The sequence below is a fragment of the Salmo salar genome, chromosome ssa20, assembly GCF_905237065.1.
Source record: "Salmo salar chromosome ssa20, Ssal_v3.1, whole genome shotgun sequence".
In the NCBI taxonomy this organism is placed as follows: Eukaryota; Metazoa; Chordata; class Actinopteri; order Salmoniformes; family Salmonidae; genus Salmo; species Salmo salar.
In genome coordinates, this window is record NC_059461.1 from 12418689 (window position 1) to 12562867 (window position 144179).

Genomic DNA, 144179 nt, shown 5'->3' on the forward strand with positions numbered 1-144179 from the left:
AAAAAGATGAGCTGCCACCATGCAGCTCTGACTGGAGCCCAGGGACAAAAGCCTATGAGAAATTGATAGAGCTGTCCAACAGCATGCTAACTATTGTGACTGCCTGGCTGAGCAAGAATGTGTTAATGTCTCACTAATCACATTAACACACAACACTCCCCGATCACAGAGAAACAGCATGGTTTCTCCTCAGCAGCTCAGGAAGCGCCGCTCTCTCAAGACAGAAACATTCACATCAGCATTATAAACAAAGCTTTTCTGATGGGATCAGAGAAGCACTATTGAGAGGTACAGTAAGCTGCAAAGATTTGTCATCTCTTTGAGTCGGGCAATTGGAAAAGAACAGGGACAATACAAGTGGGGGGGAGAACGGCAGTCTTGGTCTAAGATGGTGCTTTAGCTGACTTCCAAAGCCTGACTTCTAGCCAGATAGGATCAATCATATGAATGGGAGAGGGTGGAGAGGAAGGCAGAGGACTGTTTGGTGGCAAGAGGATCTAGGCTGAAGTGGCAAAGGGAGGTGGAAACTAATGGACCCCAATTAGAGGGAGGCATGCTTGGACAGAAGAGGGAGTGAGCGGAGCATGATAGTCACCCTAAAGTATCCTGAACCCCTGCTTAGGTGTAGTACTAGTGTGGTTAGTAAGGGTATAGTGTAGGAAACTATAGCTTCTCTCATTGGGAGGGAATTTAGTCAGCCTCAGTAGGTTCTTTCATTTCCACCAATGGAAGAGAACCTGACATGAAGCAGTGGTGTGAAGGAAATAAGTATAAATACTATCTCCACTGTCTGTAAAAAGTACCACTTAAGTCATTTTTTGGGGTATCTGTATTTTACCATTAATATTTTTTACTTTTACTCCACTACATTCCTAAAGAAAATATATACTTTTTACTCCCATAAAATTTCTCTGACACCCAAGTCTGGCTACATTTAGAATGCTCAGGCAGGACAGCAATATGTTCAAATTCACGCATCTACTGTATCAATATAACACTTTGTCCTCCCTACTGCCTCTTATCTGGCAGACTCACTAAACACAAATACTGCATTTCTAAATTATGTTTGAGTGTTGGAGTGTGCCGCTGGCTGTTTGTAAATAAAAATAAAATTGTGCCGTCTGGTTTGCTTAATAAATGGAATTTGATGTATAGCATTTACATTTTACTTTTACTCAAGTATGACAACTGAGCACTTTTTTTCACAACTGTACTTAAGTACATTTAAAACCAGATTTTAGATCAAGTAGTATTTTTTTGCATGATTTTAACTTTTTGGGGAGTAATTTACTATTAATGTATCTTTACATTTACTCAAGCATGACAATTGAAGCCAAAGTGTGACCATACCTCACTGCACTCTAAACCACAAAGATCAAAGAAGCTTGTAGATTACCATTAAATATTGTTAAGTCTTCACAAATCATGAGACTATGCCAGTTCCACTCCAACAGTAACCTCTGAGAAAACGCCTTGCGTTAGGAAGAGAAAAAGGATCTAACTTTGTGACAGCTTTGAGCCAGAAAATCTCAGTACCGTTAATGTTCATCATTAAGCCTTGACACGGGCATTCCTGGTGTTTTAACTGGCTGTGCCCCTGTCGTTGTGTTGAATCAGAGTCAGACTCTGCCAGTTACTGCCATCTCACAGTCTGGCCCTGTCTCTGTAGCCGGCCTGCTTGCCTCCTAATATCATTTGGCAGATCAGAACCTGGCAGTTCATGCAAGCATTCCCGCCAAAGGAAGTTATTGAGCATATGAGCTCAAGCTTGAGTTGTGGTGGGGAAGGGTTGCTATTTGCTGTGATTCCATCCATGTCAGGTGGGGGAGTAAAAAATGTCTGTCATTTGTTCCCCTTTCTTGTTGTTCTTTCCTCTCTATCCATCCTGTCTACTGTTGTACTCTGTATTTCTTTCACCTCTGATGTCTTTAATTTGTTGCCTCTTTCCCCTTTTACTCCTCCTAATCTCTCTCTCTCTCTCTGCCCCCACTCTCTCTTTCTTTATCTCTGTCATACCCTTATCGTTGGTTGAATGAGAAGAGCCATAAGGCTGTTTCACCCACACACTAGCGCTGTGCTGAGTTGTGCTGTGCTGGGCTGGATCTCCTGCTCAGTGTCATCTGAGAGAGAAGCTGCGAGGCAGGGTGACTCAGGCTCTGAGGTGGGTGGTACATGGGCCCAGGTGGGTGGATAAATAGACTACTGTAGTATCTCCAACACACACTCACATTCACTCATGAGATACACTTGATAAGCAGCTAAAACATGGCAAATTGAAGACGCGATCCGCTTTCGTATGTAATTTACAGTTCAAAATAAATTGTTGTAGTTGTCATCTTGTCTACAGATGGAAACCAACCAAAAAAGCTGAGGCATCTTGATTTATTTTACTCGTATGAAGACTGATACTATAGAGACTAGTCATAGCTCACGGGTGTTTTGCAGTAAAGCCTGGAAGTTATATGGAATGAGTAAATGAGTATTAACATAATCATGCCAACCATACTGAGTATATTTGCATTTCAGTTCAAACTGTGTCCTGCGTTCCTGTAGCACTCACAAAACACTGCTTTTGGTGAGTACAGTAAGCATCAACTCAACATTGTATTTTAGCTAGTGTGTGTAAGGTCCATTGTCAGATAAAGATATGTATTGCAACCAGACCTGGGTTTAATTACTATTTGAAATCTTTCAAATACTTTGAGCGTTTGTTCTATCCTGCCTGGAGTTCCAGATGGCCAGGGTTTGCAATTTTTGGGGGTATTTTATTGATTGATTAAGCAAGGTAAGTTTACTCAAGAACATATAAGGTTTTTGGAATTCAAGTAGTATTTCAACCCAGGTCTGACAGTGACGGCTGGTAACATCATAGTAATACAGCCTTATTTTAATCTAATATACTAAGCTTAATTTCAAAAGGTTCAATAAGTCCTTGGCATAAAATACATATATTATGCATTGTTTTGTGAGGAATTGAGAGTTGAGCCATGTTCAGGAAACAAGGTAAAATAAACATCTAAAATGACATCAATCATTTAAGATAGGAACATGAAATTCCAGTGGTGACACTGCATTTGATGCCTTTTGTTGTTATGTAGGTCTATTTCCACAAGTCAAATGCTGGTAGATGGTCAGGACCTTTCTGTAAGTGAAGAGGCGTGAATGGGCAAGACAAGATTTAAGTGCCTTTAAATGGGGTATATCCTACATAGTTTGATTCAATAACAATTATCTGTGTAAAATAGTTGTTTTGTGACAAGCAATAGGATTTAGCACAGGTGTGTGGACATAAGGATATTACATTCTCATGATAATATTCACTTTAGATAATATGTATTACATCCTTCCATTTGAATGGTAGGGTGCTTACAGATATGTTCCCACAGCATTCATTCAAGCATTGAATAAAATGCAGTACCGTCTCACTACTTAGAATCGTAAGAGACAGTCATAGCCTGAAGCTGCAAGTAAAATATATTTCTCTTTGGGATTTGAGCGTTTTAAAAATAAATGTATACTCCTCAATTGGCGGGATGACGTTTTTAAACTGCCCTGTCGTTTCCTATGGTCAGAATACTTTTTGCGAACCTTTGAACTTTTCAAGCATTTACATGGGAAAATAGCATTCCTATGAGCAAATGCTGAAAACACTACCTCTGAGAATGAACTGTTGCCCTACACTGCTACACAAAAAAATGGAAAGAAAAGGAAAACATCTGAAGTTGTACAGAGAATGTCTGCTGTGTAGTGAGAATGTGTGTGAAAATAAATATAGGAATGTTTCTAACCGGCTATGTATGATGAGAGAGTTTGCTCTGTCCTATTAGGCCAAGGACACAAGACAAATGAGATGGGCATAGCTCTGGCTCAATCACTGCCCTTATAGCCTCCTGGGTAATGTCAACATTGAACTGCCCTGTCTATGACGTGAAGCAGTGAGAGATAGGATGGGAGTATTGTCTGTGAAAGAAAGGTGCCAAGTAAAACCATGGGGGAACCCTTTATGGTGCTGGGAGAATCCTATCTAGAACCCTCTATGTAGGGTTCTTCAAATAACCCCCTGTATATGGTTCTACCTAGAACCCTCTATGAAGGGTTCTGCCTGCAACCCTCTATGAGGTGTTCTACCAAGAACCATTGTATCATCTACAGGTTCTTCCTTAAACCGTCTATTAAGGTTTCTACAGAGAACCCTTTTATCTTTGGAAGGTTCTTCCTAGAACCCTCTATGAAAGGATCCACCAGCCATATTATCCTTTAAAATCAAACTATTTAGGAAAATGCATTACAAACACTACCCGTGAAAAAGTTTTAGAACACCTACTCATTCAGGGGTTTTTCTTTATTTTTACTATTTTCTACATAGTGGAATAATAGTGAATACATAAAAACGATAAAATAACACATATGGAAGTCTTTGCCTTGATGACAGCTTTGCACACGCTTGGCATTCTCTCAACCAGCTTCATAAGGTAGTCACCATGAATGCATTTCAATAAACAGGTGTGCCTTCTTAAAAGTTAATTTGTGGAATTTCTTTCCTTCTTAATGCGTTTGAGCCAATCAGTTGTATTGAGACAAAGTAAAGGGGGGGGGGGGGTAAACAGAAGATAGCCCTATTTGGTAAAAGGCCAAGTCCATATTATGGCAAGAACAGCTCAAATATTTTTTTTTATTACTTTAAGACATGAAGGTCAGTCAATACGGAACAATTCAAGAACTTTGAAAGTTTCTTCAAGTGCAGTCTAAGAAACCATCAAGCGCTATGATGAAACTGGCTCTCATGAGGACCACCACAGGAATGGAAGACCCAGAGTTACCTCTGCTGCAGAGGATAAGTTCATTAGAGTTATCAGCCTCAGGAATTGCAGCCCAAATAAATGCTTCACAGAGTTCTGATTTGGGCTTAGTGGGATTCCCATCTGATTTGGGTTTAGTGGGACTATCATTTGTTTTTCAACAGGACAATGACCCAACACACCTCCAGGCTGTGTAAGGGCTATATTACCAAGAAGGAGAGTGATGGAGTGCTGCATCAGACGACCTGGCTTCCACAATCCCCTGACCTCAACCCAATGGTTTGGGATGAGTCAGACCCCAGAGTGAAGGAAAAGCAGCAAACAAGTGCTCAGCATATGTGGGAACTCCTGTTAGAAAAGCATTCCAGATGAAGCTGGTTGAGAGAATCCCAAGAGTGTGCAAAGCTGTCATCAAGGCAAAGGGTAGCTATTTAAAGAATCTCAAATATAAAACTTTTTTGGTTACTGCATGATTCCATATGTGTTATTTCATAGTTTTGAGGTTGTCACTAATATTCTACAATGTAGAAAAGAGTAAAAATAATGAAAAACCCTTGAATGGGTAGGTGTTCTAAAACTTTTGACCGGTAGTGTTCATTACAAGGCCTTTCTTTGAGGGCATTCTTATACCCTAACACAGACGTGTTAGATAGGAATCTCCTGGTTTACTGGCCATATCAGGCCTGCAAGTAGTGATGTTCTGTTTGATACCGGAGCACCGAGGGATGCGTCGAAATCACTAAGCAGCTAACTTCAAAGCAGTGTGCCGATGCGTGTATAAAATTATCAGAAGTACATCATCAATTACGTCCGAAGCTTTGTTTGATCACGTGCCTTTTCAAATCCCACTGGTTTCGCTGTGGTGTCGGTGCTTTTATCGATTCCAAGTTGCTTTCAAACATCGCCCTCGACTGGACATCGTACTTACAAATATAGCTAGGATTTTGTACATTTGGATCCACCTGACTGGTGGTTAGGCAGGTAGAGTAGGGAACTACTGAACATTCAGGGACGTGAGGTTATGAGGTTGAATCCTGTTCAAGGAACACTATTTAGATTAAAAAAAATGTTGTTCAAGTAATAATTGTTATTTAGTATAGTATAAGCTTCTGTCTTAAGCATCCAAAATAATACCATAGATTCAGTTTTTCAAAAAGAGTCAACTTGAAGGCAAAAAAGGGAAGCATTATTCCAGGGGCCTCCCGAGGGTCTAAGGCACTGCATCGCAGTGCTTGAGGCATGCATCACTACAGACCCGGGTTCGATCCCAGGCTGTGTCACAGTCGGCCGTGGCGGGGAGACTCATAAAGCGGTTCACAATTGGACCAGCGTCGTCTGGGTTAGGGGAGGGTTTGGCCAGCTGAGATTTCCTTGTCCCACCGCACTCTAGCGACTCCTTGTGGTGGGCAGGGTGCCTGCAAGCTGACCATCGGTCGCCAGCTGGACGGTGTTTCCTCCGACACATTGGTGCAGCTGGCTTCCGGGTTGGGCGAGCAGTGTGTCAAGAAGCAGTCTGGCTTGGCAGAGTTGTGTTTGGCAGGGACGCATGACCCTCAACCTTCACCTCTCCTGAGTCCGTAGGGGAGTTGCAGCGATGGGACAAGACTGGAACTACCAATTGGGGAGTAAAAAAAAAAAAATGGTATTCCAACTGATTACAGGCTACTAAAGCCAACGACTTACCACTGCGCCACTGAGTATTGATGAAAACCGTGGAGAATTTAAAAATATATATATGATAATCACACTCTGCTATTAGTTGCTGACCAGCAGATGTTCCTAATGTGCATTTTGAATTAATAATGAAGCTCAGAGTAATTAACAGTTTTAAGGCACAATTTGGTGAACGCTCCGAAGCCTTCAGAATGCCTCGTTTTCACATCACTACCTGCAAGTCACATTGTTAGTTTGCAAAGTGATGTATAATTCCTTTTGGAATCCAGCCAGAGTTAGAATATCCAACAAGTGGTATTTTTAATCACACCCAACCTGCATTCAGAATGACTGCCAGGACAGGGGAGATTGGATGAATGAGGTAGTCTCAGTATTCAAACTGGAACATCTCAGTAACAGGTGCAATAAATCCAATTAATAACATTTAGTTTAGAAAACGGTATATTATTTATCTTTGTGTAGTATAAAACAAATCAACCAATCAATGTACATGCAAAAACATAGATATTACTGTAAAACAAACAATTCTGAAAATCTCCATGCAATAGAGCATGCTGGGAAACATTATTTATACTTCTATGTAGAACCCTTCTTTCCTTCCAAAGTATCCTTCTCGCCTTCCAACGAATCATGAAAGAACCCTTTCTTCCAAAAGCGGTTCTTAGAATGTTAAAGGTTCTAGGTAGAACCCTTTGCCTTACAAAGAACCCTTGTTTTCCAAAAAGAGTTATTCTGATCAAATCAATTCTTGGATGAACCTTATCCCTCCACAAAGAAGCCTTTTGGAACCTTTTTTCGAAGAGTGTAGCAGGACACTTTGAATAGGTCTTCAGACCTATATTCCTCGGATGAGTTGTGTTAATGTAACTGTAAGCATAACCGACAGACAGCAGACATTTTAGTGGTAAAAAATCTATAAGCCGCAAATTAGATTAATTTGCAGTACTTGGGTGAAATTGATTGCCAATAGGAAAATCATTTTCAATCCAGGGCAATGTCGGTTTTATCTCATCTTTTCCTTTCACACCAATGTGTGAATTGAAAAACAGGTCTTCGGATAATTCAGGAAATTTCATCAGTGTAGATTTATCTAAACTACTTTCAAATAGTTAAAAGTCATCCCTATGAAAAGCATGGCTTGCTTTTTACCTTTTTATAAAGGAGACATGAACCTGATCTGACACTGACTGGTAGCCATCTGTTCGGATTTGGTGGAGCCTTGATGGCTGTGCATTTGTCTGGTAATTGAGCCTGAAATGTGCTTAATAATGATTGTGCTGCCTAATATGCCGCATCAGGAGCTCAGAACAGCATGACATCCCAGAGCGGTGCGGGAGAGATGGGCAGAAACAACAAGCTTCTCGTCATTACCCTCAAACTAGCCAGGATTGGGCTGGAGATGCATCACTGGCAAATGGCTAATAGAAATGCACTGACTTGAAAGTCCCATGGTGGTGAAACATGTATCAATCTGCATGCGAGACATTCCAGAACCTCTTAAGGATCGGACCCTTTTTTTTAATTTCAATTTTCGCCTAAAATGACATACCCAAATCTAACTGCCTGTAGCTCAGGACCTGAAGCAAGGATATGCATATATTTGGTACCATTTAAAGGGAAACACTTTGAAGATTGTGGACATATGAAAGGAATGTAGGAGAATATAACACATTGGATCTGGTAAAAGATAATACAAAGAAAAAAAACAACCGTTTAATAAAATAATTGTACCATCATCTTTGAAATGCAAGAGAAAGGCCATAATGTATTATTCCAGCCCAGGTGAAGTTTAGATTTTTGGCCACTAGATAGAAGCAGCGTATGTGCAAAGTTTTAGACTGATACAATGAACCATTGCATTTCTGTTCAAAATGTTGTATCAAGACTGAACAAATGTGCCTAATTTGTTTATTGATAATTTTTCATGTTCAAAACCGTGCACTCTCCTCAAACAATAGCATGGTATTATTTCACTGTAATAGCTACTGTAAATTGGACAATGCAGTTAGATTAACAAGAATTTAAGCTTTCTGCCAATATCAGATTTGTCTATGTCCTGGAAAATATTCTTGTTACTTACAACCTCATGCTAATCGCATTATTATTTTATTTTACTAGGCAAGTCAGTTAAGAACAAATTCTTATTATCAATGACGGCCTAGGAACAGTGGGTTAACTGCCTTGTTCAGGGGGAGAACAACAGATGTGTACCTTGTCAGCTCGGGGATTCAATCTTGCAACCTTTTGGTTACTAGTCCAATGCTCTAACCACTAGTCTACATTAGCTCAACCGTCAGGGAACACACCAATCCTGAAGAAATTTTAATATGTTGGTTAAAGAAGCCAAATCACTACACAGTACAGTGACATTATGAAATTATTCAATTTCATATTTTCAAGTCTGTCTCAAGCTACTTTGGAAACCAAAGGTCCATCAAGAATATCCAATTTAAAGTTCCTGGGTGGAATAAATATTAACGGGCATGTAGAAGAATAAAATGGAGACAAGGAAGGATCCTCTAATTGGACATTTGCTGTACGACTTTTGAATTAACTTGCCAAGTTCGTATTCATGGCAGTCACTATAAAACTATAAACCTATCAACACGTCCCCAGGAAACAGGTTTCCCATGTTATTAGCAGGAGCAAATTGATATGTAGGTATTTATACTGTGTGATTGGGGCTCTGCTCATCGTGATGGGGCACCCAGGAAACCCAATGGCTTTAAGAGCTACTTGTCTAAGCCCAGTTCTAGACAAAAGCAGTCATCTCCGTGCCAGCAGGGGGCAGTGTGTATAAGCAGAGGCAGTGACATCCTGTCCCCCACCCCCGCTGGGTATCCACAGAGTCCTGTTAACCCACACCTGTCACGCTCCACAGGGAGCTGGTGAGACACGTCACGCTCTTAACACACAGGCAACGCCTCTCTCCTGAGGTGTGTGCGTACAGTAATCATCATGGCTGCCATTAAGATCTATAATCAATCCTTCAACCTGACAAAGGCACAGTGCTCTTTTGGGGTTGGTTGTGTTTGGTTGAAATCAGAAGAAGTGGAGCAGGGGCTCGGGTCCTGGAGAGGGTAATCGTTTCACTAAGTGAACTGAACCATGTACAACAAGCAGACAAGCAAAAAAACTCTTGTCTTACAAATTGGCTCTCAGATACACAGCATCCGTACCTTGCTGGGCGTTGTGGCAAATCATTAATTATTCTCTCTCAACTTCCAGCATTAATTTTCCAGTCTGTTCAACTTTCAGTGTGTGGGTGCCGCTAACTCTCTCTTAGCCGCATGTGCAACCTGCTCGGCAGTAAACGTTTCTCTGGGAATATAGCCTCGCAAGAGCAATTCCATGCATCACAGAGTGCATATTAAATTCCCAAATATTGGCCTTTAAGTTCTCCCTCGCAGGTGGTGGAGGAGCTGTATGTTGGCTGTGGTTAGTGCAGGCCGAGGGGATTTGAGCAGGCAGACAGACGGGACTACTAGAGAACAGGTATAGATAGGGTAGAAATAGAAGAACGGGCTTCCTCTGAGATCCCCTCTACATCTCCCCTGCTTTCATGGTGTGTTTAGTGTCCTACTGTACGTGAATCATGAGTAGGCCTAGGTGTGCTCAAGCTTAGGAAACATAGCAGGCAAAAAGTCCTTACAATATGTCCTTAAAGTGTGCAGAAACAGTGTTGTAACATTCAGTATGTCTAACCCTGGTGATCTTGACATTATTCAATATAGTGAATTGAGATTTGGACAAGGTTATGAGATTCTTTATCCTGTGTAATGACCAATACTGACTACTGTATATGGTTACTCAAGTGCAAGATGCAATATGATAATGTACAGTAACAACGAAATGCTAATTACATCTGAATATCAGCTAAACATGGTCCCTGACCTGCACTGGTAAGATATTCTCTCTCTCTGTGTGTGTGTGTGTGTGTGTGTGTGTGTGTGTGTGTGTGTGTGTGTGTGTGTGTGTGTGTGTGTGTGTGTGTGTGTGTGTGTGATACTGAGTAGGGAAAGGTAGGGCAGTAATCACTGCAATCAGTACTCTATTTCAGCATTTCCTTTAACCACAATGCTGACAAAACACATGTAGGAGATGCACAGACAAATCTGAATTCAAGATGGGCACTTTGACCTTCCCCTGGCACACCGCCCACAGAGAGCGATCATACTCAACATGATGGGTACATCTTGGATGAAACCATGGCAGGGATAATTGCGCTGTTTTTAATGGACCTTTTCTCTGTGCATCTATGCAAAGCTGACAGAACCAGACTATTCATGTCCTGTTCAACACCAGACTTACTTACTTTAGTTTCTGTCACACCCTGATCTGTTTCACCTGTCTTGTGCTTGTCTTCGGACTCTGCTCTGGATAACTGACCTCTGCCTGCCTTTGACTTGTCGTTTGCCTGCCCCCTGGTTTTGTCTGCATCTGGGTCTTATCCGGAGGTCTGATAGTTTCAAACGTAATAAGACATTGTTAACTCAATTTTAACATTTTCATTGGTGGAATCATATAAAATACTTTTCTCTGGTGGAATCATATTCTTTGGTGGAATCATATAAAGTACTTTTCTCTACCTTTCTCTATCTTCTCTTGTCATTGGTGAAGAAATGTACTAGCACATTGTAATAAGGACCACTCACACTTTGAATGTCACATTTGAAATATACTTTTTTACACTTTACAAGAAGTTGTACTGATATCATGTAGACACATGGAAATTAGATAAATTATGAAAACATTTGATGAACATGATGAATCATCATTGCAAGAACAATAGGTAGTGGAGCGCCTAATTCTGGTCCAAATGTAATAATTAAGGGCCCTCACAGAATTCAGGCATTAAAATGGAAATCAACAATATAACAAAAGGTATAGCCGCAGAAAGATGTTTTGAGTAGGGGTTGCTGAGTGTGGGGGGATTGAAAAAAAAACATTTATAATAAAGTATTTGCAGGCTAACAATAAAATACAATGCCTAATGTGATGAGTAGCCTAAGCATAGGACAATATTCAGTAACAGAAGTCACAGCCTAAAGTAAATTGCAATACATTTGCCAAAATGAATTACTCCTGTCTATACAGAAATAAATAAAATCATTCTAAATACTTCAGCAGAGAGCATGGCTTAGCCACAGATGATCATTAGCTTCTTTTAAATCTGTGGATTGTTTCAAATCACAAGCGTGTAGGCCTATACACCTAGTTGCGAAGCCTGCAATTTGGGCATCACGCATGGCCATAGGCCTAGTTGATTATTGAGATGCGGCTGTCAGTGATTAGCAATGCATTTAAAATACGTTTGTAGGTAATGTGTCTTGAGTATAATTTGATATATTGAGACAAGAAGAAGTGGAGGGGTGTTTGGCAAAGATATTGGCATGTCTCTGTCCAGAATGTGCTGAGCTGTCTCCGGTCAATCATTGCACATTCATTGTTTTATTGTGTTAATTTTTGTTGCCTTTTGATTGTTTATTTTTATAAATTCCCCATTACATATGTCACCAGTAGTAAATGTACCGTTAATCCCCATCATTTGGTTACATACATTTCAGGTAATGCATGGATTAATTACCCTATAGTTATTTACCCTGGAAATGTTGTTTGCAGGGTTTAAAACCTGCTACACTTGTGAGAAACACGTTTTGGTTTATTTCATACCATCATTTACAAGTTTGTTAAAAAAAAACGTCATTGTATTTTGTTTGGAGCGCTCCATGTGAGCAATGAGCATGTGTCTGGTGGTTTCACTATCTTCTTAATGTTGACAGCATGCACATACCTGAGCACCCTTAGAAGTAGGCTAACTGTCCTGCTGCGTGCAAATGTAGGAAAGTGCCCATTTGGAGATGTCTGACTTAACTCACCACCACTAATAAGCAGAGCTTCTTAGTCATTATTTTCTTCACCTCACACAGTAAGTCAATCAAGTCATACATTTCTTATTTTTAAACATTGTAAATGATTATAGTTCCTCACAGTAATTGAAAATCTTTCACCAGGCCTCGGTGTGAAAGAGCAAAATGTAATGCTCTGAGGATCCCATATATCCAGTGGAAACATTTCCCTTGGCGCAGCTGTCTGTCCCGAGCTCACTGGTGAGCGAAACTCTGAGGGCTCAGAATAGGCTAGTTGATACAATGTTGCAAGTTCACTATCAACAACAGCTTCAGGCCAGACCTTCATATATACGGCACCCAATTGATTGATACGATGCAATGTTGCACTTCACTAGTGATAGCTCAAGTCAAGACAGATAGAAAGGGAGACAGACAGGCGGAGTAGAGATATGAATCTGATTGAAAGAACCTGCATTTTCATCAGGATATTTTCTTCTTTTTTTTTTTGTCGGCTTTGTGTATTTTAGTTAGTTGACAATGGAAATTATAGGCCTACTGCTACATTGGCCTAGTCTCTCTCTAAGTACTGTACCATTCGCTCATTTCTTTATCCGCCAATGGCTCACATTGAATCAATGTGTCCATATGGCTCTTGCTTTAGTCGAATTTTAACTTATAGATTTGTATCATTTTAATTCCAATTTGTATTATTAACCACATGACAATGACTTTGTGAAACAAAAACGTTATTATTGAAATAAAACTGTTCAACGAAAATGTGGATATGAAAATCATAACTGGCACGCAGATTGGTAAGATAAATTGTAAACTTCCCCGAACTTGAAACTCACTTGCCGCCTAAGATTAGACCGCTGTGAACAGAGCGCACATTTCTTGGAACTTCATAATTACAACGTGTGTGTGTGTGTGTGTGTGTGTGTGTGTGTGTGTGTGTGTGTGTGTGTGTGTGTGTGTGTGTGTGTGTGTGTGTGTGTGTGTGAGAGAGACAGAGAGACAGCGATAACGAGAGGGGTGTTGTAATTAAGATTTTGCCTATTAAAAGTGAGCACAAATGGACAGCTATGCAATTCATCGCAGAGAAAAGTGTGGGTGGAAAGCACCAGCGGGCTTGTACACCTAGATGTTTGACATAGGCAAGAGCAGTTCTGCGAGCCAAGGGCGAGAGAATGCCATGTTCCTTATTTGATATTGTTCCTGTTCCCTTTTCCCCATGTTTAGAATTGTAAACCAATAGAAAATAGAACGTGAAAACTATTGTGAGCACTGCTCCAGATCACTTGATATCCAGGGGGAGAGAAGAGAGAGAGAAGGGAGAGGGACAGCGAGGGAGAGAAACAGACCCGATTCAACTCTGTCTATTGTACAGCAGGGCGCGTGGCTGACTCCGGTGCATACCATGAGCGCACCGCTTAAAAAACAGAGCTGAGAGCTCTTCATGCAGAATGTGGCCCATATATACATATCTCAATATCCTTTATATCAATAATGCAACAGAAAATAGTTAAATCATTTTGTATTGCAACAACACAAATTCTTGCAGTTTTACCATCAGCATCAGAGGGTGCTGCAACACCTCCTGCACCCGTACGTCCCGTGGCTATACAAAACTGTATTTACCTTAGTAGGGAATCAGCTAAATGTATAGAAAATGTATTAATTTGCCCAAGTTTATCATAAGATATGAACAGAATGCATCAGTGATTTCTATTTCCTGCAACTTTCAGAAGAGGCAACGAAAATGCCCCTGTCTGTTCTGTGTATGCGGTATCTGTGTGTGTAGTGTGTGTAGTGTGTGTATCTAACACTTTGTGTAGCCATTAGCAATGATGCTAATGAAAACAGTATGCTGGTAGATGGAAAGGTCTTTCCCAAAAACATTCTGAATTAAATGTTAACTACAAAGTGCCCTACACTTACATGGCAGAATGATATCATGATATGATATTATATTATTTCATCACTCCAGTGGGTATTTGTTTTGCAAACTCTACCATCACATATGCACTACAAAAACACAGCATAGCAACAGCCTCTTGCTAGGTGCACAATTTAATTAAAGGGTAACTACACCCAAAAATAAAAATGCCTCAGATTTTTCCCAGACCTCAAATGTCATCTCCTGATATGGTTAAAGCATTGTTGTGGACTTAGACCTAGACAATGTCCAAAACAACTAACAATGTACCAAATTCATACATTTTCAGTCATTTAAATTGTAAAGTCATGTCTTTCTCCACAATACCACAGAAAAAAAATCTAATTTGAGAGGTAAACTCTATAAAATACATTTCAGATAGAATCAAGACATTAGAATGTACCAGAGGCCACCAAAATAGAGCTCCTTCCACAAAAATGTTTAAGAAAATGCAGCGTTGGCTGCTTTTTCTATTTGACTGGCTACTCTATGTACTTGTGGAAAACACTGTAACTTGTTTTCTGTTGAGCAATATCTATTGGGTATGAAATAAGAACACATTAATGCAAAATGTTAGTTGATATAAGCCATAGTTGTGTCATCACATTCTTACAGTTGTGTGACAGCTGTGCATTACGCCCATTTAGAAAAATATGTATAATATCCACATGCACACAAAAGTGTGTGAGAGAGGCCATCTCTCCTTGAGGATCATAGGCCTACTGAAAATAGTAGCTATAAATATAGTTAATGAATGAAATACGGTAAATAAATACTGTGTGGCATTAAAATGTCCTGTAACATAGATGTGGTTAAGGACATCTATCACCTGAAAGTGCACTCTTTGTCTGTCTGAGAGAGATGAGAATGGGGCTAATCGAGGATAAATGGCTCCTCCTCTGATCTTTTTCTCCCTGTGTGTTCCACTAGGGTGCTTAGGAACAGCATAGGTTGCAGCTCAGGCGCTGTGACATTTACACAGCCTCCAGTTCACACACTCACACAGGTTCACACTGTTAATGTGTGTCACATCGCCCTCTGTAAAGCATTTGGGACCCTTCGAAAACAACCCACAAGTCAGAGTGGAGGACAGTGGCACCAGCACGTTGTGGTAAGCATTGAGGTCACAGTGAACTGTCACCGCCAGCTCAGGAACTAAATGAGAATTGTCCATAATGCTAGCTAGCTCCTGCCCTCTAGGAAAAAAATATGCTATCTAGAACCTAAAATGGTTATTCAGCTGTCCCCATAAGATAATCCTTTGGAGGACCCTTTTTGGTTCCAGGTAGAACACTTTTGGGTGCCACGTAGAATCCATTTGGGTTCCATGTACATCCCTTTTCACAGAAGGTTCTACATGGAACCTAAAAAGGTTCTACCTGGAACCAAAAAGGGTTCTCCTATGGGGACAGCCGAAGAACCCTTTTGGAACCCTGTGGTTATGGGAGGGTAGGGGAGAAGAGGAGAGGCCTGGGTGTCAGCTCAGAATGAATAGGCCTACCCAGGACACCCTGAGCGAGCCAGGGTCCTAGCTTTGCCCCTGTATGCACACTCCCACAGACACCATGACCGTTCTGACCACAACATCTCAATTTAGCACTAATGAGTGGTTAGTGCACTTACACACCATGGGTAATGAAAAGGCATCAATGATCTGCAAACGGGACATTAATATCTATAGGCCAATTCAAACGATTAGAACATTTTTTTATTTTTTTTTATCCATGTGAATACACAATGCAATGGTATGAGTCTCATGGTGCGTCCCTTTCAGATGGTAAAGCATTGCACCAGTTCTACCATTACTGTCCCGCAATTCAACCATGCAAAGTTTGCATTTCCTTCTCAATTAACTTCTCAATGTATTGCCATACAGGACTTTGTTCCTGTTGCTTGCCTTTCTCTGCCATTTTTCCAACTTTTAATGATGATGACGTAGTGGTGGAGAGTCGACTCCAGAAGTTGACTCCTCGACTCCTTGCATGTTGACTCCCGGTGTCAACTCCCATTTCTGAGTGTCAAGATTAGATTCCGCTTGTAACTGACTCCTAAGATTCTGTATTTTTGGAACGGACGAGACTGATTAGTTGCCGTACTTCCGAGAACAGAAACACTCGTATCTTTCCGGTTTCCTCTAGTTTTACCACAGTCACAAAGTAAAAATTGTGTGATAAAAAAATGTAAGGTTAAAGTCAGGCATAAGGTTAGGACTGTGATTATGGTTAGGGTTACTGTTATTGTGAGGTTTAAAATCACATTTTTAGAAGAGAAATTGTAGAAGTCGCCGGGGTTTGTGAATTTATGGCTGTGGTAACTAGTGACAACCCATCTTTCATAGTGAGCTAGATATGGATGGAGAGAAAGGGGAGGGAAACAGTATAGGCAGGTCAGCCATAAGGCCTATCTATCGCATTCAAAAGAGGTATCTTGCAATGGAAGTACCAGTGACTCGCTCAATACAGAAGTGGTCAGATGATGCAGATGCTATGCTACAGTACTGTTTTCCTAGCACAGACTGGAATATGTTCCGGGATTCATCTAATGGCATTGAGGAGTATACCACCTCAGTCACCGGCTTCATCAATGAGTGCATCGATGATGTCATCCCCACAGTGACCGTATGTAGATATCCCAACCAGAAGCCATGGATTACAGGCAACATCTGCACTGAGCTAAAGGCTAGAGCTGCCGCCTTCAAGGAATGGGACACTAATCCGGACACTTATAAGAAATCCCGCTATGCCCATCAAACAGGTAAAGCATAAATAGAGGACAAAGACTGAATCCTACTACACCAGCTCTGATGCTCGTTGGATGTGGCAGGGCTCGCAAACTATTAGGGACTACAAAAGGAAACCCAGCCACGAGCTGCCAAGTGACGCGAGTCTACCAGACAAGCTAAATTACTTTTATGCTCGCTTTGAGGCAAGCAAGACTGAAGCATGCATGAGAGCACCAGCTGTTCCGGACGACTGTGAGATCATGCTGTGTGAGCAATATCTTTAAACAGGTCAACATTCAGAAGGCCACAGGGCCAGGTGGATTAACAGGACGTGTACTCAGAGCATGCGCGGACCAACTGGCAAGTGTCCATGTAGTACCTACATGTTTCAAGCAGAACACCATTTTCCATGTGCCCAAGAAAGCGAAGGTAACCTGCCTAAATGACTACCGCCCCGTAGCGCTCAAGTCGGTAGCCATGAAGTGCTTTGAAAGGCTGGTCATGGCTCACATCAACACCATCATCCCGGAAACCCAAGATCCACCCAAATTCGCATACTGCACGAACTGATCCACAGATGACACAATCTCAATCGCACTCCACACTGCCCTTTCACAACTGGAAAAAAAGGAACACCTATGTGAGAATGCTGTTCATTGACTACAGCTCAGTGTTCAACACCATAGTGCCCACTAAGCTCATCACTAAGCTAAGGACCCTGGCACTAAACACCTCCCTCTGCAACTGGATCCTGGACTTCCTGACAGACTGCTCCCAGGTGGTAAGGGTAGGCAACAAACACATATGCCACTCTGATCCTCAACACGGGGGCCCCTCAGGGGTGTGTGCTTAGTCCCCTCCTGTACTCCCTGTTCACCCACGACTGTGTGGCCAAGCACGCCTCCAACGCCATCATTAAGTTTGCTGATGACACAATGTCTATAGGAAGGAAGTCAGAGAACTGGCAGTGTGGTGCCAAGACAACAACCTCTCCCTCAACGTGACCAAGATAAAGGAGATGATCGTGGACTACAGGAAAAGGAGGGCCGAACACGCCCCCATTCACATTGACGGGGCTGTAGTGAAACAGGTCGAGAGTTTCAAGTTCCTTGGTGTCCACATCACCAACAAACTATCATGGTCCAAACACACCAAGAAAGTCATGAAGAGGGCACGACAACGCAGCCCAGTACATCACTGGGGCCAAGCTTCCTGCTTGTAAGTAAGCATTTCACAGTAAGGTCTACACCTGTTACATTCGGTGCATGCGACAAATAAAATTTGATTTTGTATCTTGCAATTTCTTGGCTTGCAATGTCTCGCAACTTCAGTAAAACAGGGCCCATCATCAATGCATAGGCTAGGATATTCTACACCAACAAGCAAAAGATTGAACAGACTCGCATCAATAGAGAAGAGAAAGAGCAGGTGAGCCAGCGCGAGGCTGTATCACATTTGTAACGTGTGTGTTGGGAGTCGGGAAGCAAGTTCAGGGAGTGAATAATTTAATAAATAAATGAAAACATAATCCAAAACAAGAAACACGACATGAAACTGAAACAGAAACAATAACGCCTGGGGAAGGAACCAAAGGGAGTGACATATATAGAGAAGATAATCATGGAGGTGGAGTCCAGGTGAGTCTGATGACGCGCAGGTGCGCGTAACGATGGTGACAGGTGTGCGCCATAATGAGCAGCCTGGAGACCTAGAGGCCAGAGAGGGAGCACACATGACAACATTAGTGTAAACCAAAACTGTTCTCAGGGCAGGTCTGCCGGTTTTGACTAGCAGAAGTTACTTTTTGTAGCAGGTTAGGAGAATTAAAGTGGCAGGTTAGGAGAATTAACATGGCAGGTTACGAGAATTAGGTTAAGGTGTTACAAACCGGCTCAGAGTTCGCAACAAAAGGGAGACAACGTGGAGACAAGGAGTATCAAAAATATATATTTATTAGATACCACAACTAGCACAACCAAAAACAACAAGGTGTCTGCATGGAGAGAGTCTCCCCAATGAATGTGGAAGAGGTGCCTTTATCCTGGGACACACCCGGGCCCAGGTGTTTCCCATGTAGCTGACAACCCTCCCAACTCCGCCCACCGGCATCCTAATAAGGAACAAGAGCAAAGAGAGAAAATACGGCAGACAGAGTGGGAGGGTCGTCACAAAGGCTATGGTTAGCTAAAACGCTAAATTGTCTCTGGCATGCCCTGAAAACTGTTTTGATTTCCACTAATGCGATGCTGCCAGTGCAAGGGAGAGAGAGGAGAGGGCAGGTAGGAAGAACCATGGTAATCTGTATCTTGCATGCCTCGCAAATTCACCAAAGTGTCCTGAAAGTAACTGTACATGTGATTTTAATGTAGTTTTTTGTTAGGGATTTTTCTTAACATTAAGGATCCCAATTTTGTTTTTACCTTTTAGTTCACACCCCTATTTGCTAGTTTAAACCTTGATGTGCTACAACATACATAAACAGAAAAACATGTACTCTGAGAAATATTGTTCTTAGACAAAAAGAACCCAGAGAGGGCAGGTTGCTTTGTTCTCACATGGCGTCCACATGTGAATAGAATGAGGCTGCTGTTTGTTTGAAGCTGTCCATCAATCTTCTCCACACATGAGGCTGGATGTAATGCAGTACTTAGCCCCGGGAGCACAGAGAAACAGAGCATTGTTGTGCTACTGTGTTTAAAATTTGAGGAGTTTTACATCTGTATGGAATGCTGTCATGTACACAGCGCATCCTCCCACGCACCTCCAGTGAGTACACCCTACGGGAGCAAGAGCAGGCATCGGGTGCAACAGGATGTTGTTTTCCGTGCTAGGAGACAGAGTTTTTATTGTGACTGACAAGGGAGTGTTTTAAGTCAAGGTCTCCTTGGTAACTGCATGCTTTCTCCAAAGCCCAGTCTCAAATATTGGCTCACCTCAATCAGCCAAATTAGCATTACAATGAAAAGAATGCAAACATTTGTGCAAGTAGTTGAGCATTTTCTCTCCTTTGCATGGAAGATTACGTGTTGGTAAAAAAATGCTTGCAGAAAGAACAGAAAGCCACGTGTCTATGCCGCATCAAACAACTATGTGACTGCTTCACATTATTAACAGGCTTCAACAGTGGCAAGCCTGCTTGCTTTAGTTAACTTTTTTTGTGTTGGCAGTGCTTGTTGCTAGCCTACAGTACATAGAAATACAAAAGTTAAAAAGATAATTCTCCATTTAGGTTAGAGGTTTGTCTTCACCATATAGGTTATGTTTGTCTCAATATTTTAAATTTGTAACGTTCTTTTCATTCATCGACTTCAGCTCACTTTAACACCACAGAAAATGTGATCTCTTATCTCATTACAATGACTCCATCAAACCATACATTTGGACTGATGGCCCCTTCATAGATCAAGCTATGGCCAAAGAAATCCATCCCTTAAGTCCTCAGTCCCAAAGCTGAGCTCGGTAACATTAGGACCAATCATTTCTCTGCTGGCCTTACTCCTTGGCTAATCAGCCACAATAACACTAGCATAAAAAAGCCTCCACTTCACCTCAGACTGAGAGCAGGTAGCATGGGGCTATTGGTCTGTGTGGGGTGGGAGCCGTGTGTATAAATACCTGGCAAGTCATCTAATGTCCAACACTGAGAGATGGAGAGTGCAATCAGACATAATGGCCTTTGTTTCAACACCACAGAGGGTGGCACGAGGTTCCATCAGCTCTAATGTCCACCTTGAACAACCTAAGTGCGCTGTTTGATCAATGTGCTCTGATGGGAAGGGGAAATCAAGCCGATAGCCAGGCCCTTCGAAGCTAAAAGGAGAGCAAGGCCTCTGGGAGTGTGCCATTGAAATGTATGGAGAAGTGTATCGACAGCTATTTTCCCAGAAGCAGAGGTGTTTGACATCACAGCACTCTGTGTTGAGTCTCTTGTGTTGTTCATGCATGCTCTTGTCTCTGGCTGGTTGTTGGCTCGGGGCAGTGTGAACTGCACTCTGATTCTACTGGGTATGTTCCAGGGCTATTGTTCCCATTCGGCTCAAAGGACCATGAAAAATAGCGACACCCAGTGATGGAGGGACCCTGAGAGAGGTGGCGGCAAACCCCTTGGTAGAGCCTTTGCATTAAATATGAGACAAATATGTCACACCAATCTGTGTAGCCCCAACATGGCGATTCTGTTCGAGACAGTTTTGACCTTCTGCTTAGGGCCCCTCTCAGGGTCCTGTGTCTCTTTGATTACTGTTCTAGAGTTGAGAAGTTCAACTTTTCACACAATGTTTTTTCACATTGATGACATACTACTGATCTGACGAAGAGAGAATGAAGAACGAGAAGAGGTAAAAAGATGCATAGAGTCAAAGTGGAGATGCTAATTGTCTCTGCAAAGAGAAAGATATGTTCCCCAACATTGTTTTCCCTTTGAATGATACAGGAAGGAGAGCCAAGGTTGAAGGGTGTCAGTGCGAGTCAAGCCTGGAAGTGTGAAGATTCCAATTAGACACAGCCTTAGGTCCAATTCCAAAAGACAAGGATAACACAACCCCCTTCTGTGAAAATGTGTCAAACATCACACACACACACACACACACACACACACACACACACACACACACACACACACGTCTGCATGTCCCGGTTTACACCAAATGCATGTTGAAACAGCAGCTGTTTACACCCCATCTATCATTTTTAAGAGTGTGGATAGCAACAGGCAGAATTATTAACAAGTAAAATCTGTCAACGTTTATTAGCGCATAAAGTGACATGCTAACGGACGTAAACATTTTGTAAAATGTTTGTGATATTTACATTTTTTTTTACATTTAAGTCATTTAGCAGACGCTCTTATCCAGAGCGACTTACAAATTGGTGCATTCACCTTATGATATCCAGTGGAACAACCACTTTACAATAGTGCATCTAAATCTTTTAAGGGGGGGGGGTGTTAGAAGGATTACTTTATCCTATCCTAGGTATTCCTTAAAGAGGTGGGGTTTCAGGTGTCTCCGGAAGGTGGTGATTGACTCCGCTGTCCTGGCGTCGTGAGGGAGCTTGTTCCACCATTGGGGTGCCAGAGCAGCGAACAGTTTTGACTGGGCTGAGCGGGAACTGTGCTTCCTCAGAGGTAGGGGGCCAGCAGGCCAGAGGTGGATGAACGCAGTGCCCTTGTTTGGGTGTAGGGCCTGATCAGAGCCTGAAGGTATGGAGGTGCCATTCCCTTCACAGCTCCGTAGGCAATCACCATGGTCTTGTAGCGGATGCGAGCTTCAACTGGAAGCCAGTGGAGAGAGCGGAGGAGCGGGGTGACGTGAGAGAACTTGGGAAGGTTGAACACCAGACGGGCTGCGGCGTTCTGGATGAGTTGTAGGGGTTTAATGGCACAGGCAGGGAGCCCAGCCAACAGCGAGTTGCAGTAATCCAGACGGGAGATAACAAGTGCCTGGATTAGGACCTGCGCCGCTTCCTGTGTGAGGCAGGGTCGTACTCTGCGAATGTTGTAGAGCATGAACCTACAGGATCGGGTCACCGCCTTGATGTTAGTGGAGAACGACAGGGTGTTGTCCAGGATCACGCCAAGGTTCTTAGCACTCTGGGAGGAGGACACAAGGGAGTTGTCAACCGTGATGGCGAGATCATGGAACGGGCAGTCCTTCCCCGGGAGGAAGAGCAGCTCCGTCTTGCCGAGGTTCAGCTTGAGGTGGTGATCCGTCATCCACACTGATATGTCTGACAGACATGCAGAGATGCGATTCGCCGCCTGGTTATCAGAAGGGGGAAAGGAGAAGATTAATTGTGTGTCGTCTGCATAGCAATGATAGGAGAGACCATGTGAGGATATGACAGAGCCAAGTGACTTGGTGTATAGCGAGAATAGGAGAGGGCCTAGAACAGAGCCCTGGGGGACACCAGTGGTGAGAGCGCATGGTGCGGAGACAGATTCTCGCCACGCCACCTGGTAGGAGCGACCTGTCAGGTAGGACGCAATCCAAGCGTGGGCCGCGCCGGAGATGCCCAACTCGGAGAGGGTGGAGAGGAGGATCTGATAGTTCACAGTATCAAAGGCAGCAGATAGGTCTAGAAGGATGAGAGCAGAGGAGAGAGAGTTAGCTTTAGCAGTGCGGAGAGCCTCCGTGACACAGAGAAGAGCAGTCTCAGTTGAATGCCCAGTCTTGAAACCTGACTGATTAGGATCAAGAAGGTCATTCTGAGAGAGATAGCAGGAGAGCTGGCCAAGGATGGCACGTTCAAGAGTTTTGGAGAGAAAAGAAAGAAGGGATACTGGTCTGTAGTTGTTGACATCGGAGGGATCGAGTGTAGGTTTTTTCAGAAGGGGTGCAACTCTCGCTCTCTTGAAGACGGAAGGGACGTAGCCAGCGGTCAAGGATGAGTTGATGAGCGAGGTGAGGTAGGGGAGAAGGTCTCCGGAAATGGTCTGGAGAAGAGAGGAGGGGATAGGGTCAAGTGGGCAGGTTGTTGGGCGGCCGGCTGTCACAAGACGCGAGATTTCATCTGGAAAGAGAGGGGAGAAAGAGGTCAAAGCACAGGGTAGGGCAGTGTGAGCAGGACCAGCGGTGTCGTTTGACTTGGCAAACGAGGATCGGATATCGTCAACCTTCTTTTCAAAATGGTTGACGAAGTCATCCGCAGAGAGGGAGGAGGGGGGGGAGGGGGAGGAGGATTCAGGAGGGAGGAGAAGGTAGCAAAGAGCTTCCTAGGGTTAGAGGCAGATGCTTGGAATTTAGAGTGGTAGAAAGTGGCTTTAGCAGCAGAGACAGAAGAGGAGAATGTAGAGAGGAGGGAGTGAAAGGATGCCAGGTCCGCAGGGGAGGCGAGTTTTCCTCCATTTCCGCTCGGCTGCCCGGAGCCCTGTTCTGTGAGCTCGTAGTGAGTCGTCGAGCCACGGAGCAGGAGGGGAAGACCGAGCCGGCCTGGAGGATAGGGGACAGAGAAAATCAAAGGATGCAGAAAGGGAGGAGAGGAGGGTTGAGGAGGCAGAATCAGGAGATAGGTTGGAGAAGGTTTGAGCAGAGGGAAGAGATGATAGGATGGAAGAGGAGAGAGTAGCGGGAGAGAGAGAGCGAAGGTTGGGACGGCGCAATACCATCCGAGTAGGGGCAGAGTGAGAAGTGTTGGATGAGAGCAAGAGGGAAAAGGATACAAGGTAGTGGTCGGAGATTTGGAGGGGAGTTGCGGATTAGTGGAAGAACAGCATCTTGTAAAGATGAGGTCAAGCGTATTGCCTGCCTTGTGAGTAGGGGGGGAAGGTGAGAGGGTGAGGTCAAAAGAGGAGAGGAGTGGAAAGAAGGAGGCAGAGAGGAATGAGTCAAAGGTAGACGTGGGGAGGTTAAAGTCACCCAGAACTGTAAGAGGTGAGCCATCTTCAGGAAAGGAACTTATCAAGGCGTCAAGCTCATTGATGAACTCTCCAAGGGAACCTGGAGGGCGATAAATGATAAGGATGTTAAGCTTGAAAGGGCTGGTAACTGTGACAGCATGGAATTCAAATGAGGAGATAGACAGATGGGTCAGGGGAGAAAGAGAGAATGTCCACTTGGGAGAGATGAGGATTCCAGTGCCACCACCCCGCTGGCTCGATGCTCTAGGGGTATGTGAGAACAAGTGGGCAGACGAAAACAGAGCAGTAGGAGTAGCAGTGTTATCTGTGGTAATCCATGTTTCCGTCAGCGCCAGGAAGTCTAGGGACTGGAGGGTAGCATAGGCTGAGATGAACTCAGCCTTGTTGGCTGCAGACCGGCATATTTAATTAATATGTGTTTGACAAACGACCAAATGTATATAATTTTCACATCTGATTATTTGCACTTTATCAAACTTGTTAGTAGCTAAAATCTCACAGCATTGATTAACTTAAATGATTGGCAATACACATTTCAGATGTCAAGTCATTTACATGTTTTGTGAATCTTTGTCCGATCTATCAATGACATTTTTACAGTTTTACATTCTAGTGAAAATAGCAAGTACAGATCTTGAGTGAAATGTGAAAATTTGAGGACATAAATGGTGTGACTGTGACACAAGGAGAGGGAGATGAGAGAAAGAGTCAGAACTAGCACTCAAGAGAGAGGGGGACAGAGAGAGAGAGAGATGTTGAGATCAGACTAGTCAGTAAGAAACATAACGGTTACATAAAGAGACACTTTCCACACTCTTCTGACAATGGCAGATGCCCAGTGTGCTTCGTTGGGCTTAATGAGGCATGAATAATATGCAGAGCGATGTGAGATGACTGCCATGCCATCTCAACCTGCATAGATCCACACTGTCCCACCCTGGTCCCATCTGGTACCTGCCCCCTCCCAGCTGCACCTGTGCTTGAGGGCTGAGGAAGGGCATGGAAACCACATGACCATGACCTTACCTCTATCCATACACAGACACAAGCAAGCAGACACACTTACGCACACGTACGCATGCACACTATGTGCATACTTACACACACACACACACACACACACACACACACACACACACGATCACCAATAGTGTGTTCCTGACCTAGCTTTATACTGGAGGGTTGAAGAAGAGGAGAGGGGAGGGTGGAGCTCCTGGGTCCACTGCCCACTGGCTCTCAGCTGTGTCTGGGGCACAGATGACCCAAAACCCAGCCCACACCTCCCGGGACAACCAATTGCACAACCCTGACCTAATTTATACTGATAGATCCCCTACCAAGGCCTACAAATCTGCACCTCGTCTGCTATGTTGGTAATGTTAGATAACATAGAATATCAGCTGGACCTTTCTTTTTTAAGTACTTGTGTTTAGTTTACTCTGACTTGGTCTTTTTTAATATTTTTGATTGGCAAAAGAGGATGTTGTAGCCATGTTGCCCATATTTCAGTGCCTGTTTACAAGTGTCCTATCGTTTTTCATTTCAGAAAAACAGAAACATTTCAGAGGAAAAACAGGGGAGTACAGACTAAACGGTCACAATCCACCTGTGAGGTATAATGTAGCAAGGTTAATGTGCTGATATTGTAACAACGCTTTTTGCCAGGCAGCATAACATCTAGTGTCTGTGTTAAATGAGGTTGTCAGGTGTTGCTAACCATGCTCATTCATTTTTAGAACGGGGGGGGGGTGTTGTAAAATATGTCAATGTAGCCACAGGATGCAGAAAGACTGTATAAAACAGTACAAAATATTTCATTCTGAATAAATTCTATTTCAAAATGTCTAAGTTTTGTTGAGGTCACGACACACACACAGGCACGCTTGTTTCCGATCATGCTGTACTTTATGGTGTACTATGTTTCCACATACTCTCCCATGAGTAATGGAATGTCTATTAACACTATGACATCACTTCCTTCCCCACATGGATCACACAGGTGGTTGAATAGTCTGCAGGTGGCCCTGAGGTTCAGTGACTCAGTCCTCTGGCCCGGAGCCAGGCACATCCCATGCTGTGATAGTGATATGGCAGGAAGTCTCCTGACCAACACCACTCCATGGGATCATTTACATCCCCAGGTCCCCCTGTCCCACTTACTATAGTCTTCATAAATGTGTGTGGCAGCATCTTCTGCTGCCTTATCAATGGAATATCACATGGAGGAGGGATGAGAGTTGAGCATGCTATTTCCTACATACTGTAGATCTAGTGCAGCAGAAACTGTCCAAATTAGAGACAATAATGTAACCTATATGCAATCTTTCACACCCCAGGGTCACCAGCCCTCCTCACGTTGACCATATACAGAAATCCAGCAATGGTAACCAATGTTCCCTGTAATTATTTTCTGCACTTGAGCAAATTTCAGTTCTGCTGACCGCAAACTTGAACATTGTGAAATTTCTGTCCAACTTCCAGCACGCTTTTACTGTGAACACTGAGGCTATACCGGCTTTAAGTTACAGTTTTAACAGTGGCCAAGTAGCCTACTGTGGCTATTTGATCATAATGTAGGCCTACCAGGGGCCTACCATCAAAAACAATGGAGAGAATGCATCCAATAACATTTTAACATGGAAATAGCTGTTCTATCATTCAGCCTACAGTTGCAGCCAATGTGTAGTGTTCAATGTAGGCCTACATTCCATGAGACTTTCGAAAACAACATGCAGGGCTTGACATTAACCTGTTTATCCACTTGTCCTTCAGACAAGGTGACTGGAAAAATGTTGTTGTGTTGTTTGATGCAAGAAACCACTTTACAAAATAAAATGCATTATTATTCCTGTACCATTATTACAGAGAATCAGACACATTATACTATCCTCTGCCTACTGGCTACTTAGCTCATTCAATCCTGTCTCAAAATACAACACTGCCCCGTTACGACAAAAAACTCTCTTTTCAAAGATGCATAGAAATGTACATGTTTCATGCTGTTGTAGGAAGCAGTCACTCCCCTATTGCTGACTATAAATGATCTATAACTGGGCTAATAACTCACTAACTAGCAAAGGATATGAACAAAACGTGCACAAGTGGCTACATGCAGCTCTCACTTTGATCTCATAACAAGCGTATCTACTCAAGATCGCTCATGCTGTAAACACAGTCCAGTTCAAAGTAAATGGCACAGATCCATATATGGCAATGGTCTATTTGCATATAGGCTGTCACATTTGTCATAGGAAGGAGACCAAAGCGCAGCATGGGTATCGTTCCACATAGTTTATTTTAATGTGAAACTATGCAAGACATACAATAAACCATAAACAAAACAACAAACCATGATGAAGAGGTGCTACATGCACTAACTCAAAATAATCTCCCACAAACAAAGGTGGGAAAAACAACTACTTAAATATGATCCCCAATTAGAGACAACGATGACCAGCTGCCTCTAATTGGGGATCATCCAAAAAACCCAACATAGAAAAACAGAAACTAGAACCAAAAAACATAAAACAATTAAACTAGAATAAACTCCCCCAGTCACACGCTGACCTACTCTACCATAGAAAATAAGAGCTCTCTATGGTCAGGACATGACAGTACCCCCCCCCCCCCCAAAGGTGCGGACTCCGGCTGCAAAATATGAAACAAAAAGGGAGGGTTAGGGGGGTGACTAGTGTTGGTGGTGGTTCTGGTGCAGGACGAAGAACCTTCTCATCCCGCGGATCCTCCCGCATCGGAGGCGGTTCTGGTGCGGGACGAAGAACCCTCTCATCTGCGGATCCGCCAGCATAGGAGGCGGCTCTGGTGCAGGACGAAGAACCCTCTCATCCTGCGAACCCGCCAGCATCGGTGGAGACTCTGGACTGCCAACCATCGCTGGAAGCTCTGAACCGCAAATCGGCGCTGGAGACTCCGGACCGCAAATCGGCGCTGGAGACTCTGGACCGAAGACCGTCGCTGGACTCTCCGGACCGCGGACTGTCACTGGAGACTCCGGACTGCGGACCGTCGTTGGAGACTCCGGCCCGCGGATCGTCTCAGGAGGCTCCGGACCGTCTGGATCGTCTCAGGAGGCTCCGGACTGTGGGCCGTCTCAGGAGGCTCCGGACTGTGGGCCGTCTCAGGAGGCTCCGGACTGTGGGCCGTCTCAGGAGGCTCCGGACTGTGGGCCGTCTCAGGAGGCTCCGGACTGTGGGCCATCTCAGGAGGCTCCGGACTGTGGGCCGTCTCAGGAGGTTCCGGACTGTGGGCCGTCTCAGGAGGTTCCGGACTGTGGGCCGTCTCAGGAGGTTCCGGACTGTGAAATGTCGCCGGAAGCTCTGGACTGGGAACTGTCGCCGGAAGCTCTGGACTGGGAACTGTCGCCGGAAGCTCTGGATTGGGAGGGCGCACTGGAGGCCTGGTGCATGGAGCTGGAACAGGTAGTGCCAGACTGGTGACACGCACGTCAGGGCGAGTGCGAGGAACAGGCACAGGACGTACTGGACTGAGGACACGCACTTCAGGGAGAGTGCGAGGAGGAGGCACAGGATGTACTGGGCTGTGGAGGCGCACTGGAGACCTGGTGCGTAGAACCGGTGCAGGATATACTGGACCATGGAGGCGCACTGGAGGTCTGGAGCGTAGAGCTGGCACAACCCGTCCTGGCTGAATTCTCACTTTAGCCCGGCAAGTGCGGGGCGCTGGCACAGGACGAACTGGGCTGTGAATGCGCACTAGCGACACAGTGCGTAGAGCTGGCACAGGAAATCCTGGACCGAGGAGGCGTACTGGAGACCAGGAGCGCTGAGCCGGCACAACCCTTCCTGGCTGAATGCTCACTTTAGCCCGGCAAATGCGGGGAGCCGGCAACGAGCGCACCAGGCTGTGAATGCGCACTGGGGATACCGTACGCATCACCGCATAACACGGTGCCTGACTGGTCACACGCTCCCCACGGTAAGCACGGGGAGTTGGCTCAGGTCTAAACCCTGACTCTGCCAATCTCCCCGTGTAACTCCCTCCCTGTCCAGCCATTTTGTTTTTGGAGCTGCCTCTCGGGCTTCCGTCGTTGCCGTGCTAATTCATCGTATCATCGCCTTTCCTCTCGCGCTGTCTCCGCCTGCTTCCATGGCAGGGTCTTGTCCCCTGCCATTACCTCCTCCCAGGTCCAGGATGTCCTCCACTCCCTTCTCTCCCGGGCCCAGGATCCCTGCTCCTCCTGGGCACGCTGCTTGGTCCTTCGTGGTGGGAGATTCTGTCACAGGAAGGAGACCAAAGCGCAGCGTGGGTATCGTTCCACATAATTTATTTTAATGTGAAACTATGCAAGACATACAATAAACCATAAACCAAACAGCAAACCGTGACGAAGAGGTGATACATGCACTAACTTAAAATAATCTCCCACAAACAAAGGTGGGAAAAACAACTACTTAAATATGATCCCCAATTAGAGACAACAATGACCAGCTGCCTCTAATTGGGGATCATCCAAAAAACCCAACATAGAAACTAGAACCAAAAAACATTGAAAACTTAAACTAGAATAAACCCCCCCCAGTCACGCCCTGACCTACTCTACCATAGAAAATAAGAGCTCTTTATGGTCAGGACGTGACATAGGCCTACTGCACCTCTGATTGTTTATGCCGCACCGGTCTGTGTTCTGTACGCGCTGAGTAGTGTCAATGCATGCGGTCTGCCGACAACAAAATATCATGCATAGCTTGTTTCAGTTTGTTGCGTTGAAAATGTCTAATATTGCGTTGATTCGAATTGTCACAGTAAAGCGAAACGTTTGTAGTGTTAACAGGGAAAACTCGAGTCAAGATCACTTTCTTAGTCAAAATGCTAGCTGAGATCTACCGCTCAGATTTTTTAGAATATGACTTAAAAAACGTAAACCTATGTAACATTAACCAATTTAAAACAGTACTGTAATAATGTGGTAAGCTGTAGGCCCATTACATAGTCACCACATACTGGCTTTGCTTGAATTGCCCTGCCAATGCATTGTTGTTTAAAATTTGAGGTAGGCTATATAATCACACCAGTAATAGATCCATTGTTGTTTTACTTTTGAGGCACAGCTGAGTGAGCATACATTTAAATAATTAGCTTTTATATTTTACTGGGCTGATGGTCGAATCTAAAACATTAGCTGGCGCACACCCAGATAAAATTATTTTATGTAGAGGAGCTGACTAATGGCGAATAAACTATAAGTTATAAAAATAAAGAGAGTGGCACATTCCATACAAACTCTCAGTAATTTATTGGGTAAATCACCAACGTTTCGGCATCACTGTGCCTTCTTCTGTAATGCTAAAACGTTGGTGATTTACCCAATAAATTACTGGGAGTTTATATATGGACTGGGCTGATGGTGCCTGCATCTAATGGTCAGTCTCAGCGGAGGGAGAGAGCAGCAGACTGAGGTCCGCCTGTCAACCTCCCTCTGCTCTACCTTTCCTCCACTGACACTGACCAAAAAGGGACAACGTCTTCCAGCTGATGGGGAAACTCTAGTCGCACTGCATTATTTCTGCCTCATGCACAAATTCATGTTGTTGCTCCTATGAACAGAGAAAGTTAAATATTCCTCGATATTAAAAAAGACCCAAGCCGCAAATAATAACAAAAACGCAAGCCTATAGATACATTCTACTCATTCATTACTGCTGCACTGCTTGTTGTAGCTCTGAGTGGTAATAGGAAGAACACACATTTTATGGCTTATAAAAGTGTTGAATACAAAGTATTGACCGTGCTGAGTAAGAACTTAAACATAAACTCACTCATAGATACAGCATCACTTTTCTGTATTCGTTGACAGTCTCTCTCTAGTCATGGTTTTAAATGTTTTGAAATCTCACAGTATTAACTTAGCTGTAGCTTTATTTTCTGCCTGCTACATTACTGCAGATATTGTAATCTGAGCCATCCGATTGGCCAGCGGTAGACATATGGTGCACTTGATTTGCTATCTGGGCCCCCTCGGAAGGCAGGATTTGTACCTTCAAATGGTTCAAAATGGCAACAGTTCACTTACCCGGCACGTAGGGCATCTGAATTGGGTGTAATTACTGCCAACAACCCGAGATTAAGGCTATATCATTGTTTTTTTTACAGAAATGTTTGACGATCGACTAGGTTGGTAACCACTGCTCTAGAAAGTTGAGTGAAGTTCAATCTCATGCTTCTCTCTGTGGGCTGATATTTCGACAAGGCAGTCCCGGGAGCTGCGGGGACACTCGGGCTACTGTGCACACATCCAAGCTCATAGTTTAGAGGGAACATTGACGGTAACTCCCTCCCTGTCCATCCATTCAAGAATGGATGGCGAGAAGAAGAAGAGGAAGACTAAGAAGAAGAAGGCCTGGCCCAACTAGGGGCGAAGTAAAGTGGCCCAGCTCCAGCATGTTGAATAATGAATTAGGGGCTGATATCTTGTGACTGGGAGAGAGCACTTCCTCTCTAGGCAGGAGTGTGGCTTGAAACCCCTGCATAATTCATGCGAAAGTGGGCCTGTTTAAAGTGACTCCATACTGGGAGTCAAGTGCAAGATTATCTTTCAATGGTTATGCAAATATTGCAGCCTTTGTAACACAATATCAGAGGTGATAAAATGGCAATGTGGGAAGAGATACAAGCGTCTCTTTTCATTGATAGGCCTAATATTTTTGCTTGGTGAATTTTCACAGAAAGAATTGGAAGTTGGCCTCCTTCTATTTGACCTACTTATTGAGAGAAGTGCTCCTCAAAACAAGTTATTCTCAATCACATTGTGCAAATATTTTTAATTGAGGCCCTCAAAATGTAGGTAAATATTTGTATATCAGAATTTGGGAAAAAGCTTATATAAGAAGACTGACAACATATACTATTACCACTGTAATGTGTAACTCACTAAATAGGAGAGATGAACATAAAATAAGCATATCATAAAATATGAGGTCCTTCTAGTACTTTTTTCATCCTGGGATTCCGATTTCATGAATGTGGAAAACGAATTTCCTCTGCATCCGTCTTTTCAAGCAAAATAAATTCTTCCGGACAGGGTTATGATATATTTACTTATCTTTATACAGTTGTCAATTTACACATGCAGAGATGGATTTTCGGCCTCCCACAAGACTAACTGGGGCCCCGGTCTTGTTGGGCCAAGTCAGCCCCAAGAAAAGTAGAAACCACAGCCTGGCTGTGGCCCGACTCCGAAACTGATCTCTAATCCATGTGTTTAATACATTAGACGCTTTGCCTGGCTTTGTTCTGCAGGGGATGTGCTGCCCCTTCTCCTGCCAAGTTTCTTCCCCCTTCTCTCTCGCTGCCATCTAGAGGATTATATTGGAGTCCAGGGGATTTATCTAATTGTGTTTAATTAGGCTTGTGTCAAGCCATAGCTGTATGGATTGGCCTGTGGATCTGATGGAGCAGATAGCAGAACCTCCAGATGTGGAGGGCCAGGCAGGCAGGCTTCAGTGTGCTGCTCTGAGGAGCTGATAGGAGAGAGAGCTCGGGTGCACTGGGAGGGTGACAGGAAAAATCGATTGCTACGCGCCACCCCAGACATCTGCCTCTGCGCTCTTATATCCATGACAGAGTCATAGCAGGGGGAGCCGTAACTCACTGCGCCCTTGGTTAAGTTTAAGCGGATTGTGGGTCAGGAAGTCTTTCCTTTGGTGAGATGTATCCCCACTGAAAAAAAATATCCACTGAAGAGCATTAGCAGCATGCTTCCTCTCGGTCTTGTCTGCTGTGGACTACAGAAGGCTTAGGGAAGACAAGGGCACAGAGGGTGGGATGTGGATAGGAAACTATCAGTTCCGTTAGTTTTCATGATAGCTAATCGTATATTCACATTCAAAATTGTTAACCATGGTGGGTCAGTCAAATTTATTGAAAGGTTGAATGAGTCTTGGAAATGAAGTCTGCTGAAATACATCAGGCAGTAGGAAAGAGGTTCCATGAACAGGTTCCTTACAGAAAAGAGGTGTATTGGTTTACCGCTTGCCACATGGAATTGATATTAGGGAGAGAATTACAACCATTGGAACTCCTACTACAGTACCATCCAGTAGGTACAGTAAAACTCTATAGAGGATGTTATGTGCAAGAAAATTCTAAACATAGCAAAGCAAATGTTAAATAAAAAAATTAAAAAGTGCTCCCCTGTTACAGACAAAATGTCTCTGGTTTTCTCATAATGAGACCATTATTATGGCATTGTGTTTATGGTGGGCGAAAGAAGTTGCTATTCCTGTGGGGAGGACTGAGAAATGTGTATCTGTAATTTGTGTACCATGGCATTGTCATCAGGAGTTACTGTACAAATGGGCTGCCCCTGAAATGTGATCCACTGACAAATGGAAAGCATACAATACCAAATCCCCACAATGAGGGAGCTTTGGGCCCATAAAGGAGTGTTGATGGAGAAACAGCTGTAAAGGAAAGTAATGAAATGCTGCTGCCTGCTGCTGTCTTGACTCACTTAATCATGCTGTGACATGCTCCTCCATCGACATATTTGTATGGAAAGTAATAGATAAGTAAATATTGTGTGTGTGTGTGTGTGTGTGTGTGTGTGTGTGTGTGTGTGTGTGTGTGTGTGTGTGTGTGTGTGTAATCCCAGAACATACTGACGTCCAACACAAAGGCACAACATTGACTCAGAGACAGGAGACCTGTGACAACAAGCTCTATCAGCTCCACTTGATTCTACACTGTGAAATTACTGCATATTACTTCACCACAATGGCTCGCCAGTCCAGGTACACTACCACCATACTCTGTGGGATTCAGAGCAGATTCACCACACAATTATTCAAATCCAAAATTAACTGGGCCATCGAAATGGAGTAATTATAGGCCAGTTGCTGAAAATGCCACAAACTGGGGGATTAAGTAATGGCCTTGTATCCAGTGTAACCTAGCGTCAGGGAGATAATGTGTATAATATCCCATAGCACAATGCCAGAGACAGGAAGACATTACAGAAGTTGAACCCCCATCAAACACCCTGGACCTCTCAGGTGAAGATAGAGAGAGCGAGAGATGAATAACTTGGCTTGGATCATTACTTTAAGGTAGTGATCCCCCTACTAATTAGTGTATTACTCACTGGTTACCTGTCAGTACTGTGTAGCGTAGTGCAATACATCCAAGGCTTTGTGCAGGTCCATGTACATGGGAAATCATGGTGAGTGTTTAGTAGAGTACTTGCTATTTTTCTAGTTGGCATTCTTTCTGTTTGGAGATATATTACACAGAAAGCTGATTGAGGACCTCAGAACTGATGAATGTGTTAGTTTTTTATACTTGCATTTTGTATTTATATTTTTTTGTGTGTATTTCTGTAATTTCTGTAATTCAGAACTCTTCTGCAAAAGAGACCTTCGATCTCAGTAGGATTCCCTGATTAAATGGAGGGTAAATAAAATGTGTTTAAATGGATATAATCCTTGAAACAAACTTTTTCAAACGTGTTCATACCGTGTGAGTGTCCTAAAGTCGAGCTGAATCCATGTCCCACTGCATTTATTCCATAAATCAATGAAAACTTCTTGATTCCTAGAAGGAATGGAAGACAGTAGCACCAACTACTAGCACAAAAAAAAAAAATTTAAAATGTGCAAATACAATTATAATTTGGTTAGCAGATTATAGGTAGAAAGGTGAGCCCCTAACATACACTGAATAAAAAAAAATACCCGAACATGTAAAGTGTTGTTCACATGTTTCATGAAAAGATCCCAGAAATGTTCTATACACACAAAAAGCTTATTTCTCTCAAATGTTGTGCACAAATTTCTCCTTTGCCAAGATAATCCATGCGCCTGACAGGTGTGGCATATTAAGAAGCTGGTTAAACATCTTGATCATTACACAGGTGATCATTACACATGATCATAACACATAATTAGCAATAAAAGGTCACTTAAAAATGTGCAATTTTGTCACACAACACAATGCCACATGTCTCAAGTTTTGAGGGAGTTTTCAATTGGCATGCTGACTGCAGGCATGTGCACCAGAGCGGTTGCCAGATAATTTAATGTTCATTTCTCTAACATAAGCCGCTTCCAACATCATATTAGAGAATTTGGCAGTATATCCAAACGGGCTCACAAACGCAGACCACGCTAGCCTAGGTCCTCCACATTCGGCTTCCTCACCTGCGGGATCATCTGAGACCAACCATCTGGAGAGCTGATGAAACTGTGGATTTGCACAACCGAAGAATTTCTGCCCAAACTGTTAGAAACCATCTCAGGGAAGCTCATCTGCATGCTCACAGTCCTCACCAAGGTCTTGACCTGATTGTAGTTCAGCGCTGCATCTGACTTCAGTGGGAAAATGCTCACCTTCGATGTCCACTGGCCTGCTGGAGAAGTGTGGTCTTCATGGATGAATCTGTTTCAACTGTACCGGGCAGATGGCAGACAGAGTGTATGGCGACGTGTGGGCGAGCAGTTTGCTGATGTCAGCGTTGTGAACAGAGTGCCCCATGGAGGCAGTGGGGTTATGGTATGGGTAGGCATAAGCTATGGACAACGAACACAATTGCATTTTATCGATGGCAATTTGAATGCACAGCGATACCGTGATGATATCCTGAGGCCCATTGTCATACCATTCATCTGCCGCTGTTACCTCATGTTTTAGCATGATAATGCACCGCCCCAGTACACAATTCCTGGAAGCCAAAAATGTTCCAGTTCTTCCATGGCCTGCATTCTCACCAGACATGTCACCCACTGAGCATGTTTGGGATGCTCTGGATCGACGTGTACGACACCATGTTCCAGTTCCCGACAATATCCAGCGACTTAGCACAGCCATTGAAGAGGAGTGGGACAACTTTCCACAGGCCACAATCAACAGCCTGATCAACTCTATGTGAAGGAGATGTAAGGCACTGCATGAGGCAAATGGTGGTTACACCAGATTCTCACTGGTTTTCTAATTCATGCCCCTACCTTATTTGTAAGGTATATGTGACCAACAGGTGCATATATGTATTTATTCCCAGTCACATTAAATCCATAGATTAGGACCTAATGAATTCATTTCAATTGACTAATTTCCTTATATGAACTGTAACTCAGTAAAATCGTTTAAATTGTGGCATTTTGCGTTCATATTTTTGTTCAGTGTAGTTGTCATGTCCTCATCTTAAACTGCAAACCACAGATTCAAAATTGCTTCCTGTTTTTTTGGGGTATAGGATGAAATCCAGTATTCCCTAGCCGGTGATCGCAGATCAGTTCCCCCAAGACTGTTTTTAACAGATGCTGTCATAGTGTAGAACCCGGAGGTGCTAAATGTATCTTAGATAAGCAGTATTCAGAAATTGGTACCATACCAGTTTATATTTTTATATTGAACAGAAACGGACACAATATAATAGAAGAGTTGGCAATTATGCACACTATGACTAGTTTAGCTTTTCCAAGTTATCTTTTTTAGGATAGGGGGCAGCATTCAGAATTTTGGATGAAAAGTGTTCCCAAAGTAAACTGCCTGCTACTCAGGCCCAGAAGCTAGGATATGCATATAATTGGTAGATTTGGATAGAAAACACGCTAAAGTTTCGAAAACTGTTAAGATAATGTCTGTGAGTATAACAGAACTGAAATTTATTTTTTAATTCAGCATACCACTGATTTCAATGCCTGGCACTTTTAAAATAGGGTGAAATCGTCCCCGATTGCAGTTCCTAGGGCTTCCACTAGATGTCAACAGTCTTTAGAAAGACTTTCAGGCTGGTTTTTGGAAAAATTGGAGAGAAGTTGTAGTTTTTCTAAGTGGCTCCCATTTTGGCTGTAGTGTTTCCAAGCGCATGGCCGAGAGAGCGCGTTCTTTTTGTTTATCTCTGGTAAAGACAATAACGATTCTCCGTCTTACATTTTATTGTTTATTTGCGTATTAGGGTACCTAAGGTTTGATTATAAACGTTGATTGACTTGTTTGGATAAGTTTATTGGTAAAGTTTGGGATTCATTTTGTATGCATTTTGAAGGTGGGACACCGAGTGGATTATTGACTGAAGCGTGCCAGCTAAACTGAGTTTTATGGATAAAAAGGAATTTATCGAACAAAAGGACCATTTATAATGTAACTGGGACATTTTGGAGTGCCAACAGAAGAAGATCTTCAAAGGTAAGGCATATATTATATCGCTATTTCTGACTTTCGTGTCGCAACTCCCTGGTTGAAAATGATTTGTTATTAATTTGTGTGCTGGATGCTGTCCTCAGATAATCGCATGGTTTGCTTTCGCCGTAAAGCCTTTTTGAAACCTGACATCTTGGCTGGATTAACAAGAAGTTAAGCTTTATTTTGATGTATTGCACTTGTGATTTCATGAAAGTTTAATATTTATAGTAATTTAATTTGAATTTGGCGCTCTGCAATTTCACCGGAAATTGTCGAAATGGGACGGTAGCATCCCACTAATCCGCAAGAAGTTAAACATTGTTACTTCACACAGTCTACACTTGGGTCTTACCTTGATTCCTGATAGTACGAACTGGCCATGACTGACCCAGCAGACTTGGACCAGCTCCGCAACGCCATCTCCTCCCAAGGAGCTACCATTTGGTAGGCACGAGGAGTTGCTTCGCATTCTGATGGAAGGGTTCCATGCCGTGTCCGAACGTCACGACCTAGCCTTGGACGCGTTGTGGGAGCAATTCCGTGGGTTGCCTACGGAAGCAGCGCCATCATCCCGGTTTCCCGGGAAACCTGCTTACCTCTCCTGGAGCGCTACGATGGAGATTCCAGAACCTGCCGGGCCTTTCTCTTCCAGTGCTCCCTCGTTTTCAAGCTGCAGCCTTTTTCGTTCCCCTCTGACCACTCGAAGATAGCGTACATTAATACGCTGATGTCCAGGAGGGCACTCGCATGGGCCACGGTGGGGTAGGAGCAACAATCCAACGTATGCTTCAGGATGGAGGTATTCGTGGCGGAGGTGAGAAAAGTTTGAAGCTCCGGTGTCTGGGAGAGAGGCTGCCCGGAAGTTATTCCAGCTTCAGCAGGACACCCTCAGTGTGGCAGACTATGCGATGGAGTTCCACACGCTAGCAGCGGAGGGTACCTGGAACCCGGAAGAGCTGTTTGACACATGCCTACACGGATTATCGGAGGAGGTAAAGGATGAGCTGGCAGTCCAAGAACTACAGACGGATCTCGACTCACTCATCGCTTTAACCATCCGGATCGATGGTCGGCTACGGAAACGTAGGAGGGAGAAGAGATCCGATTGCGGTCCCAATCGCTCACTCATGGATCCCACCTGGCATCTGATGAACTCCAGAATCCCCGGTGTCTACCTCCCCACGAGGATCTGAGCTTACCCGAGTCCCTCCAAGAGACTCCGGAGACTGCCGATTCACCTCTTCCCGAGCCGATGCAGCTCATCAGGGCTAGGCTGTCTCCAGCCGAACGAGTACGCAGACTTGAGACCCAGAGTTGTCTGTATTGCGGTACTGCCTGTCATTTTGTGTCTACCTGTCCCTTCAAGAGACCTAGTTCATTCATTGGAGTGAGTACACTGGTGGGTCTTAAAGATAATTGTTCTTCTCCCCTTACGCGCCCCCCTCTCCATGCCACCCTGCTATGAGGCAACCAGGCCAACTACAAGAAACGTCTGACCTTTGTGATTGCCAACAAGGGTTTTGCCACCAAGTACTAAGTCATGTTTTGCAGAGTGGTCAAATACTTACTTCCCTCGTTAAAATGCAAATCAATTTATAACATTTTTGACATGTGTTTTTCTGGATTTTTTGGTTGTTATTCTGTCTCTCATTGTTCAAATAAACCTACCATTAAAATTATAGACTGATCATTTCTTTGTCAGTGTGCAAACGTACAGCAAGAGATCAAATAATTTTTTCCCTCACTGTAGCTCCAGTCTTTCAATGGTCAGAAACAGCAGGTTTTAGGTTTTCTTCAGCACCTCATTGAGGAGCTTTAGTTTTTGAGATGATCGATCTCTGTCGAGGTACGAGCTTATTTTAACATATTGGGCATGTTTATTTCTTCTGAACACATTTCCATTTTTTGCAATGTCAATTCTTTTTTTGAATTGCTTACTTATTTGTTCTCTAGCTGGACAAGCAAACGCCACTAAACTGTAGAACAATCAAAACTTGTGTATTATCCATGGTACTAGCTCTGCTGATCTCATCTGCCAATCACGTTATCCGTAGTTAAGGTAGTAGACAGCTGGTGACATCTTGAGAGAGATCTCTGTCTGACAAACTACAATCAGGTAAAGTATTTTTTCATTGTGAGGGAACATTTTGTTGTCTAAAGAGAGAACAATGAATTATAGTTCCCAGTCCCTGCCGATGAAAAACATCCCCACAGCATGACGCTGCCACCACCATGCTTCACTTTGGGGATGGCATTGTCGGGGTGATGAGAGGTGTTGGGTTTGCACCAGACATAGCATTTTCCTTGATGGCCAAAAAGCTCAATTTTAGTCTCATCTGACCAGATTACCTTCTTCCATATGTTTGGGGAGTCTCCCACATGCCTTTTGTCGAACACCAAACGGGTTTGATTATTTTTTTCTTGAAGCAATGGCTTTTTTTCTGCCCACTCTTCTGTAAAGCCCAGCTCTGTGGAGTGTACGGCTTAAAGTGGTCTTATGGACAGATACTCCAATCTTCCCTGTGGAGCTTTGCAGCTTCTTAAGGGTTATCTTTGGTCTCTTTGTTGCCTCTCTGATTAATGCCCTCCTTGCCTGATACGTGAGTTTTGGTGGGCGGCCCTGTCTTGGCAGGTTTGTTGTGGTGCCATATTCTTTCCATTTAATTTTTTATTTATTTAATGGTGCTCCGTGGGATTTTCAAAGTTTCAGATATTTTTCTATAACCCAACCCTGATCTGCACTTCTCCACAACTTTGTCCCTGCCCTGTTTGGAGAGCTCATATTGAGATCATATTGCACAAAGGTGAACTTTATTTAACTAATTATGTGACTTCTGAAGGTTATTGGTTGCACCAGATCTAATTTAGGGGCTTCATAGCAAAGGGGGTGAATACATATGCACGCACCACTTTAAACAAAATATGTTTTGATTGTTTCAAACAAGTTTTCTTTTTTAATTTCACTTCACCGATTTGGACTATTTTGTATATGTCCATTACATGAAATCCAAATAAAAATACATTTAAATTGATAGGAAAAACGGCAAGGGGGATGAATACTTTTGCAAGGCACAGTAGCTAGTTACAACAAGTAGATCTGGAGCAGATATTTGTATCACTATCTAGCATGTCTTTCCAGGACAAGGAATATTTTAGCTATTAGTCTATTCCAAGTAACAATTAAAAAAAATGTATAAGACAAGAAGTGTAAATCTAAATCTAATACAGTAATCAAGGACCCACTATTTTCATTCATGTTGACATAAGAAATGCCACATTATCCCTGTCAATAGTTTGAGTAGGTTGATTACAGAGCACCCTGCCTTAGATTGCTAGGGTGTTCATTTTCTAGCTCACAAAATACATTCCTTTGCTGTGATGATTTATTTGATTAATTCTTGTCTCTCACTTTTGTCTCACATGATCTATTCAGCACACCTGTGTCCTGCTCCTAGAGATCAACCAAGTGTGAGATCAACCTTGCTTGTTTGAGCATATTTATTCATTACTGTCTCACATGTTTGTCTCCCATGATCTAGTCACCAAGTCCTGCAGTTTGAACTAGTCCTGCTGTCACTATTTAGACATTGAGACCATATATGCATTTGCATGTTGTTCTTTCTTTGTGTGTTTTTCTCTTACAGTCTAGTGAATTTTAGAGTTGAACACCAACTGCCCCCCAAAAAAGCATTTCGATTTTTAAAATAATTACGTTCAAATGCTTCCCCTGTGAAGTAGTGACGTGTGACATACACCTAGCTTCCTGAAACGGATCCCATTTAGTATTTGAAACTCAAGCATTCATTTCCCAACTGCCTTTTCTGTAATCCTACAGGTTCTTTATCATTCTCCATACATTATTTTCCAATGTATCCAACATTATGCATGCCCACCATGGTATTGGGAAGCTGCTATTTGAGAACTCATCTGGTTATCCTATTGCAGAGCACATTCTACAACTGTTTTTAAAGAATATTGTATGCAAGGTACAGTAGGCTATGTTATATGTATTGGCTAATATGCATATTTAGCTGTCGTTTTAAAACATCCTTTCTAGCATACAGTACATGACACACACACACACACATCTTTCTATCTACATAATTTTATTTGGGGTTCTATGCAAAGTATATGATTGAATGTTTATTTAAGCCTGCAACTAGTTACTTGACATTAGATATATAATCATGCCAAAACATGATACGAAAATGTAACACTGACAGGGATAGCTTATGAAACATAAATTGACATTTGGAATAGCTGGCTAGACTAGTGCAACTGTAACATTGGCATGCTTTCAATAAATTGGCTAAATTGTCAACAAAGTTACCTCTTCATACGATCAAGACAATTCGTATTGCATGCTGCATATTTCAAGTACACTCGAAAACAGATACTTATCTTATTTCAGTCTTTGGGAGCTAGCTAGATCTGTTCCTCTTCATCAGACAGCAGCTCGTGTTTTCACAAGAGGCTGTGTTTACATCGTAGATAGAAGCAGGCCATTGGTTGCCTTTATCTCAAGGGGTATGTACAGGAGTTCTGATTGGTTCCAAGGTTAGCAGTTTCACAAATTTTCCTGAACGGACAGAGTGTTGAAATATACTTTTTATGAGAAAATGTGCAAGAATTGAAGGTGGTAACAAATGTTATAATCATCATAAGACTGTTATACTGTCATATACCTTTTCCCATCTCAAAGGTTAATAAAAATAATGACTATAGTGTTAGGGTTGAACTGGCTATTTGTATGCATAACCTTTATAATATTCCGGGGAAGCTATGCTACAATATTAAGTACATAAACTACGGGTGAATCAACTGTTGAAGACAAGAAGAACTACAACCGGCAACAGGAAGTGCGTCACGACGCTGGGATCAGCCTGCACGCCGACGACAGGAGGAGCAAGTTTAAACCACGCTCCTCCTCCCTCGGACAGGCCAGCATTGAGCGGGAACTATCTCTGTTAGAGTATAAAAGAGAGAACAATAGAATGTGACGCCCTCTTCTCTGTTTTGCCCTGCGAGGTAAAACAGCGAGACCGTATATATACGAACCACACATATACCACACACGTGTTTGCATTAATTAAAGTACAGCTAAATCAGAAGTTACTATGTGCTGACTATTTTGTTCTGTTACCAGAAACGAACTGTCGCAACATTAACAATAGTAAGTAACTATTAAGTGACAAATAAGATAACAGGGTTGACCGTAACAGGGTTGACAATTTCATCTTAAATCAGCTTAAATCCCCTTGTGACAGGGGGAATGGAAGCTTGTTGTGTGCAACTGGGAGGCACAATTGTTGACTGCAACCTTCACAAAAAAAAAAAGTAATTGTTAAAGCATTTCTAGCATGAATATCTATGGCTAACAGGGTTGACTTGTTATGCTCGAGCCACTCAGTTTTCCACCACAAGACACCAGAAAATGGACAAAAAGAGTAGAACCAGTTCACCTGCTTTGACACGATGATTTAACTATTAGATGTATGATTATACAATTATATGTTCAATGTTTCTCTTTATTTTTTAGTTTTGTTATAATTTCACCATATAAAAATGAGAGTTCAGTTCACTTAACAGGGTTGACCTTGACACATTTCATTTAATAAAGGGCTTTCATTTAATGAGGGTCAGATGTAAATGAATCACTAATCACACGAAATGAATAACAAACTTACTTTGTCAAAGCAACAAAATAACTAAGACTTTACAATAATATTGAAAACTTGGAGATATTTTGAGGTTAAGTAGATTATAGGCAGAAACTACCGCACACCCAAAGCTGGTTTGTGAAGGTGCTGGAGGCAAAAGGCAAAACTGGAGAAACAGGAAAAAGTATCTGCACACTTAAAATCTTCCTGGAAGTCACAGAGGGAAATGTCAAATTGCAGAATTTTGACACTTTAGCAAGTCTTTATTCATAAAAAAAAAATCATATTTATTGAATTATCCACGTGGTCCATGTTAAAGGGCATTTCATTTAATATAACAGGCTTTTAAAATTCAATATTGGTGCACAATTACTACTTAAAATATCAAATGGACAGAAAAAGCACTCATTTTGTGGAAATACACATAGACTAGTGTGATATAGGCTAGACCCATGTTTGGCCCAAACTCCACCCCAAAGTGAAAAGTACTGTGGGAAAGGTCAGCCTAAGATTTCAACATACTAAGTGAGAGATGGAGGAACTGAATTAAATGTTATTATTCATCACAATGTTGGCAGCTTTTGGGTACAGAACACAATATATCCATTTGCATCCCTCTAACAACTGCCTTCTCTGTCAGCTCTCACATTAAGTATGGAACTGCTCTCTGCCCAGGGCTCCAAATCTAATCTGAGCATCCCAGGACAAAGCAGGACAGGACAGTCCCATATGAACATTTTATACTGACTGGGATTGCCAGGCATTATCTGTCAGAGGTTTATTGTGGGAATCACAACATTGTATCATTATAGACAGAACGCTTATGCTCGATACCTGGAATTTTAATATGTTGTTCATCTTTATTAATTTGCTGGATTTATGGAAGATACAAAGTGATGCTCTTGATTTTATTTATTTAGTGAAAGTGCGTAGTCATGCTGAGGCCTTGTTTCAGTCTTGTTTTATTTCTGATGAGGACGCTCTATTTCAAGGGTGGAAATGTCTTTACTGCAACCTGTAATGCTAGCACCTTGAACTTTCAGATGAAAAACTAATTTTCATGGTCAATGGTGCCTGCTGAAGAGGGGCACATACGGCCCTGATGAGAGTGTGAGGATGGGGGCAGAGGGGTGAGGAAAGGGAGTTAGGTGAGATGGGAGTTGGGGTAAGGAGTGGAGCAGCATTGAGACATGGTTTCAGGGACAAGTACTGTAAATAGGGTGGGACAGGGTGCTGCTATCATGGATGGTATTGCAAAGTTTCAACAGAAATGTACAATGAATAAAAGCAGTGAGAGAACCACTGGATTGGATGATCATCAAATGTAATTAGCATGAACCATTTATAGTAGAACTGCATTACATGTTCAAGTTGTCTGGAATCTAGTGCAAAGTGAAGAGCAGCAAAAGGTCACATACTTCAGACAAATGAGGACGAGACGTGGGTTGGAGTAAAGCTACAGAGAGAAAAAGTCTAGAAATAGTAAGACTATCTACATGCTTTTATTTGGGTTTCTATGCCTTTTCTTTACAGAGAAAGAGCATAGAGTGAAACTCTGTCCCGTCATAGGCAATGGTTAACACTAGTAGACTGATGGTGAGTCATGGCTAGATTGTTCAGCTGAGGTAAAAACTGAAGCGTCACCAGAACTAAATTAGAGAGGAGCACAAGTTTATATGTGCACAACATTGAGACTGGTTGCCTGGTCACATCAGAAGACGGATTTATCCTGGTCCCAGAGAGGGGTGGAGATGCTTGCCTATTTAGCACAGTCCCTCAGTACAGGCTGAGATAGGCCCTACACTATCCACTCTAATAAACTCTAACCTAATCATCCACCCTAACCTATCCACTCTAATCGTGATTATTATCATACGGTACATGCAACCAACCCCATTCCCCCATCCCATTTCATTCCTCATTTCACCTCACTCCATACCTTATCTCAACCCCTCTTACAGATCAGATCACAGCCCTCCCCTGACTGTGGGGGATAAGGGGGAAACACAGAAGGGATTTCTGAGGACAGGAACATGTAATTCATTTTTTTAGCCAGAGTAAATTGTGATCTGACAACTGCAGGGGCAGTGTGTATCTGGCAAAAGGTGGCTGTTTGTTCTCTGAGCACTTTCCTGCCCCCTCACACACACACACGCATGCACGCACACACACACACACACGACATGGCTCTCTGGCCTGTGGATGTAGATATCTCCTCCCATAGAGCCCTAGATGTGGAGGGAAGTGTATGCAGATTTGAATACATTATTTTTAGAGGTACAGTTGAAGTCGGAAGTTTACATACACCTTAGCCAAATACATTTAAACTCAGTTTTTCACAATTCCTGACATTTAATCCGAGCAAAAATTCAGCTGCCTCTGATTGGAAACCATACTCAGCCAAAACAAAGAAATACACAAACTAGATTGCCCACCCCACATCACACACTGACCTAACCAAACTAGAGGAAATACAACGTCTCTCTAAGGTCAGGGCGTGACACTGGCTTTTTTATGGCTGTTTTGGAGCAGTGGCTTCTTCCTTGCTGAGCTGCCTTTCAGGTTATGTCGATATAAGACTTGTTTTACTGTGGATATAGATACTTTTGTACCTGTTTCCTCCAGCATCTTCACAAGGTCATTTGCTATTGTTCTGGGAATGATTTTCACTTTTCGCAGACATAACGCATCTCCATCCTGAGCGTTATGACGGCTGTGTGGTCCCATGGTATTTATACTTGCGTACTATTGTTTGTACAGATGAACCTGGTACCTTCAGGCATTTGGAAAATGCTCCAAAGGATGAACAAGGCAATCTTTTTTCTGAGGTCTTTTCTGATTTATTTTGATTTTCCCATGATGTCAAGCAAAGAGGCACTGAGTTTGAAGGTAGGCCTTGAAATATATCCACAGGTACACCTCCAATTGACTCAAATGATGACAATTAGCCTATCAGAAGCTTCTAAAGCCATGACATAATTTTCTGGAATTTTACAAGCTGTTTAAAGGCACAGTCAACTTAGTGTATGTTAACTTCTGACCCACTGGAATTGTGAAACAGTGATTTATAACCAAAATAATCTGTCTGTAAACAATTGTTGGAAAAATTACTTGTGTCATGCACAAAGTAGATGTCCTAACTGACTCGCCAAAACTATAGTTTGTTGACAAGAAATTTGTGGAGTGGTTGAAAAACGAGCTTTAATGACTCCAACCTAAGTGTATGTAAACTTCCAACTTCAACTGTATATAGACCATGAGGTTGGAATAATACTGTGAAATTGTGAAAATTATGATATGGCCCTTTTAGTATAAGAGGTTTTTGAAAAGACCGGCAGAAATATCAGCTTGTTTGGCTGGGTGGGGTTTTTGGACCACCTGGTGACATAAAAGTGAATAGATCAAATGTAACAAAGAGAGTTTTCCCTTCTCTCTGCCAATAACAGCTAGTTTCCGTTTACTCGTCCCTCTCATTAGGCTCCTCCAATTAGGCCCCTCTCTCACTCAGACCTATCCCAGATAGTCTTAGCAAAATTGTTGATTGAGAAATTCCATTTAGCTAAGAAGTTATTTTTGTTTCTTTTTGACCATTTTAATTGTAAACAATACAGTAAGGTTCTTAATTGTTACTCAGAAATTTGATATTGAGATAAAAATGGCTGCATCGGACCTTTAAATCCATTTAAAGTATGGTATGCTAACTAGACAAACTGATTTATTCTTTTGGTAGGCTATTCTATAATTGTAAACAGGTCTTCACAATGCAAATGTTTCTCTTTGAAGTACAACATCGTTTGCAATGTTTCAAGATTTCCATTAGAATCCAGTGAACAAGACCATTTTTAACGCGAGAGCTCTTTTGGAGGCAAAGAAATGATGCCATCTGTGCGGTAACTGTCAGTTTTCATGGCTCTGAGGGTCCTCCTCCTTCCTGTGCATTAATAATGTAGTGTGTTTTTGAGTGATGAGTAAACAGTAAACAAGATGCTGATCCATCCAGATGAGATGACCTACAGGATGACATCATGACCAGATGAAGGGCATTGATTGATGCAAACTGTGAAACTGTGAGTGATTATTATGAATCTCCTATTAAATTTTCCTGAAGAGTAGCTGAGAGATCTCAATTACCTCCACTATGGTGTTAATTCACTCGACTCCATAGTTTTTCTATCCCCTACCATTAATCCAAATTTTTTTTCATAGGGGAGTAAGAAATATCAGACATATCAAAATGAAGACAAAAGGCAAAAACATTATTGTAGGTTGACGTTTATTGTCATGAGTCTTGTCCTGGATGCAGAACTGATCGATTTCCCTTTAGATAGGCCAGCTGCAAAGTCCAAATTGTCTATATTGTAAAAATTCATGAAAACAAAAATGTGCTTTTTGGTCTTAATTTAAGGTTAGGGTTAGGCATTAGGGTTAGCAGTGTGATTGAGATTAGGGTTAGGTTTAAAATTAGATTTTATGACTTTGTGGCTGTGCCAGCTTGTGACCACTATGCAGAGCTGCTTTCAGAACAAGATTCATGATGAAAAACACTATAGGAACTATGACCTATAAGTCAGCGAATAGATCGTTGCAGTTTGGACTTGCAGGCAAACTAGGGCCAGTGACTGAAAGGTCGCTGGTTCTAATCCCCGAGCTGACTAGGTGAAAAATCTGGAGCAAGACACTCAACCCTATTTGGTCCTGTAACTCTTGATAAGAGTGCCTGCTAAATATGTAAATGCAATTTTGTGAGCAAAATAAATTACCAACTGTACTTTCCCATACCAACTTAGGCCAATTAATCGTCTGGTAAGCTGGACAGTATAAAGGAAACAGCATGCGATTCATTAAGCTAACACCCAGCAACCTGTGCAGTGTCCTCCATGGATTTAAATTGTTATAACAGCGGCTTCATTTTGTTGTCAAATACAGAAAGGCTGCGGAAAAACGTCATGGACTTCTATCAGGAGAGAGGACACTTGGTATTATTAATAGTAGCAGAGCCATGACAGTGAACAGAGCGGGGCCTGTATAGGGGCCTTTTATTCCATCCCCCTCCACCCCAACTCCCACCAGCTTATGAAATATGCACAACGCAAACAGAGGTGGGGTTGATGCAGGGACCTGCTTCCACCACAACTAACCGCTACATGTCCAGGGCTATTACTTATTTATAAGACATGCCGGATAAGTGCCAGAGTGGCCTCGCGTTTTTTCCTCATTGCCAAAGGGCACTTTCATAACACTCTGTTTACATTTCAAGTGCTGGGAGAGGAAAACGATAACAAAAAAAAGCCCCAATTAGTTACAGTGTCCAGAGCATGGGCCGAACCCTGCGCGAGATGACTCCGATAAATTTTTGGATGTGTCATAGGACTCTACCCATAGGCCTCTGCTGGTCACTATCCAGGCTTATTAGAAGGAATACATTAACTACCTTTCCATAGGTCCAGTCTCCCTTTGAAGCCATTTGGGTCTTAAAAAAAATAAATCAATACTTAGTTGTATCATCATCGCTAAATGTACACTAGAATTAAAATGAAGCAGTGATTACTTAAAGTGTTATATTTTCAGAGAAAGGCCCTTCATGCCCTTTAAAATTATGCTAGGCTGCATTTACACAGGCAGCCCAGTTCTGATCTTTCTTTCACTAATTGGTCTTTTGACCAATCAGCTCTGAAAACATCTGATGTGATTGGTCAAAAGACCAATTAGTGGAAAAAAGTTCAGAATTGGTCTGCTTGTGTAAACACGGTCTTACATGCTGACCAGACCGCTCGCTCGCGCATGTGCGTCTTCGCACGCATGTTGATTTTGCCCACCCACACCAGATGCGATCAGGACACGCAGGTTGAAATATCAAAATGAACTCTGAATCAACTATATTCATTTGGGGACAGGTTGAAAAGCATGAAACATTTATGGCAATTTAGCTAGCTAGCTTTCTGCTGCTAGCTAATTTGTCCTGGGATATAAACAATCCACAGATAAAAGGGTAAAAGTTTGTTTAGAGTAATCTGTCCTCCTTCAGGCATCTTCTTCTTCTTTGGACTTTATATGGTGGTTGGCAAGCAACTTTAAGGTGCATTACCACTACCAACTGGACTGGAGCGTGGACCTCAGTTCATCTTTCATTCACCCACATGGGTATATGCTCCTAAAAACCAATGAGGAGATGGCACGTGGGTACTGTATATGCTCCTAAAAACCAATGAGGAGATAGCAGAGGCGGGACTTGCAGCACGTCAATCATCACAAATAGAACCCTGTTCTGCTTTTAGTGCCTAGCTACGCAGACGCTCATTGACGCACGCGAGCAGTGTGGGTAAAATGATTGAATAACATGTATGTGTACATTTATTTTGCAACGCTCGCGCACGCCACGCGAGCAGTGTTGTCACCATGTTAGTGCTCTCTTTCAATTATGTCCTTGACTATAATTATTTCAAATACATTACTATTTCAAGAATTAATGACTGAGTCATTCATTCTACAAATTGTAATGTTTCAGGGGTGTCTAAATTGTCCAATTCCACATGTAATTTCGTCCATCAATTCCATGTAATTGTAAATTAATACTATTATTACTTCAACAAAGACATCACAGGCAACAGGGATTTCATAATACCCATCCAGAAGATAACTGTGGAGAGTACTGGGGCTTCAGAAATGTGGCACTTTGTAAAACAACAGTCCTTCCCACTCACATACAAGGCGAAGTGGGAGGATTCATTGTTATCAAGTACTGTAACAACCCTGTTGATTCCTCCATCCCTTTTGAAAAGTAATACAGAAACAATTCAAATATGTATTGAGAGTGCAAAGCCAATCGCTAATTACAAACTACCTGTGTATCTAAACTAAAGATCAAATATGAGAATTTCAAACGTAACCTGCCTTTGCATGAGACCACATCTGGTGTAGTTGTCAGTCTGCTGAACAGTGTTTGGCTCAGAACCAGGTTGTTGAATCTTCAAGGGAGGTATATGGAAAATTAGGTCATTCTGTAAAATATCTTTGGTGGTATTATGCCTGTTTACCAAATAAACAGTAAAATACACAACAACATATCCAAACGCTCTTGACAGGATAAACAGGTGTTGATTTAAAAATATTAATACACTCTTGATTCATATCAAATTCATTTGTAGATCAGTACAATATTTCAGTGTATGTAGTTGACATTGTGACAGGCAGCTTCCAACATGGTGATGTAGGTCAACTTCTCTTTCAGCTTTGCCTCTCAGTCTTTCAGCAGACTCAGCCATGCCCAGTCTGTCTCAGGACACCACCAAGCTCAGGGCTGCCAGTGTCACAAGGGAGACACACACTCTGACAGAAGCTGTGCCAGTCAGACCTCAGACATGTCACCATACTGCACAGCCAGCCGTCTGTCCTCCCCAGTCCTCCTCTCCTCCACACCCCAAACCACCACCACCTATAGATCCAACCCTAACCATGCCCGGTCCGGGCAACCAAACCACATACAATTTGTCCTCCATCCATCCTTCCTCTACTTTCCTCTCTCTCCATCCGCCTCTAGACAGACAGGGGTGGGGTGCGATGGAGGCGTGCCATCGGCGTCCTTGCCTCGGCCATCTGCTTGGCGAGCCTTCGGAAGACTCGGCATACGTCTGCCAGCATTGCCAGGGGTGACGGTGTCCAAAAACGCGGAGGCCTGCAGTAGAACCTTAACTCAGTATCACCGGGCCGTCAGGCATGATTGATCTGGTCCATTTAGCCGGAGCAGCCAGCTCCAGGGGAGGCCTGGTGCTGCTAAAGCCCCATCCAGCCCTGCTTCCCCTACATAACATAAACACCAGGCAGGCCACTACACAACCTGGCTAGCTGGCCCAGACCCTCTCTCTCTGCCCACTGATCAGTCAACATGCCATCGCATGGCTGGCCCTCTGTCACTGCTTACCCCTCACTTGTCTCAGTGTCAAGTCATTGCTTGACTATAACAGATTTTTCAGTTAATGATGTTGGGTTCTAATTCAAATACACTTTATGATATATTAAGCAACACCAATGCTAATACCGGTACCATGACTTGAATGGGATCTGAGCAACAAATGCTAAAATGTGGAATTTCTGCCACAAATGCTAAAATTAACTAAAACCAAATCATGGATTGCTATCATACCTTGTCCATATACTGCTTCCAGGGTAAAGAATCCAATGTGGCATTTTGTAATTTGGTGGAACTATTGATGATATTTCAGAATCCAAGTTGAGTTTTGGATGTGATTATATGCGTTTTATCATTTTATACATGTTTTGCCCATCAAGTCCCATTCACCATTGTAAATTGAAATTACATATTTTTGTAGGCACTAAATTCATGTTTTTTTTGTAGGGTTCTTACATTATTTTCGGCGGTTATAAAATGATCTATGTGTTAAACACAGGCTTAAGCGATCTGATTTGTTTCGTTCTATGAGATGCTCTTCATCAGGTAACATCACTTTTTGTGAATTTTAAAGCATTTATGTAATCAGAAAAAGCACACAAAGCATATAAAGGCTTCATAATTCATAAAGGTCATGCTAACTGACTGATATTATCTTATTTAACAAAATGTAGAAGATCTCCTAAAACTGTTGACCTCAGACATTATTTTCAACATTTATCCCAAATGTCACAACTTCTGCCGAAGTCGATGCCTCTCCTTGTTTGGGCGGTGTTCGGCGGTCGACGTCGCCGGTCTTCTAGCCATCGCCGACCCATTTTTCATTTTCCATTTGTTTTGTCTTGTTTTCCCACACACCTGGTTTTCATTTCCCTCATTACGTGTTGTGTATTTGACCCTCTGTTCCCCCCCATGTCTTTGTATGGTAATGTTTATTTGTAAGTGCTTGTGCACATTTGTTTGACTGGTGCGCGTCGGGTTATTGTGCCCATATTTTGTATTTCGTATGTCGTAGGTTTTACTATCTGACTTCCCTGCCACCAGTTACGCACCCCTTACACCAAAACCCCATTCTTTCCCTTGATTTCCTTCATGTACAGTACATAACTTGCATTCATCTACATATCTACCTCAAATACCTTGTACCCCTACACAGTGATCTGCTGCTGTTACTCCTTGTATATAGCTCCATTCTTGTGTATTTTATTCCATGTGTTACTATTTTTCCTTTTGTTATTATTATTATTATATATTTTTTTACTCTGCCTCTTTGGAAAGGTCTCGTAAGCAAGCATTTCACGTTAAAGTCTACACCCGTTGTATGTGACAAATAGTATAAATGTTTATTTTACTTCCCCAATAGGAATGTCCGAACAACCCAGAGGTAACTCGTTTCCGTTTTTTAGGACTACAAGCTGGTGAGCTCAATGGGGAGTCATCATACCATAGTTTGATTGGTCTAAAGCAGGGTCATATCATGCTGCTCATACATATTGTAATGTACTACCAATTAATACTGGTCAGAGGAGTGGTGGCTTTTTATCTGACCTATAAAACTGGGATAATTCACAAAGCAGAAATATAGAATGGAATTCATCCATAATTAGTCCTCCAGTCTCTTTTTAAATATTTGTATTAGTCATAGTTGAAACCAAACTGCAGAAATACACAATTGGCATCATCCCTGCAGGTTCTTACAGTTTGAATTTATATCCCAATATTGTTGTCTATTTCCCATCTTATGCATTTTCAATTCCCTTTATTGCTTGGTCTGTATTCTGGTTTGACTGATCCCAGGACATTGGTGACTCGTTACAACGGGATGAGTTACATAGACAGAGAGGTCATGGCCACAGCCCTTCATCCAGTTGCTTTTGCGCTCTGTGTGCATTACGTCACTTTGAAATAAAGCTAGGCTAAAGCTCTGACTTCTCAATGCTCCCTTTTAACAACACCCATGTTAGTCTGTGGGATTTTCTCACCACAAGGCTTTAAGGTTTTCCTTTACTGCTCGGGAATTCAACCACATCACACAGGCTTTTTTTTCATCGTAGACGTCTGACTGCCGAAGATAGCTGCTCCATTTCACTACATAAATATAAAATAATTGTAGATTTACCGTTAAAAGTAATGTGAGGTTTACTTGATTTGCCGATATCGATGTGGCATTTAGCTGAAAGAGATGCAAGGTTTTAATTGAGAGAGTAATGATACAGAGTGTTTGGTTTCAGAGCTGGGTTCAAGAGAGAAATGGACTTGGGCCATCGTCCATGCAGACTAAGTGAAGTCTAAAGAACTCTGGGAAATTGTTAAGATCAGGGAAACTTGCATGTCCTTTCAGTTAAATATTTTAAAAGAGGAGAGTTTAAAGCTTTTTCTCTCAATATGTATGTATCTCTCTCTCTCTCGCTATCTCTTTCTCGATCTCAAATGGTCTCTCTCAAGCTTTTACAAAGTGCCTTTCCTGAAAGAGGCGTTATTGCACAATCAAAGATACTAGAATGGAAAGATTAGGTGAACACGTGTGTGTGTGTGTGTGTGTGTGTGTGTGTGTGTGTGTGTGTGTGTGTGTGTTATTTTCACATTATGAAATGTCTATTCCATACTTTAAAAAAGTGTCTCTCTTGTGGATGTGTGTGTATATCTATAGATTAAATGAGGACACATAGCAAAGTGACAGCATAAGAAACCCTTCATAATTAGGTTGAATAAGGTTAAACCCGTAATAGACACAATGGACATGAAGGAAATAAGTAATTTATCATTAATCAATTCATTAATCAAGCATCTTCACTTCCTCTGTCCAAGGCAGCAGTCGGAGGGCCGAGGGCTACTTGGGGGGGCCAGCCAAAGACTACCATGGCAACAGTTGGCCAAGGCGAACTGGTCTGGCAAGGAAGTGTGGGAGAATTGTGCCAGCAATGAGCTTTTCTCATGTGAAAAAGACCTATGCAGCCCCAGTGAGAAATCCATCAGTACAGACAGAAAGCATCCGGGACCTGGCGACAACAACAGAACACTTGCTTTGTTGACGTAATAAGGTACCATTTCCTTCTTTGGCCACTCTGTTTTATAGTTTTTTTTATCTGATCATACTGGAACAATATACTAAGGTCAATGAGGGTATAGAAGTTTATGGGTTTATTTATTTTCTTGTTGTTTTTTAATGATGAAAGGATTTATCTTTATTTAGATACAGTATGTAGAGGCGGGTGGCATTTTGGCGAATCCTCTACTTGTTTTTCATGTGTTTAGTGCTGCAAAGCGTGTCAGCAAATAGTTTTAAGCATGTCTCCATTTGTGACATCCCATCACAGTGTAGTATGAAATGGTCCTGAAGTTGAATGAGTCGCTAACAAAAGCTTGCGGGAATTAGCACATGGAGGCACATCTCCAGAAAGTGTTTATGTTCCTGTTAAAGCCTTTCTCTGGCAGAAACGATTACATGAACGTCTCCCAGTTATTTGTTTTCATCTGAACATTTGGCTGTGGGGTTTATCCATCTTGACAAGCACATAATATGACTTTCGGTGCTCTGAGGATGAATATGAGAGAGAGTGAAAGAAGGAGAAGAGAGAAAAAAAAAGTTAAGACAGCCTCTGTGTTTTACTCTTATTTTTCACTCTCCAAAGATGTGTTGAAAGATCACAATAATCCCCTCAAAATGACATTAGTCTTCACTCCTCTTTGAGTAGGAGGTATGCATCTCAGCCAAATTACTGAAAACACTCTAGGGTGTTGGGAACGATGTGACAAACAAAGTTTCCGAAGTAATTTGATTATGTCTGAAAAAGTATAAATGTGGAATCTTCCTAGCGTTCCACACAAAGCCAATTAGATAGAAGCCCTAAATGAATTTGTCTGTGCGACACCTTGACCTCCTAATCAATCAAAAAGTAACAGGTTCAGGGCCTGTGAAAGCTGAGGCCCTATTGCAGCATGAGCAGGACCATGCCCAGTGTCTTCTAATAAAGACTGGATTCTACTGCTGCATAACTGTACCTATGAGCTAAGTAGGAGGATTGTTTGACCTCCAAAATACCACCAACATGTAAGCGCAGAAAGAGGTCATGGCTTGTACTGAAGAAAATGAGCTTTGCACTTTATTCCATTATTTGTCTATTTGACAAATTGATGTATATATTGTCCTATGTTAGGATGTGTGGCTTCTCTATCACCCAAATCACATGGAACAGAGTGAAATTTACAACCAACTAATTTTGAACATTTCCCCCAAAGACATGAGGGTACATGTCATATAGCCTTGGCACACAATAAGAGGGTACATCAAATCAAATGTTTGTTACATCCGCCGAATACAACAGGTGTACCTTACAGTGAAATGCTTACTTACAAGCCCTTAACTAACAATGCCGTTAAGAAAAATAAGTGTTAAGAAAGTCTTTACTAAAATACAATGAAGAAAAAGAAAATAGAAAAATAACAAATAATTAAAGAGCAACAATAAAATAACAGTAGCAAGGCTATATAAAGGGGGTACTGGTACTGAGTCAATGTGCGGGGGCACCGGCTAGTTGAGGTAATGAGGTAATATGTACATGCAGGTAGAGGTAAAGTAACTAAGCATAGACAATAAACAGAGTAGCAGCAGCATAAAAATGGGGGGGGGGGCAACGACAATGCAGATAGTCCGGATAGCCATTTGATTAGCTGTTCAGGAGTCTTATGGCTTGGGGGTAGAAGCTGTTAAGAAGACTTTTGGACCTAGACTTGGGGTTCCGGTATCGCTTGCCGTGCAGTAGCAGAGAGAACAGTGACTTGGGTGGCTGGAGTCTTTGGAAAATTGTTAGGGCCTTCCTCTGACACCGCCTGGTATAGATGTCCTGGATTATTATTTGACCCTGCTGGTCATCTATGAACATTTGAACATCTTGGCCATGTTCTGTTATAATCTCCAACTGGCACAGCCAGAAGAGGACTAGCCACCCCTCATAGCCTGGTTCCTCTCTAGGTTCTGGCCTTTCTAGGGAGTTTTTCCTAGCCACCATGCTTCTCCACCTGCATTGCTTGCTGTTTGGGGTTTTAGGCTGGGTTTCTGTTACAGCACTTTGTGACATCAGCTGATGTAAGAAGGACTTTATAAATACATTTGATTGATTGATCGATTGGATGGCAGCAAGCTTGGTCCCAGTGATGTACTGGGCCGTACGCACTACCCTCTGTAGTGCCTTGTGGTCGGAGGCCGAGCAGTTGCCTTACCAGGCGGTGATGCAACCAGTCAGGATGTTTTCGATGGTGCAGCTGTAGAACATGTGCCAAGGCTATACATGTTGTATAGCCTTGGCACAGATATACAGATCAGCAGCAGGAGGACACATTATTTTATTATTTTCAACTATTAGCATAATAATAGACATGGGATTCTTCCATAATGGTCTCCTTTACAGCCAACTCAGATTGGGTTGGTTTTAGGTGGTTAGGGGTGTTTATCAATGTCAAAAGACAAGCATAGGAGCGTGTGGGGAGACACTTTCAATTGTAGGTAGGCAGCTTCCCTATAGGCCTGTGTTCACAAATATGTTGTATGTTATTATGGAATAATCTGATGTATAATGAGTAAGAAATGATCTATCATATATAATAACCAACACCAGCTGAAAGCTTTATGTACTGGAAATGAAAGAACATGAACACAATTTAACACACTGTATATTTGATATTATCGGCCTACATATAAACATGCTATAACATTTGAGAAAACTTTAGTAATGGGTCATTCATGGTTATGAGTGTATAAGCAGTTTTCTGCTTGCCAATCAACAATTATTATTTCTGTACCTTGGCATTTTATTGTGTTCAATCATGAAAAAAAAAAAAAGTTCATTCACAGCCTTCCTTGTAATCACATTTTTCATTTCGATAGAAAGGTCAACAAGCATAAAAATACAATATGGGAGATCTTTCACTTTACCCTGTAAAACTAGGCAGAGAGAAAGTAAATGCTGTTGCTCGCTGGATTGTCTAATAATACACTGTCTCAGCCAGTTCAAGCTGGAATAGGCAACACAAAGCAATACGTGGGCTACTTTCTCCCCAGCAATGCGTTCGGAAATTACAGACAGAGAGCTGCAAAGTGCTTATGTCTAGTCCACCAAATGGAGAGACTGGGAGGCTCAATTTGAGTGCTCCGCTCAGACCCTCAAATCACTGCCAAGATATACCACCGACTTCTCAAGCTGCTTTTACTTTCACCAGCCCACTGTTGCAGAGCAGAGAGGGGTGAATGGGTTGAGTTGTTTTTTTGTGTGTGTATTGCTATGTAAGATACAAATCCTTTGTTTCAGACCCTGCCGTTCATTTCCCCCCACGATTTTAACACACTGTTTTTTTAAATGGGCCTATATTACATTCATTCATACATTTGAGGAAAGTCATGACCGCCATAGCAGAGATGTGCAATTGTAATTGCACCTACACTACAGCATGTCTACGCTCACCATCTAAAGAAGATGTAAAAAAATGATGTATTAAACAGAAGCATAACACCGACTTCTCCAATCTTCCTGGCCAGGTCAAACCTTGAGTGCCAGTTACAGTGATTTCTTCAGATTATATTCATTTGGAGATTTTGGATTGAATATATGACAAATAATTTCCCATTTACTAATGCAAGTTGACTTGTTGGTTTGTACATTTAAAGAAACGGTGATAATGGAATTACTATGGCTCTATGGGAGGAAATACCAAATCATTTTATGGAAGAGACTTCACTTTTTAATGAGAAGTGTGGCACTCTGTATTTTGATTGTGAAGAGTGTTGTCTCCTATAACTATGCAGTCAGTTGCCTGCCTGTCTGGCTGCCTGCCTGTGTGTGCGTGCATGTGTGTTCCACAATTCACTTCCCCAGTCTGTGAAGCAGTGGATAATTAGCTGTCTTATCAGCCTGGGACACGGGCAGACCCCTCTCCAGTGACAGGTCATGGAGCCCGGACCAGCAGGAGGTAGGAGGGGGGGATGAGAAGACGACAGGGAGAAAGAGATGTGGAGCCAAAGGAGGAGAGAAAGAGAGGGGTTGCCAAAGGAGTAGATAAAGATAGAGGAGACGCGAGAGAGGGGAAGAGAGATGGCAGAGGGAGAGAGGAGGATAGTTAGGGCCGGTAAGGACAAACCAGCTGCTCTGGCCTATCAGCTCCTCGACGAGACCTTGCTCCTCATTAGCATACATTCGAATGACAAATGTGACCAGTTTTGGCAGAGACTAATTAATTCACGAAGAGGGGAAAAAAAAATCACTGGAGTAAGACTCCAAATCCTTCACTGCCTCATGGATGAACAAGTGTTAAGGGGGAGGTGTAGAGCTAGCTATACCCCTGATGGCGTGCTTTCATTACACTTTCTCAGCACTTGCTTTTCGGTCTATTTGATTGCTCTGTGTGCGTTATTCTGTGTTGGTGACCTTTTAGGCCAAGTCTGCCTGTGTTCGAGAAAGAGAATATGGTACTGCTGTTGGTGTTTGTATGTCTCATGAACAGTGTGAGTGTGAGTGGAAAGGCATAGCTTTTGCTTGTGTGCAACAACTGCGTGTCTGCATCTGGGCACGTGTTTTCGTTGTTGTGAAATTCGTTCGATTGGTGGATTGTGCTCAATGTGTCTCCACACACTGTACTTTAGGATCTGATGGAACAATAGAGAGTCAGACTGCTCCGCTCCTCTGCTGTGGACTCGGTCTGTCTGTCTGTCTGTCTGTCTCTCTCCGAGCCCACAAACACTGTGGGAAAGAATAAGTGCGCCACCTTGTGTTCACCGGATCAGCAATAATAAGTAGCAGAGAAAATGCTTTGACTCCTCTCATATTTTGGACCGTTGATATCACAAAGGTTGAAATTATTTAACGTAATACACCAGAAATGGAATTGTTTAAAAAGAAAACGTAAGTCAGTCAAGTCACTCATATAGAGCGAGAGATTAAATGCATTCTATCCACTATGATATTTAATTTAGAGCCACCAGGTGTTTACCCAACCAAGGGTGCTGGTTTTATTGAAAGTCAGAATGACATTTTGAACACCAACATACAACCTTGCCTCTGGGGGCTCATGCATCAGAGCTCAGAATCTCTGCAAGGCAGGAGAGGGAGAATCCGTCACATTCATATTTCTGCCCTTCAAGCGCTGCCGGATCAGAACAGAAGTGTCTCCCTGTGCCTCCTTGGTTTGGAATAGAACTAGCCAATGTATGTATCAGCACTGTTAAGGATACTGCGACAGTATGTCAAGCAGGGAGATTAATGTGTTTTTTTACGTTCGGACAGATGTAATCTGTAGTCCCCTCTCACTACAGGTGAGAGGGGACTTGTCTTCCCTGTGCCAAGAAAAAAGCACTCATCCTTTAATACATTGAAAAAAGGATGGCTTAATGTCTAATGTTCTTAATTTATAAGCAGTGCTGTGGATAGTGCTCATTAAACTGGCTTCACTCTTAGACAGTTCACATGCTTAGCCTCTTGCCCATGACAGCCCCAAAGAAAGTAGCCTGTATTGCTCATGTCAGAGTAAATCCAGCCTTTTGGCAAGTGCCACTGGTATGGGGGAGCCTAAATGATCCATTTGAATAAAATTACCGATACTGCCTGGTTTGTGCCCCAGCTTGTGTTTCCCATCAGCCTCCTTGTTTTTCCATTTAGAACAGGCTTAACTGGCCTGAACATCTGGCCCTCATCAAGTCCAGGTGTTCCCTCACTATACAACACACACTACCATGCTGTCTGCTCTGCGTCCTCTCTCTCTCTGGTGCAAGTGTTCTTACCAAATCCCTCGTAAAAGTATATGCAGCGCTTGTTCAAGTGCTCTCTCAACCAAGCTGTTCCTGCACAGCAATTACGCCAAAACAGTTCATGTTGTCCAATGTGGTGTATTTATATCGAACACTCTAGCCAGTTTTCTGTATTTCAGTTCCAAGGAACATCCTACTCAGAGCACCAAGCCATGAGTGAGAGCAGTGTTCTCCAGGTGGCAGACACAGAATGCTACCCACCGACCATTACCTAATACCCCAAGACTACACCTGTAAAACACATTAACTTGACCCAACACTGAAACTAGGTGGTATTCTTTTTTGTCTTTGTTATTTCTGACAGTGGCGGGACAGCTAAAGCCATTTGAAAACGCTATAACCAGTGAGTTAAAAAGGGATCAGTCAAGCAAAGCCACGACTATTATGGACCTAGTATTCATATCTTCACATGAAGTCGTCAGAATTTCCATACTGTATATGATTCCTCTCCATTTGAAAAGCTACAGAATGAGGCTTTGTTGGGGAGATCTCATATTCTCGCAATGTTCCAGTCTAATGGGCAATTATACTAGGCTCAGTCATTTATATATTTATTTAATATCATTGCTACCATGATAGCAATGATATTTAATCATGCAAGCACTCTGTCGTTTACCATTTCGATCTCTGTCCCTAACCTGCAGCATCACAAAAGAAAATGAATGGGTCTTCAACCAAACCATGCATTGGTGTGGAAATAAACGACACCATCGAGGAGGCAATTTTATGTGCATTAAGCTTAGCTGTCAATCTGGAAACATCCAGTGCATAGCATTGGTTCCTCCTATTCAATTCCAATGTGCTGCGGTATGTAGATGATAATGGTAAAATAGTAGCCCTGTTGGGGCCATTGGCTGAGCTGATTAATCTAACAGACAGTGTAGTGGGTTAGGAGCCAGGCTTGGGGTAGAACAACAGAAGAGAGACCAGCACAAACAGGCCATGCCAGAGGGGACCTGCTCAGTGTCTGAGAGAGAGAAGCCATCTTAGCAGCACTGTACATTGTCACTCTGTGACTCACCATCATACTGAACTATGGCGGCTGGCTTCGCCTTGTGACAAGGAAAACTTCACCAAGCTCTTTATGACTCCAGGAGCTTTTATTCCATAAAATGTAGGTTTGACGTGAACGTAGACAGACTGAGGATAAGACTGCATTGATTGATGGTGAATAATAAGATACCCAAGTGAGTGCCAAAGACTTCAATGGATATAGATTCTAAAGCTTTCTGTACTTGAATCCCTGGCCTTTGGCAAAGAGAGGACAAAGCGTTTCCACAGAGGTGAATATTTATAGCAAAATACCGTCTAAGTGTCTACATTTCCATACGGCATATTAATGTGTTTCGTATTGAGTATCTTGTTCCGCTATGAGTCGCTATTGATCCATTCCACTTTGACAAAAATAAAGAAGCATCTTAATATCCATAAGACAGAACTTAGTGTAGCTGTAGTCTCCTCTTTGATATAGAGGAGAAACACTCAACACAGTGCTGCCATGCCCACACACATCGTATCCTTTTGTTGCCCGCATGACCACCATTGCTGATAGGCTAACCACACACAGGACATCCATATCTCAGATAAAGCTGTAACTTCAAAGAGAGAGAGGGAGAGAAAGAGGTAGGCAGAGGGAGAGAAAGAGAGGGGTATGGTGGGAGGAAATGGTTTCATGGCTGGACTGACTGTTTGAATAAACGTATCTGAAATGGGCATCGTCTGCTAACGCTCTGACATGGTGTTGCTCTGGCCCCCAACGTACCCCCTGCGATCGCTCCCCCCACCCCTCCCCCTGTACCATGGCACCCATGATACTCAGGCTATGTACTGTCACACTGATTGAAGGCGGTGAGACTGACACCTGACAATGTGACAGAACCAAGTATGTCATTCTCACATCAAACAAAGAAGCTAAAGAAAGTGATCTACTGTAGGGAGGGAGGTAGATTAAATATTTTTACTGGCCAAAGTAGGTATGAGTCATTTTCTTAACAGAGGCTCATGCGAAGGGCTTGAAAAGTAGAATGCGTGATCAAAATATAAATGCCACAGAGGGTAGTTACAATTGTTTGACCCCATAAGTCATAAGTGTGTCTGTAGCATCTTGTGTTTTGACTGTAGTTGTGGAATGAGCACTATCCTGCTGAGCCTCTGTTTCTGTCAAGCTGTCATCGGGCAGTGGCTCAGCTCTCAGTCTAACCCTGGCCCAGCCTGTCCAGGCCTCTGGACCACACATCAGCCCCTTTACTGTTCCTTCCACTGGGGTAATGGAAACTGCAACGCAGTGTGGAGGGGGAGGAAGTGGCCATGGGCCCTGGGCCCCGGGCCCCATCGTGGTTGGCATCCCCCCTCCACCGCTACACTGAGAGGGCTGGGCAGGCAAGCCGCACTGAAAGAATTACAGTGAAAACACTGCAGTGCCCCTGCATCCCTTCAAATGGAAGGAAATCCTGGACATGTAGAGCACATTAGAAAAATACTTGAGGTTTTAGAAAAATTGGGATCACCTCGGCCCGGGGTAATGCGATGCTGTTCATTAAAAAATGAAGCGTGGTCCATATGGAAACCATTGCAGACCTCATGCATAAACCAATCAAAGGAGCTGCTCTCCCTGCTAATGAGGGTGACCATGACATTTTTATAATGTTATCCTACTGTGCGGCTTGGTGCTGACTGAATGGCAGGGATATTTTATCCGTGAAAGCACAAGGGGGGGGTCCTGCTGGTATTGTTCAATTTTTAGCCTTTGAATTAATCGGCCCAAGTCGTGGCAGGTACTTTTTATTAGTTGGTTAGCAAACTTGTTCAAAACTCCACTGCAAGCTTGTTTTATGAAGACAAGAATCAGTCATTTTGACTATTTGGGAACCACACTATATTTTAACCGAAAACCTAAGACAAGGTTAAATTCAGGCAAACATTTATTTATTTAGAAATACAGTATGTTAGGTGCATTTCGAATAGCTGGAAATTTTAATTTGCGCATGAGCACTGACTGACGTTACATATCCATTGTATATTGTGTGTTTTGAACTGTGTGCTGTGGCCCCAGATTCCACATCCTTGGCTCAATCGCCTTTCGCCAGCTCTACCACGCTCATAAAATGAGCTATCTCCTATAGCAGGAGATTCCATGCCAGCGTAGGCCGGAAATATTTTGGGCAAATCTCACATAAAAACTTAGGTGTGATTATCAGTGCTACAGAGCTTTTTTATGAGCGTGGTAGAGCTGGTGAATGGCGATTGAGCCAAGGATGTGATATCTGGGGCCACAGCACACAGTTCAAAACACACAATATACAATGGATATGTAACGTCAGTCAGTGCTCATGCGCAAATTTAAATTTCCAGCTATTCGGAATGCACCTAACATACTGTATTTCTAAATAAATAAATGTTTGCCTGAATTTAACCGTGTCTTAGGTTGTCGGTTAAAATATAGTGTGGTTCCCAAATAGTCAAAATGACTGATCCTATAGCAGGAGATTCCATGCCAGTGTAGGCCGGAAATATTTTTGGCAAATCTCACATAAAAACTTAATTGGGAGGAAGGATGTTTGACATGCTTTTTACATTTGTATCAAACCATTTTTGAGAAAATCATGATCTAAAAAATAAATAAATAAATAAATAAAAAAATGCATGAAATGAAATGAATGCATTCACTAGTGTAAGTCGCTCTGGATAAGAGCGTCTGCTAAATGACTAAAATATAAATGTAAATGTATCCATGCCTCCCATAAGACCTTATAATCCATGAACCGTACATGATACAGACAGCATCTTGATGTCTTTATACTCCATATAGTGTGCCCTAACATACGGAGCATGTCTAGACTCTGAAATACAAATTGACAAATTAATTTATTCAACATAACAAATATTCATATTTCGAAATGATTGATTTTGTTCATTTTAAGACAATGTTTGGAACAATGTACTCTACTCAATTTTATGAGCACCAACAACACAGTGAATGGGAAATGGATTCAAAGTGAACTCCCTCTGCTGGTGATTTGTTGAATGTGCAATCCTAAAGAAGGGCTGTGATTGGTTAATGACCTATAACGTTGATGTGTCTGTATAAAATGTGTCATATCATTAAAATGACTAGAGAACCCACTCTGGAAATGTGATGTGTTTGAAGAGAATATTGTTCCAAACAATGTGTCTAAAAATAAGCTAAATCCAAAAGGGCACTTTTGAGCTATTCATATTTATGTTTAATAAATTAATTAACATTTTATTTCAGAATCTAGACATATTTGAGAGCACACTATAAGGAGTGTAATGACACTGAGATGTCTCTATCATGTATGGTTCATGGATCATAGGGTCTTACAGGAGGAAAGTATAGGTCTAAAAAGGGCCTAAAACTGACACTTTCTCATGATTTTCTCAAAAATGTTGTATGATACAAATGTAAAAAGCCTGTCAAACAAATGCGTTTCTATGTGAGAATTTCCAAAACAATGAGATAAAAATATTTTCGGCCAACACTGGTATGGAATTGCCCTAGCGCTACTCTGTGAGCTCTGTAAACAAACCGAAAATATAACTAAATGTGGCTGACTTGCCACAGGAGATTCTAATCCTTGCAGTGTATGCCTTGTTAAAACTGAACATTGCTATAAATGACTTTTATTTATCTGCGCCGATACTCCACCTTGACTTCCTCAAAGCAAATTCCGAGGGGCGACGGGGACGGACGGGGGGACAGGTTGTTTTGCTATTATCTGTGTGGGTGTGGGTGCTATCGGTCTTGGTCCGTGTGAAGGTTGGCTCCCTGTGTTTCTGCTGCTTCCCTGTGTAATCAGGGTATTATGTTTGCGCTCTATCATCCCCTCCCACCAAGCCCAATGCTGCTGTCAAAGTCCTGGCTGGCCTGTCTGTGTGTCTAAACTACAATACATCACCTCACCATGGCTACTATCATTGAACAGTGGTACAGACAAAAACAGGAAATCCATTCAAAACCTCAGGTGCAACCTATAGAACAGAATTTAAAAAAGAAAGAATTATAAAGTAAATGTCATGGGGACACATTTTGGCCCTAATAATGTGATCAACAACATCTAACAAATATGTGAAATAGTGAGATGTCTTATTTTGCCCCTGTATTATCATGACATATAAAAAAAAAACATTTGTCACCGAAGGCCCAGCCTAAGACTGTGTGAGAACACATTGCACATTATCATGACTGGTGTCCCATGGTCCGCAATGGCACCAGGCACTGGGTTCTGATGTTTATCCCTCTCAGAGACACCGCCATGGGTATCCCCCCGTCAAAGCCTCTTGTGAAATGTGTCTGGCAGTGATATTGCTGCCAAAGGACTCAAGGGTCATCACCCCAGCCACCCTGAGGGTCTGCGATATCAACTCTGACACACCCCAGGACCTCAGAACAGTTTGCTTGCTAACAATGACCTCAGAGACTGTGGCACTGGCCTTCATGCTTTGCTATGGATAACTTAGGGTTCTATGATAAAATGAATGAGATGTATCACATTGGGATTCACTTAGCAGATCACCGACGCCTAGAAGAACCAATCACACAACGTCTGTTGAGACAGACAGGTCGAGTGAGGTTAGCTCCTTTCCTCGTTATAAGTTGCCACTCTCCCACCCATTAGTCATTCTCAATCATGCCTCTTCCTTGCACTCTTGCGAGCAGCGAAATGCGGTGAGACATCTCACTCATATTTTCATATGACCGTGGTTACGACAGTAACCCTAAGTTCTACTTGAAAACTTGTTTTCGATGTCTCAGAAGGAGATATGGCCAACTCCCCTATTGCAGACATGCTCTCCGAAGACATGATAGTCGTAACAGCATCACCCCTCAGAGGCCTGATACTGAGGACCGTATGCACCATTGAAGGTGCAGTGACATCCAGTCTGTAAAACCTCTTATGTATAAGGGGTGGCCCAACATGCCCCCTCGCAAATAGCTTGTAAAGAAAGAGCTGCATTTGAACAGTGCCCAAGAGGTAGCCATACCTCTGGTGGAATGAGCCCTCGGGTTCTCATTCTCAGCCTGAACCCGACGGGACCCGACAGTCAGGCCCGGTCTTTTACCGGGCCAGGCCTCAAATTATGTGAATTTATTCGTGCAGGGCGGGTTTCGGCGTGCTGTGCTATGTTAATAAAAAAATAACTGCATGTCTTCCCAGCTTTTACTACGTCTCTCTCAGCAGCAGCAGCTGCAGCCACTAGCGGCGTCAGGATTCTAATATTGGCTGTGCCAGGGAAATTTATGGCCATGAAACCGTATTTTTCTGATGATTTAAATGTCTCAAAATGTGATACGAATAGGCTGATGTGCACACGAGTGAGGATCCACAAAACCACAACAGGCAGCGCTTCTCAGAATCAGGAGAAGCCCATAACCCAATGGAATCTGTTAATGCTGATACGTCCAAACAAAATACACCCTATATGACTGCCCTGCTAATGTGCTTGGCAATCTATCAAAAGTAGACCAATAACTGATCCAAATGTCATTTCGGAATATAACAGGCACTCAAAACATAGGGCTTTTGAGCGATTATTCAAATGGAGAAAAATCTAACTGAGAAAATATAGTTATTTATTTAGGCTTTTTTTATTGTTCAAGGCTACCTTTGTTATTTAATTTTCAAAATAAAACGTTTGATTGTATTTAAAGGTGTCACGTCCTGGCCAGTATATAAGGTTAATTGTTTTGTAGTTTGGTCAGGGCGTGGCAGGGGGTATTTGTTTTATGTGGTTCGGGGTGGTGTGTTTGTTAAAAGGGTGTTTGGTTTAGTATTTCCGGGTTTTGGTTTATGTCTAGGTAGTTCTATGTGGAGTCTAGTGAGTGTATGTCTATGTTTGGTTAATTGGGGTTGGGACTCTCAGTTGAAGGCAGGTGTTGTCTATCTGCCTTTGATTGAGAGTCCCATATATTAGGGTGTGTTTGTGTTTGTGATTTGTGGGTGATTGTTCTGTGTTGAGCCTATGCTAGCCAGACTGTTTGTAGTTGTTCGTTCGTTCGTTCGTTCGTTCGTTCGTTCGTTCGTTCGTTCGTTCTTTTGTTTTGTGATTTTTGTACGTTCATTTTTTGAAGTAAATAAATTCTCAAAATGAGCATACACGTACCTGCTGCGTATTGGTCCTCCTTCACCGACGACAACCGTGACAAAAGGAATGAATGACTCAGATGCAAGGCTGGGATTATGGGCGGTCCCTAAGGGGCCTGGCCCGCCCTACCGTACCTCCTTGCCTGTCCAAATAAAATATTGAAATATTGATAATCTATTTGATCGATACGCGTACTGACAAAGACTCAATCTCAGATAAAGCATCCGAGAGAGCGTGCCCCTCTGTCTCTCCGTATGTGTAGATTATGTATCTGATTCTGTCTGGACAAAAGGAGTATGTCATACTTTTTCTGGCCAAACAGCATCAGATACATGGGCTTCTGATAGTTAGACAGAGCTGCGCTGTTTCGCTCATTAGTTTCAGCAGAGAGGAAGGAGCGAAGCGAGAGTGCTCACCTATGGGCCTTTGGGACAACATAAGATTAATCCCCGTCATTTGGTTACATACATTTCTGTTAATGTGTTACAGCCATTTACCTTTCTCATTCTCAGAGTGGAGATGTTGTTTGCGGAGTTCACAACCTGCTACACAAAGCAAGTTTTGGTTTATTTCATAACCATCAATTTTTCCATGGTCATTTGTTTGGGGGTGCTCCATGGGAGCAATGAGTGTGTGTGGTTTCTCTTTCCTGATAATATTGAGGGAACGTTGAGGGAGTTCGATTAGCTAATTTCTTTACCCACCAATGGATCACGGTGAAGGCTATCAATGTGTCCATATGGAAAAGGCTGCTGCTCTAGCATTACTTGAATTTTAACTTTTTTATCATTTTAATTATTTTTTTTTTCATGATTAACCACATGAAAATAATTTTGAGAAACGAAAACCTTATTTTTAAAATGAAATTGTTCTACGGTTCCACAAAAAGGCGTATTTAAAAACAGTCATTACTGGCACGAAGATAGGTAGAATTGGTAGGATAAATTGTCAGCTTCCCCAAACTCGAAACTCATGAGCTTCCTATAATCTTTATTAGCCTATAACACCAGGAGGTCCCATGAAGAAAAAAAAAACAGGCCCGCCTATAGAAATCAAATGCCCGTCCAACTGATTCATTCTCATGCCGGCCCTGCTCATATGATGTGTAATGACATGAATGAATGACTGGTTGATTGATTATTTTTGAAGTAAGTTACGAAGAGACTGTAACGCCCTGGCCATAGAGAGGGGTTTTTGTTCTTTATTTTGTTTAGGCCAGGGTGTTACATTGGGTGGGCGTTCTATGTTCATTTTTCTATGTTTTTGTATTTCTTTGTTTTGGGCCATGTGTGGCTCCCAATCAGGCACAGCTGTAGTTCGTTGTTGCTGATTGGGAGTCACACATAAGGAGCCTGTTTTTCCTTTGGGTTTTGTGGGGGTTGGTTTCTGTTTCGTGTTTGCACCTGACAGTACTGTGTGGCTCGCGGTTTTCTTGTTTTTGTATAGTGTTCACATTGTTTAATAAATTCCTGAAGATTAACACTAACTCTGCTGCGCCTTGGTCTACTCTCTCTTCCGACGGCCATTACAGAGACAGAAAACAGGACACGCTCTCACAGCTCAGTGGTGGAAAGATTATATCAGGGTACTATAGCCGATATGTGAGTCAGGAGCAAAATAATACACCTGATGTAGGATACATTGCATGCTAAATGTTTCTGATCAGTGAAAGATGAACAAATGAATACATTTGCTAACACCTACACTTAATTACCCAGCCAGAGATCAATTAACTACAGACGGAGATTCAGTTAAACAAAATCACATTGATTGATTATCAGACAAGTCACAGGCTTTTGGTCGGGAGTAGGACAGGCTACTCTGCAATTGAATAGCAAAATCCAATTGTTAAGCTACATAACATACTTCGGAAAGTATTCAGCCCCTTTGACTTTTTCCACATTTTGTTACACTACATCCTTATTAGAAAATGGATTAAATAAAAACAATCCTCAGCAATCTACACACAATACCCCATAATGTCAGAGAACTTTTTTGCAAATGTATTAAAAAAAAAAACAGAAATACCTTATTGAGATAGTTATTCAGACCCTTTGCTATGAGACTCGAAATTTAGCTCAGGTGCATCCTGTTTCCATTGATCATGATTGGAGTCCACCTGTGATAAATTAAATTATTGAAAATGATTTGGAAAGGCATACCTGTCTATATTAGGTCCCACAGTTGACAGTGCATGTCAGAGCAAAAACCATGCCATGAGGTCAAAGGAATTGTCCGTTGAGCTCTGAGACTGTAGGTGTCGAGGCACAGATCTGGGGAAGGGTACCAAAACATTTATGCTGCATTGAAGGTCCCCAAGAACACAGTGGCCTCCATCATCCTTAAATGGAAGAAGTTTGGAACCACCAAGACTCTTCCTAGAGTTGGCCGCCCGGCGAAACTGAGCAACTGGGGGAGAAGGGCCTTGATCAGGGAGGTCACCAAGAACCTGATGGTCACTGACAGAGCGCTAAAGTTCCTCTGTGGAGATGGGATAAACTTCCAGAAGGTCAACCATCTCTGCAGCAATTAGGCCACCAATTAGGCCTTTATGGTACAGTGGCCAGATGGAAGCCACTCCTCAGTATAAGGCACATGGCAGACCACTTGGAGTTTGCCTAAAGCTTCCTAAATACTCTCAGACCATGAGAAACACGATTCTCTGGTCTGATGAAACAAGACTCTTTAGCCAGAATAGCAAGCATCACGTCTGGAGGAAACCTGGCACCATCCCTACAGTGATGCATGGTGGTGGCAGCATCGTGCTGTTGGGGTGTTTTTCAGCGGCAAGGACTGGGAGACTAGTCAGGATCGAGGCAAAGATGAACGGTTCACCTTACAAAATTTCAACAACCCTAAGCAGACAGCCAAGACAATACAGGAGTGGCTTCGGGACAAGTCTAAGAATTTCTTGAGTAGCCCAGCCAGAACCCGGATTTGAACCCGATCAAATATCTCTGGAGAGACCTGAAAATAGCTGTGCAACAACGCTCCCCATCCAACCTGACAGAGCTTGAGAGGACCTACAGATAAGAATGGGAGAAACTCCACAAATACAGGTCTGCGAAGCTTGTAGTGTCTTACCCAATAAGACTTGAGGCTGTAATTGCTGCCAAAGGTGCTTGAACAAAGTACTGAGTAAAGGGTCTGAATACTTATGTAAATGTGATATTTCCATTTTTTTTAAATTAGCAAACATTTCTAAACCTGTTTTTGCTTCATCATTGTATATTGTGTGTAGAGAGAAAAAACATTTTTTTAATCAATTTTAGATTTAAGGCTGTAAGCTAACCGATTGTGGAAAAGGTCAATGGTCTGAATACTTTCCGAAGGCACTGTATGAACAAAATAGAATACAGATAATCATGAGCACTCACCCCAATTTATCTAACATTTTCCAGTCTTTTACCAAATTTCCAAATGGAGATTCAGTGAAAACAAAAATGTTATTCTCGGGTAGACATTGTCAGGTTGTGATAGTTAGGCTGCTGTTGTGATGGCAATTCCCAAAAAGAGAACTTCAAGTTAGTTAGACCCTGGAGATGAATTGAATCGTTCTGGACAGCAGTCAGACCCTGGAGATGAATTGAATCGTTCTGGACAGCAGGTGCTGAATGGTTGGCAGTATAGTTGAGGTAGAACAGGTGTATGGACAAGATGCCCACGAAGTGGCCCATCCTTAGACCCGAGGAGAGCAAGTAGAAGTGACGATGACAAGGAAAAAACTCCTTTGAAGGAAGAAAACCTTGAGAGGAACCTGGCTCAGCTGGTGAGAAATTCCTCTTTGGGGTATTTGGTTAGGATTATGTTTGTGAGGTAGATGGTGTCCGTGAAATGAGACTGTGCTTGAATTAATGCAGGTTCTGAGAGATTAGCATGTTGTGGGCCGTTGATGTCAGAGCGGATGTAGGAATGATAGGCTTGAGAGGACCAGTGTCCAAGCAGTTGTACAGTGTCTGGGATACCGTGTCGAGATGCCATTGATGCAGCTCCTATACAGAAGGAGTGTCTGGAGAATTGGTCAGCAGCATAGGGATAGTTTTTGTCTCAGATGGGAATGGAACCATTAGCAACGCGATGGAACCTGATTCAGTGATGAATAGTGGATCGGATGAAGAGGCATGTTGAGATAGTCTGGGCTGTAGGTGAGTGGTTCGTAAGGGCTGAGGGTCAGTGGAGGCTGGTGAGGGGAGCTATAGGAGGATGGGCTCATTGTATAGCTCCTCCCAGCAGCCTCCCCTGTTGACGGTAGATTGTAGCCGGAAAACAGGTAGACTGGTGTAGCTCTGCCAAACTGATCAGTTTACTGTGTTTGATGGTGAAGGTATCTTTGTTGAGGACGGTGATGTCTGACATGCTGAGATGATAAGTGATGTAGGTAGAAGATGAGTATGTAAACACTGATCGCAGGAAGCGAATAAAACACACACAAAGAACGAAAATAAGCATTGGAAATTGTTCTTATTTAGCATATCAAAAAGTATATCAAAATCCTGATATGGACCTCAGTCAAGAGCATATCCTATGTAGCCCTACTGTCAGTATTTGTCATCATATAGAGAAAATAAGATGTCCACATAGGCCTATCTCAGCATATCTAATGAGTCAATATCCATCCATACCATGTATGATATCTGGAGGGAATTCAAAAAAGATTTGGTCATTAAAGGTAAAAATATGGATTTCATGTCAAATCGAGCATATGCTGAAATCTCAGAAATGCATCAGAAATTGTCCTTTTTTTAGCATATCAAGACCCAGAGATGGACCTCAGCCAAGTGAAGCATATTTGGAATCAATATAGTTTAATATCTTGAATGTGCTGAGAAAACACAGATATGCGATGTATACAGTCAGTATTTGTATGTCACATACTCTATCTCAGGATATTGAATGAGCTCATATCTGGCCATAGGAAATGTCCATCCGTGATATTTGGGGGAGCTGGGAGGCTGTGGAGATAGCACAGGAAAGTTAGCAGGGAGGTCAGCGAGACCTGAGGGAAAGAGAGAGGTTGACACTGGCAGATAGAGAAGGTGAGCCGCTGCCAGAGCAGCAGTTACAGGGCCAGCGAGACCTGAGGGGGAGATGAACCGGAGGCTGTGAATATAGAGCAGACAAGTAGCCGAGAGGCCAGAGCAGTGTTGTGACTTTAACATTAATCTGAGGACTGTTATTTATCTAATCAACTAACTATGTTTAATTGTTACCCGATGACATGAATCATGTAACAATTAACTCATTAGGATCTGGGGCACTACGTGAGCGGTTCTTTAACCTGTTAGGGCTAGGGGGCAGTATTTACACGGCCGGATAAAAAACGTACCCGATTTAATCTGGTTATTACTACTGCCCAGAAACCTCTTACATCTAACACCTGCTCCAATATCCAATGACAGGCGTGGCGCGAATTACAAATTCCTCAAAAAACCCCAAAACTTCCATTTTTCAAACATATGACTATTTTACACCATTTTAAAGACAAGACTCTCCTTTATCTAACCACACTGTCCGATTTCAAAAAGGCTTTACAACGAAAGCAAAACATTAGATTATGTCAGCAGAGTACCAAGCCAGAAATAATCAGACACCCATTTTTCAAGCTAGCAAATAATGTCACATAAACCCAGAAGACAGCTAAATGCAGTACTAACCTTTGATGATCTTCATCAGATGACAACCCTAGGACATTATGTTATACAATACATGCATGTTTTGTTCAATCAAGTTCATATTTATATCAAAAACCAGCTTTTTACATTAGCATGTGACGTTCAGAACTAGCATACCCCCCGCAAACTTCCGGAGGAATTCGCTAACATTTTACTAAATTACTCACGATAAACGTTCACAAAAAGCATAACAATTATTTTAAGAATTATAGATACAGACCTCCTCTGTGCACTCGATATGTCCGATTTTAAAATAGCTTTTTGGTGAAAGCACATTTTGCAATATTCTAAGTACATAGCCCAGGCATCACGGGCTAGCTATTTAGACACCCGGCAAGTTTAGCACTCACCATAATCATATTTACTATTATAAAAGTTTGATTACCTTTTGTTGTCTTCGTCAGAATGCACTCCCAGGACTGCTACTTCAATAACAAATGTTGGTTTGGTCCAAAATAATCCATCGTTATATCCGAATAGCGGCGTTTTGTTCGTGCGTCCCAGACACTATCTGAAATGGTAAATCAGGGTCGTGCGCATGGCGCAATTCGTGACAAAAAAAATCGAAATATTCCATTACCGTACTTCGAGGCATGTCAACCGCTGTTTAAAATCCATTTTTATGCCATTTTTCTCGTAAAAAAGCGATAATATTCCGACCGGGAATGTCCATTTAGCTAAACTGAGGAAAGTAAACAAAGCTTTCGGTCGACGCGGGCACGCGCCTGGAGTCTCACAGTACTGTAACCAGCCACTACCCAAACGCGTTACTTTGTTTCAGCCAGAGCCTGCAAAGCCACGATTCAGCTTTTTGCCGCCTTCTGAGACCCTATGGCAGCCGTAGGAAGTGTCACGGGACAGCTAAGATCCTCACTCTTCAATAAACAGAGACAAGAAGAACGACACCTTGTCAGACAGGCCACTTCCTGCCTGAAACCTTGTCAGGTTTTTGCCTGCCAAATGAGTTCTGTTATACTCACAGACACCATTCAAACAGTTTTAGAAACTTTAGGGTGTTTTCTATCCATATGTAATAAGTATATGCATATTCTAGTTACTGGGTAGGAGTGGTAACCAGATTAAATCGGGTACGTTTTTTATCCAGCCGTGTCAATACTGCCCCCTATCCTAAACAGGTTAATGTATTAAGTGTGAATGTTTATCCTGTGTTACCATTTAGTTAGCTAGTAAATACATAATAAGTAAGGCTCATGTTTTTGCTGATGCAAGGAGGTTACGACTGTTCAGAATGATGATGTGATACGAGGTTATGATTAATAAGTTGACATTTTATAGATGTGATAGGTAAAGACCTTTTAGAGTTTAATTCGGGAGATGGTAACTCTTTAACCTCTCTAGGGAAGGTGGGACGAAATCGTCCCACCTACGTAACAGCCAGTGGAATCCTGTGGCGCGTTATTCAAATACCTTAGAAATGCTATTACTTCAATTTCTCAAACATATTACTATTTTACACCATTTTAAAGACAAGACTCTCGTTAATCTAACCACACTGTCCGATTTCAAAAAGGCTTTACAATGAAAGCAAAACATTAGATTATGTCAGCAGAGTACCCAGCCAGAAATAATCAGACACCCATTTTTCAAGCTAGCATATAATGTCACATAAACCCAAACCACAGCTAAATGCAGCCCTAACCTTTGATGATCTTCATCAGATGACAATCTTAGGACATTATGTTATACAATACATGCATGTTTTGTTCAATCAAGTTCATATTTATATCAAAAACCAGCTTTTTACATTAGCATGTGACGTTCAGAACTAGCATACCCCCGCAAACTTCTGGTGAATTTACTAAATTACTCACGATAAACGTTCACAAAAAACATAACAATTATTTTAAGAATTATAGATACAGAACTCCTCTATGCACTCGCTATGTCCGATTTTAAAATAGCTTTTCGGTGAAAGCACATTTTGCAATATTCTGAGTAGATAGCCCGGCATCACAGGGCTAGCTATTTAGACACCCAGCAAGTTTAGCCCTGACCAAAGTCAGATTTACTATAAGAAAATTGTTATTACCTTTGCTGTTCTTCGTCAGAATGCACTCCCAGGACTTCTACTTCAATAACAAATGTTGGTTTGGTTCAAAATAATCCATAGTTATGTTCAAATATCCTCCGTTTTGTTCGTGCGTTCAAGACACTATCCGAATGGTAAAGAAGGGTGACGCGCACGACGCATTTCGTGACAAAAAAATTCTAAATATTCCATTACCGTACTTCGAAGCATGTCAACCGCTGTTTAAAATCAATTTTTATGCAATTTTTCTCGTAAAAAAGCGATAATATTCTGACCGGGAAAGTGTGTTTACATTCAAAGACGAAAGAAAATAAAACATGGGGTCGACTCGTGCACGCGCCTGAGTCTCATAGTACTCTGACCGGCCACTATCCAAACGCGCTAATGTTTTTCAGCCAGAGGCTGGAATTACATCATTCAGCTTTTTCCCGGGTTCTGAGAGCCTATGGGAGCCGTAGGAAGTGTCACGTTACAGCAAAGATCCTCAGTTTTCAATAAACAGAGCCAAGAAGAACAAGAACTTGTCAGACAGGCCACTTCCTGTAAGGAATCTTCTCAGGTTTTTGCCTGCCATATGAGTTCTGTTATACTCACAGACACCATTCAAACAGTTTTAGAAACTTTAGGGTGTTTTCTATCCAAAGCCAATAATTATATGCATATTCTAGTTACTGGGCAGGAGTAGTAACCAGATTAAATCGTGTACGTTTTTTATCCGGCCGTGCAAATACTGCCCCCTATCCCCAACAGGTTAACCCCCACCAGTTCCCTCCTACCCCCTTTGTGGGTGAGAGGGGGTCTGGTTTAAGTTATTCATTGCAAACTGACCTATTTGGATCCTCACAGGAAAGTTATGACAGCAGGCAACCAGTTGCACTGCTGGCAGAGACGAAGCGTGAGAGGAGGGGGTAGAGGAAGCGGTATGCTGAGAGAGAAGCAGAGAGGGTAGGTGAGACACTGCCGGAGCAGCGATCGTGGGGTCAGAGAGAATAATAGTAGCAAGAGGCAAGGGAACTGGGGGCCCAGAGCAGCCGTTGGATGCATGGAGTGCACTGCAGGCGTGGAGGAGACAGGAGTAGTAAGAGAGTGGGGGAGAGGGGCACGTAATGGTGTCAGGTATTAGAGAGACCTGGGGAGCTCTGAGGTACTGGAATGCATGAGAAAAAAATTGGTCAGGTTTATAATAAAGCATTGCATGCATGTCATCACATTTGCATAGTGGCATAGAGCAGGTAGAGGCGCTTACAGAAGTTTCACACATAAAAAAAGAATGTGTAGCCTAGGGTCAGAGAAGGTGCCTCCTATAAACACATTTCATGCAATTCTGCATCATTTTACATGACTGAAACTTTGGCGGAATTTTCAATACCGCAGAAATTATCGAAATGACAGCCTACTTTGACACTGACAAACAGAATCTGAGATCAACAAAATCGACCTAGTCTTGAATCCATCAATAGCCTAGGACTAAGTGTGTGGAGTCATATTGTAGGCCACAATGGGGAAATGTTTGTCCTAAAAATGCTTTTCAGTTTCACTGGCTCACCCAATGATGCGCAGCTCAGTCGCCGGTGATGGGCAATGCGATCATGCCAAAAGACTGTCTTGTTTTACAAAGTACTTTTACTTTGTAAAACAATATTTGGAAGTTCATTAAATATGTTGGTAGCCCTACAGCAGACAGATTAGACTATTCTCTTTCCAGCAGGAGCCATTTGCTTTCCTGTATTTTTGCTCGATTGTATTTGAAATATTTGTCTGTTTTTTTGGCCTGTTTTTTCTGCATGCTGTTCACTGACAGATTTGCCACACATTCCCAGCTGTAGGCTATGCCTTGTTATTGGGCTACACACAATCCACAGCAAGGCAATTGTTTTAAAGAAGCGATTGCTCCTCTGTGGCTAAATTATAGGCCGTCTCATGGTGTAGTAGGCAATTCTGAATGATTTCATTTATTTTTGAACCGACAGCAGTAATTCTATAACTTTGGCAAATTTATTTCAATTCATCAGGGGTGCTGCAGCTCTTCCAGACCTGTTGCACAGCTATGATTCTATAAGGAAATAAATGATGAAGTGCAACACTGGAGAGATGAGTTGCAGGCTCATGTCTATGACAGCAGAGAAGGAGACCAATCAAAAAAGTGAATCTCATTTTAGAGGGTTACAGGAGCCCTTCTCACACAGCCATGGCCACACATTGGTCTCAGAAACAGTAGGTTGCAATGTTGCACCAACCCAAATCAATGCCAGCAACCTTCGGAAACACGTTCTGAGTGTGACTGAGTGCCCCCGGTTGAACAAGGAGAGGCACTGTCAGAACAAAGTGATGCAGTTGTCTGATAGAGTAGCCCGATAAGAGAGAGAATCAAGCTTGATGCCTAGGTATTCTATTATCTGTGTGGGCACCAAACAATTTTTTTCTGGTTGATCTTCAACCCTAACTCCTGTGTAAGGGCGCAAAGCCGGTAATTGTCTATGTAGGCGTATACTCTTAGCCCTCTGGTTCTCAGGTGTGCTACAGTTGCCTTCACACGCTTGCTGAACATCCAGGGCTACCCTGAAGGGAATAGCAAGGTATCCATAGGCTGTGCATTAAAAGGCAAACCTGGGAAACATCCTGTGTGCTGGTAGAATACTTACAGTATGTGAAAATAAGAATCCTGCAGGTCGACTGAAGTGAACAAGTGGCCTCGACAAACAGAGCGAGACAGCATGTTGAGTGTTAGCATATGGAATAACTTTCTCCGAAAGCTGTTGAGGACACGTTGGTGTGTTTGTCCCTCCTCAGGAAGTACCGGGAGTAGAAACCTCAATGGCTCTGTCGCTGGTAGTACTGTGATTGCCCCTTTGCTTAATAGTGAGGAGATTTCCTACTCTAGTAAGTAAGCTGAGTTGCCAGTCACTAATCAAACCAGAACTCCGTTGAAAATGGGTGGCTTCATAACGAACTGCAGTCTGTTCCCCTTTGTGACTGTGGACAAGACCCAGGGCTGTACTGTGCACCAGTTCCCTAGTATTTTGCGAGTCGCCCACAAGCCGAATGACTCTCACTCACCAATGTTGATGTAGCACCCTCTGGTGGTGTTGGAGCGAGTTGCTGCTTTGACGTATTTTTGCTCTATGGGCTTGGAAAGATGCCTGGATGTGACATTTACTTATTACAAAGAGCAGTGTTATAACACTTGTATTTTGGGACAGTGATTTGTGGAAACTGTTGATTTGTCTTCCTGCCTTGGTTGCTTGTGAAAGCGCTGAGACAAGCGCTGTAGCATGGGGGGGGACACTTGTGCAAACCAGGACATGGAGTGGACTGTTGGCAGCCCCTCTCTGCCGTTGGAGACTTAACCTTAGGTCGGACACTACTTTTTTCCCCCATGGGAATCAGGTGGGCAGGACCCTGAAGCGATAGCAGCGAAGGACCGCTTCCCCAATGTCTGTTTCTGTTAGGAGAGAAGCCTGCTGCATCACTGCTAGTTTTGCTTTACGGAAAACCCTGGTGCCAGCAAGTTGCCCTCTCCCTGCTGCAAAGCCTTGGCTCATGGATGGGTAGACCGGGTTGCCACAGTACCAAGGTCTGCAGGGCAAGCAGAAGTTAAAGGCCCCGCCTTCATTCTTGTGAAGTTCACACTTGTGCCGTATGGCAGCGACCAAAGGCCAAAACAGTTCCTTCGGCGTGATAGGTCCTGGTTGGCTCTGCCTTTGATTAAGAGATTTCCCAGTAGGAATGTTATTTTCAACACCCGTACTGAACTTGCAGCAGACACGTAGACTTTTTGGAATGTGAAGACAGTGAAACACTTCGTCTTCCCAGGGAGAGCAGTGCCGTTCATAGACAAGGCACTGGGGTTGAAGTGACTAGCCAATGATGGCTCGACCACCAGCAGCTTGCCAAGGCCTATCTCCTCCATGCCCTGAATGTCCATGCCAACAAAGTAACTGGTTAGGACCTTGCTGGACAAAGGCTTGTCCAAGTTGCATTTGGCTTCTGCCATGCAAGCTGGGACCGCCGGAAGGAATTGCTTTCCCGGGATTGAGCGAGAGGGAAGTCTCCTCCGGTCAAACCAGACCCTCTCGGAGCTGCCACCCCCACAGGTGCAGGCCAGTCGATACCGAGTCTGGCCGCTGCCCATTTACAGACATTGACTATCCCGAATTTTTAATCGAGTGATATTTCTCCGCTGAGAGAGGAAGAGTGCATTGAGCTGTCAGCTTGGGATTCATCATCCTCTTCTCCCTCGTTGATTTAGAGAATTTCTTCCTCATCGATTCGATATTGAGGTCCCCTTCCTCACCTCCTTGTTTATGGGTTGCTATGCGCACTCGCCGATGAAGGGAGTTTGCAGGCAGTGTCCTACAAAGCATGCGTGACTTGGGTTAATGTGTTTGAAATCCAAGCAGGCATGCACATGGGATGTGTATCTTTGCCTGCTATCAAAGCCCCTCATGGACACAGGTGTGCTGGGGCTGGGGAAGTTCTCCCTGCATAGAGGTAGCAGGCTCCATGGCTCTGAGAAATAGTATACCTCAAGCAAAGTGTGATCCCAGCTAGTTAGTACACTGCTAGCCAGAGAAAGTGTGTGCTTTCTTTGTCTGTCGACAAAGTGTCTATCGAACGTCCAGCTGTGATGCTAAGGCATTAATTCTAGTCAACACTTCACGGGTGAGCGTAGGTTGAGCTAAACACAAGAGAAGAGCTAGCAATTCTAAACTTACAGGTAGAAAAGCAAGTTTGGTGTGGCTAAACACATTCCAAAAGCAAGTCTTGCAGGCTCTAGTTTAGTCTTATCTTGATTATTTTCCAGTCGTGTGGTCGAGTGCTGCAAGGAAAGATCTAGTTAAGCTGCTGCTGGACCAGAACATAGCATCACGTCTAAAAAGCTCAATCTGTTTGCATAGTCAACTTAGACACAGCTCTGACACACACACTTACCACACCAAATCAAATCAAACTTTATTTGTCACATGCGCCGAAAACAACAACTGTAGACCTTACCATAAAATGCTTACTTACAAGCCCTTAACTGTGAAAAGACATGCCACCAGGGGTCTTTTCACAGTCCCCAAATTCAAGAAAGCGTACAGTATTATAGAGAGCCATTATTGCATGGAACTCCGTTTCATCTCATATTACTCAAATGAACAGCAAACCTGGTTTAAAAAAATATAAAGCAACATCTCACGGCACAACGCCTCTGACCTAGATAGTTTGTGTATGTATTAGTATATATATGTAGGCTCCGTGTGCCTTTTTTTAATTCATATTTTTCTTAATTGTTGTAGTTCTATCCTTGAGCCGCTCTTGTCTATTAATGTTCTGTATTATGTCATGTTTCATGTTTTGTGTGGACCCCAGGAAGAGTAGTTGCTGCTTTTGCAGCAGCTAATGACGATCCTAATAAAATACCACAAATAAAGCCTTGCGGCGTGGGCTAACCAACTCTTGATAGCTAGCCGTGTAACGCTAGCTACCAGTGGAGACAGGAGTAGAAAATGAATTATACTTAAAGCAAAACTCAGTCAGTACTCAACATTATTGACAGAGCTGGGGTCCTACATTTGGCAGCGTTAGCCTCACAATTCGACTGGGAACAGTTCAGTAGGAAGACAGGGATCTAGACACACTGAGGAGAGCATCAGTGAGCGTGGTCTCTTCCACAAGGAAGAGAGGCGAGAATAAACCAGTCGGCGGCAGAGTGGCGCCTTATAAGGAGGCGCCTGTCTGTCTGTATCCAAAAGATGTTGTGTGACTGGTTCTTCGAACCGTCAGTGATTCGCTGAGCGAATCTCATTGTGAGACTTTGAAACGAGCATTTGACATAGAACATATACTGAATTAAAATATAAATGCAACATGTAAAGTGTTGGTCACATGTTTCATGAGTTGAAATAATCCCAGAAATCGCACAAAAAGCTTTGTTTCTCTAAAATGTTGTTCACTAATTTGTTTACATCCCTGTTAGTGAGCATTTGTCCTTTGCCAAGATAATTCATCCACCTGATAGGTGTGGCATATAAAGAAGCTGATTAAATAGCATGATCATTACACAGGTGCACCTTGTGTTGGGGGCAATAAAAGGCCACTAAAAAAAGAATCACACTACACAATGCCACATACAGTATGTCTAAAGTTTTGAGTGAGTGTGCAATTGACAAGCTGACTGCTGGAATCTTTCTCCAGAGCTGTTGCAGTTTATGTTAGAATTTTATGTTAATTTCTCTACATTGCGTCGTTTTAGATAATTTGGCAGTATGTCCAACCGGCCTCACAACTACAGACCATATGTAACCATGCCAGCCCAGGACCTCCAAATCTGGCTTATTTACCTGCGGATTCGTCTGAGACCAGCCACCCAGACAGCTGATGAAACTGAGGACTATTTCTGTCTGTAATAAATCCCTTTTGTCAGGGAAAAACTCATTCTGATTGGCTGGGCTTGGCTCCCCCGTGGGTGGTCCTGACTGATGTCCTTATATGAACTGTAACTCAGTAAATTCATTGAAATTATTGCATTTTGTGTTTATAGTTTTGTTCAGTATAAAATTTTATTGTTTGTCTCATATTTTGGTTTGAATACTTTCCGAATGCACAGTACATGAAGACCAGCTAAAAATCTAAAGTTGAGCTAAACAAATTACATTTGATGTAAATTTACTGACTGGAAATATAATGGATTGGTGTATAAATATAAATCCACTAAAACAAACCATAGAGAATTATTTATCCTGGAACCACATAAGAGTAAGCCTCGCAAGCCATCTTATCTCGCGAGCTTACATGAATGTCCGTTGCACGGATAAATGGTAATCCATCTGGTAATCCGTCTGGTAATTTTCCAAAAAAGATACACAATTAGTATTTAGTGGGAACAGTTTTCCAAGGAAACATTTTGGATACGAGGTTAGACATTTGGACGTGCCTGTTGCTAGATTCAAAACAGAAATGTTTACGTTTTTCATTTTGGAAATCAAATCAGAAACTAAGACCGGCAATGCAGTCAACTGCTGTAATTATCAACTATCAACACTTTGCCAGAGAACGTTTCAAAAGTTAACCTCTACGGGATTGGTGTCCCGTCCCCCTCCATGGGAGAGTTGAGCTAATACACGCTAATGTGATTAGCATGAGGTTGTAAGCAACAAAAAATACTCCCAGGACATATCTGATGTGAGCAGAAAGCTTAAATTCTTGTTAATCTAACTGCACTGTCCAATATACCGTAGCTATTACAGTGAAAGAATACCATGCTATTGTTTGCAGAGAGTTCACAATTATGAACTAGAAAATGTATTAATAAACCAATTAGGCACACTTGGGAAGTCTTGATACCACATTTCGAACAGAAATGCAATGGTTCATTGGATCAGTCTAAAACTTTGCACAATGCGCCCTGGCTGGAATAATACACTATGGCCTTTCTCTTGCATTTCAAAGATGGTAAAAAAAACAAAAAGAAAATTAATGTTTTTTCTTTGTATTATCTTTTACCAGATCTAATGTGTTATATTCTTCTACATTCAGTTCACATTTCCACAAACTTCAAAGTGTTTCCTTTCAAATGGTATCAAGAATATGCATATCCTTGCTTCAGGTCCTGAGCTACAGGCAGTTAGATTTGGGTATGTCATTTTAGGCAAATATTGAAAAAAAAGGTCCGATCCTAAGAAACCTATCTGACTTTGGTCAACTAAACATGACTGAAAATGTTTACCTGGAATAGATGTCAAAGTCAAGAATGTTGTTTGAGAGGACGACTAAAAACATTTGCTCTTATTATAGTATGCTCTGTAGTTCCATAACCCTAAACATAACCTTACAGAGGTTATACCTACATTTAACCCTCAAGGTTCTTGCGTCCTAGAAGTAATAGTTTTGTCAAGTTAATTTCATAATTTTGACGAGTGAATGACGGCACTGACATTGCAGCAGTTTGCAAAGATTTTAATGCATTTCGATATATAAAAATTGCTGAAAGGTCATGTTGACAGGACATATTTGGCCATTTTCAAATTAGTTTGCGTTTTGTCTCGTCCCTCATCCACAGTCAATATTCCGGTCTCTTCAGACAGGGTTGGGCTGCGATGTCTCTTCGATGTATGAGGAACAATAGGGAGCCCCTGACTAATGTGCCAGTCTTTGTCTAGTTTCCTCAGTCCTCCCAGCTGTTTTCCCCCCTCAGAGCCTCCTCACGAATGGAAAAATACTAGCCCAGGGTACGGAGATGAATCCCCGGCTCTCTGTGACATCCAGCCCTCCTAGCATTATCTACTAATTGACAGGCCCTATCAGTCGGCTGCTGGCCACAGCTGACAAGTGTGTGAAAGCTGGTGGTGGGGAAATGACACGCATTGCAGGATTATAAGCACAAAGGCCAACGACATAGCAGTAATCTGATCTGGCTGCAGCTAGTTTGTGGGCCTTGTCTCGGTTTCTGGTGCAGCAGATCACATGCACGCGCGCACACACACACTCCATACATATGCACGTTGTTTCTTCTTTCACTTTCTCCCTTTTCCTTTGTCAGATAATTTCATACTCCACAATGACTTTTAATGATTAATTAGGTGTGCCAGATAGGTGTGAGAATGGCTGAAGACAGATATCGCCCCTTATTGCTCCCCTCCCCCATTTATCAGTAACCCAAGGTACTCCACCACTCTACAAACACAAACGTGTGCACGCACGCATGCACACATGCACACACACACTTCTGTTCCCATGGGTGCTGACTGTCCAGCCAGTGTGCATGAGGGCTGCCTGCCTGCCTGCCTGCTTGCTTGTCTTGTCTGAATCGTCTTCAGCACTGTAAAGTTTACCCTCAGTGTCCGTGTGCTCTATTTCATGAACATGCTGACAATGCTCCTTTTAAAATAGACAATCAGTCGCCTTTTTACAGTAAGGAGAGTGGTGTTTAAATGAGCGTGTGCTCTGAGGACATGGGGCACTTGTTTGATCTGTATCATTGCTAATAGGTCATATCAGGTTACATTAGGAAATGATTATATTGACCAACAGTTTTTATTTTATTTTACTCAAAATAAGTAGTTTATTGAAGCACTGATTGTACACTCTTGGTCATGTGGATAATGAAAAATAGGCCTTGATGCTGGGATCTTTAAAGCTTTTACACCTCTCTGATGAAGATGATGAATCATTCCAAACCATTATTTTCTGCTGGCATATATCAGCTTCTCCTTTTACCTTTAAACTGACATTTCAAGGGTGATTTTTGTATTATGCTAATTCGATTTTTACGGGGCAAGGACATCGACTTTAGGGGTTAAGAAGTTATGTTCAAAACCACAAAAAAACATAACGCCTGAGAGTCAGCAGCCTGGCGTTTCAGACAAGATTTTAATGTCAATGTAGAAACAAGGCCATTAACAACATTGTTCTGCAGAGATGCTTTTCCACTGTCTGTAACCCAATCAGCATTTCTTAACAGCCTGATCACCCTTTGAAAAATATTTGGGGGTGGGGGTGCTGCAAATGTTATGTCCAAGAGTGGAGAAAAAAAATATTCCTCCGCTGCAGACAGCTGTATCAGTCCCCTAATACAGGAGTAGTAAAGGCCCAGTGCAATTCTTTTGTGATTTTCTTTTTTACCGCGCTGCAGAGAGCTATATCCGTCCACTAATACAGGCTGGCCCACTCATTAAGCAGGATTAGGCGGCCGCATATTGCGGCAGATTGAAGAGGGTGGCATTTTCTGAGCTGAACTAAGCAAGACACACCTCCAACAACACACAAAACCTCACATAATTCTGCTCAAAAACAATGACAATTTATCTCAACCAGCGGCATATGGGCTTTTTAGGTGAGCACTGATGCCGTCCTATGATAAGAGTGCCAACTTTGTCAAAGGCAGGGGAGCAAACTATTTCCCTTGTCCATCCCCAGTGCGCCTCTCCAGTTTGCTGATGGTTGCCACGCTCCACCAACGTTCTGTCAAAAAAATCATCTAACATAAATGAGATAGGAGATAGCCTTACAGTATATTGTAGAAAGTGTATGTGTTCTTTTCTGTAGCCTACAGGCTGAAGATAAAATGTTCAACAATGAAATGAGACATACTCTTTTACTGGTTTCTCCGATTATCTAGCCTTACCTAAATGGTGCCCAATCAAATAAAAAATGTGCCGACATGTTAACAAACAACATATCCTATAAACAGGAGAGGTCAATGTAAAATGGATAATATGGAAAGGTTAATTAGGCTACTCGCAACTGCTGTCCAGGAGTTCCACCCCATGGGCTAAATTGTCATCATCAGTGGTTTCAAGTTTATATCCGTACAAATAAATGTATTTTCACCTTTTATTCAGAAACTAAATTGAACCTAACTTCAACATCTTCAAAATACGTAGTTTAGATGTCTTTTCAACTTCATTTTGCTTACTGTGACTATTCTAGTTTTGCAAGGGCAGCAATGTTTTTGTCTCAGAATGGCCAGGACCAGCCCTGAATACAGGAGTAGTAAAAGCCCAGTGCACTATTTATGTCAGAGAAAATTCATGGCAGGTGGGGCAGAGCCCAGTTTAGCTAAAAAAAAAAAATATATATATATATATATATATATATATATATATATATATATATATATATACAGTACTAGTCAAAAGTTTGTACACACCTACTCATTCCAGGGTTTTACTTTATTTTTACCATTTTTTTACATTATAGAGTAATTGTGAAGGCATCAAAATTATGATGTAGTAACCAAGAAAGTGTTAAAGAAATCAAAATATATATTATATTTGAGATTCTTCAAAGTAGACTTGGTCTTTTACCAAATAGGGCTATCTTCTGTATACCAACCCTACCTTGTCACAACACAACTGATTGACTCAAACTAATTAACTTTTAACCTGTTGGGGATCTTATCCCGGTATAGGGATTCATTGTCAAGAGACCATGGCGGGAAATTCAAAACTGCAAGAATCTAATAATTTCAATTTCTCAAACAATCAACTATTTCTCACAATTTGAAAGATAAACATCTCCTAAATCCAACCACATTGTCCTATTTCAAAGAGGCTTTACGGCGAAAGCATAAAGTTAGGTTATGTTAGGAGAGTACATTGAAAATAGCTGTGTGTAATGTTTTGTCAATTCAAAGACAGGCGTCACCAAAAGCGGATAACCAGCTAGAATTATGCACTAACCTTTGACAATCTTCCTCAGATGACACTCCTAAGACATTATGTTATACAATACATGCATTTTTTGTTCCATCAAGTTCATATTTATATCCAAAAACAGCATTTTACAGTAGCGGTGAAATTCAGATTTTTTTTTCTCTCAAATGCTTCCGGTGAACAACGTTACAAATTACAAAATTACTATTCGAAAACATTGGTAAATTATAATATTGTCATTCAAATATTCATAGTTTAACATTTCGTAAATGCTACTGCATTGCCAGATTTCAAAATAACTTTACTGGGAAATCACAATTTGCAATAAACCGGGTGCTGTGCTAAGAACAATAGGCTAGGCTATACAGGTTAGCACCATCTTGTAACCATGTAATATCAAAATTACTATTGTCAATAATCCCTTACCTTTGATTATCTTCATCCATTGGCACTTCCAGGAATCCCATGTCCACAACAAATGTGGTTTCTTTCAACAAAGTTCATAATTGATGTCCAAATAACTCCAAGTTGTCAGCGCTTCGGTAGGCTAAAAAGTAGCGCGGGGGAGTCACGGCGAAAAGTAAAAAAAATAATCTATTTCAAACATGTCAAACATTGTTTAGCATCAATCTTTAGAGCCATTTTTAACGTGAAACATCAGTAACGTTTCAACCCGACCTCTCCTGTGTCTTGAAAAACGTATTTGAAAAATGTATCGCATCACATGATTGCGCAGGTGCAGCCAATAATGAAGTGACGACATCCCAGGGAGGTCAACTTCTCTTCCTTGTCATCCGGTCTCTGTTCATCATAGACGCTTCAAACAACTTTATAAAGATCGTTGACATCTAGTGGGAGCCGTAGGAAGTGCGAAATGAATCCTTTCTCACTGTGGTATCTATTAACAATGACTCAAAAAAAATAGTACAGCCACAAAATTATTATTTTTTCTCAGGTTTTTGCCTGCCATATGAGTTTTGTTATACTTACAGACACCATTCAAACAGTTTTAGAAAATTCAGAGTGTTTTCTATCCAAATCTGGTAATAATATGCATATCCTAGCTTCTGAGTTGGTGTAGGAGGTAGTTAAAAATGGGCACATATTTTTTTCAAAATTCTCAATACTGCCCCCTAGCCCCAACAGGTTTTAACAAGGCACACCTGTTAATTGAAATGCATTCCAGACTACGACCTCCACACTTTTTTAGTTAATACATTTTCCATATGTGTTATTTCATAGTTTTGATTTCTTAACTATTATTCTACAATGTATAAAATATAAAAATTAACAAAAACCCTTGAATGGGTAAGTGTGTACAAATGTTAGACTGGTACTGTATATATATAAATGTTGCCTATTCTGCATATTATTTTGGCATTAATACGTGTCACAAATAATGTAGAAAAAAAGAGTAAATAAAGCTGCATAAAAATGAGAACTCGAAAATCAAGCCCCTTGGGTGATGCCATAGAGTTACATTAGAAGTACCCATCCAAGAAGGCTCAAGATCATTGGCCACAGATAAAATTATGTCAAATCACGTTATATCTACTGTAGCTTTCAAAATCATAGCTAGCAAGCTAGACAAGCAGTCAACATCAAGATTCACGTCGACAATCTACAGGTAAATCCTTTTCAATCCTTGTCATATGAAGATAAATTATAGATAAAACATATCAGTGCTCATTGGCCAATGGACACAAACATTACATAACCAGTTGGAAATCGCAAATTCAACAATGAGTGGTTTGGAAGAATTCAGTGGCTAACTGCAAGCATTGTAAAGCAATCACTAGCCTGCTATTCAGTGGACTGAGTGTGTGGCAGTGGCGACCCGTGTTTTGAGCCCCACATTTTTAGCAAAAAAAAATATATATGTATATATAAACTACCATTCAAAAGTTTGGGGCCACTTAGAAATGTCCTTGTTTTTGAAAGAAAAGCATTTTTTGTCTATTAAAATAACATCATATTGATCAGAAATACAGTGTAGACATTGTGAAACGGCTGATTTTTAAAGGAATATCTACATAGGCGTACAGAGACCCATTATCAGCAACCATCACTGCTGTGTTCCAAAGGCACGTTGTGTTAGCTAATCCAAGTTTATCATTTTAAAAGGCTAATTGATCATTAGAAAACCCTTTTGCAATTATGTTAGCACAGTTCAAAACTGTTGTTCTGTTTAAAGAAGCAATAAATCTGGCCTTCTTTAGACTAGTTGAGTATCTGCAGCATCAGCATTTGTGGGTTTGATTACAGGCTCAAAATGGCCAGAAACAAATAACTTTCTTCTGAAACTCGTCAGTCTATTCTTGTACGGAGAAATTAAGGCTATTCCATGCAAGAAATTGCCAAGAAACTGAAGATCTTGTACAATGCTGTGTACTACTCCCTTCACATAACAGCGCAAACTGTCTCTAACCAGAATAGAAAGAGGAGTGGGCGGTCCCGGTGCACAATTGAGCAAGAGGACAAGTACATTAGAGTGTCTAGTTTGAGAAACAGACGCCTCACAAGTCCTCAATTGGCAGCTTCATTAAATAGTACCCGCAAACCACCAGTCTCAACGTAAACAGTGAAGAGGTGACTCTGGGATGCTGGCCTTCTAGGCAGAGTTCTAGGCAGAGTTGCAAAACTGGCCAATAAAAAGAAAGATTAAGATGGTCAAAAGAACACAGACGCTGGATAGAGGAACTCTGCCTAGAAGGCCAGCATCTCGGAGTTGCCTCTTCACTGTTGACTGATGAAATTACGGATTGCCTCTTATCCGCTTGTCATCCCCTTATGCCATAGTTTGTACATCTCAAATGTCAGTAGAAATCACATTTGTTTAAGCATGTAAGGATTCACTGCATGGTGCTGAAAAGAAAGCTCTGCTGTTAGGGCCTAACAGAATGTGGGCACCTTTTGTCACCATTATAGTGCAATTCATGTATTGTTTAGTGGTGTGCTGTGTAGTGGCTTTGCCCCACCAAGATTTACATGCTAAAATCGCCACTGCTCCAGGAACACCTCAAGCACTGCAACAGCTTCAACCTTCAAATTCTAAATAAAATTATCTATTGGACATTTCACTACCGCGTCATCCCAATCTCTCTTAGCCTTTTATTTTATTTAAGCATTGTGCATTGTTTCCCTTCCTCTTTGTGTAAATCTATTATTTGTTTATCTCTCTTAAAAATCGGATTGTTTTTTTCTTTTATGGTTTTGCTTAAACATGAAAGGGGGAAGTAATTTCAAGCCCCTCGAGGTTTCTTACCTCTGCTGCACATGTAATTTTTGTTGACCTTTTAAACCTTAATAAAATTGTTTTGTATTTTCTTGTGTGCAAATAACTAAATAAAAAATAACATTAATTACCTTTTCATTGGGCAACAGAGAAAAATAATCCCCTGGATATAATTGATCATTTCAACCCTTGACCATGTCAGACCTTACCTCTATATTTAAACCAGACTACCAGAACTGCCAAACCTGCTTATTCAACTACCCAAACCAGTGTTACTTAGACCCAAAAACTGTTGAAAGACTTTTGTAGAAAAATTCATGTCAAATTCAATCAGTTAGTATTAGCATTGGGGAAAATCTGATTTGAGGAATAACATTATTAGTCCTTTTAGCTTTTGGAAATGCAGGATATTCCTTAATAAAAATGTGCTGCCAAAATACATTTGTCATGTGTTATCCCCCCAATTCTCTATGCTCCTCCTGTTCTAGTTTTGTCAATGCCACTTTACAAAAGCAATGTCTCCCTCTAGAGGTATGCATGTAAAATAGCAGTCTATGTATTCCCCTCAGCATAAGCATCAGATACAAATAGCACATGGGTATTGATTAACGGATATTTCAATGGGAGATTCTCAATTGGGCAAAAGTCCTCTGTCCTCTCTGCTCCATAACCCAGAAACAAATAAATGGTTGAGTAGTCAAATTGTTGAACGAAGGAGTCTGCTCCCCTCCTTGATTACCTACTTTGACAGAAGATGCACAAGAGTTTGCTCGCAGAAGGCAGCTTGGAAGTGTTTTCAAATCTGACACACCCCCTTTGAATCAGATGTTGTTTTCTCGAAGGAGAAAAGCATGCACACATTTAAAAACTATACGCTACTCACCCTTTTATCCTTAAAATGCATTGCCCAACTACAGTTGAAGTCGGAAAATGTACATACACTTAGGTTGGAGTCATTAAAAATAGTTTTTCAACCACTCCACAAATTTCTTGTTAACAAACTATAGTTTTGGCAAGTAGGTTGAAACATCTACTTTGTGCATGACACAAGTAATTTTTCCAACAATTGTTTACGGACAGATTATATCACTTATAATTCACAGTATCACAATTCCAGTGGGTCAGAAGTTTACATACACCAAGTTGACTGTGCCTTTAAACAGCTTGAAAAATTCCAGAAAATGATGTCATGGCTTTAGAAGCTTCTGATAGGCTAATTGACATCATTTTAGTCAATTGTAGGTGTACCTGTGGATGTATTTCAATGCCTACCTTCAATCTCACTGCCTCTTTGCTTGACATCATGGGAAAATCTAAATAAATCAGCCAAGACCTCAGGAAGGAGACGCGTTCTGTCTCCTAGAGATGAACGTACAATGATGCGAAAAGCATAAATCAATCCCAGAACAACAGCAAAAGACCTTGTGAAGATGCTGGAGGAAACAGGTACAAAGTATCTATATCCACAGTAAAACGAGTCCTATATCGACATAACCTGAAAGGCCGCCATAAAAATGCCAGACTACGGTTTGCAACTGCACATGGGGACAAAGATTGTACTTTTTGGAGAAATTTCCTCTGGTCTGATGAAACAAAAATAGAACTCTTTGGCCATAATGACTATCGCTATGTTTGGAGGAAAAAGGGGGAGGCTTGCAAGCCGAAGAACACCATCCCAACCGTGAAGCTCAGGGTTGGCAGCATCATGTTGTGGGGGTGCTTTGCTGCAGGAGGGACTGGTGCACTTCACAAAATAGATGGCATTATGAGGAGTGGAAAATTCTTTGGATATGTTGAAGCAACATCTCAAGACATCAAGACATCAGACAGGAAGTTAAAGCTTGGTCGCAAATGGGTCTTCCAAATGGACAATGACCCAAAGCATACTTCCAAAGTTGTGGCAAAATGGCTTAAGGACAACAATAGTGATGAAAACCTTGTTTAACCTCCCTGGGCAAGGTGGGACGCAGCCCTCTCATGTACTCAAAAACCAGCTTTTTACATTAGCATGTGATGTTCAGAACTAGCATACCCACCGCAAACTTCCAGTGAATTTACTTAATTACTCACGATTAACGTTCACAAAATACATAACAATTATTTTAAGAATTATAGATACAGAACTCCTTTATGCAATCGCGGTGTCAGATTTTAAAATAGCTTTTCGGCGAAAGCACATTTTGCAATATTCTGAGTAGATAGCCCGGCCATCACGGCTAGCTAATTTGACACCTACCAAGTTTGGCCCTCACCAAACTCAGATTTACTATAAGAAAAATTGGATTACCTTTGCTGTTCTTCGTTAGAATGCACTCCCAGGACTTCTACTTCAACAACAAATGTTGTTTTGGTTCGAAATAATCCATAGTTATATCCAAATACCTCCGTTTTGTTCGTGCGTTCAGGTAACTATCCGAAGGGTGACGCGCGAGCGCATTTCGTGACAAAAAATTTCTAAATATTCCATTACCGTACTTCGAAGCATGTCAAACGCTGTTTAAAATCAATTTTTATGCTTTGAGGACAATACAGTGCCACTAACACGGCCCGCTAGCAAAACCTGCGGGCTCTCCTTCACTGCAGCCAACATGAGTAAAACATTTAAACGTGTTAACCCTTGCAAGGCTGCAGGCCCAGACGGCATCCCCGGCTGCATCCTCAGAGCATGCGCAGACCAGCTGGCTGGTGTGTTTACAGACATATTCAATCAATCCTTATCCCAGTCTGTTGTCCCCACATGCTTCAAGAGGGCCACCATTGTTCCTGTTCCCAAGAAAGCTAAGGTAACTGAGCTAAATGACTACCGGCCTGTAGCACTCACTTCAGTCATCATGAAGTGCTTTGAGAGACGAGTCAAGGACCATATCACCTCCACCCTACCTGACACCCTAGACCCACTCCAATTTTCTTACCGACCCAATAGGCCCACAGACGACAAGAGGAATACCTATGTAAGAATGCTGTTCATCGATTACAGCTCAGCATTTAACACCATAGTACCCTCCAAACTCGTCATTAAGCTCGAGACCCTGGGTCTCGACCCCGCCCTGTGCAACTGGGTCCTGGACTTCCTGACGGGCCACCCCCAGGTGGTGAGGGTAGGTAACAACATCTCCACCCCGCTGATCCTCAACACTGGGTCCCCACAAGCGTGCGTTCTCAGCCCTCTCATGTACTCCCTGTTCACCCACGACTGCGTGGCCATGCACGCATCCAACTCAATCATCAAGTTTGCAGACGACACTACAGTGGTAGGCTTGATTACCAACAACGACGAGACGGCCTACAGGGAGGAGGTGAGGGCCCTCGGAGTGTGGTGTCAGGAAAATAACCTCGCACTCAATGTCAACAAAACAAAAGAGATGATCGTGGACTTCAGGAAACAGCAGAAGGAGCAGCCCCCTATCTACATTGACGGGACAGTAGTGGAGAGGGTGGAGAGTTTTAAGTTCCTCGACGTACACATCACGGACAAACTGAAATGGTCCACGCACACAGACAGCGTGGTGAAGAAGGCTCAGCAGAGACTCTTCAACCTCAGGAGGCTGAAGAAATTCGGCATGTCACCAAAAACACACAAACTTCTACAGCTGCACAATCGAGAGCATCCTGTGGGGGCTGTATCACCGCCTGGTACGGCAGCTGCTCCGCCCATAACCGGAAGGCTCTCTAGAGGGTAGTGAGGTCTGCACAACGCATCACCGGGTGCAAACTACCTGTCCTCCAGGACACCTACACCACCCGATGTCACAGGAAGGCCAAAAAGATCATCAAGGACAGCACCCACCCGAGCCACTGCCTGTTCACCCCGCTAACATCCAGAAGGCGAGGTCAGTACAGGTGCATCAAAGCTGGAACCGAGAGACTGAAAAACAGCTTCTATCTCAAGGCCATCAGATTAAACAGCCATCACTAACATTGAGTGGCTGCTGCCAACATACTGACTCAACTCAAGCCACTTTATTAATGTGAAAATGTTTGTAATCAATTTATCACTTGCCACTTTATATTATTTATATTAGATAATGTTTACATAACCTACATTATTAATCTCATATGTATATTCTGTATGCTATACCATCTACTGCATCTTGACATCTTGATGTATTAGATGTATCACTAGCCACTTTAAACAATGCCACTTTATATAATGTTTTCATAACCTACATTACTCATCTCATATGTATATACTGTACTCTATGCCATCCTGATGTAATGTATCACTAGCCACCTTAAACAATGCCGTTTTATATGTTTTCATACCCTACAATAATCATCTCATATGTATATACTGTACTCCATAGCATCTATTACATCTTACCTACGCCGTTCGGCCATCACTCATTTATATATTTTTATGTACATATTCGTATTCATTCCTTTACACTTGTGTGTACAAAGTAGTTGTTGTGGAATTGGTAGATTACTTGTTAGATATTACTGCATGGTCGGAACTAGAAGCAGTGTAGCATTTCGCTACACTTGCATTAACACCTGCTAACCATGTGTATGTGACATTTGATTTGAGCTCATAAATGTTACATTCTGCCATACACATACAGTAGGTAGCACTTTCCTGCAGTCAAATGACCTTGTGGCCTCATGGACACATAGTTTGATAATTAATAAACTAATTGTTTTGTGTGCAGAGAATCCATTGTTTCTATGTCAAATGGTTTTGTTAGATTTCAGTTTTCTGTAATGTATATAAAGCGTAATTTTTGGATGCAGACTCAAAGTTTAATACATTTCAACTCTGTATATGACATGGTATAGGTGTCCTTAACCATGTGTGTGAGGTGTAAACTTTTGTTTCAAAGTATATTTGTTTAAGACTACCAAGAAACATTCTGTTTGACCCTGATTTAGCCCACTGCAGTAAAAGGTTAATCGTTTGGCTTGTAATTCTGCTGTTTTGGGGGATTTGGTATTGCATTTCATGCTCACTGCCTGTAATTATTTTATCATCTTTATGATGCTTCGCTCCGGCAGTGAGCTACCTTGAAGGAGCAGAGCCTAACGCTAAGACTATACATTGTAATATTTTCTAATAAATGCTTGAATGTATATGTGGTGTTTCCTTTCTGAAATATATAAACATAGAAATATAGGCTTGAATCCTCTTAATGGACCCTGAATAGGAACATTACCATCTTGAATGCTGTTTTCATAAAATATTTTATGAAGCAGAGGAGGAAGAAATGGCCATTTAAAGTATTTCATTGAAGAACATGTGTTAGTGTTGAGTTCAAAAAGACATACTTGATTGATGACTGATGATTTAAAATTATACATAATTGAGGAATTGACATCATGGGTTCATTGGGTTGAATTGGTGCATGGAGGCATTGTAAAATGTGACATCTGCTATAACTGGTGTTGCGAGTCCAAGTAAACACAACAGTTTGATGCAGTAAGACAGTTGAACTAAGCTCATGAGGCATTTATAATTTATAATCTTCAAGTAATCAATGGCTATATCATTAATATAAAAGACCAAAAATGTATGTATCAATCCAAGATTGGCCCCTTAAAATGCCATGTTGTCGTCTTATACATTATGATGAACAAAACAAATACACTAGCCCTGAATGGCTCAGCAAGCATCGATGACGCTAAAATACTAACTAATACATCTGCTTAAAAACAAGGAGGAACTAGATGTAGACTACGATTTGCTGCTATTGTTAAATTATTGCCGGTGATTTTGTAAACATTGTTCTCTTCTCTTCTTGTCACGTCCTGACCCTAGTAAGATGTAATTTTCTATAGTAGAGTAGGTCAGGGCGTGACAGGGGGTGTTTTGGGTGGTTTGTCTATGTTTTCTATTTCTATGTTTTGTTCTAGTATTCTATTTCTATATTGGAGGTTTTTGGGATGATCTCCAATTAGAGGCAGTTCGCGTTGTCTCTAATTGGAGATCATATTTATGTTGGGGTTTTTTCTAGTGTGTTTGTGGGCAGTTGCTTTCTGTTTAGTTGTATCCTGTGTAGTCTTCAGTATCTAACAAAACTGTGAGCTGATCGTTTTCTCTTTGTTATTTTCTTTAGTGTTCTGAGTTTAAATAAAAATAATGATGAGCACTCAACACGCTGCGCCTTGGTCCCCTCTATACGACAGCCGTTACACTTCTGTTATGCATGAACTGGGTTAGACTTTACATTGCAGTGCCCTTATTACTGTGTAATTATTCCTGTAATTACAGTGTAACAATTATTGTAATGACCCATTATTACACTTTAACACTGTACCAAGGGCTGGTTAGGGTTCTGTTTTTTTTGTAACCTTTATTAAACTAGGCAAGTCAGTTAAGAACAAATTCTTATTTACAATGACGGCCTACCCCGGCCAAACACGGACAATGCTGGGCCAATTAAGTGCCGCCCTATGGGACTCCCAATCATGGCCAGATGTGATACAGCGTACGTTTACTAATGTATGCAACAATGTAACACATTGTAATGATGAGTAATTACAATGTACATACATGAGTTACACAGTGATAAGGGCTCTTTTAACTAAATGTGTTCACTTCTCATGTACTTTTGAAGTACTTGGACAATTGCATTACTGTGAGTGATACACCATTTTGTGGTGCCAGGTAGCCTAGTCATTAGAGCATTGGGCCAGTAACCGAAAGGTTGCTGGATTGAATCCCTGAGCTGACAAGGTAAAACTCTGTCGTTCTGCCCCTGAACAAGGCAGTTAACCCACTGTTCCCCTCTAGGCCGTAATTGTAAATAAGAATTTGTTCTTAACTGACTTTCCTAGTTAAATAAAGGTTAAATTAAATAAAAACACCAGAGGGCGGCAGAGGCTTAATGTGCATATTATATCTCTGGGGCCAGTCAGACATAGCAGAGTCACCTACACACCTCTGAAGCTAATACTCTAATAAACCATAATTTGAAGATGTACACCATTGCCAACACAGCAATACAGAAATGACACATACTGAAACCAAATGTACACTACAAGTTGATTTGTGGATTAGCATCGGTGAAGACTACACTTTATTGCTCCTTCTAGAAGCCAAGTGTTTCATGTCCAATCCCCCTACTACACTCGAAAAAGAAAAGGTTCCTGGAGTATCCTTTAGGGGTTTTTCAAATTGCAACTGTGGGGGGAACCCCTATAAGTTATTTGAATAACCCTTTATTATTAGGGTTCTTCAAAGAACCCCTTTTAATGGATCCTTAAAGAACCTTTTGAAGAACCTTTTGAAGAACCCCCTATTATTATTAATAATATTAATAATATGTATAACAATAACACAATATTTTAGTTCTCAGTGTACATTATAAGTTTAATGGCAAAGCAGAATAAAAAATGAGGTAAATTCCCAGCAGAGCCCCAAGTCCAATGGATATATCCTCTGGCGTATCGATGTTAATGTGTTGATGTTCTCCGTATCCAAAGCCAGAATGATTTTGCAGTGCATGGTGATCTAACAGGTTTTCTGTTATATACATCAGGGGTGTTGGGAGGGTGAAGTCTGTGAATCCCCAAAATTGTAATTATATAGATGATTAACAAAACATGCACACAACATAATTCATACCTTGGTTATTGTGATGAATGTGAAAGAAAAAAACTGTTTTGATAATTGTTTTCTTACACATACATTGTCCATAATGTAGAAGCCTATGGGATACCACAGAAAGTGGTTTCATTTCAAGTGTACTGTTAGCTAGCTAACGTTAGCTGGCTGGGTCGCTAGCTAACGTTATGTGTATGACCTTATTTTTCGTATCTCAGACACATTTGCTTGACTAGTTATAGAAACTGGTTGGTTAGCTACCTGCAGATTCATGCAGGGTAGTAACATCATGAGTTGTGATTATGGTCCATTGTTTAGCCAGCTAGTTAGCTATATGTCTTAACAAAAGACTCCACTGTAATTTTGACAAATCATTTTCATTTCAAATTAAAGTGTACTGTTAGCTAGCTAGCTAATGTTAGCTGGCTGGCTCGCAAACTAACATTACGTCATGCGTTGGGAGTCATTGTTTATCTAGTTAGCTATCTAGCTACATTTCTTAACAAAAGTCTCTCGTCTTAGTGTGCCAGAGCGCAGAATAACTGATGCATTTTTGAACGCTCAACACCTGTTGAATATGTCCGGTGTCAGTAAACATCTGCAACAAAGCATAATTAAATTGTTGCCAGCAGCACAGTTACAGTTACCAACGCTCTGGATAACATGAAAAAAGCCTAACCAGCTCTGCTAGGGTGAGTAAAATGGTCAGAGTGGGGTGTGCTCTCATACTGTTAGCCAGTTAGCTTGGGTGCTTGACTGTAGTTGTGAGGTCAGAGCTTTTGGAACAACCCTACTTATTGGCCAGAGCATCCATACATTTACATTTACATCCAGTGTGCACTCTGAACACGAAACCACAGAAAGAGCGATAGGGTGAGTAATGTTCAGTGAGCAGTTCTCTCTCTCATAGATGTCTGGAAGTAGCTGGCAAGTTAGTACAGAATGGTTGGATAAACCCTTAAAGAGATGGGAGGGGCTAAGGCTTAAGAGTGTATGAACATTGCTGAATGGGTGTAGGCAAAGAACGGCTCTCCAACAATAGTACAAAAAAATTGTAAGACAGTTTTCTCAAAAGTGAGTTTACAAGTAAATTAACTTTCAAAGCAGATTTACTTTCCCATTGTTTCCTCAAATGCAGTGTATGATATACCATTTTGTAGCTCTGAGTCTCTACTTTTATCCAATGTAAAAACAGAAATTCAAATGTTGCTACATAAGACCGAATCCAGGTGGTGAGTCACAAATATGAAAAGATAGATGGTATCATCATGAAACAATATCAGTTTAGATCATACAAGGGACAAACCTTAACTTAAATTGAGGAGATCTTTACATTTGTTAGTTAAGTGCCTGCACCTGCTGCCCTTTCAAATCCAAATGTTTCGGTTGGGCAGGAGGTTCCTTGATGAACCCCACCTCCTATGGGGTTCTTGGAATAACCTTTTGCGGGCCATTTTCAGTGCAAAAAAACGTTAGGTTCTTCAAAGATCTCTGAGGATCTTTGAAGAACCCTTGTTGAACCCCTAATTTTTAGAATGTACAGTCACATGCTCGTCACAGTGGGCTACTGACTCAAGTCATCATCTGCTTGACAATGATTAAAGTTTAGAGCTAGGAATAGGAAAATGACCCCTGGTTTTGAGCAGAAGTTACCTGCACCCTTTTCCATGTGAAGGGGTTCCAGTTAAAAATGCATTACCCTCTTGTCTGCCGTATAATGTTAAGTGAGGTACTTTTCTAGGTCATTGAGGAGGAGAAGAGAACGAACAGAGAGAAACTGACTGAGGTGAGGGTTACATGTTCAACAGGATACATCATTAATGATTTAGGCCTGACCATGTTGTTATTACAGAATATGAGAATGGCAGACCCTTCTAAAGCAGGAGGAAGATGAGGTGATGTCTTTGGTTTGTGGCATAGAGTAGTGACCTGTTATGACTTGACAAGACAATACAGGTGTCTTCGGGGCCATACTTGCAAACATTAGAAAAAGTTTAAGTTGAAGCTTAAGCATCAGCCAATTAAAATTGTTGACGAAGTTGCACATGATCAAAGGCTACATGTTAGCTGTTCCATTACATTAGCTTGAACATTTAACCCTATGTTAACCTCAGATGATGTACTGTAACAAATTGCCCATCAGCCTATCGAAGATTCTAAACTTTTACTTGACAAACCAATGGCATTTCTTAAAATAGGTCAACTTCGCCTCCAGAGTGATACATTTAATCCTCCAAATTCAAGATTTTATTTTGTGCCCCTTCACTTGGTCTGTCTCAACTGTAGAGTGCCAATATTGTATGATCATCGCATCCTTGACAAGGATACTTACGAAACGTTTTCTCATATATTACAAAATCCAATGTTTTTGCTTATCCATTTCACATCGATCCATTTGCTTTTATGGAGAAAAGACAAATGAGGTCTATACAACATTTACATGTATTGTATATTGTAAAATAAAAAGTAGTCTAAGAGCCTTGTGAAATATCTTTTATGCACCGTAACTATCATTTCTTTCCTGGTTGCACACAACGCTTAAGCAGTTTACTCAAAAAACAACAGTGCTCATTAACCGTGGGTTCGCGACCCCTCGCTTCGAAAACACTGTTTACTGTGTAGGTCTGCAAGAGGGACACCAACAAGAAGCTCCTAATGAAATGTATTCGTATACACAAACGTATTTAAAATACCTTAATACTGCCATCTGTAGGATGATGAGTACAACCTGTCACCATACTGTTTTAAACTTTGAAATGCTCGTCCACGAGTCAAAAAACTAATATGTGACAAAGTAGATGATTATAAAATGTTGTTGGCATATATTTATGTGTACTCTTCCATGTAATTCTGTAATATGTAATAAGGCGGTGACCCGATCCTGTAGGTTCATGCTCTACAACATTCGCAGAGTACGACCCTGCGTCACACAGGAAGCGGCGCAGGTCCTAATCCAGGCACTTGTCATCTCCCGTCTGGATTACTGCAACTCGCTGTTGGCTGGGCTCCCTGCCTGTGCCATTAAACCCCTACAACTCATCCAGAACGCCGCAGCCCGTCTGGTGTTCAACCTTCCCAAGTTCTCTCACGTCACCCCGCTCCTCCGCTCTCTCCACTGGCTTCCAGTTGAAGCTCGCATCCGCTACAAGACCATGGTGATTGCCTACGGAGCTGTGAAGGGAACGGCACCTCCATACCTTCAGGCTCTGATCAGGCCCTACACCCAAACAAGGGCACTGCGTTCATCCACCACTGGCCTGCTGGCCCCCCTACCTCTGAGGAAGCACAGTTCCCGCTCAGCCCAGTCAAAACTGTTCGCTGCTCTGGCACCCCAATGGTGGAACAAGCTCCCTCACGACGCCAGGACAGCGGAGTCAATCACCACCTTCCGGAGACACCTGAAACCCCACCTCTTTAAGGAATACCTAGGATAGGATAAAGTAATCCTTCTAACCCCCCCCCTTAAAATATTTAGATGCACTATTGTAAAGTGGTTGTTCCACTGGATATCATAAGGTGAATGCACCATTTTGTAAGTCGCTCTGGATAAGAGCGTCTGCTAAATGACTTAAATGTAAATGTAAATGTAATTTAGCCTATTCAATTAGATTATTAGGCCAAAATGGTGTATTTGTCTCCAAAACTGAAGCTCCTTATTAAATCAATTCTTAATCTTCATTTTCAAGCTGTTGGCTGTAGGCTATGTGTACCAGGGAAGGTGCCTCACATGCTCCTCAGTGAATTTATTTCAAAAGTTTTCCTTTTTAGATAAAACTATACAAAATATATTCACGTCACCAAATAATTGATTAAAATACACTGTTTTTCAATGAAGGTCTATAGTGCAATCGACAGCACTCTGTAGGGTAGCACCATAGTGTAGCCAGAGGACAGCCAGAGGACGTCCTCCTCTGGGTACACTGACTTCAATATAAAACATTGGAGGCTCATGGTTTTCACCCCCTTCCATAGACTTACACAGTAATTATGACAACTTCAGGAGGGCGTCCTCCAACCTACGAGAGATCTTGCAGCATGAACTTACATTTTGTCCACCCAATCAAAGGATCTAGTAAGACAGCATAAGCTACAGCTAGATAGCTCTGCAGTGCCTCAAAAGAGAGAGAAAGACAATCGTTGAAAAGTTAACAAATGTTTTTTATTTAAAAATGAAGGAGAAGAAATTGAGGGAGAGAGAGCTAGCTATATTTTGTTGTAATTGTTTTGCTTTCACTTTCACTTAGCTAGCGAATGTAGCTAGCTACACTGAATGTCAGGGCTTTCCTCGTCTTCTGACGATATAACGAAATCATCGTTGTTGTGGAGCCGGTTGGACCTACTGCCAAGTTCTCTAAAACAATGTTGGAGGCATTTAATGGTAAAGAAATTAACATTCAATTCTCTGGCACCAGCTCAGGTGGACATTCCTGCAGTCAGCATGACAATTGCACGCTGCATCAAAACTTGAGACATCTGTGGTATTGCACTGTGTGATAAAACTGCACATTTTAGAGTGGCCTTTTATTGTCCCCTGCACAAGGCGCACCTGTGTAATGATCATGCTGTTTAATCAGCTTCTTGATATGCCACATCTATCAGGTGGATGTATTAACTTGGCAGAAGAGAAATGCTCACTAACAGGGATGTAAACAAATTTGTCGACAAAATTTGAGAGAGATAAGCATTTGTGCTTATGGAAAATTTCTGGGATCTTTTAATTCAGCTCATGAAACATTGGACCATCACTTTACGTGTTGCGTTTATATTTTTGTTTAGTATAGATTAGCCTACCCAAACAGAGAGGGATGTTTTTGTTAGCTAGCTGGCTATTGCTATCCAACACTGGAACTCTTCCATGTCAAGGTAAGCTTTTGGTTTTATTAATTTATTGCCACATAAATGCATTATATATATATAATGCATTTATGTATTTATAACACCTGGATAATGAACTTCTTTCAATACAGCATTTCACATGTATGCATTCACTACTGTAAGTCGCTCTGGATAAGAGCGTCTGCTAAATGACTAAAATGTTAAATGTAAGTTGATACAACAACTATGATAGCTGAGGTTAATAGATTGGTATGAATATTAGTTCAGAACCTAATGTTTTAGGGTCCATACACAGATCGGCTACATACTGTAGCTAGCTACACATTCATAGGCATACAGTTATTTTTATCCTCCACTACACAATAAGCAAGTAAATATATAATTGTAATGTTATATTATAAATATAAGTTCAATCTGTACTTCAATGCACATATGGTGTGCATTGTAAAATGAGGAAGAAAGACGAGGTGTGGAGAGAGGTGTAGAAGACAGAAAGGTAAAGAGGTAAGAACAGCGTCAGACAGCATATGATTCATGAATTACAGTGCTACCCTAATATTCTCTCAGTTCATCACAATTACGGTGTCTCCTAACCAGCCTTGGGCCCTCAGTTGGCCCGAAGGTTATCTTAAGAGCGGGTGAGGTGGCGATGACGGGACTGGCTTCCTCTCTCACATCAAAACATACCTGCAGACGAGTGACAGATGGATAGAGAGAGAGCATGATTAAGCCTTGTTTTTTTATTCTAACACGGTCAGTCATCATAATCAGGAGGTGAAATGCAAAACTGACCTTGGATCATTAACTGGGACTACTACATCTCTGTCGACCCCACCAAGTGACATCTCACCTATGATCATGCTGTGCCCTCTGTGTCAGCCAGTTCAGATGTGGGAGGCTGATATAACCTAGAGGATTTAGGGAGAAGGGGGAGAGGGATGAAGTAAAGAAGAGAGACAGTTATTGTGTGTGTGTGGTCTCACCTGGTGTCCACACTAAGTGGCTACAGAGTACTTTATGCTGAAAAACAGACACATGAGGACAAACATTAGAAGATAATGTCAATAGAAGATACTGTATGTGACGCAGACACCTATCGGAGTGTACCTGAAACATTTAAATATAGAGGGCTATGTGTCTCAACTTGGTTATTGCAAGGCTAACCCCCCAGGGAAATCAAGACTTGGCAGCAACAGATAGTCCAGTGAAAATGGCTGTGTTTATGTGGTGTAAATCTGGAAATTAGCAGCTGACATTAAAGGGATTTTTAATTAATGCATGTGAGACAGGTTCCATGTACAACAAGACAGGCAGAGATGGAGAAAAAGAGCACAGAACAGTTTAATTATCTCTGGTTATGGACACATTTGCCAGCAATAAAGCTTCCACAGCCTGTTCCTCGGACAGTGAACATCTGGCAATATCTACATTTTCGACCCCTTAATCAGCTCGCTCTCTGAATGTAAAGAAAATAGCTTATTTTTGATAGATATGAAAACAATGACCGTTCAAACGAAAGCAGCAGATGTCATTTTTAGGATATGTCAATACAGCCCAGGGCTGCTTACCTGAGATGCCATTTTTGTAGGTGTCCGCGCTGACTTCCTTTGTGTCGGAAAAAAGTTGCTTTCAGAACAATTATTTTTGATTGAAAATAAAAAATGTTTTGCTCTCGACAAAAAGACACAAAATGTACCTCCATAGCATATAACAATTTACCTGTGATTAACCACACCTTCATACAAATGTGCTACTGTATGCAGAATTCTTGACACACAACCGAAGATGCTTTCATATCCTGCCAGCACGCCCACAAGCGAGCCACTCAGGAGCAGAATGATGACGCGTGGAAGAGGGAAAGTTGGGGAGGTGGTCTAATAGCTGAACAATAGACTATTCAACCTTTAATAAAGAATAGTCTAATAGCTGAGCTAGGTGTGAAACCCCCCCCCCTCCTATCACAGACGTGATTTGCCCTAACGACCAAGGGGTAGCTTGCTACTCAATGTAATAAGGTCATGACTTTTCAAATAAGTTACCTTACACATTATGTTACATTTACATTTACATTTAAGTCATGTTGGCTGACAATTTGGCGGACAAGGGGTAGCTGTCCTTATGAACCGCATAGCATATCATTACAGCAGTATGTACCGGTATGTTAGCTAGCTACCTTACGTTAGTAGTTGTACAACAAACTTGACAGTATATTAACTATAGGCTATCTACCAACCCAACGTTTATTGACTTGATTATTCTCGTCATTCTTAGCTTAGCTAAATGGTATAGTCGTTGTGCTTTCTCAATGGACACTCGGGTGCTCGCATATTCTCTCTGGCTATCTATAGGCTGGACAATAGAACGAGTCAAAATTCAACCAAGGCTGAAAAACGGTTTAAGAATGTTGGCTAAACTGGAACACGAGCATGAGCCCATAGCAAATTAATGGAATCGAACGTTCGCAGAGCCTGTTTTGACTGGAGTGATGCTTAGAATTCCATTAAAAATGTATTCCTTTTTATTTTACCAGTACAATCTGTTCGTCAGATGAAACTGGAAAAAAACAACTTGTGTAGAAAGTAAAAATCTGCACCTCGATGGTGTCAACTGTGCTTATGTCTGCGTAATGAAAAAGTAGGGAAAAGATTAAAACGTCTGACTATTTCTGATCTAGCGATCAATGACAAATGAGCTCGCTGCCCAGACTTACATAATTACAAAGAGGAGATTATCCTGATTAAAATGGTGCCTGTGTAACAGTTTTGCTTCCGTCCCTCTCCTCGCCCCTACCTGGGCTTGAACCAAGGACCCTCTGCACACATAGACAACAGCCAACCTCGAAGCATCATTAACCATCGCTCCACAAAAGCCGCGGCTCTTGCAGAGCAAGGCGAACAACTACTTCAACGTCTCAGAGTGAGTGACGTCACGGATTGAAACGCTATTAGCGCGCAACCCGCTAACTAGCTAGTCATTTCATACCGGTTACACCCGACTTGAAGAAACAAAATATGCACAGTGAGATATTTGGCGAAATAGACCGGCATGCCTCTCAATTAGGAAAACAATGGGGGGAGCTCAGCGTTCCAAAGGCAAAAGTATTTTGGGGGTAGCATTTGATGACAACCGAGCTAGCTGCCCAGGCTTACATAATTAGAAAGAGGAGATTCTCATGATTAAAATGGCATCTGACTTGAATATAATGAAAATATACACATTGCGAGATATTTGGTGAAATAGACAGACATGCCTATATTTCCCTCATATGAAACAATGGGATGACAGCAGTTCCAATATAATTTTTGTTGTTTACATTTGAACTATAAAACAACGTGAGCATGTCTCATTGCCAACAATAGCAAAGCAGGCATTGTGATGTTGAACAATAAGCTGGGAATAGAACATTCTTAAGGTGAGTTGGTGCCAAGTTGCTCAATAGAACTAATAGGAGCTGGCAGCGTGAAAAATGCACTAATACAAGGCCTGTTTTATCGCGAATACTTCAAAACGGCGGCAAGCAGCTGGTACATATGGTCATATTATGAAACTGGGCTCCACGGGGGATGCAATGAACTAGTTTTTAACATCTTACATCTAGACGTTCCGCTAGCGGAACGCCTGCTCCAATATCCAATGATGGGCGTGGCGCGAAATACAAATTCCTCCAAAATCCGAAAACTTCCATTTTTCAAACATATGACTATTTTACAGCATTTTAAAGACAAGACTCTCGTTAATCTAACCACACTGTCCGATTTCAAAAAGGCTTTACAGCGAAAGCAAAACATTAGATTATGTCAGCAGAGTACCCAGCCAGAAATAATCAGACACCCATTTTTCAAGCTAGCATATAATGTCACAAAAACCCAGAAGACAGCTAAATGCAGCACTAACCTTTGATGATCTTCATCAGATGACACACCTAGGACATTATGTTATACAATACATGCATGTTTTGTTCAATCAAGTTCATATTTATATCAAAAAACAGCTTTTTACATTAGCATGTGACGTTCAGAACTAGCATAACCCCTGAAAACTTCCAGGGAATTTACTAACAATTTACTAAATTACTCACGATAAACGTTCACAAAAAGCATAACAATTATTTTAAGAATTATAGATACAGAACTCTTCTATGCACTTGATATGTCCGATTTTAAAATAGCTTTTTGGTGAAAGCACATTTTGCAATATTCTAAGTACATAGCCCAGCCATCACGGGCTAGCTATTTAGACACCCGGCAAGTTTAGCCTTCACCAAAATCAGATTTACTATAAGAAAAATGTTATTACCTTTCCTGTTCTTCGTCAGAATGCACTCCCAGGACTTCTACTTCAATAACAAATGTTGGGTTGGTCCCAAATAATCCATCGTTATATCCAAATAGCGGCGTTTTGTTTGTGCGTTCTAGACACTATCCAAAATGGTAAATCAGGATCGCGCGCATGGCGCATTTCGTGACAAAAAATTTCTAAATATTCCATTACCGTACTTCGAAGCATGTCAACCGCTGTTTAAAATCAATTTTTATGCAATTTATCTCGTAAAAAAGTGATAATATTCCGACCGAGAATCTGCTTTTTGGTAAATAGAGGGAAAAACAGAAAGACGGGGGCGGCCAGTGCACGCGCCTAAGCCCTTTGTCCTCTGATAGACCACTTAGCAAAAGCGCTCGTGTGTTTCAGCCAGGGCTTTGAATTACGTCATTCAGCTTTTTCCCGGGCTCTGAGCGCCCATGGAAGCCGTAGGAAGTGTCACGTAACAGCAGAGATCCTTTGTAATGGATAGCGATGACAAAGAAGGCCAAGAAATGGTCAGACAGGGTACTTCCTGTACAGAATCTTCTCAGGTTTTGGCCTGCCAAATGAGTTCTGTTATACTCACAGACACCATTCAAACAGTTTTAGAAACTTTGGAGTGTTTTCTATCCAAAGTTAATAATTATATGCATATTCTAGTTTCTGGGCAGGAGTAATAATCAGATTAAATCGGGTACGTTTTTTATCCAGCCGTGAAAATACTGCCCCCTAGCCATAACAGGTTAATCAGAAAAAAAGGTGTTAAAATGTAATGTGTCCAGCTTATTATCTACAGAGATTTCAGAGCACTCTCGTCTGAGTGTACCAGAGCACAGAATAATTACTTTATGAGCACTAAACACCCGTTGAATATGGCCGGTGTCAGTAAACGTAGGAATACAAGCATAATTAACCTCTCTAGGTTACCGTCCCACCTGATCAACATCCAGTGAAAGTGCAGGGCGCCAAATTCGAACTACAGAATTCTAAATATTTAATATTCTTGAAAATACACATGCAATATGTCAAAAATAAAGCTTAACTTCTTGTTAATCCAGCCGCGGTGTCAGATTTAAAAAAGGCTTTAAGGCGAAAGCAAGCCATGCGATTATCTGAGGACAGCACCCCACTATACAAATGCATAACAATAATTTTTAACTAGGCAGGTGGCGACACAAACGTCAGAAATAACGATACAATTCATGCCTTACCTTTGAAGATCTTCTGTTGGCACTCCAATATGTCCCAGAAACATCACAAATGGTCCTTTTGTTCGATAAACTCCTTTTTTATATCCCCAAAATGTCAATTTATTTGGCGCGTTTGATTCAGAAAAACACCAGTTCCAAAGCGCCCAAAATGACTACAAATTATCTAATAAGTTACCAGTAAACTTTGTCCAAACTGCATGCAAAGATAACATTTTCATCAATGAGTTCGTCTGACTCTGGGGAAGTCGATAAAGGGTTCCATTGCGAAAATCCTGTAGTGTCTCTTTAAACCCCTAGAGCCGATTTCCGCACCCTGGTGGAAATCAAATTAGCATAATACAAAAATACCCATCAATATTTTTCAGTTTAAGCTAGAGATATATGTTTTTTTGGCTCAATCCACCACATCAGCCTATGTCGCACTTCCACATCTGCAGTGAAATGTGACAGAGCAAGAGCGGTGTTTGTCAGACCAAACGTCTGAAGTCAGTACAGCCGATCTTCCAGCTTATTAATTTTTTTATTTATTTTTTTACCTTTCTTTCATATATCTCTGATATAGGAGAGACACTTCAGAACAAACTTCATTTTGATATTTTGGGGGGACTATGTGTTGTTCCATTATTGAATATGTTATTCAATGCATTTGTAATAGCAGTAAGGCCCAAAATAATTTTTCAAATAATTTGTTGAACTTTTTTTTATACTTCAAGCGGTCTTAAAATTCAAAATCAGATAGCTAAATGATCCTTGGTATGAACTTCTTAGAACAATTCCATATAGCTTAGTAGACACCCCCTTCCCCGGCTTAGACAGGGCTGAGACTCTGATGGGTTAAAGGAGCAATCTGGGATTGGTACACAGAGGTCTACATCAAAAGTCAAACATTCTGTTAGGAAGACCTTGAATAAGGATACATCTGGAATGTATCACTTAGCTGAGTAGTATTGATAAATCTGGTAAAAAAAGACTTGAATGGTTGAATTTATACACTGAATGGGTATGTTCCAATATCTATTTTCACTACTTCCCACAAGCATTGGATAGGTGGAAGCATGGGTTAGTGGCCTGTCCACCATATTTCTTTCAAATCAGTAAAAGGAAGTGAACAAGTGCACACTTTGGGAGGAGGGAGAGAGAAGTTGATAATATAAATGGAACATTGTCAACAACCACAGGAAGTGGCATCAGATTTGAGGAGCAGTTAGAAACCACAAGGCCCGAGTGACAGTGTTTCACCTCACATCTTCGTCTCTGCTCCAACTGAACACAAGTATCTTCAGGTTCAATAGAGGACACATCAGAATCATCATAGAAATGTCTCTAGGCTCTGTTGTCATTCTTTACTCACTTTATTTAAGTAAGTGTTTGTCCATCACGTAAAATATATATTTTTTGTATAGTGCACCCTGGTCATTGAGCAACTGGAAATGGCTGGAGGAAAGTAGTGTCTCTGTCTGAATTTAAATCTATGATTGATGCAAAGATTGTGGACACGTAATTGCTTTTTACTTCTGCTAATGTATTTTTCTCTCAGTGTGTTGTTGTTGCCATTTTGTCATTGCAGTGTCAGTGGCAGGACAGAAATTGGACAACAAGATGACATTGATTAGGAAACAGGGACAGACTGTCATCTTCAGCTGCCAAAACATTGATCAGAATTGCAATTATGTCTACTGGTACCAGAAGAAGGAGGGAGAATCTTTCATCTTGATCCTCCGTATACAAAATGGTTACTGCACTGTCTATTCAGATTACAACCATCCTCAAAAAGATGAATTCTCAGCCGTGAGACAAAGTAAGACCTGTAATCTGAAGATCCAGTTAGTTAAAGTGTCCCATTCTGCCACCTACTACTGTGCCTGCTATGACACGGCAACCCACAGTAAGAACTGATGCACACGGCCTGTTCAAAAACTCTGTGGTGTTAATCAAGCTGTGAATTCATGAAGACAAAATGCACCACAGCAAGTGACATAATCAGAGGTTAGAGTGGAGTGTCTTCTTCAAATCCAAAGTTAAATGCTATTCTAAAAGGAATCCTAAATATATCAGAGAAATACCTTGCCAATGAGCAAACACTGTCTAAACTGCATCTTCCTGATGTGTCCTGCATACATCATGTGCAAAGGTTGGGCAGAGGTTTGTGTGCTATCTGGCTGTACCGTGAATATAGGACGGCTAAGGGGTTTCCTTAGACACGGTGGAAACAGAGTCGAAACGCCCAGTCATAGTTTGGTCCTGGCTAACAATACCCATGGATAAGCCATAATGATTGTGTTTCAGGTACTTAACACGGATAATAGGCAGAATCTACCGCACATCCAAAACAGATTACTGAAGGTGCTGGAGGCAAAATGCAAAAGTGAAAAAAACTGTAAAAAGTCTCAGCACACTTCCAATCAGAGGCAAATTCATATTAATATAGCTTTCGGTCAGTCAACCTTCATCAGAGCCCTACACAGGAAAGACTAGGAGAGAGGGAAAGAGTCCCTCCTTCAACTGCAAAGTTGTCACTCAGTGAGGAGCTAACTTCTTCTTCTTCTACTGGTACCAGAAGAGACATGGCAGAAATTGGGAGCTGTTTCCAACACCTACCCAGTTGTCTGTGATCTGCAAGGAGGTGAACAGAGGGTTAACTTCTTGGAATGAAATGTGAAAACGAACATAATTCATTTTCAATCATCTTTTCGTCCTAAAGTTAACGTAACATCCTTTTATCTTTTTTAAATCATGTGACATTACACAGCAGTAAGCTGGTTTGAAAATAGTGTGTTTAAACACTCTAGAGACGTAATATTCCACAATTAACTCTGTCATTTCAATAATAATTTTTAATAATAAACAGGGCTACAGATTAGTTTCTAGGGCACAGTGTGTGGTTCCGAAGTAGCAAGAATTCAAATTTGCCTCATATAGGCTATATCTCAACCAATTTTAAAAATTGTATTTTCTAGTGTTCCTAAATTTGATAATGTGTTTCTGACCTTAAAGTTTTTTTGAAGCACCAGTGCTACCAATGAAAAAAAAGTTCATTTAGAGCTCTGGCTGTAGGCTTCATGTTCCAACTCATTACTGTGTGGGCGTGTGTGTGCAAGCATTGTGTATGCGCTTGTGTGTGTATGGTGTGTGTCTATACCTTTACCACTTTAACCCTCTAGAGTCTAAGCCATGTCTGTGGGCATTGTCATGCAAGGAAACAGGAAAGGGCCTTCCCCACACTGTTGCCGCAAAGTTGGAAACACAGAATCGTCTAGAATGGCATTGTATGCTGTAGCATTAAGATGTCCCTTCATTGGAACTAAGGGGCTTAGCCCAAACCATGAAAAACAGCCCCAGACCATTATGCCTCCTCCAACTTTACAGTTGGTAAAATGCATTTGGGCAGGCAGTGTTCTCCTGGCATCTGCCAAACCCAGAATCCTCCATCAGACTGCCAGATGGTGAAGCTCGATTCATCACTGCAGAGAACACCTTTCCACTGCTCCAGAGTCCAATGGCGGCAAGGTTTACACCACTGCAGCCAACGCTTGTCATTGCACATGGTGATCTTAGGCTTGTGTGAGACTGCTCGGCCACGGAAACCCATTTCATGAAGCACCCAACGAACATATCTTGTGCTGACGTTGATTCCAGAAGCAGTTTGGAACTCGTTTGTGTAACAATATTGCTAGTACGAACTCCTACCCAGGCGCAGAGAAACACAGCAAGCAGAGGTAAGGGTAAATCCCCAAAAACATGAGACAAAGATAAAGGCCAACTGAGGAACCTAAATAACAAGGCAACCAGGTGAACAGAGAAGGTAATTAAACACAGGTGAATCCAATAAGTAATAATCAGGGTAACCTGTCAACTAGAAAACAGGGTAAGGGTGCCCTACAGCGGTAACCTAAGGAAACAACAATCAAATAACCCAGAAACTGTGACAGGACCTCCCCGAAAGGAACAGCTCCTGAATTTCCACCAGGGGTAGCTGAACGGCGACGGAAATCCCGAATGAGTCCGGGGTCCAGAATGTCCTGAGCCGGAACCCATGATCGCTCCTCAGGACCGTAACCTTCCCAGTCTACAAGATACTGAGTCCCACGCCGGAACTGGCAACTGGAGAGGATGCGTCGCATAGTGTAGGCTGGCTGTCCTGCTATCATGCGAGGTGGAGGCCAAGTGGCCGGAACCAGAGGACTGAACACCACAGGCTTGAGTCTGGAGATGTGGAAGGCGGGATGAACCCTCACGGACAGGGGAAGATGAAGACGATAGGCCACTGGATTAATACGCCGTAGAACCTTGAATGGCTCAATGTATTGGGGTGCCAACTTCCTAGATTCCACGGGCAGAGGCAGATCCTTAGTAGACAACCAGACCATCTGGCCTGGACCGTGGAGAGGAAGTAACTTGGACCGTACCTCAAGAGGAATAAAAAGTCTGTTAGATGAACAGCCGTCAGGAACTGCCTCCCTACCTTGCGTCTCCCTCACGACAGTCTCTATACCCCAGGACACCGGCGCGAGGATGAGCGTCCTGGGGATGATGGATCCAAGCGACCGATCCTCACTGGAGCTGGGGACTGGCGAGAAAGGGCATCCGGCTTCACGTTCTTAGACCCCGGACGGTACGATAACGTGAATCTGATCTGAGTGGAGAAAGGAGCCCAACGAGCCTGTCGGGGACTGAGGCGGTGTAGGCCAGGTTCTTGTGGTCAGTCCAAACCATAAAGGGATGTTCCAAATCCTCCAACCAGTGCCGCCACTCCTCCAAAGCCAGTTTGACCGCAAGAAGCTCTCGATTGCCGACATCATAGTTCCTCTCTGCTGGAGTGAGACAACTGGAGAAGAAGGTACAGGGATGAAGCTTTTGGTCTTTAGCCGAGCGGTTAGACAGAACCGCACCCACGCCAACGTCAGAGGCATCCATCTCTACCACGAAGGGAAGAGAAGGATCCGCATGAACTAGAATGGGTGCAGAAGAAAACCGATGTTTCAGGTCCTGGAATGCCTTCTCACAGCAGGGGTCGGGCTAACATGCCCAGCCGAGCCCTTGCTGAGCACTGTCAATGTTGCAGCCACAGAACTAAAGTATCTCACAAATCTCCTGTAGAAATTAGCAAAAACCCCCAAAACGCTGGACTTGCTTGACTGTGCTTGGCTGTGGCAAGTTGACCACTGCTTCTACCTTTTGGGAGTCCATCCGTACACAGCCCTGAGACATGATGTACACCAGGAAGGAGATCCGTGGAACATGAAACTCACACTTTTCGGCCTTCTTGATCAAGTGGTGAGAGATGAGTCTTGAAGAACCTGGCAAACATGTTGGATGTGTTCAACCATGGACCTGGAGAAGATGAGGATGTCATCCAGGTACACAAACACAAACTGGTGAAGGAAGTCGCGCAGCACATCATTAACCAGGGCCTGGAAAACGGTTGGAGCATTTGTAGTCCAAACAGCATGACACGGTACTCATAATGTCCATTTGGGGATTTGAATGCTGTCTTCCACTCGTCTCCATGTCTGATGCGCACCAGATTGTACGCGTTCCGTAAATCCAATTTTGAGAAAACCGTAGCATGCTGGAGTCTCTCAATGGCTGATGACATAAGAGGAAGAGGGTAACGGTTCTTGATGGTAATGTTATTTAAACCCCGGTGATCGATACAGGGACGTAATCCCCATCCCGCTTTCAAACAAAGAAAAAACCCGCTCCTGCAGGTGAATTGGATGGCCGAAATAAAACCAGCCGCCAGCGCCTCCTTAATATAACTGTTCATGGCTGCAGTTTCTAGACCTGAGAGAGAATATAGCCCTCCACTCTGAGGAGTGGTGCTGGGCAGGAGGTCGATGGCACATTCATAGGACCTGTGAGGAGGCAGTTTGCTGGCCCTTCATTTGCTGAAGACCTGACCCAGATCCCAGTAATCCCGAGGTATGCGGGAAAGATCAGGCTTGTCATCACCACCCGGGAAAGAGGAGAATCGGAAGCCTCCAGACGAGCAGGGCCGGAAGGATGTGGAGAGAGTTGCTGGCAGGTGGACTGGCATGAAGGATTCCATCCCAGAACTCTTCCTGAGGACTTATGAATAGAAAGCCACGGATGTCCAAGAACCAGGGGAAGCTCAGGAGAGTCCACCAAATGTAACTGGATAAACTCCACATGATAATTTTTCACCTTTATTTAACCAGGTAGGCAAGTTGAGAAAAAGTTCTCATTTACAATTGCGACCTGGAAATAATCCTGAAATCGTAGCTGAATAGGCATGGTGAGTTGCTTCACCTTTCCAGACTCTAGGGGTTAAACATCCAGCGCAGTGACCGACAACGGAATATCCAGCTTAGTGAGAGGCAGCCCCTGTTGGCGAGCTAATGTGCAATCTAGAAAACACCCGGTAGCCCCAGAGTCTATGAAAGCACAAATGTCCAACTGCCCATTGTCCCACCGCAAGGTGCGTACCCGTGTCGGCAGCTGGAGACTGTATCTGACTCGGCAGTATTCTCCCGTCTACTGACGAGTTATCCCGTTTCCCGTCAGCTCTGGACAGGAGGCAGGGAAATGTCCAGACTGTCCACAGTATCAATCAGTCTATCAAATGTATTTATAAAGCCCTTTTTACATCAGCCGATGTCACAAAGTGCTAATCAGAAACCCAGCCTAAAACCCCAAACAGCAAGCAATGCAGATGTAGAAGCACGGTGGATAGGAAAAACTCCCTAGAAAGGCAGGAACCTATGAATAAACCTAGAGGACCAGGTTCTGAGGTGTGGCCAGTCCTCTTCTGGCTGTGCTGGGTGGAGATTATAACAGTACATGGCTAAGATGTTCAAACGTTCATAGATGGCCAGCAGGTCAAATAACAATAATCACAGTGGTTGTAAAGGGTGCAACAGGTCAGCACCTCAGGAGTTAATGTCAGTTGGCTTTTCATAGCCAATCATTCAGAGTTAGAGACAGCAGGTGCGGTAGAGAGAGAGAGTCGAAAATGGTGAACAGGTCAGGGTTCCATAGCCGTAGGCAGAAAAGTTGAACCTGGAGCAGCAGCACGACCAGGTGGACTGGGGACAGCAAGGAGTCATTAGGCCAGGTAATCCTGAGGCATGGTCCTAGGGCTCAGGTCCTATGAGAAGAGAGAAAGACAGAGAGAGAGAATTAGAGGGAGCATACTTAACCTCTTGGGGATAGGTGGGACGCTAGCGTGCCACCCGTGGTGCACTCCATCAACAGCAGGTGCATTTCAAGAGCGGCAAATTTGAATCCAAATAAATGTCAAAATTCAAATTTTTCAAAAATACAACTATTTTACACCATTTGAAAGATAAACATCTCCTTAATCTAACCACGTTTTACGATTTCAAAAAGGTTTTACGGCGAAAGCATACATTTAGAGTATGTTAGGACAGTACATTTACAAGAGTTGTGTGTAATGTTTTGTCAAGTCAAAGACAGGGTCACCAAAACCATAAAACCAGCTAAAATGATGCACTAACCTTTTACAATCTCCATCAGATGACACTCCTAGGACATTATGTTAGACAATGCATGCATTTTTAGTTCTATCAAGTTCATATTTATATCCAAAAACAGCGTTTTACTATGGCATTGATGTTGAGGAAATCGTTTCCCTCCAATAACCGGCAGTCAAGTCAGCGTCACAAATTAAATAATTAAAATTAGAAAACATTGGTAAAATATTATATTGTCATTTAAAGAATTATAGATTTACATCTCTTGAACTCAATCAACTTGCCAGATTTAAAAATAACCTTACTGGGAAATCACACTTTGCAATAATCTGAGCACTGCGCCCAGAAAAATACGCGTTGCGATACAGACTAGACGTCATGTTGGGGAGATCTAAAATCGAAAATACTATGTAAATAATCCATTACCTTTGATTCTCTTCATCAGATGTCACTTCCAGGTATCACAGGTCCATAACGAATGTAGTTTTGTTCAAAAAAGCTCATCATTTATGTCCAAAAATCTCCGTCTCGTTAGCACATGATGTAAGCCAGCCGGACTTCTCGTCATGAACGAGGGGAAAAAATATATTTCCGTTCGTTCAAACATGTCAAACGTTGTATAGCATAAATCATTAGGGCCTTTTTAACCAGAACATGAATAATATTCAAGGTGGACGAATGCATACTCTTTTATAACGTATTGGAACGAGGGTACCCAACATGAACACGCGCGCCAGGTGTCTAATGGGACATCATCGTTCCATGGCTCTTGTTCGGTCAGATCTCCCTCCAGAAGACTCAAAACACTTTGTAAAGGCTGGTGACATCTAGTGGAAGCAATAGGAAGTGCCAAAATATTCCTAAGCCCCTGTGTTTTTCAATGGGATAGGTTTAAAGTCAATACAACACATCAGGTATCCACTTCCTGTCAGAAAATGTCTCAGGGTTTTGCCTGCCAAATGAGTTCTGTTATACTCACAGACACCATTCAAACAGTTTTAGAAACTTTAGAGTGTTTTCTATCCATATATAATAAGTATATGCATATTCTAGTTACTGGGTAGGATTAGTAACCAGATTAAATCGGGTACATTTTTTTTATCCAGACGTGCAAATGCTGCCCCCTAGACCCAACAGGTTAACCTCTATGGGCTAGGCGGGACGTAATCGTCCCACCTACGTAACAGCCAGTGTAATCCAGTGGCGCGATTTTCAAATACCTTAAAAATCCTGTTACTTCAATTTCTCAAACGTATGACTATTTTACAGCTATTTAACCTGTTAGGGCTAGGGGGCAGCATTGACACGGCTGGATAAAAAACATACCCGATTTAATCTGGTTACCACTCCTACTCAGTAACTAGAATATGCATATACTTATTACATATGGATAGAAAACACCCTAAATTTTCTAAAACTGTTTGAATGGTGTCTGTGAGTATAACAGAACTCAAATGGCAGGTCAAAACCTGAGAGATTCCTTTACAGGAAGTGGCCTGTCTGACCATTTCTGGAACTTCTTTGCCATCTCTATCATTTACTAAGGATCTCTGCTCTAACGTGACACTTCCCACGTCGTCCATAGGCTCTCAGAGCCCGGGAAAAAGAGAATGTCGTCATTCCAGCCCCAGGCTGAAACACATTATCGCCTTTCTCAAGTGGCCCATCAAGAAACACTAGCTTATGCGCGTGACCCCGACCGCCCCCGCCTTTGGGATTTTTTTCCTCTGTTTGCCGAAAAGGAGATTCCCTGTCGGAATTTTATCGCTTTTCTACGAGAAAAATGACGTAAAAATTGATTTTAAACAGCGGTTGACATGCTTCGACGTACGGCAATGGAATACTTTGAATTTTATTGTCAGGAATTGCGCCAAGCGCGACACTTCTTTACTATTTCGGATAGTGTCTGGAGCATACGAACAAAACGCCGCTATTCGGATATAACGATGGATTATTTTGGACCAAACCAACATTTGTTATTGAAGTAGACGTCCTGGGTGTGCATTCTGACGAAGACAACAAAAGGTAATGACATTTTTATAATAGTAAATATGATTATGGTGAGTGCTAAACTTGCCGGGTGTCTAAATAAGCGAGCCCGTGATGCCTGGGCTATGTACTTAGAATATTGCAAAATGTGCTTTCACCAAAAAGCTATTTTAAAATCGGACATATCGAGTGCATAGAGGAGGTCTGTATCTATAATTCTTAAAATAATTGTTATGCTTTTTGTGAACGTTGATCGTGAGTAATTTAGTAAAATGTTAGCGAATTCCCCGTAAGTTTGCGGGGGTATGCTAGTTCTGAACGTCACATGCTAATGTAAAAAGCTGGTTTTTGATATAAATATGAACTTGATTGAACAAAACATGCATGTATTGTATAACATAATGTCCTAGGGTTGTCATCTGATGAAGATCATCAAAGGTGAGTGCTGCATTTAGCTGTCTTCTGGGTTTTGGTGACATTATATGCTGGCTTGAAAAATGGGTGTCTGATTATTTCTGGCTTGGTACTCTGCTGACATAATCTAATGTTTTGCTTTCGTTGTAAAGCCTTTTTGAAATCGGACAGTGTGGTTAGATTAACGAGAGTCTTATCTTTAAATGGCTGTAAAATAGTCATATGTTTGAGAAATTGAAGTAATATGATTTTGAAGATTTTGAAAATCGCGCCACAGGATGGCAGTGGCTGTTACGTAGGTGGGACGAATTCGTCCCGCCGGTCCCATAGAGGTTAAAGACAAGACTCTCGTTAATCTAACCACACTGTCCGATTTCAAAAAGGCTTTACAACGAAAGCAAAACATTAGATTATGTCAGCAGAGTACCAAGCCAGAAATAAATCAGACACCCATTTTTCAAGCTAGCATATAATGTCACAAAAACCCAGAAGACAGCTAAATGCAGGACTAACCTTTGATGATCTTCATCAGATGACAACCCTAGGACATTATGTTATACAATACATGAATGTTTTGTTCAATCAAGTTCATATGTATATATCAAAAAACAGCTTTTTACATTAGCATGTGATGTTCAGAACTAGCATACCCCCCGCAAACTTCCGGGGAATTTACTAACAATTTACTAAATTACTCACGATAAACGTTCACAAAAAGCATAACAATTATTTTAAGAATTATAGATACAGAACTCCTCTATGCACTCGATATGTCCGATTTTAAAATAGCTTTTTGGTGAAAGCACATTTTGCAATATTCTAAGTACATAGCCCAGCCATCACGGGCTAGCTATTTAGACACCCGGCAAGTTTAGCCTTCACCAAAATCAGATTTACTATTACAAAAGTTTGATTACCTTTGTTGTCTTCGTCAGAATGCACTCCCAGGACTTCTACTTCAATAACAAATGTTGGTTTGGTCCAAAATAATCCATCGTTATATCCGAATAGCGGCGTTTTGTTCGTGCGTCCCAGACACTATCCGAAATGGTAAATCAGGGTCGCGCGCATGGCGCAATTCGTGACAAAAAAATTCTAAATATTCCAATACCGTACCTCGAAGCATGTCAACCACTGTTTAAAATCAATTTTTATGCAATTTATCTCGTAAAAAACGATAATATTCCGACCGGGAATCTCCTTTTCGGCAAACAGAGGAAAAAACACAAAGACGGGGGCGGCCAGTGCACGCGCCTAAGCCCACAGTCCCTTGATCGGCCACTTGAGAAAGGCGATAATGTGTTTCAGCCTGGGGCTGAAATGACGACATTCAGGTTTTTCCCGGGCTCTGAGAGCCTATTGGAGCCGTGGGAAGTGTCACGTTACCGCAGAGATCCTTTGTAATTGAATGAGATGTCAAAGAAAGACAATAAATGGTCAGACAGGCCACTTCCTGTAAAGGAATCTCTCAGGTTTTGACCTGCCATTTGAGTTCTGTTATACTCACAGACACCATTCAAACAGTTTTAGAAACTTTGGAGTGTTTTCTATCCAAAGCCAATAATTATATGCATATTCTAGTTACTGGGCAGGAGTAGTAACCATATTAAATCGGGTACGTTTTTTATCCAGCCGTGTCAATACTGCCCCCTATCCCCAACAGGTTAATTTCACACAGGACACCGGATAAAACAGGAGAAATACTCCAGATATAACTGTACGGCAGGATCAAATCCGAAGGATAGATAGGAGTAAGCCCATGTAATTCTTTGTAGGGTAGCAGTAAAACCTTGAAATCAGCCCTAGCCTTAACCTCTATGGGCAAGGTAGGACGTCACCGTCCCACTCTATTCAACAGCCAGTGGAATAGCATGGCGCGAAATAGAAAACCTCAAAAATGCAATAATTTCAATATTTCAAACATACGACTATTTTACACCATTTTAAAGACAAGTCTCTCGTTAATCTAACCACATTGTCCGATTTCAAAAAGGCTTTACAGTGAAAGCAAAACATTAGATTATGTTAGGAGAGTACATAACCACAAATAATCACACAGCCATTTTCCAAGCAAGCATAAATGTCACAAAAACCCAAAACACAGCTAAATGAAGCACTAACCTTTGATGGTCTTCATCAGATGACACTCCTAGGACATTATGTTATACAATGCATGCATGTTTTGTTCAATCAAGTTCATATTTATATCCAAAAACAGCTTTTTACATTGGCATGTGATGTTCAGAACTAGCATTCCCACCCAAAACGTCCAGTGTATTTACTAAATTACTCATCATAAACGTTGACAAAATACATAACAATTATTTAAAGAATTATAGATACAGAACTCCTTTATGCAATCGCGATGTCAGATTTTAAAATAGCTTTTCGGCGAATGCACATTTTGCAATATTCTGAGTACATAGCTCAGCCATCACGGCTAGCTATTTTGACACCCGCCAACTTCGGGGCAATCTAAACTCAGAATTAGTGTTAGAAAAATGGTATTACCTTTGCTGTTCTTCGTCAAAATGCACTCCCAGGACTGCTACTTCCACAAGAAATGTTGTTTTTGTTCCAAATAATCCATAGTTATGTCCAAATACCTCCGTTTTGTTCGTGCGTTCAGGTCACTATCCAAAGGGTAACGCACGAGCGCATTTCGAGACCAAAAAATTCTAAAAGTTCCTTTACCGTACTTCGAAGTATCTCAAATGCTGTTTAAAATCAATTTTTACGGTATTTTTCTCGTAAAATAGCGATATTATTCCAACCGGACAATAGTGTATTAATTCAAAAAGGAAAAGAAAAAACAGCATGGTCGCCGGACCGCGCATATCCAATCTCTTAGTCACCAGGCAGACCACTGACAAACTGAGCTACCATACTCTGCCCAGAGACAGGAGACGCCTCAATACGCTTTCTGAAGGCTTTAGAGAGCCAATGGAAGCCTTAGAAAGTGCTACGTAACCCCAGAGATACTGTAGTTTCGAAAGGGACTAGAAAGAAGAACTACAAATTCGCAGACAGTCCACTTCCTGCTTGGAATCTTCTCAGGTCTTTGCCGGCCATATTTAGCACTAACTGAAGTTAACTGTGTTTAGCACTAACTAACTGTGTTTAGCACTAACTGAAGTTAATTTAGTGCTTCATCTGGGTAGCCGAAAAGTAGAGCATTGCAGTAGTCTAATCTAGAGGTGACAAAAGCATGGATTTATATATCTGCATCATTATTGGACGGAAAGTTTCTGATTTTTGCAATGTTACGTAGAAAAAAAAGCTGTCCTTCTTCGTCAAAAGAGAGACCAGGGTCCAGAATAACGCCAAGGTACTTTACAGTTTTATTTGAGGCGACTGTACAACCAACAAGATTAATTGTCAGATCCAACAGAAGATCTCTTTGTTTCTTGGGACCTATACAATGGCTTGCGAATGTATTCACCCCCTTGGCATTTTTCCTATTTTGTTGCCTTACAACCTGGAATTAAAATAGATTTTTTTGGGGGGGTTGTATCATTTTATTTACACAACATGCCTACCACTTTGAAGATGCAACATATTTTGTATTGTGAAACAAACAAGAAATAACACAAAAAAACGGAAAACTTGAGTGTGCATAACGATTCACCCCCCCCCCCCCACCTTTTGCAGCAATTACAGCTGCAAGTCTCATGGGGTATATCTCTATAATTTTGGCACATCTAGCCACTGGGATTTTTGCCCATTCTTCAAAGCAAAACTAATCCAGCTCCTTCAAGTTGGATGAGTTCCGCAGGTGTACAACAATATTTAAATCATACTAAAGATTCTCATATGGATCAAGGTCTGGGCTTTGACTAGGCCATTCCAAGACATTTACATTTTTCCCTTAAACCACGCAAGTGTTGCTTTAGCAGTATGCTTAGGGTCATTGTCCTGCTGGAAGGTGAACCTACGTCCCAGTCTCAAATCTCAGGAAGACTGAAACAGGTTTCCCTCAAGAATTTCCCTGTCTTTAGCGGCCATCCATCATTCCTTCAATTGTGACCAGTTTCCCAGTCTCTGTCGATGAAAAACATACCCATGATGCTGCCACCACCATGCTTCACTGTGGAGATGGTGTTCTAGGGGGGATGAGAGGTGTTGGGTTTGCGCCACACATAGCGTTTTCCTTGATGGCCAAAAAGCTTAATTTTAGTCTCATCTAAACAGAGTACCTTCTTCCATATGTTTGGGGAGTCTGCCACATGCCTTTTGGCGAACACCAAACGTGTTTGCTTATTTTTTTCTTTAAGCAATGGCTTTTTTCTGGCCACTCTTCTGTAAAGCCCAGCTTTGTGGAGTGTACGGCTTACAGTGGTCCTATGGATAGATACTCCAATCTCCGCAGTGGAGCTTTGCAGCTCCTTCAGGGTTATCTTTTGTCTCTTTGTTGCCTCTCTGATTAATGCCCTCCTTGCCTGGTCCGTGAGTTTTGGTGGACAGCACTCTCTTGACAGGTTTGTTGTGGTGCCATATGTTTTCCATTTTTTTTAAATGGATTTAATAGTGCTCTGTGGGATGTTCAAAGTTTCTGATATTTTAGTATAACCCAACCCTGATCTGTACTTCTCCACAACTTTGTCCCTGACCTGTTTGGAGAGCTCATTTGTCTTCATGGTGCCGCTTGCTTGGTGGTGCCCCTTGCTTAGTGGTGTTGCAGACTCTGGGGCCTTTCAGAACAGGTGTATATATACTGAGATCATGTGATAGATCATGTGACACTTAAATTGCACACAGGTGGACTTTATTTAAGTAATTATGTGACTTCTGAAGGTAAATGGTTGCACCAGATCTTTTTTAGGGGCTTCATAGCAAAGGGGTAAATACAGACATACATTTTTGGGGTGAAACAAGTTATTTTTTTCTTTTAATTTAAATTACAAGTTGTAATGCAACAAAATAGGAAAAAATGCCAAGGGGGGTGAATACTTTTGCAAGGCACTGTAACTAGCATCTCTGTTTTGTCCGAGTTTAAAAGTAAAACATTTGCCGCCATCCATTTCCTCATGTCTGAAACACAGGCTTCCAGGGAGGGCAATTTTGGGGCTTCACCATGTTTGATTGAAATGTACAGCTGTGTATCATCCGCATAGCAGTGAAAGTTAACATTATGTTTCCGATTGACATCACCAAGAGGTAAAACATATAGTGAAAATGTACAGTTGATTTGTCAGAGGACAAACCATCCACAGAGACAAACTGATATCTTTCCGACAGATAAGATCTAAACCAGGCCATAACTTGTCCGTGTAGACCAATTTGGGTTTCCAACCTCTCCAAAAGTATGTGGTGATAGAGGTATCTAAAGCCGCACTAAGGTCTAGGAGCATGAGGACAGATGCAGAGCCTTGGTCTGATGACATTAAAAGGTTATTTACCACCTTCACGAGTGCAGTCTCAGTGCTATGATGGGGTCTAAAACCAGACTGAAGCGTTTCATATACAATGTAAAGACAACGTTGCTCATTAATCCTGCGCCTTTTCTCCAGAGCGGAAAGTCTGGTCCGTCTCAATTGCATCGGCTCCTCTGAAGGATATGAAGGAGAACCAGAGCCGAATTGAGAACTCTGACGGGGTACAGGACAAGCAGACGCAGCATAAGGCAGTGGAACAAACAAAGAATTGACTCCCTCAGCGGAACCCGAAACACTGGAAACGACTCGGAACCCCTCCGTCCTCTCACGACGATGTTCCCGAAGCCGGTTGTCAATCCGGATGGCCAGAACGATAAACTCATCCAGACTGTCAGGGTTGTCCTGGGTAGCCAGTTCATCCTTGAGAACTTCGCTGAGTCCGTTCAGAAAGGCTGAGTGAAGTGCCTCTGTATTCCAACCACTCTCAGCAGGGAGCGTCCGAAAGACAATGGTGTAATCAGCTACGCTCCGGCTGCCCTGCCAAAGCGCAATGAGTCTTTTAGCAGCGTCCCTGGCACTGATGGGGTGATCAAAAACCCTCTTCATCTCCTGGGCGAAGCTTTGCCAATTAAGACAAATGTCTGATTGCTGCTCCCATATGGCCGTGGCCCAGGTCAGAGCCCATCCTGAGAGCAAGGAGATGACGTATGCCACTCGTGAACGCTCGGTGGGAAACGTTGATGCCTGCAGCTCGAAGGCCAGCGAGCATTGGAGCAGGAACCCACGACAATTCCCAGGATGCCCCTCATAGCGCTCTGGTGCCGGGAGATGAGGCTCCAGTAGGGAGGAAGACGCTGAGCTGGTAGGGAGTGGAGGATTAGGAACAGCCACAGGTGCAGCAGCCGTTGCTTCCGCCTGTCCTGTCTGCAGAGCGGACACAAGAGTTATTAAATCATCCGACAATGTCTGCAGCTGCGCCTCATGGAAATCAATCACAGTTCCATGGTGGGTGAGAGCCGACCGTAAATGATGGAGTTCGGAATGCTCCTCGGACGACTGAGAAATCTCTGCTGGGTCCATCGTTGGTTTAGGTCTACTATAACAATATTGCTAGTACGAACTCAAACCCAGGCGCAGAGAAACACAGAAAGCAGAGGTAAGGGTAAATCCAGAACTTTGACTTAGAGTCTCAACAGAAACAAGGCAACCGGACAAGAGCACACAAAATAAAAACATGAGACCTAAGCAAAGATACAGGCCAAATGAGGAACCTAAATAACAAGGCAACGAGGTGAACAGAGAAGGTAATTAAACCCACGTGAATCCAATAAGTAATAATCAGGGTAACCTGGAAACTAGAAAACAAGGTAAGGGTGCCCTCCAGTGGTAACCTAAGGAAACAACAATCAAATAACACAGAAACTGACAGGTAGTGAGTGTTGCAACCGAGGACAGCCAATTTTTACACGCTATGTGCTTCAGCACTCGGCAGTCCCGTTCTGTGAGCTTGTGTGGCCTATCACTTCATGGCTGAGCTGTTGTTGCTCCTAGACGTTTCCGCTTCAGAATAACAGCACTTACAGTTGACCGGGACAGCTCTAGCAGGGCAGAAAGTTGATGAACTGACTTGTTGGAAAGGTGGCATCCTATGAAGGTACCACTTTCCAAGTCAGTGAGCTCTTCAGTAAGCCCATTTACTGCCAATGTTTCTCCATTGAGATTGCATGGCTGTGTGCTCGATTTTAGACACCTGCCAGCAACGGGTGTGACTGAAATTGCCGAAACAATTAATTTGAAGGTGTGTCCACATACTTTTGAATGTAGAAAGTTGTCAAATTAAATAAAAACCCTGGAATGAGTGTGTCCAAACCTTTGACTGGTGCTGTATATATTGTTTTTACCTAAAGGGGCCATACATTTCAAAATCAAATAGCTAAATGATACTTGGTATGACCATCTTACAACAATTCCATATGTTAGCTAAGTTAAACACAAAGATTAGCCACTTAAACCTGCAATATGTACATTTTTGGATGACCTGACAAAATTCACATAGAATTGTGAGTTATAGACCAGTCATTCTGATTGAAAGCAAGTCTAAGTAGGGGTAGATCTGTTCTATGTGCACTTTTCCTTTGCCTCCCATGCTTACCTTTTCTTTTTGCTTCTTTTACTTTCGGTTTCGTACACCAGCTTCAAACAACTGATACAATATTTTTGGTAATGGAAAATATATTTTACAGCGGTTTAGGTGGTACAATGATTCTCCACACTATACTTGCTTTTTTGTCACTTAAACTGAAATTAGGCAAACTTTTAGAATTTTAGTAGCCAGGATATGGCAGAGCAATTTCTGCATAGTGCATCTTTAAGGATTTTAAGGGATGATTCTGTTCTGATGATATCCTTGGAAATTATACCTTATTATCGGGAAAATGAAATTATCTTAACTGGTCAACCGTTGTACAGTTAAGTAACACAAGCCCGGACAAGACAAGATGCAGACTACTTTTTGTCAAGGGAATTTTCACTGTGTATGCACTTTTATTTGGCTCTGGTATAACACTTCATGTGACAGGTAAGAGATCCATTCCTCTGATTTTCGGCAATAGACATTAATAATGAATAATGAATATGTCTAATCAATTTCCCAAATAATTGAGGAAACATCCTGAAGTATCGCTTCGCAAATATGCACTGTGTGTGATCAACTCATGTTAGAAAATAAAAACATATATTTTTGAAAGTTTACAATTAGTTTCAATAAAGCCATATGCACAATTTGCAGTATATTGCATGTCATAATCTTAGAGATATACACCCACAGTTAAATGTGTGATATAAATGTAAAGTAATTTTATATGGGGTGAGAATGTTTGATGGTTTACTTAGCTAAGAATCTTATTAATTAAATGATATTGAAAGTTTTGATTTACATTATATTGAAATACGACATTCCAGAAAGGATAGTTGATATGAAAAATAGAATGAGTTGGTACATGTAATTTATGTATGTAATTTATTGTTTAATGGAATATAGACAGTAAGCTGGATATACAACAAATGGTGTGGGACAACAGACTACATCTGAAGTATGAAAACTTGAGTATGATGTCCATTTCAAGACGACTGTAAATGTTCTTGTGTCTCATTAAAATCAGATCGTGTAAAAAAACCCAAAGTGACGGTCTACTCAGTGTCCAAACCTGAGCCGAACAGGAAAACCACCCTGCTATGTCTGGCTAGAGACATGTTTCCAGACTTGGTCAAGATTTCATGGAAGGTGATGGATAAAAACGGCCGAACAATGGAGGTGCCCAAAGCAGAGATGGAAGAGCTGGAGCAGAGAGAGGAAGGGCGGACGACAAGTATGATCATCATTGATAAAGAGAAGACGTACAGGAACAAATACATATGTTCTGTGGAGCATAAATTGGGCACTCAAGATGTTGACATACCAAAAGGTAAAGCCAGTCATTTAAATAGTTTGACATTAGCATGTATTATGTTTTTCATACATCATTACTCATGTAATATTTATTAATTTAATATATTTATAAATAAGCTATCATGTATTCAACCATGTAAAAAATGGCATATTACCTTTTCAATGTAAAAAAGAAAGTCCATAAAAATTTAACCGACACTTGGTAATTGCATAGTTTCGCAAGATAATTTCTCAAGTTTAAACAAATCACTTTTTTTGCATAACTATTATCTCTGACATTAGCCTACATAAATGCTCTGAAAAATATTATTTAATATGATATTTTTCCGTGTCATTCTCAGAGGAACCAACTGAAGCTCCTCCAACCACCATGGCTGCACCAACCACTCTGCACGTTACCTATGGTAGGATTGATGTGTATTTTATGGAGGGTTGGAGTCAATTCAAACACAAAAATCATTAAGAACACCTGCTCTTTCCACAACAATGCTATGATCCCTTATTGATGGCACTTGTTAAATCCACTTCAATCATTGTAGATCAAGGTGAGGAGACATGTTATTGAAGGATTTTTAAGCCTTGAGACATTGTGTATGTCTGCCATTCATCGGGTGAATGGGCAAACAAAAGATGTAAGTGCTTTTGAATGGGGTATGGTAGTAGGTGCCAGGCTCAACGGTTTGTGTCAAGAACTTTGCAACGCTGCTGGGTTTTTCACGCTCCAGTGTGTATCAAGAATGGTCCACCCAAAGGACATCCAGCCAACTTGACACAACTGTGGGAAGCATTGGAGTCAACATGGGCCAGCATCCCTGTGGAATGCTTTCGACACCTTTTAGAGGGGGGTGTAACTCAATATTACAAAGGTGTTCCTAATGTTTAGTATACTTGTATATTTATGTGAAGCATCTAAAAATGGCATACCACCTTCTCAAAGTGAAACAAATAATGTACATAGTAATGTGGACTTACACTTGTTAATTGCATAGGAATGTTGTGTAGTTGGTTTTGCAATCACCTTTTTGCAATCAACTTATTTGCGTAACTATTCTCCCCAACAAAAACGCCAAACCTGGCAATAACTGCAGAAACAGAGATATGTCATGGCTGATATTTTTGTATTAATTATGTCTGATGGTAGATAATGCTCTGAAAATGCTTTTTCCATCTCATACTCAGAGGATCCAACTGAAGCTCCTCCATCCACAAAGGCTGCACCAACTGCTCTGCAGGCTACAAACGGTAAAATTGATGTGGATTTCATGCAGGGTTGGGGTAAATTCAAAAACATATACATGAGTGGGTGGATCAATGAACAGATTTACAGTGCATTCAGAAAGTATTCACACCCCCTGACTTTTCCACATTTTGTTCTGTTATAAAGTGGGATTAAAATGGATTTAATTGTCATTTTTATGTCAAGGATCTACACCAAATAATCTGTAATGTCAAAGTGGAAGAAAACTTTCAACATTGGTCCCCAAAAAATATGGAACATATGACACTAATATACCTTGATTAGTATTCAAACCCCTGAGTCAATACATGTTAGAATCACCTTTTTTTCTGGGTACGTTTCTAAGAGCTTTCCACACTTGGATTGTGCAACATTTTCCCATTTTTCTTTTCAAAATTCTTCAAGCTTTGTCAAAATTGGTTGTTGATCATTGCCACACAACTATCGTCAGGTATTGCCATAGATTTTTTAAGCAGATTTAAGTCAAAACTGTAACTCGGCCGCTCAGGAACATTCACTGTCTTCTTGGTAAGCAACTCCAGTGGAGATTTGGAATCGTGTTTTAGGTTATTGTCCTGCTGAAAGGTGAATTCATCCAGTGTCTGGTCGAAAGCAGACTGAACCAGGTTTTCCTCTAGGACTTTGCCTGTGCATAACTCCACTCCATGTATTTTTTTGTTCTGAAAAACTCCCCAGTCCTTAGCAATTACAAGCATATTCATAACATGATGCAGCCACCACAATGCTTGAAAATACGGAGTGGTACTCAGTAATGTGTTGTATTGGATTTGCCCCTGTAACGTTCGTCATTATGGGTAGACAAAGGCGCAACATGAGTTGGGTTCATCATATTTTATTTAAAGGTGAACCAGGAAAAAAAACAATAAACAACACATGAAGAAAAGTCTTGCAGGCTTCTAACAGCTATACAAAAACAAGATCCCACAAAACCCCAGTGGGAAAAGGCTGCCTAAATATGATCCCCAATCAGAGACAACGATTGGATACCATATCAGGCCAACATAGAAATACAAAATCATAGAAATACATCATCTAAAATGCCCACCCAAATCACACCCTGACCTAACCAAAATAGAGAAATAAAAGGGCTCTCTACGGTCAGGGCGTGACAGCCCCAAACATAACACGGTGTATTCGGGACAAAAAGTGAATTGCTTTGCCAATTGTTTTGCAGTATTACTTTCATGACTTGTTGCAAACATGATGCATGTTTTGGAATATTTTAATTCTGTACAGACTTCTTTCTTTTTACTCTGACAATTGGGTTAGTATTGTGGAGTAACTACAATGTTGCTGATCCATCCTCAGTTTTCTCTTTAAAGCCATTAAACTCCGGAACTGTTTTTAAGTCACCATTGGCCTCATGGTGAAATCCCTGAGCGGTTTCCATCCTCTCCGGCGACTGAGTTAGGAAGGACACGTATCTTTGTAGTAACTGGGTGAATTTATACACCATCCATAGTGTAATTAATAACTTCCCATTGCTCAAACGGACACTCAATTTCTTATTTTTTTTTTATCCATTTACCAATAGGTGCCCTTCTTTGCAAGGTATTGGATAAACTCCTGGTTTTTGTGGTTGAATCTTTGTTTGAAATTCTTCAGTGATGCACATTTTTACTTATTTAGGCTTTCCACAACAAAGGGGTTGAATACATTTTGACTCAAGACATTTCAGCTTTTCATTTTTAAATAATTAAAAAAAACATCATTCCTCATTGACATTATGAAGTCTTGTGTGTAGGCCAGTGACAGAAATCTCAATTTAATCCATTTTAAAATCACGCTATTACTACCACAGGCAGTCATGACCGCAGTAAAGTTTCACATGACTGTTGAGTCACAAAAGCTCCTCTTATGCACTCTAGACATGCATTGGCAGTACCCAACTCGCTAACTACCATCAGGTCGCTAATGGCTGGCTCTATTGCCCCTGTAACCACTCGGACATCAATGCAAATGTAATCAGAAATCACATCAAACACAATATCAAAACAGCATTGTGCTTTTAAAACTCACCTAACTGTGATGTTCAATTTGAAAAGTAGAAGTTCAACAATAGTTTGAAACTGAGTGCAAAACATAGTGATTTTGGATGTTGTTTCAAAGCCTATAACACAATGCCATGGACAATGCGTTCTAAGGTGATTATTAATTCAAAACCATATGTATATTAGAGCTTATGCATACGCATAGGCCTATATATGAGCCTAAGCACCCCCAAAAATAACTTTATTAAAATAATGATTGTGTTGTAGTACAATACATAGCCTACTGCACATTATGCACAGCAGAAAAATATAAAACTGATTTAAGATGTCTTTGGTACATAATTGGTCTAGCTCAGGTATTCCCAAACTGGGGTATGCATACTGCAATGCCATCTGTGGTACGCCAAATAAAAATGTGATTCACATTTTTAAACAGTCATTTATATTTTACAACGGGGCTATACATTTGGGTGAGTTTTTCTCCTCACCTGAGTAGCCTCGTTTCACTGCCCAAAAAAAAATTAAACCATCTAGTGTACAGCGAAATAACAACACAATGTAAATACAGGTAGCCTAGTCAAATAATTAATATCCAATCACATTAACCGTTACTCTCTTGCAGGAATTCCACTAACGGTCCGTATGTAGCCAAACGTAGCTGCTGTTCATTCTGTTTGCTTGAAAATGGATTAAAGGTTAAAAAAGTAAGGCCTGCATCCATAGAGACACATAACAGCTCTACTGGTAGTACTGCTACTACCAGCAGTACTACACCTGCACCTGTCGACAACACAAGTTGTTCTACTTCCACAAGCACATCCAATGCTAGCATCAGTAATTTGTTGTTATCCCAGCTAGCATGGACACCGAAAGTTGTGAATCTGATGCAGCCGAAGAGCTACTGCCCCCTTACCTGGGAAAGCACAACAGACAGGGACGTTGGACCATCGAAGAGGCGCAAATATAATGAGAACTACATTGATTTTGGGTTCACTTATATTGGGAGTAGTGCCTTTCCACAGCCACAGTGTGTTATATGTGCAAAAGTATTATCTCACAACTCGATGAAACCTTCACTGTTGCACAGACATTTAGAAACAAAACATGCCAAAAAATAGCCACAGGAGTTTTTTGAGCGAGAATTAAGACGACTTTCGAGTAGTAGGATAAAAGCAACAGATACCATTAATAAGAAGGGGCTAGAAGCGTATTATATCGTCTTATATGGTGAGCTACCGAGTGGCTATGACAGGCAAGCCCCATACTATTGTGGAGGATGATGAGTTTCTCACATGACTGGACTATCTGGGTGATGTTTTTTCTTGCCTGAATGATCTGAATCTAGGATTACAGGGACTCTCCTCAACTATATTCAATGTGCGGGACAAAATTGAGGCTATGATTAAGAAGTTGGAGCTCTTCTCTGTCTGCATTAACAAGGACATCACACAGGTCTTTCCATCATTGTAGATTTTTTGTGTGCAATTGAACTCAAGCTTACGGACAATGCGGACATACGGACCGCTTTCTACCCAAGATGGCGTAGCAGCGCAGACGTGTTTTGTTCGTCCTCTTGTGTACTTTTGTATTTTTCATCTTTTTTTGTATATATTTCAATTTTTCTTTTCAATCTCTTTTCCATTTTAATTCAATTATACCTTCCGGTAACCTGCCTCACCCAATGTAATACAGCACCGCTATTATTTTTCATTTTTAGACCTTATAGCAAGAACCACCTAGCCATCAGAAGCTAACCAGCTAATTTAGCTACAAGCTATTTAGTCATTATTAGCCACTGCTAGCGGCCTTTAAATTCTGCACAGATACCAGCCCTTTTTTTAGCCTGGATAATACTCGTCAACCTACCAGTATCGGACTGTCTCTCCACTACAATTCCGGATTACTGCCGTAATCCCTGGACCATTACTCCTGATCTTCACAGCTAGCTAGCACCCACCGAGTTACCTAGTACCGAAGCTATCCCTGAGGCCCACCTCCCGGCCTACTCAGTTGTTCACCCGAACTCCACCCAAACACGGCTAGAACCCACTACTCCACCGGATCCTTGCCGTAAGCTCTGGACCTTGGCACCAGATCACCGCTGCTACCGAGAGGCTATAGTGGCTAATGCCCCTGCCCCGAAGCTAGCACCAGTTAGCCGTGAGCCAGGCGCATCTCCCGGCTATCAAACAAAATTACTCCAACTACAATACCTCTTTCGCCATCTGGCTTGGATCCTTTGTCAACATGCTGCCCCGCTGCACCACCATGACTGGTCTGCCGACGAATACTCCATCCGCTGTGCCTTCAACCGGCCTCCGTCGGACGTCGGAGCAGATGCTTCTACTAGCCCCGGGCTACTAACTTTAAACGCCGTGTCGCCCGCGTGCTAGCGTAGTAGCGACTACGCGGCTTCCCTGTTCCATCTATTGCTGCCCCCTGGACCCTATGATCACTTGGCTACATAGCTGATGCCTGCTGGACTGTCCATTAATCACGGTACTCCATTCTGTTTATTTTTTGTTTATCTGTCGGCCCCAGCCGCGAACTCAGGCTGTGTGTGTTGTTAACCGACCCTCTCTGCCCAGTCATCCCCATTTTACCTGTTGTTGTTTTACCAGATCAGCTGTTGTCTCACCCATTGTTGTCTAGCTAGCTCTCCCAATTAACACCTGTGATTACTTTATGCCTCGCTGTATGTCTCTCTCAAATGTCAATATGTAGTATAGTGTTGTTTAGGTTAGTTATCATTGTTTTAGTTTACAATGGAGCCCCTAGTTCCACTCATCACACCTCTGTTACCTCCTTTGTCCCACCTCCCACACATGCGATGACCTCACCCATTATAACCAGCTTGTCCAGAGATACAACCTCTTTTATCATCACTCAGTACCTGGGCTTACCTCCGCTGTACCCGCACCCCACCATACCCATCTGCACATTTTGCCCTGAATCTATTCTACCACGCCCAGAAATCTGCTCCTTTTATTTTTTGTCCCCACCGCTCTAGGCGACCAGTTTTGATAGCCTTTAGCCGTATCCTCATCCTACTCCTCCTCTGTTCCTCAGTTGATGTGGAGGTAAACCCCTGCATGTCCCCAGGCACCCTCATTTGTTGACTTCTGTGATCGAAAAAGCCTTGGTTTCATGCATGTCAACATCAGAAGCCTCCTCCCTACGTTTGTTTTACTCACTGCTTTAGCACACTCTGCCAACCCTGATGTCCTTGCCGTGTCTGAATCCTGGCTTAGGAAGGCCACCAAAAATTCTGAGATTTCCATACCCAACTACAACATTTTCCATCAAGATAGAACTGCCAAACAGGGAGGAGTTGCAATCTACTGCAGAGATAGCCTGCAAAGTTCTGTCATACTTTCCAGGTCAATACCCAAACAGTTTGAACTTCTAATTTTAAAAATCTCTCCAGAAATAAGTCTCTCACTGTTGTCGCCTGCTATCAACCCCCCTCCGCTCCCAGCTGTGCCCTGGACACCATTTGTGAAGTGATCGCCCCCCATCTAGCCTCAGAGTTTGTTCTGTTAGGTGACCTAAACTGGGATATGCTTAACACCCCGGCAGTCCTACAATTTAAGCTAGATGCTCTCAATCTCACACAAATCATCAAGGAACCCACCAGGTACAACCCTAAATCCGTAAACATGGGCACCCTCATAGACGTTATCCTGACCAACTTGCCCTCCAAATACACCTCCGCTGTTTTCAGTCAGGATCTCAGCGATCACTGCCTCATTGGCTGTATCCGCTATGGGTCCGCGGTCAAACGACCACCCCTCATCACTGTCAAACGCTCCCTTAAACTCTTCTTCGAGCAGGCCTTTCTAATCGACCTGGCCCGTGTATCCTGGAAGGATATTGACCTCATCCCGTCAGTCGAGGATGCCTGGTCATTCTTTAAAAGTAATTTCCTCACCTTCTTAGATAAGCATGCCCATTCAAAAAATGCAGAACTAAGAACAGATATAGCCCTTGGTTCACTCCAGACCTGACTGCCCTTGACCAGCAAAAAAACATCCTGTGGCGGACTGCAATAGCATTAAATAGTCCCTGCGATATGCAACTGTTCAGGGAAGTCAGGAACCAATACACGCAGTCAGTCAGGAAAGCAAAGGCTAGCTTTTTCAAGCAGAAATTTGCATCCTGTAGCTCTAACTCCAAAAGGTTTTGGGACACTGTAAAGTCCATGAAGAACAAGAGCACCTCCTCCCAGCTGCCCACAGCACTGAGGCTAGGTAACACGGTCGCCACCGATAAATCCATGATAATCGAAAATTTCAATAAGCATTTCTCAACAGCTGGCCATGCCTTTCTCCTGGCTACTCCAACCCCGGGCCAACAGCTCCCCCCCCCCGCAGCTACTCGCCCAAGCCTTCCCAGCTTCTCCTTCACCCAAATCCAGATAGCAGATGTTCTGAAAGAGCTGCAAAACCTGGACCCATACAAATCAGCTGGGCTAGACAACCTGGACCCTCTCTTTCTAAAACTATCCGCTACCATTGTTGCAACCCCTATTACCAGTCTGTTCAACCTCTCTTTCGTATCGTCTGAGATCCCTAAAGATTGGAAAGCTGCCATGGTCATCCCCCTCTTCAAAGGGGGTGACACTCTAGACCCAAACTGTTACAGACCTATATCCATCCTGCCCTGCCTATCCAAAGTCTTCGAAGGCCAAGTTAATAAACAGATCACTGACCATTTCGAATCCCACCGTACCTTCTCCGCTGTGCAATCCGGTTTCCGAGCCAGTCACGGGTGCACCTCAGCCACGATCAAGGTACTAAATTATATCATAACCGCCATCGATAAAAGACAGTACTGTGCAGCCATCTTCATCGACCTGGCCAAGGCTTTCGACTCTGTCAATCACCGTATTCTTATCGGCAGACTCAATAGCCTTGGTTTTTCTAACGACTGCCTCGCCTGGTTCACCAACTACTTTGCAGACAGAGTTCAGTGTGTCAAATCGGAGGGCATGTTGTCCGGACCTCTGGCAGTCTCTATGGGGGTGCCACAGGGTTCAATTCTCGGGCCGACTCTTTTCTCTGTATATATCAATTATGTTGCTCAGACGACACCATTCTGTATACTTCTGGTCCTTCTTGGACACTGTGCTAACTAACCTCCAAACGAGCTTCAATGCCATACAACACTCCTTCAGTGGCCTCCAACTGCTCTTAAACACTAGTAAAACCAAATGCATGCTTTTCAACCGTTCGCTGCCCGCACCCACCCGCCCGACTAGCATCACCACCCTGGACGGTTCCGACCTAGAATATGTGGACAACTACAAATACCTAGGTGTCTGTTTAGACAGTAAACTCTCCTTCCAGACTCATATTAAACATCTCCAATCCAAAATCAAATCTAGAATCGGCTTTCTTCTCAACAAAGCCTCCTTCACTCACGCCGCCAAACTTACCGTAGTAAAACTGACTATCCTACCGATCCTTGACTTCGGCGATGTCATCTACAAAATAGCTTCCAATACTCTACTCAGCAAACTGGATGCAGTCTATCACAGTGCCATCCATTTTGCTACCAAATCACCTTATACCACCCACCACTGCGACCTGTATGCTCTAGTCGGCTGGCCCTCGCTACATATTTCTCGCCAGACCCACTTGGTCCAGGTCATCTATAAGTCTATGCTTGCTAAAGCTCCACCTTATCTCAGTTCACTGGTCACGATAACAACACTCACCCGTAGCACACATTCCAGCAGGTATATCTCACTGGTCATCCCCAAAGCCAACACCTCATTTGGCCGCCTTTCCTTCCAGTTCTATGCTGCCTGTGACTGGAACGAATTGCAAAAAGTTGGAGACTTTTATTTCCCTCACCAACTTTAAACATCAGCTATCTGAGCACCTAACTGATCGCTGCAGCTGTACATAGTCCATCTGTAAATTGCCCACCCAATCTACCTACCTAATCCCCATACTGTTTTTATTTTATTTACTTTTCTGCTCTTTTGCACACCAGTATCTCTTCATGCACATCATCATATGCTCATTTATCACTCCAGTGTTAATCTGCTAAATTGTAATTATTCGCTCCTATGGCCTATTTATTGCCTACCTCCTCATCCCTTTTGCATACACTGTATATAGACTTTCTTTTTTCTACTGTATCATTGACTTGTTTATTGTGTTATTGGCTTGTTTATTTTTTACTCCATGTGTAACTCTGTGTTGTTGTCTGTGTCACACTGCTTTGCTTTATCTTGGCCAGGTCACAGTTGTAAATGAGAACTTTTTCTCAACTTGCCTACCTGGTTAACCTCTCTGGGTATGTGGGACGCTAGCATCCCACCCGCGGGACACACTATTCAACAGCCAGTGAAATAGCAGGGGGCGGCAAATTCAAAACAACAAAAGTCTCATAATTCAAATTTCTCAAACATACAACTATTATATGCCATTTTAAAGATACACTTCTCGTTAATCCAACCACATTGTCCGATTTCAAAAAGGCTTTACGGCAAAAGCATAACATTAGATTATGTTAGGACAGCGCCGAGACAAGAAAAACCACACAGCCATTTTCCAAGCAAGGAGAGGCGTCACAAAAACCAGAAATACAGCTAAAATTGATCACTAACCTTTGATGATCTTCATCAGATGGCACTCATAGGACTTCATGTTACACAATACATGTATGTTTTGCTCGATAAAGTTCATATTTATATCCAAAAACCCATTTTACATTGGCGTGTAATGTTCAGAAATGTTTTGCCCCCCAAAACCTCTGATGAATGAGCACATCAATTTACAGAAATACTCATCATAAACGTTGATAAAATATTCAACAGTTATTCAAAGAATTATAGATACACTTCTCCTTTTAATGCAACTGTTGTGTCAGATTTCAAAAAAGCTTTACGGCGAAAGCAAAATTTGCAATAATCTGAGTACAGCGCTCAGATATCAAAACAAGCCATACAGATACCGGCCATTTTGGAGTCAACAGAAATGACAAAAATTACATTATAAATATTCACTTACCTTTGATGATCTTCATCAGAATGCACTCCCAGGAATCTCAGTTCCATAATAAATGTTTGTTTTGTTATTTATTTATGTCCAAATACCTCCTTTTTGTTCACGCGTTTAGTCCACTACTCCAAATGCAGGAGGCGCGCAAAATGTCACGACGAAAAGTAAAAAAAAGTTATGTTTACGTTCATAGAAACATGTCAAACGATGTATAGCATCAATCTTTAGGATGTTTTTATCATAAATCTTCAGTAATATTCCAACCGGACGACTCCAATGTCTTCAAAAAAGAAAAAGAACACAGCTAACTCTCACGTGAGGGCGCACCACTGAACTCATGTAATTTTCTCACTCATCTACTTCAAGGAGCTATTGTTCTCTCCCTATTCATATTAGAAGCATGAAACAATGTTCTAAAGACTGTTGACATCTAGTGGAAGCCTTAGGAAGTGCAAAATGAACCCTAAGTCACTGTATACTGTATGGCAATCACTTGAAAAACTACAACCTCAGATGTCCACACTTCCTGGTTGGATTTGTCTCAGGTTTTTGCCTGCCATATGAGTTCTGTTATACTCACAGACATCATTCAAACAGTTTTAGAATCTTCAGGGTGTTTTCTATCCAAATCTACTAATAATATGCATATCCTACCTTCTGAGCCTGAGTAGCAGGCGTGCCTTTCTTCCGGATGTCAAAATACTGCCCCCTACCCTAGAGAAGTTAAATAAAGGTGAAATAAAATTTGTTAAAAAATAAAAAAATGACAAATGTGATTTAGCGAAGCACTTCAGTGAGTTGGGTGCATAATTACGTAGGTACTTTCACAAAATGGATGGAACAAACAACTGGATTTGTTATCCCTTTCATGCCCTGCCTTCAGTCCAGTTACCAATATCTGAACAGGAAAGCCTCATCAAAATTGCATAACCACAGCTCGATTGTGTGATGAGCTATTTCTAGATGTTTCATTTTCATATTTAAGTAATTTAGCTGAGGCTCTTATCCATAGCAACTTACAGGAGCAATTAGAGTTAAGTGCCTTGCTCAACAGCACATCAACCAATTTTTTAACTAATCAGCTTGGGTATGCGAACCAGCGACCTATCAGTTACTTGCCCCAAAGCTCTTAACCACTGTAGGCTACCTGCCGCCCCTCGGGTCCTGTATTATAATTTTTTACAACTTTTTTTACACTTTAATTACATTGATATGGCTTGTATGAAGAGTGACATTTTCCTTGCTTAAGACAGCCTATCTAGTGAGCAAAGTTTCTCAAAGAAAGCATATAGTTTCAGATGAGGGTGGGTTTAATGATTGCATTCTTGAAAGAAAAGTTAGTCCAATAACTGTCATCTGCCAATTATGACATTAATTGCAGAACATTTCATTTTAAAATTGTGTTTCCCTCCTTAAAAATAAAATCACCTTTTACTTTTGATGATTGTCGGAGCTTTTCTGTAAAATAAGGAGAGCACATCTTGAAGGTAGATCCTTATGATAAAAATGTTGACTGTTTGATGAAATTTGCCCTGTAATATCTGTCCTAGTGGTAAATTATTTTCACAAAATCTGTTTTTGATTTATACAACAATATTTACCTAATTATTATATCTACCTAAATATTTCATTATTAAATATGTAGAGTCATGAGTTCTAAATATCCAAATTATTCTCAAATTCGAGAATATGAAAGTGATGGGCATGAATATGGTTATCAAGAAAAGTAGTAAATACAGTAGAGGTAACATACGTTTCCACGTTATTATAATGTTATTACCCATTTACTCTGTGCTGTGCCTTAAAGTGCTGAAATGTCTAATTATTTGAATGTTTTTCTCTACACTTCCCAAAGAAGACCCTTTAACAATATGTGCAAATGTTAATTTGTATTTAAATCTAATGAAATACAACACATTACTTATATAATAATATAATTAACAAATTAATCATACCCGTTTCACTTTCATCCATAAAACAAAATACTAAGATGAGTTCAACCAATAACAAACTCATAATAAGCTAGATAATCAGTATTGCTTCATTGAATTAAGAAGCAATGTAATTATTTTATTAAATGTGGTAAATAACTGTTATTATTGCCACTGTACACAATGTACTTGGTGCCTTGAATGGTGGACATGATTAATTTACAGTATTGAATAAGATGAAAGAATGCTCTCTTTAGTGGGTATTCTATATAAAACAATGAAGCCAGGATTCAATCTGATTGTGCTTTGTTGGCTACAGTATTGACAGTTTGTTAGCTACATGAAGCAGGATGTTTTTGTCACACATCAACACTTGCTAATGATGAAGATGGTTGTGGCATTTCTGTGGTTTGATCAGTGACAGATACAAGTTTCCAGTAAAGTAGGTGACATAATCATCTCCAACATGAGTGTCTTGGTACATTTGTTATACTGTACATCTTTGAATTATTGATTGTTGTGTAAACATGCTCTGACAATTTACATTTTAGTCATTTAGCAGACGCTCTTATCTAGAGCGACTTACAGTAGTGAATGCATAAATTTTTTCTCCGTACTGGTCACCCCGTGGGAATCGAACCCACAACCCTGGTGTTGCAAACACCATGCTTTACCAACTGAGCCACATGGGACCAGTTGCCCAATGTCCAATTCAACCTCTAGTTCATGAAGCACAGTAGTGTGTTACTATATTAGTCATGTTTAGGGGTGGCAGGTAGCCTAGTCATTAGAGCATTGTGCCAGTAACCGAAAGGTTGCTGGATTGAATCCCCAAGCTGACAAGGTAAAAATCTGTCATTCTGCCCCTGAACAAGGCAGATAACCAACTGTTCCCCGGTAGGCTGTCATTGTAAATAAGAATTTGTTCTTAACTGACTTGACTAGTTAAATAAAGGTTAAATAAAATAAAAAAATAGGACAAAGATGGATATTTGCAAGGGCATAGGTTTGTTGCTCTTTGCCCAGATCTCCACATCGGAACTTTGGTGAACTATAAATCTCAAATTGCATATGAAAATGCTGTAAATGAGTTATAACAGAACATCAGTGATAGCAGATAATCTAGCCAAAATCAACTATTCCATTCATAAGATTGAACAGATATAGCCATTGGTCTATTGTGAACCATTTCTCTATTCAACTTGACTTCTAAAAAATGATTTAAAGGCTTACGTTTAACACCATCTTGTGGAGAAAGAGACAGGGGAGCAATGTCAGTATTAAAAAACTCTTTAGCATTGGGAAGTTTGGATGAAAAGCGTGCCCAGAGTAAACTGCCTGTTACTCAGGCCCAGTAGCTAGAATATGCATATAATTAGTAGATTTGGATAGAAAACAGTCTAAAGTTTCCAAAACGGTTAAAATAATGTCTGTGAGTATAACAGAACTCATATGACAGGCGAAAACCTGAGAAAAATCCAACCAAAAAGTGGGAATTCTGAGGTTTGTAGTTTTCAAGTGAATGCCTATCGAATATCCGGTGTCTGTGGTGTCAGATTGCACTTCCTAAGGCTTCCACTACATGTCAACAGTCTTTAGAAGTTGTTTCAGGCTTCTATTGTGAAAGTGTTTTTTATGTAAGACGGCTAAATAAAGAGCAAGATTATTTCTTCTTCTTATATTATTATTTGTGCCCTGGTCCTATAAGAGCTCTTTATCACTTCCCACAAGCCGGGTTGTGACAAAAACTCACACTCATTCTTATGTTTAATAAATGCATCATATGGTGTGTGTGGCAGGCTTACAATGATGGCAAAAAAACAATATTTGAGAGTGCGCTGACCCTGGTGCTAGAGGGGGTACGCAGCTGGAGGGTGAATGTTTGAAGGGATACGGGACTGTAAAAAGTTTGGTAAACACTGGTCTAGCCTATACTCGAATATTAAAAAAATTATTGTAATTTTCTTTGAGTGTGGACTGTATTATTATGTATACTGGATGGACTGGTTAACTTATGCTACGCTCCAAACCTTCTATGCATGAGTCTGGGAGAGAACATATAGGATTTTGCATGGCAGCTTAAAGAGTTAGCCTTCAATTATAGTTAATTTTTATTTTATTTTGAAAAGCCGTGTAAAAATGTTTTTTTAATGTATTTTCACCATTAATAGGCTGACACATTACATTTAACTACAGAATATCTCACCACTGAGCTTTTCAATATCCTCCTCTCTGTCCTTCATGCGTTTCTCAAGCGCACAGAGAGAGGGGCTGTCAACAGTTTAATGAAATATGTTCTGTTGTGAAAACATGTTATTATTGATGTTCCAGAACAGATTTCACTTTGGTTCCCAAATTAAGCACTGGTTTGCAGCAGGAGCAGGGTTTGGACGGAATATTACCTGTCATGCAGTGAGAGGCTGCATGCTCAAACAATGGTTGATGCGTGGAGGGAAAATAGTGTGCTTATAAGCCTAGACATTTCTATATGAAATCCCGTGTGAATGCAGAGTTTTGATGGTTGCCACTAAAAAGGAGGAGGATCCCAGCTGCTACTATATTTATTTCTCAGCTGCTCATACTAATCACATGCTCTGCTACAAAACCGGAGTATCCAACCCATTATGATTGAAAATGAACCAGTGGAAAGTCATCCTCCACTATTTAACAAGATGCAGTTCACATGTATTCTTCCCCCTGACTCTGTTCATGACCATTTGATAATAGACCATTATAAATCTAAACAAATTTTACATATTCTTAAAAACAAGATTAAAATGAGAATGGTCTGATGGGTGAAAATATGATCACTTGATGAGAGATCAGCATGTGCAGCCTGAGGCAAGGAACAGAGCACCAGCCTTTTTTTCTACTTTCTCAAATCATCAATAGCCTATAGTCGCATCATGCAGCCCATATTATGTTTAGATTTCTAAGGTTTGTATCATTCACAACTAAAGTTGCTAAATTACTCTAAAACAGGACCTGTTTCAAATGATCACTTTTCCACTCAACATAGCCACTTCATATGCATACTTGCTCTGGAATGGGAAAAATATCCTTCCTATTTTATTGAGCTAAATTCTATTATATTCTTCTTACCAAAAAAATCATGTAGCCTAACACAAATAATGTCACAGGACTTATAAGCATATCTTGTTTGCTAAGTGAACAAACCTACAGCATGGCTCATAGCCAGATAACATAGGCCTAGGCCTAACTCATATTCTGTTCTTCTGAAATACATTTTCTTCATATCATGTTTCTTTAGGCCTGTCTAAAATAAATAATGGATTTATTGTGATGGTATGTTAAATTAAATTGTTATACCTTTTTAACTGTTGATATTCCAAAGGCGTGCATCAGCAGATTGGATGTGGTTTGTATGCGTGGAAGCCTGGAGATGCTTAACATGTTTATGTTAATTACAGTCAATTACCGTGAGACTGGCAGCCTTTTGAATGACAATAAACGGCTGAGAAAATGTCATGACCGTCACAGCCCTGCAACACAACAAATTGTGGAAAAAGTAAAGGGTTGTGAATACTTTCTGAAGGCACTGTGGTTATGGTGAAGTTGCATTATTCAACAGTTGCATTATTTACGGTAAATTTGAGGTGTGTAGCAAGAATGTGGCTTTGCCAAGCCACATCCAAAGGCAAAGCAAGGAAGTAATATAAAGAGAAAAGTTGAAAATCTCTTGACCTACGGAGAGACGGCACTGGTAACAAGTCTAGTTAATCTAAAAACCATCAAAGGTCCATTGTTTGTGGAGACAGCATTCACAGTAAACGCTGCATATGTTGGCTAAATTGTAAATTACATCTTCGTGGCGCAATCGGATCGATTCAAATCGGACCAATATTTTATTGACATTTTCCATTTTCTATACAGAAACAGCAGCATGCAACGCAAACAGAGTAATAGGACTGAGCAAATACCAACAAACTCATGAATAAAAATAGAAAAGAAACAAGATGACAGCGAACAAAAACCAACATAAAACTGGACTATATTAAAATAAAACCATTGGCTAAAATCCCGGCCTATACTATTTTTTTCCCCAGATTCCTTCCAGTCAACATGCAGTCTCAACCTGGCCTCTCTGGTTTACACAGTGATGATAGTGAAGAGCATGGTGTACTGCTGTGCGCTCTCTCTCCTGCTGCACAAAAGGAACCTGGGAAGTAGACCCAGCACCAGTAGACCCATACATTGAAAGGATATGCCCCAGTGTGGATAGAGTTGTAGTGGGCTGGGAACAACAAGGATTTTACACCCCATTGTGGTGTCAGATTTCATTTGTGTTCATTTTATTTTTTTCCTGTTTTATTTTTTAAATGCAAAAATATTGTGAGCCATAGATTTACACGTCTTCAACAGCTAATTATTACATTAATTGCAGAACATTTAAATTGAGTATATTGTGTTTCCCTCCTTAACATTTAAATCAATATCATATTTTACTTTTGATGATTTTGGGAGCTACACACTGCAGACACTTGAATAAAGATTAAATTAAGGTTTTCAGAAAATTAAGGATCGGACATCTTTAAGGTAGATCCTTATGGTTAAAATGTAGATTGTTTTATGAATGTTGCCCTGCAATATCTGTCATAGTGGTAAATTATTTTCACAAAATCTGTATTTGATTTACACAAAATATTTAACTAAATATTATCTATCAAAATATTTTATTATTAAATATGCATGCCCATGAGTCCAAAATATGTATCATTATCCAAAATAATATTTAGTATCTTGTCATGTGTGTAATGAAGCGTAATATATATATTTTTTTCACAAAATAGAGTATGTTTTTTGACATAGTACTTCATATCTAAATTCAATTATTGAATTAACTTACAATTAATAATAAAATACAGCTTTTATTTTACTTTAAAGAACTAAATTCTGGCTGCTTATTGAGCAGACAAAATGCTATATGAGTGAAATCAATAATTTGTGCTTTTTTACATTTATACAATGTTGTTGTTTTTTTACATTGATAAGGCTTGTTTAAAGAGTGATATTTTCCTTGTGTAAGACATCCTATCTAGTGAGCAGTGTTTCTCCAAAAAACCCATATCCTTTCAGATAGGGATGGGTTTAAGAATCGCTGCCTTCGTGGTTCAACTGTACTGTTTTTGTATGAGGAAACTGTCACCATAATAGAAAATAAAGGTTACTTAAAAACCCCAAAACATTGTATTTCTTTACTATAAGAACATCTATTATTATTTGTGAAAATGTATTTTATTTAATAATTTAAGAAGCGGAACAATAAGATCATAAGATCCCTTATTCTCTGTTTTCAACCTGTTTGCTTGAATCTGCATGTTCCCGACGCAGGTGTTGAGCCTAGACTCAATAGTAGTGGGAAAATGTGGTTAATGTTTCTTTGGTTTTCTAATGAAAGGTGAAATTACTGGAAACAAGATATAGATGCATAACCACAGCTCGATTGTGTGATGAGATATTTCTAGATGTATCATTTTTGTTTCATTTTTATATTTAAGTCATTTAGCTGAGGCTCTTATCCATAGCGACTTACAGGAGCAATTCGAGTTACGTGCCTTGCTCAACGGCACATCAACCAATTTTTCAACTAATCAGCTCGGGTATGCGAACCATTATTATTTTTGACAACTTTTTTACACTTTATTTACATTGATATGGCTTGTATGAAGAGTGACATTTTCCTTGCTTAAGACAGCCTATCTAGTGAGCAAAGTTTCTCAAAATAAACATAACGTTTCAGATGAGGGTGGGTTTAATGATCTTTGCCTTCTTGAAAGAAAAGTTAGTCCAATAACTTTCATCTGCCAATTATGACATTAATTGCAGAACATTTCATTTTAAAATTGTGTTTCCCTCCTTAAAAATAAAATCACCTTTTACTTTTGATGATTGTCGGAGCTTTTCTGTAAAATAAGGAGAGCACATCTTGAAGGTATATCCTTATGATAAAAATGTTGACTGTTTTATGAAATTTGCCCTGTAATATCTGTCCTAGTGGTAAATTATTTTCACAAAATCTGTATTTGATTTATACAACAATATTTACCTAATTATTATATCTACCTAAATATTTCATTATTAAATATGTAGAGTCATGAGTTCTAAATATCCAAATTATTCTCAAATTCGAGAATATGAAAGTGATGGGCAGACAAGACAATTCCATAACGGTAGCTTATTGTTCTTGCATTTGTAGAATAGTAGGCCTATGGCAAAACATACTCTTCAATCTTCTGTTTATCTGAACTTCTTATTTGAGACAATCAAATGACACAGAAATAAAATGAAGTCAGGTTTGGAGTGTTTAATTTATTTGTAGCATATCTTTACCAGGAAATT